The 144179-nt window shown below is 42.4% G+C and overlaps 1 protein-coding gene and 2 long non-coding RNA genes across 5 annotated transcripts; 1 reads left to right on the top strand and 2 right to left on the bottom strand.

Moving 5' to 3' along the window:
• Positions 1–40905: 40905 nt before the first annotated feature.
• LOC103884784 lies at positions 40906–51200 on the bottom strand. Its single transcript, XR_002522309.2, has 2 exons — positions 44590–51200; positions 40906–42546 (listed from the first exon to the last, which is right to left on the bottom strand). It is a non-coding gene; the product is annotated as an uncharacterized LOC103884784 (long non-coding RNA).
• An 883-nt stretch (positions 51201–52083) lies between these two features.
• On the bottom strand, positions 52084–55835 carry HAND2 (heart and neural crest derivatives expressed 2). Of its 2 annotated transcripts, none has more exons than XM_009207880.3 (2): positions 54334–55835; positions 52084–52974 (listed from the first exon to the last, which is right to left on the bottom strand). In XM_009207880.3, exons 1-2 carry the CDS (start codon positions 54886–54888, stop codon positions 52876–52878), a joined length of 654 nt encoding a protein of 217 aa, XP_009206144.2. In that variant the 5' UTR covers positions 54889–55835; the 3' UTR covers positions 52084–52875. The 2 variants fall into 2 exon arrangements, with proteins under 2 accessions (XP_009206144.2, XP_009206143.2); XM_009207879.3 differs by lacking the exon at positions 52084–52974 and adding an exon at positions 52981–54075 and having other exon boundaries at positions 54334–54955.
• A 23-nt stretch (positions 55836–55858) lies between these two features.
• On the top strand, positions 55859–108908 carry LOC101001415. 2 transcript variants are annotated; one of them, XR_001903051.3, is made up of 4 exons: positions 55859–56155; positions 56593–56704; positions 62448–62569; positions 108286–108908. It is a non-coding gene; the product is annotated as an uncharacterized LOC101001415 (long non-coding RNA). The 2 variants fall into 2 exon arrangements; XR_647549.4 differs by lacking the exon at positions 108286–108908 and adding an exon at positions 63674–67691.
• The last annotated feature ends 35271 nt before the right edge of the window (positions 108909–144179 follow it).

Raw genomic sequence — 144179 nt, 5'->3', positions numbered from 1 at the left:
ACATGGTAGGGTAAGTTCTTAATAAACTGGGTACAGTTGGGAGAAAACAATGCAGTTTTGGACCAGAGAACCAAAACCTTCTGGACTTTTCTAGGCTTTTTCATTATGGCCAAGCCTCCACTGGACCTGACCTCTGACATTATTGGTATCCTAACTTTGGCTTTTTATGAAACAAACATAAGAAATATTTCTACAAAGAATCACCCCATTCTGCAGGCAGCTGATAGTATAGAAATTGGAATAATCTTGTCTTAAGCTTCTACCAACCTCACCCATCCTGCTACACACACCATTTTATACTTCAATGAGTCTTTAATTCAACAAAAAATAAAAATTTTAAAAATGACCATTTCAGAGTGAAAAAAAAAATGTTCAGGCAAACCAGTTTTTGGATTGACTTGCCTGGTAAGTATTGGCAAATGGGCACTCTGGTAGCCTATGTACACACCCAGCCTAGCAGAGGGTATTAAGTCCTGAAGGGTGGAAGATGGAAAATGAATTTGGTTTTGCTTTTTTGCTCTTGTTGCCCAGGTTGGAGTGCAATGGCATGATCTCGGCTCACCGCAACCTCTGCCTCCTGGGTTCAAGCGATTCTCCTGCCTCAGCCTCCCGAGTAGCCAGGATTACAGGCATGCTCCACCACGCCCAGCTAATTTTGTATTTTTAGTAGAGACGGGGTTTCTCCATGTTGGTCAGGTTGGTCTCGAGCTCCCAACCTCAGGTGATCCTCCTGCCTTGGCCTGCCAAAATGCTGGGATTACAGGCATGAACCACTGTGCCCGGCCGGAAAATGAGTGTTGAAAGCAAGAACCATACTGACCTCTTAACACTTGGGTGCCTTCTTTTTCTTACCATTTCTTCCTTAACTGAGGCACAAACCTTTTAGCTGTTATGCAGTGAATATATCATGGAATAATTTTTCTTTTAAAAAGGAAAACAAAGAAAAATAAAATTCAGTGTCTAAAAATGGCTATGGAGTAAACTAATAATATGCAAGGTGTGTTTACATATAGTCTACCTTTATCATTTATGATTTTCTTTACCAGTTTTATCTCCAGTATATACCTTTACAAGCATTATTTTTATGTGAAGCTGCGACACTTTATGGATGAACTTGACAAAATTAGATTTTCTTCTGCCAAGTGTATTAGTTAGTATTCTAACTAATTAGAAACAGAACTAATAAAGTAGAGGAAGAGATTTATCATACGAAATTCGCTCATGTGATTGTGGAGTCTGAGAAGTCCCAAGATCTGCAGTCAGAAAGCTGGAGACCTGGGAGAGCTGATGGCGTAGCTGGAGTCTGAGTTCAAAGGCCTGGGAACCAGAAGAGCCAATGATACAGTTCCAGTCTACAAGCTGGCCGACCCAAGGCTCAAAAGAGCTGATGTTTTAGTGTGAGTCTAAAGGCAGGAAAACCCAATGTCCCAGCTCAAAGGCAGACAGGCGGGAGGAATTATTTTCCTCTTACTTGAGGGAGGGTTTGGGTCTTTTATTCTAGTCAGTTGATTGGATGAAGTGCACCCACATTAGGCAGGGAAATCTTTTTTGCTGAGAATATTAATTTCACCCAAAAGCACACTCACAGACACACCCAGGGTAATGTTTGACCAAATGACTGGGCACCCCGTGGGACAGTCAAGTTGACACAGAATTGACCATCACAGCAGGTGAGATTGAATCACATGATTCAGTAACTTTAATAAATATATGATTAAATGACAATAAATTTACATGCAAAGAATTTTGCCTATATTATAAGCTCAAGTATTTGGCCACAGAATATTTAAAGACATGCTTAGTCAATTTAAGGAAAAATTAGCCATTGCAACATTATCTTCAAAGCTATTGTTGGAATAAAAACTATTCTAAAAAAGTAGCCCCCACTTAATGTGTTGATTAATTCATCTATTTAGCCACGAATGTGTTCCGCAAACTTTAGTTGAGTATCTACTATATACTAGGCACTGTGTCAGGCACATGGCATACAGATACCAAAGAAAAGAAACCTGGTTTCTGCCAGCTAGGAACTCACCATCTGGCAAGGTGGGACAGCTAAATAAATAAATTACGAGTAAAGTGTTAATGGTAGGCTGGCCTGACCACACATCCTATTAGCCTAGAGCTGTCCTCTTTTCTAACAGTTTTCTCAGTCTACTAATAGCTCTCTATTATTTGCAAATGTACCCTAAGTTGGGCAATAGATTTTGCAGCCAACTGGGTGTAGGCGATGTGAGAGAAGTTTCTATAAGATACAGTAGGAGTGCCCATGGAGGGAACAGATGATCTAGCTGTTGGAGGATGGGAGATGGAGAGCCCTCCATCCTGGGATTAATCCTGAAAAATGAGAGTGATGTTTAAGATGCAGAGAAAAAAGGAAAGGAGCTTTGTCAAAGAAGGGAACTCTGTGCATAAGGAAGAAGAGGCAGGACTCAGTCGTGGGTGCAGGACAATTGTAAATATGCAGACCTGGCTACGGCAGTGGGTGCTGACGGGGCTGGGGAGGCAATAAGGCCATTGGGGGTTGCAACCACCACATCCCGGAAGCCTCACTCTATTGTGCTAAAGAGCTTGAATACATCCTAATGGCAGTTATATGACACAGTGTCAGTCACGGCAGATAATGGTTTGGTTAGATTTGTGATTTAGAACAACAAACACATCTGTTAAAAGTTAACTTCCTGGGCCGGACATGGTGGCTCACGCCTGTAATCCCAGCATTTTGGGAGGCTGAGGTGGGTGGATGACCCGAGGTCAGGAGTTTGAGACCAGGCTGGTCAACATGGTGAAACCCCATCTCTACTAAAAATATAAAACTTAGTCAGGTGTGGTGGTGCTCCCAGCTATTCAGGAGCCTGAGGCAAGAGAATCCAGGAGGCAGAGGTTGCAGTGAGCCAAGATCATACCACTGCCCTCCAGCCTGGGTGACATAGCGAGATTCCATCTCAAGAAAAAAAAAGTTTAAAATTCAATTATTACATATTTTCTCTTAGACTATTGACTAACTTCACATTAGTGCAATACAGAAATGGGGGAAGTAGAATAATTGCCAATTTTTCCAATTGATTGGAATACATCTTTTGCTTTTGTCTATTTTTATGAGAAAGTTATTTCATGTTAAGCATCAGTTAATTAGTGACCACTTTTCAGGAATTGAACCACTCTGTAAATCCAGACTTGTGAATAGGGAGACAGAACATCAGAAAGTTATGAAAATAAAACTTGAAAATGTAACACAAAATTTAAATGAAACGGGAAAAGAGTCAGAAATTCTTTACACTTTCAGAAATTTGATTCCTTCAAATTATATGTGAGTTTTTGTGATTATTTACTGACCACTGCCTACAATTACACTGTTTTTAAGGGATGACACTTGGCAACCATTTAACTGAACTTCACTTTCCCATGGGAGGTGTCAGAGGTCATGAGAAGTTAAGAGACTAAGCAAGTCATAATCAGATACATCCCTAGACCAGTGTAACATCCCAGGAAAGACACAAGAGTTGTATTTATCATTACATTCATTTCTTTAATATAGCTCATATCCTTTTTGGAAGGATATGTTGCAAGCCTGAGGTCTTTTTAGAAAATTTCAATTTGTCTGACAAGAAAATAGAGATCACAAAAACCATTAGTTTCTCAACAGGAAAGTAAATAAGATGAAAAATCCTTGTGTGGTGAGTTAGTATTTTGAAATCTCTCTCTCTTTTCCTCTGTATTTTCTCTCATCCCCTCATGTCTCCTCCATTCAATTAAACTATATCATCTTCTGCTTATTGAACCAAGAAAGGAATGTGACAGAAAGAGAAAAAAGGAGCCTCTACTAGGATTTTGAGTTTACAGAGATGAGGCCTTAAGGAAGCAGCAAGGACTCATGGCATATACCAGGGGTTCTAACCAGGAAGCTTGCTCCCACCCCTTAGGGGACATTTGGAATTATGTTGTGTGGCATTGGGGAGATGTTTGTCACAATAACTGGGAAATATCCCATTACCTGCAAGTAGTGGGTGGGGCCAAGGATGCTAAACATCCTGCAAGGAGTGGACAGTCCTGCATACCAAAGAAGGGCTGACCCCAAGTGTCAAGAGCACCCCTGTTAAAACTCACCGGACGGCAAAGATATAGAAAAATTGGAACCCTTTTACGTTGCTGGTGGGAATGTAAATGGTGCAGCACTGTGAAAAACAGTTTAGCAATTAAACAGAGAATTACCATATGATCCAGCAATTCCACTTTTGGGTATAATTCTTTTGCAGCCAAAAGGATTGAAAGCAGAGACTTAAACAGATATTTATACAACAATGTTCATGAAAGTCAAAAAAGGTGGAAACAAGCCAAGTGTCAATCAGTGTATGAAAGGATAAAGAAAACATGGTATATACTTACAACAGAATATTAATCAGACTTAAATAGGAAGGAAATCTGACACATGCTTCAACATAATACATTTTGAAGATATTATGTTAGTGAAATAAGCTAGTAATAAAAAGACAAATATATAATTCCACTTATAGGAATAGAAAGTACCTAGAATAGTCAAATTCATAGAGACAGAAAGTAGAAGGGTGGTTGCCAGGGCCTGAGGGAGTTAGTGATGAATGGATATAGAATTTCAGTTTGGAAAGATGAAAAAAATCTGGAAGCAGATGGCGGTGTTGGTTGCACAACAATGTGAATGTACTTAATGCCTTGAACTACACATTTTAAAAAGGTTAAAATGGTAAAATTTGTATTATATATATTTTATCACAGTTTCAAAATAAAAAATGCCACTCACTCGTGGAGAGGAGCTGATGTTGAAAGCAAGTCTGTTCTGCCGTTGGTACCAAAATTGAAGAAGTCTGGGGGAAGAAGCATGGTGGGCAAGCACGAGAGGCAGATACTGTGGGCTCCTGGGCAAGGGCCTGCACCCTGCTCTTGGGGAATGGGCAGAAACCTTCACAGACTTAAGACAAAGGAAACTTCGACCTCATTTCCTAGATAGATCCCTGAGGAAAAGAATATATATAAAACTATGTGCTATGTCTTGGCCATTCAGGTCTTAAACAGTCTCACAAAATCCCCAGGCCTGGACCCCAGTGAGTATAAAAACAGAATAACTGCTGTGTGCCCAAGAGTGGTGGGGCAATAGCAGACGCATGGGAATTGAAGGGTAGGCAGATGGAAATAAAGGCCTCATAAGGATTGAATTTATGACTATGGACAACCCAGGTTGATTCGCAAGTCAGTGTCTACTGAGTAGAGACAACCTATAGAACCACATGAGACCCTCCAATGCCTTGGTTCTGTGTGAGCCAGCCCAGAATTCATAGGTAACAGCATATGGATAGGGAAAGTTCCTGAACTGACTGCATAAGGGCTTGAAATATAATTTTAATTGCATCAAAAAGTTAAATTTCTTGCGTACTGAATCTCCAGCCTGATATAAGAAGCAATTACAGCTGGGCATGGTGGCCTATAGTCCTAGTTACTCATGAGGCTAAGATAGGAGGATCACTTGAGCCAAGGAGGTTGAGGCTGCACTGAGCTATGATTGCACCATGGCACTCCAGCCTGGGTGACAGAGCAAGACCCCGTCTCTAAAAAAGGAAAAAAAAAAAGGAAAATTAAAAAGAAGCCAATATTACATTCCTTTCAGCTCTAAGCTACCCTAATACTTGGAGCCTTCATAGTAACATTCCATGGTAATTTTTTCACATGTATGAGATTTTCCATCGTAAGTGACTACAATTAGCGTATCTGGGTGACGTGTATGTGTTGGTTCCTTGTTTTACCTGGAACAGAAGGAAGGAATTGGCTGCCAGATATTTGAAAATTTGATGTCGGAAATGGTAGCACCGTATGTAAGAGCAGTTTGTTCAAATGAATCAGTAGATAAAAGGTGGAAACTTGGGACACCACCCACTTTGGCTTTTCCAGCCAAGCTCCCTTCAACAAGAGGAATGAAAAGTGTAGTTCAATGCCTGCTGCTCACTTATCTTGTGTCTCATATCTTACTGCAACTTCCAGAATGAAGAGACCCTGCCACAATGAGGGGTTGAGTAATTAATTGCCTGAAACACATGGGTAGTCTGAAATTTGAGCTTCTTATAAAGGTGTCACTCACGGCTTTCTTAGAAAAAGAGAACAAATATCCACTGCACCAGGAACAGGGAAATTTCCCTCCCATCTTCTGCTGTTTCCTATTAGGTAAATGCTTTCTATTCTGTCATTTCCAAAATGTTTTGGGGTGGGGGGTGCATCAATTCAGCACACACCCTATGGAGAGCTGGGATACTCTCCTCTTCCAAGGCAGCACAGCCCATACCCAAGCAGCTTTCAATTGTAGGTGACTATTTTCTATCTGGGAGTGGAGGAAGGAAAGTGGAAAGTTAGTTGACTAAATATGATTAAACTACTGGCGTGAGATATTTCAGTACATGGTCTTGTTTTTGTTTTTATTTAAAGGAATAATGCTAAACCCAGTTGGTTTTTTTCTTTCTTTCTTTCTCTCTCTTCCCTCCCTCCCTCCCTCCTTTCTTTCTTTTTTTCTCTTCTCTTGCTTTCTCTTTCTTCCTTTCTTTCTTTCTTCCTTCCTGAGACAGGATCTCATTCTGTGGCCCAGGCTGAAGAGCAGTGGCATAATCATAGCCCACTGTAGCTTTGACCTCCCAATCTCAAGCGATCCTCCCCCAACAGTCTCCTGAGTAGCTGGGACCACAGGCATGCACCACTCTACCCAGGTAATTTTTAAATTTTTTGATAGAAACAGGATCTCATTATGCTGGCCAGACTGGCCTTGAACTCCTGGCCTCAAGCAATCCTTCCATCTTGGCCTCCCAAAGAGCTGGGATCCAACTGGGTTTTGGAGATAAATCCCTGTGGAAAAAATCTGGGCTTGACTCCCCAAAACACCTGGATTTTAGTATCTGAAAATTAAAGTTAATTGGAAAAACATAATTCCGACTTAATATAGCTTTAACCTGCTGATCTCAATGTACTATGATTACTCCCAGTTTTAATTTTAAGTTTGAAATATAGTCTCATGTAAGAGGTGACTCACATAGAATCTCATCTCTTCATCTTAATAATTCTACTGCAGATGAATATTCCCTGGGTTATTAAGGCAAATCCTTGTAATCCTGGGAATGTGGTCCTTAGGCAACTAACCTCTTGATGGGAAGAAAAAAAAAAAAAGAAGAAAAAACAGTCCTGGTCTTCATCACTTTTCTGTATTTTACTAAGCCTGGGTTTGGGTAGTTTCCAGTTTTCTAATGTCCAGAGAGAATTCATCTGCCTATAAGACTTCTGAATATTCTTGTTTTCCTCACATTTCCGTGTGGACTGTCTCAGTGTTAGCTTTTCCTCTTGCTTGCTCCTGCCCTCTCTCTTCCCCCACACCCCACACCCCACACCCCTTTACCCCAGGAATTAAAGGCATGTACTCGGCAGTCCTGGTAACACGGGCTTTTAAGTGAGACCACAGTACAAAATAATAAGTGAGATTTTAAACAATGTTTGAAGAGGGTGCGAGCCATGTTGTACATTTCAAGACCGATATTCTTGCAGAAGCCACTGTGGAGGATGACGAAAAGAAAATGAATCACAGATGAGGAAGAAATGAAAACAAATGAAATCAAGAAAACGAACGACACAGACTTTAGGAATGATGTTTGATTCCTAATTAGGCTTGATATTACCATGTTTGGTTACTGGTGTGTTTTCATCCATGTCTTTTGACCTGCTTAAACAAAGAGGTCACTTCAAGGGTTCCACATTTCAATTTCAGTGTGTGGCACAATTACTCTATAGTAAGAATCTACTAGCCGTCATTACTACAGTAAGGCCTGGCTTGTTGGTACACTGGGTGCATCTCTGATCTAATTTTATTATGGATGACAGCGTGACATTCACTTCCACCACATTCTACCCTGCTCCAATTCTGAACTTGACATGTAATAGCCATAAAGTAACATGAGTAAAGAAGGGAATTACTGCACAGAACTCTGGAAACCAATGCCCAATTTACAAGTCCAAGCATGCATGACTACTGTAAACCAGAATGGTACCAAAACCAATAAATACATGAGAAGAAAATGAAGAGTTATGCAAAGGTTGATTGTAGACACTGGTTCATTTTCATAATTTTAGGTTGAATATACCCAGCTAATGAAAGCTTTGAAAAACTGAGTATGATGCCTTATTAAAATTAAAAGCATAACCTATTTTTTTTTTTTTTGAGACAGAGTCTTGCTCTGTTGCCTCGGCTGGAGTGCAGTGGCACGATCTAGGATCACTGCAGCCTCTGCCTCCTGGGTTCAAGTGATTCTCCTGCTTCATCCTTCCCAATAGCTGGGATAATAGGTTTGTGTCACCATGCCTGGCTAATTTTTGTATTTTTTAGTAGAGACAGAGTTCACCATGTTGGTCAGGCTGGTCTCAAACTCCTGACCTCTGTGATTCACTCGCCTTGGTCTTCGAAAGTGCTGGGATTACGGGCATGAGCCACCATGCCCAGCCGACCTGTTATTTTTGAAAGAAAACTAACTTTAGGGAACTGGATATTTGCATGGCACCGAATAGTCACCCCAGGATGACTAACAAATTGACAAAGGGAAAATATATCTTAATAGTGAAGAGAGTTGTGGTTGCCATTACCTTAATTTAGGAATCAAACTTGGCATCACTAATAGTGAGAAAACCAGTCTCAATGTGATCCTGATGCCATGCACTATGTTTTTAAAATTGTTATTAAAAAATTTTATTTTGAGAGAGAGAGTCTCAATCTGTCACCCAGGTTGGAGTGCAACGGCATGATCACAGCTCACTGCAGCCTCCAACTCCTGGGCTCAAGCATAATCCTCCCATCTCAGTTTCCTGAGTAGCTAAGACTACAGGTGTGAGCCACCATGCCTGGCTGCTGCCATGCAGTATGAAGGAGATAGCCTCATCTATGAGTATTCTTCAAAATGTGTAACCTGAATCAAGTCAAGACTTTAGATGTGTAAGCTATACAGAGGATGTAGGAACAAGTTAAGCCACTTTAAAGAAAGAATCAAAAAGTCTAGAACTGGGGCCTTCTATAAGACAGGCTTAGTACAGTACAAAAAAGTGAAGAAGACCAGGACTGTTTTTGTTTTGTTTTGTTTTGTTTTGTTTTTTAAGGCCTGGCCTTTTAAAAAAGTCAATAGCATGAGAAAAGGGGAAACAGGGCTGGGCTCTGGATTAAAAAAGACGGAAGACATAACAATTGTCACATGTGTTCCTTGATTAGATTCTAAATTGGAAAAATAACTCTACAGATACTGAGTTGATCATCATACAATGTCTACATGCATTAAAACATCACACTGTACTCCATTCGAATGTGCAATCATTATGTAGCAATTATAAATAAAAATTAATTTTTACACGGTACGTACTAAAAAACCCTATAAAACCATGGTAATAATTTGAATATGACTGGATTTTATACGATATTAAGGAATTACTGTGAATTTATTAAGTGGCATATATTGGTGTTTGGTTATGTTAAAAAGGTGTCCTCATTTTTTTTTTGAGATGTATACTGGAGGGTGATTGACTTTAAAATGGTCCAGCAACCACAAAAAAACAGATGAAGCAAAGATGAAGCAAAGAAGCAAAGATGGCAAAATAATAACAATTATTAATTAAAGGTATTGGGTTATGGGTATGCATTGTATTTCTCTGCATGTTTGAACGTTCTTATGATAAAAAGGTAAGGAAAAAAACCTTAGCTTTTATTAGTTGCTAATGAAAATCAGGTGTTTCAAAACTAATTAGTTCCTCTCCATTTGGACCAGCTCACCCTTCCAAATGAGCAAAAAATTTAAAAACAAAATAACATACTAATAATTTTTAAAAATTAAGCACAGGTGCAGCCCTCAAGTGGCAACAACAGTAACAAAATGGCAGTAATTTAAACCACATCAATTTCCCTTTAACTATCTTTTTTTTTTTTTTTTGAAACGGAGTCTCGCTCTGTCGCCCAGGCTGGAGTGCAGTGGCTGGATCTCGGCTCACTGCAAGCTCCACCTCCCAGGTTTACGCCGTTCTCCTGCCTCAGCCTCCCAAGTAGCTGGGACTACAAGCGCCCACCACCTCGCCCGGCTAGTTTTTTTGTATATTTTAGTAGAGATGGGGTTTCACCGGGTTAGCCAGGATGGTCTCGATCTTCTGACCTCGTGATCCGCCCGTCTCGGCCTCCCAAAGTGCTGGGATTACAGGCTTGAGCCACTGCGCCCGGCCTAATTATCTTTATGTTATGAGATACAAACAAAAATTACATCGTCTTGATTTGGTGGTTGAGTGATGATTATAAAATTGCTGGAATTCATTTCCTGTAAGAATAAAGTAATTAGCAGTTGGGCGTAATGGAAATGCCATGGGACTAAGAGTTATGAAACCTGAATGATATAGGCCATACTTACGTGCTTGTGTAACTAAATAAATATCTGTTTGACTTTGGGCACATCTTTAGTCTTCTTGAGTGTTAATGTCCTCATTTAAATATATCCATGGTTAGAATAGGTTAGAGACTCTTAACTTGGGTTGGAAGGATCTACAAATTCCCCTGAAATTAACATATGTCATTTGTATTAGTGTAGAAGCATTTTTCTGAGGGGAAGTGTGGTAAATTAGACATGGTCACAGGTCTTTGCAGTAACTTCCATCTAAACGTGTTGTCTTTTTCCCTGTCCATTGATCTGGGCTGGCCTTGTGACAGCTACTCTGTCCAAAAGAATGAGGCAAAGGCAGAAGCACAGGGCACAGTGGCTCATGTCTGTAATCCTAGAAGTTTGGGAAACCACTTAAGGCCTGGAGTTTGAGACCAGCCCTGGCAACAAAGTAAAATCCCGTCTCTACAAAAAATTGAAACTTAGCCAGGTGTGGTGATGTGTGCCTGTAATCCTAGCTACTTGGGAGGCTGAGGCCAGAGGACCACATGAGCCCAGGAGGTCAAGGCTGCAGTGAGCTACGATTGTGCCACTGGACTCCAGCCTGGGTGACAAAGTGAGACCCTGTCACAGACACACACACACTCACTCTCTCTCTCTCTCATATATATATATATAATTTTTTAAAGAAAGGAATGAGGCAGAAATGATGCCACGTGACTTCTAAGCCTTGGTCTCAAGAAGCCTTGCAAGTTTTGCTTTCATTGTCTACCAAGTGAATTAGCCACTACCAAGTGAATCAGACCTAGCCCTCTTGCTGGAAACACATGGCCCAGCTGACAGCCAGCAACAACCACCAAACATATGACTGAGGCTATCTGGGCCATTCAGCCTCATGTAAGCCATTAGAAGACTGAGGCTGATCCCAGACAAAGCCAGCAGAAGAACTACCAGCTGCACCCAGCACAAATTGCAGAATTATGAGCAATGTAATGGTAGTTGTTTTAAGCCACTATATTTTGAGATGGTTTGTTATATCATAATATCTAACCAGTTCAAGAGGATACATAGATTTTTATCTGATTCTCAAAGATTATGAACTACTACTGAAGCTGAATTAAATTATTAAAAATTGTGGCTGGGCACTGTGGCTCATGCCTGCATTCCCAGCACTTTTGGAGGCCGAGGCAGGCAGATCACTTGAGGTCAGGAATATGAGACCAGCCAAACATGGTGAAACCCCGCCTCTACTAAAAGTACAAAAATTAGCCAGGTGTGGTGGCACACACCTGTAATCCCAGCTACTCAGGAGGCTGAGGCACGAGAATCTCTTGAACCTGGGAGGTGGAGGTTGCAGTGAGCCGAGATCACGCCATTGCACTCCAGCCTGGGCAACAGAGTGAGACTCTGTCTCAAAAAAAAGCCAAAAACTGTATGATTCCTTGTCTCTCTACTCTCTTCCTAAACTATGTCAAAGGCACTATTTAATTTAGCAAATCTTGCATTCAAACTGCATTTTAAAGGAAATCCTAGAATTGTGTAACTGAAGAATCAGCAGGCCCTTGAGTCTGTAGTTGAGAGAATTTCTCTTCTTTCCTCTTGAAAAAATATGTTGGGCAGTGTTTGGGCACCTTTTTCATTCTCCATATTTTTTAAAGATTAAAGCAATTTCATCTGAAACTTCTATTTACATTTTGGTTTGTTATTTCCAGGCCAGTGTTTAAACTTATTTATGACAGTTAGAATCTGCTCCTAGGTGATCTTAACCTTAAATTCCTTCTTACCAAAGAGTCTGAGAGTGTTCCATTTTGCATCGTTCACCATTGACATAATGCCATCACAGCTGGCCATGGATCCTAGGCTTTCTTGCTTTGGATTTAAACAGCCCTTTTCATCATCTAGAATGTTAACCTCCTTTTAAACTTTCTGACTCTTCTCACATATTCTCGACAGATTTTTTGTATCCATGCTTGTTTTTCTAGATCAGTTTTTGCATTTTACACACACCATTTAAAAATATATCTGATCTCAGCAGACAGCTTCCTACCCAAAGACACTAAATCTTTTTGGCTACCTCCTTCCTTTTTCTTTTCTTCTTCTTTTCCTTCCTGCATTGGACCATTTACAATAGTAGCATCAGAATTTTATTTTGAGGAATCTCCTCTGCTTCTTTTTGGAATCTCAGACCAGGGTGTCAAAGTCAAGCTTTTATAATTTCCTGAAATATTTTTAGGCTCAGACTAACAGAGTGTGTGTCTGGCAGTGACCACATCCCTCTGGAATTTTCTGATGACCAGGTGGACCTCTTCCAGAGTTCCTGTCACTTCTGATTTTCCCTTCAGGGCCTCCTTGTTGGCCAGAATTAGAAGCAGGGTGTTAATCCTCCTCCTCACTTCCTCTCCCTCTCCCTTCTGAAAGATGAAATTATCATGCGGGTTACTGATTCTTACCCTGGCTGCACATTCAAATCACTTGGGGAACTTAAAAAGAAAAAAGGCTGAGGCCCCCACCCTGAGAGACTGTGCTTTAATTAGTATGGGGTGGAGCCTGCCTGTCAATTTTTTATTTTAAATTCTGGGGCTATTCTAATGCGAAAGCAGGGCTGAGAACACTAATTGAGGCAAATCATGGATTTATCAGATGTTCTGAATTTAGGAAATGAGACATCTGGCAGATGGCTAGATAGTCGAAGCTCTCACCATTAAGATTTTGAATGCTTCTTTTCTCCAGTCCATTACACTTCATCACAAGCAATCTAGTTCTAGCATGTCTAAACAGGATAATGACAACCAGAACCATGATATTACTTTCTGATTGTTGATATTAATCTCAACACTGCTCTAACATCTTTAAACAAGATGAAGCTAGACAGCAAAAGTCCTTTGAAAATCTCAGAAGACATGATTTGGGACATTAGCTTTTCTGAAATTCCAAATAAAGATGAACCATGTTGCTCTTGATGGTTTTCCTTATTCATTGAGAGTAATTTGACAAAGGAAGTAAATTTAAAATGAGAAAATAAAATTTTTTTTCATCTTTTTTAGTGTTCAGGATGTGAATTAGACAAAAGGCAACTGAGATGTGAAATACATTAGAATTTTTAAAAATTTCCTCTCAGCGCATATCATATACACCACATATTTGGGCTTTTTTAAATTTTAAATTTGAGTTGTTAATTATCGAGTATGCAAGTTCAATTTTCCATACGCCTATTTTTCTCCTTTTGCCATAGAAGTGGTCTATTTTGGCCTGGGCATGGTGGCTCACGCATATAATCCCAGCACTTTGGGAGGCCGAGGTGGGCAGATCACTGAGCTCAGGAGTTCGAGACCATCCTGGGCATCATGGTTAAACCTCTTCTTTACTAAAATAAAAAAAAATTAGCTGGGCATGGTGGCACACACCTGTGGTCCCTGCTACTCGGGAGGCTGAGGCATGAGAATCGCTTGAGCCCCAGAGCAGAGTTGCAGTGAGCTGAGATTATGCCACTGCACTCTGGCTTGGGCCACAGAGTGACACTCCATCTCAAAACATAAATAAATAAATAAATAAATAAATAAATAAATAGTCTGTTTCTGATTAGTGGCAGAGCTGATTTTGGTGTCATTTTCTGAGTTGAGCTGAGTGTTGGCTAAACTGGGACATTTAGGAATAAGTGGTAAGGCCTCCCTATAGTCACGTGACTCAAAATGAGCATCTCTTCAAGGGACCCTGAACAAGGCATAGCTGCACCATGGAAACATCAGTGCATTCTGGGATTGGCCAAGCATGATTATGTAATTTGGTAGGTGATGTTGGACACTATGGGCATGCAGGGGAAATCAGCCTCTTATGAATTACAGGTAACCATGGAAGAACTTGAGGATGTGCTTTTCTTGAATGTTCACTCAAAGAACAAAAGGTCTAGAAATAGAGCGATCTAAAATTCTAGTTCTTTTTTTTTTTTTTTGAGACGGAGTCTCGCTCTGTCGCCCAGGCTGGAGTGCAGTGGCCAGATCTCTGCTCACTGCAAGCTCCGCCTCCCGGGTTTACGCCATTCTCCTGCCTCAGCCTCCCGAGTAGCTGGGACTACAGGCGCCCACCACCTCGCCCGGCTAGTTTTTTGTATTTTTTAGTAGAGAGGGGGTTTCACCATGTTAGCCAGGATGGTCTCGATCCCCTGACCTCGTGATCCGCCCGTCTCGGCCTCCCAAAGTGCTGGGATTACAGGCTTGAGCCACCGCGCCCGGCCTAAAATTCTAGTTCTTATCTGCTCTGAGTTAGCTGTGTAGAAAATGCTATCTGGGGACTGTCGAAGTTCAGAGGTATGGTCTGCAGAATCCACAAACACATAGGCAACAGAGAGGATAAGCAACTTGTTCATGTTGAAACACTGCAACTGCTTTCAATCAAGCAGGCCCTTTTGGGATGAAACGCATTTTGTCAATAATTCAATTTTGCAAATGTTTTGCAATATGGTTTCATCTGACAAACCCTCTCAGTGGTGTATTTTTCCACTTTCCAAATAAAGCACATGTAGAAAAATGGTGTCAAATAACATTAATGGGTGTGTTTTGAAACTGTGGACACTAAGGAAACTAGCCTTGGTCCTTACTCCAACTCTAACTCATGGCATCTTGAGCCAGGATTATTGGAGTTTGAAAACAATGCATGAAAAGATGGTAGAATGAAAAATAGTGCCTGACAAAACAAGACACAGCTAATAGCACAGTGAAGACAGCTGATACAACATTTCTTAAAATTGGTGGGTTTAATTCAGACTGAGTGTTATTTTAATGTCTCATTCATTTTACATAGATGGACATACCTAAATGCATGGAAATATTTCATCATCCCCTGCAAAATATCAACACTGAAAACAATGTATGCTTTTGTTCTGTGTCAGGGAAAAGATAATAGATTCATGCATAAGTGTTCGCAGAAGTTTTTTAAAAAAATCAAGTTATGTTTCTGTTCCTACCAAAACTGTGCAGTCTTTCTAAGCAACTCTGTTGACTTCCTGGAGAAAAGAGAAGATTCCCACTGCTTCAAATTAAGGTCCACATACTAGCAGAGGAATTATTGGTTATGACTAATTGAAAACAGATCTAGCTTTCTTTTAATTAGAAATAAGTACATTCATTTTATAAATGATTTGTCATAAGGAGAGCAATCATGTTCACTTCTGAAGTATACATCATGAGTCCCTTTTTCCACTTCTTTCCTCAGTAGTTCAGGAAAAAACATATGCAGCATTTCTAATGTTTTTTTTTTGTTTGTTTGTTTGTTCATTTGTTTTAGTTTTGCAAGCAATACAATCAATCTTCTGATTTCATCCTAAAATAGTAGGCATTCCTACTTCGGTACAATTCAACCAGGATTGCACAATTGCTGGGATCAAAAGAAGAAGACATTCTACCTCTTCACTTGAACTGAGTCAGTGTGAATTAATTTTAAATGTCAGACTACATTTAGATAAAACATAGTTGAAAAACAATACTGTTTGCTAAGAAAGAGGTTAATGAGGAAAATGTAATGCCTACTCGAATGCCATTGGAATGCAAAACCACATTTATTTGCATGTGTGGTGTCTGTAAAAGGTCCAAGGAATTTTGTTTTTGGTGTTTTGAATTGTTTATAATGTATTCTCTTTTTATTCCATCTACTAAAAATTCCCAGAAATGATGCAAATAAAAAGACGGAAAAATATAAATGCATTTGGGTTCTAAGAAAATTACCAGTTGCAACATCAGTTCTAACCACAGTTCATAAAGCAGGTGATTATGGGGACAATAAAGAAAATGTCATTAAATTAGAAAAATCCCTTGAATCTTGCCAATTCTGTGATAGCGCCTAGAAGTCTGACGATTCTAAATTGTCCATGCCAAATTTTGCAACAAAATTTCACTAATAATGATGCTCATTTGCAATGATTTAGTTTAGATATTCCAGGCTGCAGGACATGAAACACACTGGATAATTTCTTTGACATTATGGCTTATTAAATCACTTCCCAAAGTGTCAAGTAAAACAAAATCTATTGTTTTAAAAGCAACTCTGGAAGGGTCACTGACTTTTCAATAGACCAGTTTCTTGTTTCACTTTTAGGTTAATTTCTCACACATTTTTGGTTCAGGAATTGCTTCATTAAGAACACTGGATTTCAAAACAACCCCGTTTCCCTCAGAGGCCCAGCAAAAGGCAGCTCAGCACTGGAAGCCACAAGCCACCAATTAACAACAACTAGCCAGGCCCTGCGGGCCACGGGCACCTTGGCAGAAAGTTGGTCATATTAATGTTCAGGCCACAAGTTCCCGTTTCACATGGAGTAGCTGCCTGATTGCAGCAAAGTGCTAATGGTTAGGATTACCATTGCTTAAACTTTTATTTCATTGCCTTGATCTGTCACTTGACTGTTTCCCCCTTAGGCTTTAAAATATGCAAGAATAAAAATGAAACAAAAATTAACATGTTTATAACCTCTCCTAATATTTCTATTTCTGTCACATTCTCCAAGATACAAAGAGTAATACAGTTCTACTGTAACTAATTCCCTCTGGAAGCCTATATTGCCCTAGACTAAAGTTTTCAGGGCAGGTCTTGCTGTGGAGTTAACTCCACAGGAATGGAGCCTGCCCCGGCTGGTCCCTCCTGTGGCTCCTTCTGAACCAATGTGTCCCATCCTCTCCCTGCCCCGAGATGTGGGACCTGCCCTGCAGGAGGAGGCCTGTAGTGTCCCACTATGCCAGGGGCTGGGTGGCTAACAGCTGGTGGAGTATTCACAGGCATTGCAGCAACTCCTTCAATCTAGCTCTTATCAGTAATGCAGCTGACATTTTTAATCTGTCAATCTGATTCCTGTCACTATAAACGAGCACCAGACTCTGGCTGGGATGAGAGGCACAATTTATTAGGCATCTGAAATCCTAACTATTTCACAGAAATAAGTGAACTAATACAGAATTCTGTCTCTCTCTCTCTCTCTTTTTTTGAACAGTGTTAGCAACAAGTCCATCCTGGATTCCTGCAGCCCTGATGCATGCACATGATCTCTGCTCCAGGATCTGGGCTGATGAGTCACTTCTGTGTATCATTGCTGACACGGTGGTAGAGGGAAAAAAACCAATGAAATGTGAGTTGTTTCTACTCACATTTCACTGCTGAGTTCCAATCATATGGTCACAACCACCTGGCACAGAGTGGGAATGTGTACTCCTCCTGCAGAGATGGGTACCATGTATTTGTGAGCAATGGTAACAGTTAGCAAACAATTCCCTCTGGACAAAAATTACTTAAGTGGCATATATTCAGTCTTATCTCGCTCAGGAACAATTGAAGAGTCAAGGAATCAGCTCCTGAATAATATCTGCCAGTAAAGGGTTCTAAGGTGGGGTTTAGATAGCAAGGTGGGCAGAGGAAATGACTTCAGTGTTGCAGAGGAGATGTACAATGCGCATCCAGCCCTCCGTTCACACTGAACAAAGCTGACTTTCCCCAGTAACTTGTCATTCAACCCTCGGGCTGAAAAGTGAAAACTCACCATCTTTCCGTAAGTAGTTTAGTGCCTCACTGGGGAGTGAATGTCCAGATATAAGAGCATAAAATAGAACAAGGCTGGGTGCGGTGGCTCATACCTGTAATCCCGGCACTTTGAAAGGCTGAGGTGGGAGGATCACTTGAGCCCAGGAGTTTGTAACCAGCTTGGGCAATATAGTGAGACTCCATCTCTACAATTTTTTTAAATTAGCTGGGTGTGGTTGCCTGTGCCTATAGTCCCAGCTACTAGGAGGCTGAGGCAGGAGGATCGCTTGAGCCTGTGAGGTTGAGGTTGCAGTGAGCTGTGGTTGCGTGACTACACTCCAGCTTGGGTGACAGAGTGAGATCCTGTCTCAAACATTTTTATTTTAAATTTTAAAAAAGGACAATATATAATCAAGTATCACAACAGGCAGAATAGTCTGTCATTGAGCCTTAGCAAAAATTTTTGCCTAAACACTCAAAAAAGTTGCCATTTTTCCTGCTTTGGTTTGAAAGTCAGAAAAAGAAGCAGTGAGGCCTCATGGTGAAAGAGGCAGCATGAGAGCCATCCAGAATGTTTGTCCCTTCAGCCTCCTGGTTGGGCATTGTTGGCGGCCTCTCCTGGATTGGACTTATTCCCCCATCCCAAAACTACCCCCAGCTGAGGACAGCCATCTAAACACCTGCAAAGCCTACACTACTCCAGGCCCACACTAACCCAGACCTCAGGCATGAAGCACCCAAGCAGGCTTGTTCCCTGTGTCAGTCACAGTTCAATACAGGAAACAGAAAACTCTAGATCTGCCAAGATCAGAGGGATTTAATAGGAGGTGTGAAGTGGAAAGGCTAGAGGAGTAGAGTCAGCGGCAGCCATCAGAGCCCCCTACACCCACGAGGCTGGTGACTAGGCAGTGGGCCATGGAGTTAGGTCACTGCTCATACGTATGTCTCCCAGAGCCCTCTCATACACCTACACAGCTGAAAAGGGAGAGCAGTTTCCTTTTTACTGCCTTTCAAATCCTATGTGACCGCACTTCATTATCAGAACCTAAATTGCATCCTGATCTCTTACAGCAAAGTGACTGGGAATTACAGTTTTTACACTTCTAGGCCTGCAATACAGGGCAGTGGAGAAACCTGGGAATGCCACGTGCTATGGACAAGAACTAACAGGCTCTCCTACAGGGATTGATACTGAGTCACAGGCCTTAGTGGACTGTCGAAGAACAAAGTGCCACAGTACACATGCTCTCCTGAGTCCCACTCCCTGGGAATCTCACTCAAGATGGGAAGTCTCAAAACCAGCCACTGAGAGCCATGTTGCTGTTTGAGTCACTTTTATGGTTTGGCTCTGCGTACCCACCCAAATCTATCACAAATTGTAATCCTCACATGTCGGGGGAGGTCATTGAATCATGGGGCAGACTTCCTCCTTGCTGTTCTTGTGATAGTGAGTTTTGACTATCTGGTTGAGGTCTGGTTGTTTGAAAGTGTGTGGCACTTCCCCCCTCTTGCTTTCTCCCTCTCCTGTTCTACCACGGTAAGACATGCTTGCTTCTCCTTCCGCCTTGATTGTAAGTTTCCTGAGGACTCCCAGTCATGATTCCTTGAACATTAGGGCATTGAGGAATTGAAGAATTTAGGCACACTTTCATCTTGCCTGCCAGTCACCTTCCCAGTACACACCCTGGGTGTGGTGGCACGTGCTAGTAGTCCCAGCTACTTGGGAGGCTAAGGCAGGAGAATCGCTTGAACCTGGGAGGCAGAGGTTTCAGTGAGCCAGGATCGCGCCACTGCACTCCAGCCTGGCAGCAGACCGAGACTCACTCACTCACCAAAAAAAAAAAAAAAAAAAAAAAAGGCAGCATTAGTGGCACATGATCATCACTATTAATGTTGCTGAGTGCTCTATGTGTTTGTTTGTCTGTGCTCCTTTCGTTTCAGTAAAAAATCTTAAAATTGCTCTCTATTCTCTTAGTATTCTAGTGAATAGAAAATACTTTTATTGAATTCATCTTAATTTCAGATTTGGTGGTATTTGCAACAGCAGCCCATGTGGATGGCCACATTTTTACTACCAAGTCTTTTCCAAGTTTCAACAGCGTTTTTGTTTGATGATTTTGGTTTAAATCTAGTTAATCAATATAATAGTAAAATGGGGTTCTCCCCTGTCCCTGTTAAATAATAGTAGTTCAAAGACCGGAAATATTTAAAGAACAAAATTTGAAAACTGAAATGCGTGCCTTCTAGTCTAGAATAGATTCCTACCTTCAGCTGTCATGAGAGAACCTCAAAGCCGCCCTTTTACAGCTGGGGAAATTTCTTCTTCTTTATAAGCACGCATATACTTGGTCACTTAGGAAGAGGCCACCCACACGACACAGGGCGACATGATCCTGCACCCACAGGTACGTGCACACCCAGGCGCGAGTGCCCACCGGCCCCACAGTTCGTCTGCATCAGTCAGATTCAAGATGCCCTAGAGTGGAACCTTAACCTCTTTTGGCTCTTCTTCCCCCAAATCAAAACCCACATTAAACGCCGCGAAGAACCAGGAAACCTCATAGCTTTAATCATTTCCTTTCCCCAAGATCCACGTGGCACACGGGACACTCCGTTTTCCTTTAGGGTTGCCGTCATCCTGCGAGAGGTGCGGAAGAAGAAAAAAGCAAATTTACGTTTCCAAAGAGCGGAAGAAGTAGAGAGAAAGTGCCAACCCGGAGTGCGCTCTTCACCTCTTCGCTCTACTCCGAGCAAGCAAGGAAATCCTCCAGCTCTAGCAGGGATTGAGGGTTAGCGCCACCTGGCTTTCTAAAGAAGAACAAGAGGCAGGAGGTAGATGAGGCTGAAGAGGAGCCCGCGCCCTCCTTTCCTCCTTGGGCACCAGGCGAGTGAGAAGGACCCGAGCGCTCTTCGCTTCAGAGCCCAGGGTAGTCGGGCTGCTGGCCACTGCGCACTGCGAAGAGACGCAATTACCCTTCTGGGAATCAAGAAATCCGGAAACGTCTCTTGGTACTGGTGTTAAGAGTAGTGGATTCCACATTTAAGGCAGCCGTGAATTGCAGAAATAACTGCGGCACTAAAAGTATTACAAACAAGCACCGATCAATTTACGCATTGATTGGTTCTGGCTCATTTCTATCAACCACCTATTCTACGTAAACTTCTTACACCGGCTGTGCGGAAGGAAAAATAAGACAGGAAAAAGGCTATCAAAATCCTAGGATTTTGATCACTGTGTGGCAGCGTTGGAAAGGAGTCAGGTTAAACGAATAACGCCCCGGAGCCCCCGTTTATTCACATGCAAAATAGGGAAAACAGTGCCTTCAGCAACTGCCCCAAGTGATTGGAAAATCAAAGGAAAAACTGGTTGGAGAGTGCCTTCAACATTACCATTTCTACTATATTCTTGTTTTATTATTACACAATATCGTCGTATTATAGTCATAGTGAAAATGGTTATCATTATCCATTCAGTGTCTTATAAATTTGCACTGAATTTTTATTTGCATATATGGATATAATGAATTCACAGAATGACTATTAATTTGAGGGCATTGCCACAAACTGCTTTATCTAGAACTTGGACTAGTTATCAAAAAGTAATTATCTCTTTCGGCATGACTTTTAAAGGGTGAAATCTAGAGAAAGCTGTTTGGAAACTGCCTCTCCATGTAATCAGTCAAGAACACAAACACAGATGCACGGATGCATATAATACGTGCACACTATGTGCACATATGAAAATGTGTACATGCATGGGAAATATGGGCTTGCATTTATTATAATAATGGTTCATGTACATTGCTACTCCGTTTACAAAAGACTTTTGCATTCACTTTTCATGTAGTCCTTACAACATTAGGAGGCATTGCTGGTCCTCATTTTACAGATGAGGAAACTGAAGCATGGAACAATAACTTTCCTAAAATCTTGATGAGAAGTTATAGAACCAAAGCCATTTATTCAATTCTGTGTCATCCTCGTATCCAGCAAACATATCATGGACAATTACTGTGTGCCAGGCACTAAAGCCTGGTGGCCACAAAGATCAAAGATATATTCCACTGGCTTCAAGAAACTCACACCTCGTGGAGAAAAAAGAGAAATTACTCTCCTGAAGGATATATACTCCACAATCAGCCTCAGGCTTTAGTGAAGACTTCCCCAAAGAGGAGATGCCCAGGCTGAATTTTGAAGGACAACAATCTTTCTAATAAAGATGGAGGGAGGTATGACCCAGGCAGAAAGACAACATGTGCAAAGATATGAAGGCAAAAGAAACGAGAGTATTCAATATAGCTCAGAATCATGGCTTAATGTATATATAGGGACAGTGGTGAGAAAGATTATAAAGAACATTATTGAGGTTTTCCTGAAGTCTATGGGGGAATGAATGAAAGATTTTAAGTAGAGAAATGACATGATCCAATGTCATTTGCATTAAAGATCAGTCCAGCTGCCATGACTACAGACTGGAGGGTACATTAGCAGTAGGAGAAATGATGGAATGATGCAGGCAAAACTCAGTATTTGTCATTACTAAGGCAGGGGGTTATTTGAAAAAAAAAAAAAGAGAGAGAGAGAGGGTGAATTTGAAAGATATTAAGGAGGAGCTCAACCGTACGTTGCTAGGTTATTAGCCTGAGCACCAGGTGGGTAGTGGTGTCAGTCATGGAGACTAAGAGAAGAGGCTATTGGTATGCAACAGAGACTAGACATAAATTCTGTTTTGAGCATAGTGAGTTTAAAAAACTAAATACATCTATATGGAAATGTCCTCTAGCAGAGAGTTGGATATTCAGATCTAGCGCTCCAAGAAGAGGTCTGAATCATAGAAAGATAAGGCACTGGTATCAACTGAACCCAAATAATGATTAATAATAGTATTTGCAAGCAGGCATCAAGTACTTACTATGTATCTGGCACTGTGCAAAGCAGTTTTAGTAGATAATCTTATTTAATCCCCACAACAACCTCACAAGGTAAGTATTCTGATTAAGTATGGCTCAGAGAGAACGTTTAATATAAGAGGTCCAAAACAGGACCCTGATGATTACATTTAAAAAGAATGGTGGCCGGGCGTGGTGGCTCACGCCTGTAATGCCAGCACTTTGGGAGGCTGAGGCGGGCAGATCACAAGGTCAGGAGATTGAGACCATTCTGGCTAACGCAGTGAAACCCCATCTCTACTAAAAATACAAAAAATTAGCTGGGCGTGGTGGCAGACGCCTATAGTCCCAGCTACTCGGGAGGCTGAGGCAGGATAATGGTGGGAACCTGGGAGGCGGAGTGTTCAGTGAGCCGAGATCACACCACTGCACTCCAGCCTGGGGGAAAGAGCAAGACTTTGTCTCAAAAAAAAAAAAAAAAAAAGAATGGCAGAACTTTTCCTACTGTATTGCAGAGCTATAACATAATCACCTAGACTTAAATGCAGAAAGCTACACATTGACCTCCAGTTGGCTGAATGTCAGTTTCATCCTTGCTCTGTTCCTCCCTAGGACAACATTCTGGAGTGACTGCCAAGGCTAGCTGGCCCATTCCCACCCTGCCTCACTGCCTACCTATGGTCCCTCAGACTTGGTGTGACTTGTGGGTTTTTTTAGCCTCCAAGTTGTCAAGGTCCCCCAGCCTGAAGATGATAAAGGAAAAGACTACTTCTATGTAGGGAAGCCACCTGTTTCACTACACATCCAGGGAAAACATATCATGACTGTTTCTCTGAAATACTTTGGATTCCAGCCAGACAGCATCATTCTGGCTAGTCAAGGTCAACCAGGGCCGGGCAGGCAGGAGGAAGTGCCCTAGACTTAATTTTCAACATGGCAGACAGTCCTTGAGTCATCTCTTCACATCAATAGGCACTCCCTGAAAACAAGCAAGCAAAAAGAAAAACAAAACAAAAAAAGCTTTACTACCTTACTCCTTTTTTTTTTTTTCTTTTTTGAGACGGAGTCTTACTCTGTCACTGAGGCTGGAGTGCAGTGGGACCGCGTCAGCTCACTGCAACCTCTGTCTCCTGGGTTCAAGCAAATCTCCTGCTTCATCCTCCCGAGTAGCTGGGATTACAGGCGCCCACCACCACACCCGGCTAGTTTTTTAAAAATATTTTTAGTAGAGACAGAGTTTCACCATGTTGGCCAGGCTGGTCTCGAACTCCTGACCTCAGGTGATCCACCAGCCTCGGTGTCCCAAAGTGCTGGGATTACAGGGGTGAGCCACCATGCCCAGCCTACCTTACTCTTAATGGTGAATAATTCCTAGTAGCTTCTTCACCTTCTCCCAATATCCATCATTTGGGAGTTTGTTGTATGAAGGGAAAGGATCCGGTGAATACTATTCTGAACACTGGATTTACTTACTTACATAATTCGCCTCTCTGTTAAGTTTGCCTAGAGATTTTTGTTTCTCTAACATTGAATTCAAGACTCTTATAAGCAAATCAGACTTGCTGCTGTACTTCTCATTAGAGGAACTGTAACCTTGTCCCAATGGCCCTTAAGAGCTCCACCCAAGTGAAATGGTACCAAACATTTAAGTTTTGCTTTAAATTCATGCTCCTGAACCAAATTTTGGCCCAGATATCCCTGGTCTGAATGAGAAAGCCAGGTGAGGACTGCAGATGTTGGGGATAGGGAGGAGGTAGCCTAAAGACTTGATCCGTGTTCACCTAAACCTGTCACCAAGATTTGTGGGCCACATCTCTGTGACCTGAAGAAGCCAGTTCCCTGGGCCCCAGTGTACTCATCTGTGAGATGAAGGGGCTGAAGCATCTCCAAAACTCTTTCCAAGTTTAACATTCTCTGAGGACTTAATATAAGAATGAGCAGGGTTCCAGTGTTGGCTTTGCTTCTTCCATATGGTCTGGGTAAGGGGCTCATAGAATGTTGATACATTACAGCATCAGAGAACATGAGAATAGAAATCAGATTTACTGACCAAACAGATCACCTAGATTAAAAATTAATAATACATCTGTATATGTATGTTTGTGTGTATATATGTATGTGTATGTATAGATGCACACGTATATTCACAGAGAGAGACAGACAGAGACAGAAATAAATATAGAGAAACTGACTGGTCAAGATAGCAGTGAATTGATGGCAAAGCCAGGTCTAAAATCCAGGTTTTCTAACTATTGGTTAGGTAATTTGCCTACAGGTCTCTGTGTATGTCATGCATGCCACTAGAACGCTGGAAGATTTGGTAAGATGCGTGTTTAATCGGCTCCATGTGTGGTGTGCTTCCTTCCTCCACCACCATCAGTATTGCCTTAGAAAAGGCTGCATGTTCTGGAGACAGCATGGGTCTTCTTTTAAATGGGAGCCCTAAGAATTCACCCCTGCCTTTAATGCTAACTCTGCATGTAAATTTGCTGAAGGATAATATCCTGAGACCATTTTTCAGAGGTGATGAAAGGAGTGCATTTAATCGAAGAGGCTAAAAGAGATGAAATTATCTGGCCTGTCCTCCCACTGAGGGCAATGTGGGGTAGTGAGCCCAGCCTGCATTAGGCATGGGAAAGAGGGTACCTCCCCAGCTCCATCCTATCCGTGTGCCCTGAGCAAATTTCACCTAGAGAAATTACGGAAGCAAACCACCTAAACTTTTAGCCACTGTCCTCTGCCTGTCTCTGCTAGGTAATTTTAAAAACTGGGATAGTGGTTTAGATAACAGTAGTAGTTAATAGTAGTAATAATAGTAACAGCAGGTGATAAGGAAGAGGAGCTTTGCAAATGAATCTTGCTTAGACTGAAATTTACAAAGTGGTTTGACAGGCTATTGCCTTCACCTAGTTCAGTGTATTCTTCAGTAAATATTTAGTAAGGGTTCCCCCCACCCACTACTGAACAATGTGCTAAGGCCTGGGAATACAGGTAGTGTACTGCCTGGCCCATACCCCTGCCCATCTTCAAAGTCCTTTCCTAGGACAGATTCAGTTCTTGAAAAGACTCATTGATCGCCTCCATGCAGCCACCAACTGCCTCACGTGAACGCAAGACGCCCTAGGTAACCCGAGCCAATGGCTCCCTCCCATTTGGGGAGAAAAAAAAAAAGTTGGGGGGGCGGGGATCGAAAGAAAGGAAAGGAGAAAAATACTGAGAAACATGTTTTGGCAGGCCAGGCCTTCAGAGACTACCATATGTGCTCCATATTGAGCAACCCCTGGTCTTTGATGTTTTTCTGAATGTAAAGGCATTATTCTTTCTCAAACTGCGCCTAAGTACTACAGACATTAAAACAATGAGGCCGTAACGGGTGGACCTGGCTCTAAGTGTTTAATTTGTCCTTCGCCCAAGTGCCTGCCACCGGTTCGCTCCCCAGTTTGCACCCAGGCAGCTGGCAGGGTTGCCATCCTCTCTGACCCCATCCCCCTTTCAGACTCAAGTTTGTGTGTCTCCTAGAACACCTTAGTGCCAAGTTCGGAAGTAAATACTTTTCCCAAAGCCCTGCGAAAACGCCCCAGATGTTTCCTGCGTCACGGAAACAAGCCCAGGTTGGATCTGAAGCATTCTTACAACGGTGGGTCACGGGGCCCGCCCCGCGCCAGCGAGCACTGCTCCCTCGCGAGCTGCGGGGTGCACCCGGGGGCCTCCGGCGCTCTCCCGGGTTCGCACGCACCTCGGTTCGCCGGGGAGTGGCCAACAGCGCAGGAAATACGGCGAAGGAGATGCCCATTTTAGTTCGTGCGGATTTCTGAAGCACAAACGAAGACCCTTAGTAAATTTAGTGTGTGTGTGTGTTTAAGACGGTCTCACGCGCGTTGCCCAGGCTGGCGTGCAGTGGCGCGATCAAGGCTTGCTGCGCTGTCGACTTCCCGGGCTCAGGTGATTCTCCCACCTCAGCTTTCGGAGTAGCTGGGACTACAGGCCTCCGCCACCATGCCTAGCTAAATTTTTTTTTTTTGGTATTTTTTGTAGAGATGGGGTTTCCCCATGTTGCCCCAGGTTGATCCCAAACTCCTGAGCTCAAGCGATTCACCTGCCTGCGTCTCCCAAAGTGCTGGGATTACAGGCCCTAGTAAATTTATACTGTAATCTTGGGGAGTTTATTAAATAGTCACTCGCCCCGATTGTTAATTTGTCCTTCCCTTTACGTCCTTCTACCCACCGCTGGGAGAAACGGCGATCTTAAAAGGAGGGATCTAAATCTACTCGAGGTCTCTCCAGGGAACTGCCCTCTCCTTCTGGGGAGCAGAGAGGCCGGGGCTTGCCCAAAGTGGGGAAACCCAGAGGTGGGAGACTCCCGGTGGCTGGGCAAGAGCGGGGTGCAAACGCGAAACCTGCTCTCGGACGCGGTGACGCTTTGCCTACTGGGGCCTCTCCAAAGTGGGCGGAGTGAGGAGGGTCGACCCTAGAGAGCTGGGCGTCCGAGCTCCCGCTGCTTCCGGGTCTCGGCAAGCACTTCCGGGGTGTGCGCCACGCGGCCGGAGCTCAGCTCTTACTGATTATCGCAAATGGTGAAGGAGATTGGCGCCAAAAGAGAAGAGTAACAACTGTGGCCGATAATGACGTCAGGGTTGGCTACACCAGGGCCCCCTCTAGTCAAGGTCAGGCCCCAGTGCTCTAGCACTTCTGCGTTTGCTCTCGGCCACCCCAAAGGCGGGGGATTCTTGATGCGGCTTGAGATGCCCTGGGGAGCCGCAAAGCCTGGAATCTAGGAGCAGCAGCCTCAGCCTCCCCAGTACGCCTGTGGTTGCGGGCAATGGGGCACAGCCCCTGGCTCCCCTTAGATCCTCAGTAGGCACACCAAGAACGGCCTTTCTGCGCTCAGGCCTTTGCGGAGGTCTCTTTCAGGGTCCTTTGGAGTGAGTCTGGATTCAGAAGGGTGGGCCGGGCTCTCCCTGACCCTAGAGGGTCGGGAAAGGATTACTGTCGGGCGGAGGTCACAGTGATGCTCTGCCCTTGTTAAACTGGTCAGCTGGAGGGGGCTCCCTCGATGCAGAGGCATGGGTTATCTAGGAGAATTCAGGTTGTGTTTGGGCGCTGGGTTGAAGGTAGGAGCGGATCCTCCTGAGGTAATCTCATATGTGAGGCGGAAATGAACTGGATACACACAGGAACCACGCGCGCCTTTGCATCCAATTGCTCTTAAACAATTGCCCCTTCTCCTTCAGAGCATCCTTTCTACCAACCAGGATTTACTGTCTCAGCACCTACTTTGTGCTCAGATCTTTGCCAGGTTCTTCGGGGGATACAGACCACAGAAAGCCAGGTACCTGCACGTGAACCTAGTGAGACTGGTGCGTTAGTGGAAGGAAGAGAGGGCGCCCATTAAAATTACTTTCTCGTGCTGCACTTTTTTTCTGGAATGAACCAAAGACATCCGGAGAAGAATATAGTATTGCATGCCTGGACTTCGGACTCAGCTTCCTTTTTCTGACCGCTCCGCAACCTGGCTTTCCCTCTTCAGGAAGAGATTTGGAATTCCCTTTATGGTGGGGAGGGGAGAAGTGGGGAAACAGCCAGTCCAGGTAAGTATGTGAGCCACATGGTCCGCGAGTGGAAGAAAGGAAAATCATCTCCAAATGCAACCAGGCAGGTGGGGGTAGATCAACTCTGAAAGGGAATGGGAAATCTGAATAACCCTGAAGGCAGCAAACTCCATACCCGGTGTTGAGGTGTGAGAAACAGTCAACATTTGGAGCCCTGGAGTCAGAAGATTTTTGGCAGCTGTTAGATAACTTCCTGATCTGCAATAAAGTTCATGTGAGGGAGAGGATGTTTCCGCTGCTCCGTTGCCTGGCTCCTTTCCTTTCTGAGTCTGCAAGTTTAAGAGATTTTACCAGGTCCCACTTGTATGGTGGCCCAATGTGGGCCCTGGGAGGAGTCCTGGCGGCCTGAGGCTGCAAAGGTTGGGTCAAACAGGGGCAGTCACAAGCTCACTGGCCTGTTGCTTCCCCAGCTTTCACCTGCCAGGTGACACTGAGGCCTCCTTTCTCAAAATGGGGAACCCAGGCTGCTCCATTTTTCAGACACTAACCTATCTGTCCCTGACCCTCCCCACAAGGTCCAAACAAAACAGTTTTTAAAGAAATCTATGTGAAGTTCCAAGCATTTTCCACAGCCCAGGCGTGCCCTGGTTGCAACAGCCTCATTTCTGGACCGTGATCAGGCATAATTAAGGTCTGATCACTATAGAAATATGTGCAAAATGTTTACTTCCCTTAGTGGAAAAATAGAAGGGGGGCCTGGTGCACAGTGGGACTCACTAAGAAGGAGTGTGCTCTGAGAGGGCCTAGCACCCATGCACCTCAAACCCTTTTCAGCTCAGGGAGTGGCAGTGGAGTCCAAGTTCAGGTGGTTCCCTACCACCCAGCTCCCTGGGTACGTCCCAGGGCTCTGGCACAACTAGAGCAAGTGTCATCTCTCTCGGTTTAGTCCAGCTTGACCCTGTGTTGTTCCCACTCCCAAGCCCCCAGTCATATACATGAGGACTGGCAGCAGGTGGGCAGGAGAAGGTGGTGTTCCAGCTACATCTTGGGGTTTTTGCTTGGGATCCAGCCAGCTTCAGTGACCATCACTTGTGGGGAGGGTTGAACGTGGACTTCCCAGCTGGAGGATAATAGAACTGGCTGAAGAGCAGTAGCCAGAACTCAAGGACCAGACCTTGTCCACCAAAGTCAGAGATTACAAATCAAAGCAGTTTGAAAACTCACTTGTGAGACCAGAGAGAAGGACATGAAGTTCCTAGAGTCCAAGGTCTTGGGGCAGGGAGGGGAGTGTTGCAAGGGTAAACAGCTGGCCTAGGAAGCCACACCTCATCATGCATGGTGAGTGGTGAGGGGAGATGGCTTTTCAAGTTTTTAGGAAGAAAATAGAATTTCCGAAAACACAAATCCACAGCAGTGAGGATATGTGACAAATATCCTTGTTTTGCAAAGGTATAAGGGGAGAAGTCAACATGCTGGAGATCACAAAGCCAGTCCAGAAGCTAGGACCTAACGCAGATGTGCCTGACTCTGAATTGCTTTAGGCACTTGCCACTCAGTCTCTGATAAGCAGCTTAAGTGAGATCATCATGATGTCCCTAATTCTATGAGTGGTGGATCTGTCCAAACTCCCAACAGCTTTGAGGAGGGTGTCATTTTTAGCAAAGTAGAGACTTACAATAAACCTACTGCAGGGGAAGAAGTGGGGTGTGTGGGGGTAGTAAGTTTTCTTAAATGTGCCAGAAGTGTCTTCTATTTTCTGCCCACCGTAAGCATGGTATAGTCTAATTGTTTCCAGTAATTGCATTCCAGTCCCGCACAACTGCAAACTCCGGAGCACCAAACCCACTCACGATCACCACTTCCTCCAGCACTCAGTGGATGCCTAAGAAGCAACTGTGACCATGTTCGCCGGTGCAGTCACCCGCTCTCAGCCTTCGCACAGAATCTGAACTACATTGGTTTTTTTCATTTGAATCCATTTCTTTTTGGTCTTGGCTTAAGAAATCACTCTGGTCATTAATAACTGTAATAAGATCACTCTGGCTCAAGTCACCAGGGATGGCAAGGAGCCCAGAGGCTTCCCCGCATGCTGCACGCAAATGGCGTGCTCCTCCGGCAGCCATGTGGGGAGGACCTACAAGGTACCTGCCAGCACAGCCTGGGGCCTTTCCTACCCCAACTCCTCACCTCGGCCTCCAGCTTTCCCTATCCCAGCCCCAATGGGTAGAACCAGACAGGAGACTAGACCTCCTTGTCTGCAAATGTGGGACTCCCAGACAAAAGAAGCTCAGAAATACTGAATAAAGGTATTGGACTCTAGAACACGTGGAGAAATCCAGTGTAATGGAGACAAGCAATTTTAGCTGTGGTTGCTGCAAAATATCAAATGCCCTTCAAATTTTGTGCACTATTATTTTTATTCTCTTTTCTTACAGTTTCTTTTGTGTCTTGGATTTATTGATTTTTAAAGTAGTTGCCAGACCCCTGGAGTCCCTGCCAGGAGAGGAGATGTCACTGCCAGGTCAACACTATCCTTCTCAGAGGAGGAAAAACTGAGTTCAATTCACATTGGCAGCCTAATTCCAGCCCCATGACCCAGTGGGATCAGCCTCTTCCTCTAGGGGTTCCTAAAGTGGAATGTGGCACCCCAGCCACAGCTAGCAGCAGAAACCATGGCAGAGGGTGGTAGAGGAGAGAGAAATGCATGAATGCAGTACCACTTTCTGAATTTTGTTTTCACTTGTCTGTCAGCCTTGTCACCACTGAATTAATCAATAACTGTAACTGAAGAAATCACCATAGTCTCGCCTTCTATCACTGTAATGACTGTAAAATGAATCAATATAACCTTGTGGGGGTTAAAAAGTCTCATTAAATGACCACTCATTTAGCCACCTCCAATTTTAGAATTGCCCCCTTCACCAGAGACAATTAGGGCCCAGAGGCCCAAAGCCCAGGAAATGCACCTGACACCCCCCAGAACATCACTTCCATGTCCAAAGGGAAAGAGATGGCTCAACAGGGATGACTGTGGCTTTCAGGACTCTTTAACAACAGTTTATCCTTAATGCCCAGCTGGAGTCAGTGCCCTGTAGAGTTGATTGCCCAAAAGGCAGGGATGTGGGGTTCCTCTCCCGGATTCTTCTTGCTCATCCATCAGTACATTGGGAAAATGAAGAAAAAGGGAAAGGGGAGAGTAGCTAGACAGCGGAAAAGCTCTGTTCTGGGACTGTGTCTTTGCAGGAGAAAAAACAGGGGGAAAAGTCTGCCCAAGCAACTCCCAAACCACAGTTGCCTCCTGCCACAGGCCCCAAACAGTCCTTCCTTGCTTCGTAGCTTTGCCTGTTCTATCTCACTCCTCCTACCTTCTGCAAATTTTTCAAATCCATACTCTAAAGCATTCTCTATAGAATGTAAACAACCAGTCATCAAACAACCTCTCTAGATGAGAAAGAAGGCCATGGCACATGAAGCAACGTTTGGGCGGTGGAAGCACAAATAACAATGTTTGGAAGGTGGAGCTCCTGGAGCTTTGCTTTCAAAGGTTAACACGTGGGTTTCCAGAGCCCCACCCTTCGTTCTTTCCCAGTTTAAGGGTGGGTGGTCCCTGCTGCTCACGAAATAAACCTCTGACAAGTGGGGAAACGGCTGAGGTGGCACTTGGAAGTTAGGAACCAAGTTAACCCTCTTCTAGGTCTCCCCGTGCTTCTAAGCCTGTGTTGTCCCTGCCCGGGCTGAAGGGGGAGCTCTGGGCTCAATTTAGATGGTGTGAGCAGGAACTTAAGTCCAACGAATTTGTTTAAATCTCAAACCCTGGTGTGGTAAGGCAAGAAAGGTGACACTTGAGGTACACGTGTGGTAGACTCTGGACTCCTGGGGTTGAGTAAGAGAGTCCTGGTAACTTTGACTTTCTTGTGGGTATTTTAGAGGAATAGGGATGTACGCACTACAGCTTAAAATAGTGCCCAAAGTTTCATCTCCTTAGAAAGGGATTTCTCGTCACTTAAATCACCCTCTAGAAGTGTACCCTAGAAGCTCATGGAGGGCAGTGCAGCCCCCTCTCCCAGGTTACCAGGAGAGGACCCAGGCTGCAGGGCTCCTCAGTGTGCCATTAACTCCTCTCATGCCTGGAACTTGTTTGGGTGCACAGATCTACGGCCAGGTCTGCCCTCTTTGCACCTCAATTTTCTTGTAGGCACAGAGATAGGAAATGCCCTTCTTACAGTTTGTGAAGATTAAACAATAGGCAGCCTGTAAAATGCCTTGGCACTTAATAGGCAATCATTAAAATCAGTTCCTTCCCTCCTGTCCTGGGGGTAGGGGGGGGCAGATTTTATTACTTCTTTTTTCCTGATAGCAGAACTGAGGCGGGGTTGTGGAAGAGCAACGGAGGACCACCTAACTTCCCTTTACTTCTTGGATTTGAAGCCTCAGGGCCACCGGCCTCAGTCCTGTTACGGTGGCAGACTCGCGAGCTTTCAGGCAGTCTTTCGGGACGGCAGTGTCTAGTCCAGTCCAAGGTAACTGGGCTCTCTGAGAATCCGACCTCTGTTGGTCTGGGAGCGAGTGGAGTCCAGATGCTGGAAACCGTCGCTTCTACCTGGCCAGGCTGGCCCCTTTCTCCTCGGCGCTGAAACCATCGTCAAGCCCGGTTCTGAGCAGGGCTCTAAATCCCCCCTCCCTCATCCCCAGGTTTACCGAGCAGCCCCGGAGCTCTCAGACCTGCGGCGCGGCGGCGGCCAGAGGAGGGGTGGGGGCATTGCTCTCTGCAGCCTCGTGCCCAAATTGCCACTCATCCGGTCTGATGCCATGAAGGAAAGGCCGCGAGACGGTGCTAATTAAGACGGCCAGACCCTACTCCTTGCACAAGACCTGGCGCATGGCCCTGTTTTGTTTGTTTGTTTGTTTTGTTTTGTTTAAGACAGAGTCTTGCTCTGTTGCTCAGGCTGGAATGAAGTGGCGCGATCTCGGCTCACTGCAACCTCCGCCTCCCGGGTTCAAGCGATTCTCCTGCTTCAGCCTTCCGAGTATTACAGGCGCCCACCACCACACCCGGCTAATTTTTGTATTTTTAGTAGAGATGGGTTTCGCCATGTTGGCCAGGCTGGTCTTGAACTCCTGACCTCAGGTGATCCACCGGCCTCGCCTCCCAAAGTGCTGGGATTATAGGCGTGAGCCGCCCGGCCTGGCCCTGTTTTTTTAAAATTAGCCAATCTAACTTCACACTACTACCAAAAGCCACATCTGTCCCCAAGCTCTTTCTCCCCACATCTCCCCTACCTGCTTGAAAGGGGGCGCTAAGACCTCCTCCACACCTGAGCGCCCCCACCCAGTGGCCGCCACCACCAGAACCACCATTGGCTCTGGAGGCCGATCAGAGAAGAGAAGAGAAGAGAAGCCAACAACGCCGCAGGATGAGAGAGCAATCCCTTTTGTATCACAGACCATCCGGAGCAGTCGCGGGAGGGCTGGCTGGGTGCATGGAAGTATTTAGCAGGTTCAGTGCCATTACTGCCTAACAGGGTGTGAAAAGTAATATGAATGTGAAATACTGTGGGAAAATGGAGAGTTTCCAAAGCAGGCAGCGAGGCCCCTCCGCTGGCGGGCCTGGAAGGCCAGAAACCCTGCTGCCCCGAGTGCGGCTCCGGGTGGCGCTGCTACTGGCCGAGGACTGCAGAGGGAATGTGGGGGAGGGGGAGATGGGTGGAGGGTGCGGTCCGCCCTGAGAAGAGGGGGAGGGGCAAGCTGGCAGTGCCTGGGAAAAGCCCGAGAAAAGCCCTGTCGGCTCCCTCTTCCTGACTGTTAAAGTTGACACAAGACGGCTTCCTAGAACTCACCCTCCTCCCGCCTAAATGCACAGAGCAAGACTAGAAGTCAAAAAATAGACAGCGATCTTGCTGAAAGTCAGGTAGAAAACAAGACTTTGCTAATTTTATGAAGAAACCTATCAACCCACTGGGAAGAGATGACATGAGGTACATGGGCGCTTCTGCAGGAGCTGGAGGTGGAGGTGAAATGCCGAGGTGCTAGATTGATGGAAATTTCTCCAACTGACTCCAGATCGAGAGCCTACAAATCCGACAAATATGCCCACACTTTGACAATAACCGCCCCCCACCACGCCCCACCACCGCCAACACACATGGAGGGGTTTGAACTTTTCCACCTTCCGGACCTTTGCAGTCTCTAGTCGCAGGACGCCCAAACCACAGGCCAGACACAGATGAAGCCAGACCACAGTCCTCGCCCCAGCCACCGCGGTAGGTGGGTGCCCAAGAGAGTTCTCCTCAGTTGAGGGCAGGGCCCCCCGAAAGGCAGGAGAGAAGGCCTGCCGCCCGAATCTCCCCCAGTGCAGGGGAGAACTACATTTCCTCACCTCCTACCCACCCTGCCCCTGGCCGAGTTAAGGACATCGCCGCCTCATTCCAGACTTGAAGGCACTCTGCGGCCACCAAGTTACCACTCCGCATCCTGGGCCGAGCCTGTGGGAGAAGCACTCGGGGCCCGGGAGGCCGAGGTGGGAATGCCTGCTCTTGGGATAAATGCCGCTGCATTTGTTGGGCGGCTTTGTCAGTTTGGAAAGCTTGTCCCTGCACTCCCACAGTTTGTGGTTGCAGGGCTAGGTGCCGAGGCGAGATAGCCAGCTTCCCTCTTCTTTAGAATATTTCCGTAAACCAGACTGCATCGGAGCAGCCGGGTGGTGGTACGGCTGGTGGCAGACGGTGCAGATGTGCCAGGTTTGGAAACAGACCCCACTGCATATTATTCCACTTCGCAAGTACTAAGGAGGAGTCCAGAATTGGTGGCAGTCCTCCCTCTTCTTTTCTCATGCAAATAACTCAATGCTCTAATCGAAAATCAAAGCTCGAGGGCCTGCTTTTGCGAAGGGCACTGAAGAAAGGAGAGAGGGTTGCGCGCGCGCGTGCGGGAGCGTCAGAAGCGAAATCTCACTCGCGGGGAGGATGGGACGCGTGGGGACTGAAGGCGGCGTCTGCCTGAATAAAGCCCTCGCGTGCTCTTAAGCCTCCCACTCTGTCCTGCAGGCCTGAACCTCGCGAGTGGAGCCTGGCGCTCTTCCTCCCCGGGAGCACCAAGGATAGTATGCGCGGGGTCTAGACGGAGTCGGTGGCGGCGGCCGCAGCGCTTCCCAAAGCCGGCCTCTGCCCCCGGCCTCCTTGGAGGGCGGTGGCGGGACCTGGGCTCGCAGCGTCTCCCTGGGGCTGTGCGCCTCGGCCTGGCGGCTGCTGGGCAAAAACCTCATTTCTTTCCTTCCTTCCCGAGTGAGCTCACTTCCTCCCCGCGCCGCTGCCTTCCGTCGGCCGTAACCCGCTCCCGGGCCGCGCGGCTGCAGCCGGGCACGCAGGACTCCGGGTGCCGGGCCAGCTCTGCGCCCCTCCCTGCCCCAGGGCCCTTCTCGGGGGAGATGTCCAGGACCTGAAAGAGATTCCTCAGGAGAAAGCGGAAACCTCTGAAAGGAGAGAAAACCGCCTGTTTTGCAAGAAAACTGTGAGCGCAGTCTGGAAGGCAAGGAAGCCGAGGCGCTCGGGGAGATTCATCCACATGCCTCTTGACTCGGGCCCAGTACCTGCGTCTCCTTCCTTCTCTTTCTCGCTCTCATTTCCCCTGCTTCTCACTTTAGTTCACTTGTGTTTTAAAAATTCATATGCGGGCTCGTTTAAAAAGCAATTTCACATTTTAAAGTCGGCAGCAGCAGAGGGAGAATTACAAATAGGATTGATTTAATTAGCTGGTAATGCTTCTCTCATGCCCTATAATTAAACAGAGATTCTAATGGCGCTTCAGGGCCCAAAAGTGATTATTACTAGCATATTTTACATTTACATTAAAACGCTGTCCCCGGGGTGTAGTCCAGGATCTGGCTCCATTTATTCAAATTTCTAACCTGAGTACTGAAGCCAGAACACTGCTCCCCAGCAATGGAAGGATGGCGTGTGGGGGCTGTGGTTTGGTTTGTTTGGCGAATTTTAACTTTTGTCCTGTTCTGTTCCTAAGTCCTAAGGAAAGACAGCCGATGGCTCCCAAAACAACTCTGTCCGGCAACACAGGGGCAACTTCAACCCCACTAAGACCCAGGCCAAAACCATACATATATGAATTAATGCAAAACAGAGTCACTTTGGTGCCTACCCCGCCACAAATAGGTAGGCACATCCAGGTAGCTCTGTCTGCAGATCGGACCCGGTGCCTTGCAGAGGTAGCCCTATGGAGATCCAGAAGCCCCGTTTCGAGCTACTTAGTCTCTCTTCTCCTGCAGTCTTCTCTCCAGCGTGGTGATCTAGCAACTTCCCTCTCCCTGGGATTCCCTGTGAATCCTCTCTAGTCGGGATATAGCCTCTCTCCAGCCCAGTGACGTATCGCTCCAAAACCGGGTACCCACCCCGGCAACCGGAAGCCCTAGCTGTCCTCCATCCTGCCTCCGCAGTCAATAATCTCCAGGATCCGAGCAAAGTGCCTGTCCACGTTGTCACCAGATCCACTAGCGCTTTTGATGAGAGCTGCTACCCTTTTGGAAACACGATTCCCTCTCTCCAGTAGAGAAGAATCTATTCTTCTGGACTGGGGTAGACAAAGAATAACCAAAACAAAGTATGTGGTGTGTTGCTGCTTTTTTGGTTTTGTTTTTGAAACGGAGTCTCGTTCTGCCGCCTAGGGTGGAGTGCAGGAGTGCAGTGGCACCATCTTGGCTCACTGCAACCTCCACCTCCCGGGTTCAAGCGATTCTCCTGCCTCAGCCTCCTGAGTAGCTGTGACTACAGGCGCCCTCCACCAAGCTCACCATGTTGTCCAGGCTGGTCACGAACTCCTGACCTCAAATGATCGGCCCACTTCGGTCTCCCAAAATGCTGGGATTACAGGCGTGAGCCACCGCACCCGGTGGAAAACATTAGCCTCTAATAGCAGTCTTGGAGTGGAGTGAAGACGTTCAGGAAGTGGTGGAGATAGGCCTGCTCAATTAACCGGCCTCAGATGTCATTTCTCCGGCTACCTCTTTTCTCGCCTGGCCTGGCCCTCTACACCATTGTTTTGTATTTTGTTTTTTCTTTTTCTGCAAAACGTTTTCTGCCAGAACTTTCTCTTTATGCCTTTATCTTTCTTAAACAAGAGATCCCTGGAAATAACTACCTAAGGAGGGGACAGGAGCCCTCCCCACCCCCAATTTCATGAATGAGTGCTACATGCTGGCCAGGTACCAAGAGCATCTTTAGATCTTTAGATATGAGTCTTCTTATCTGTGAAAAAGAGGTTAAAGCAGATGAACTCTAAAGGCCTGTTTCCAGTCTTAAATTCAACACTTTCAAGACAATTTTTTTTTCTGTATTCCTGTGTATATATGTTATGTAATATATATTATAATGTATGTATATAAACTTGGCTTAGTAATGTTCTGTCTGAGATGCAGATGAGGAGGACATTTTAAACTTCTAAGGTGCCCTCCCTCTTTGGTTGGTTCCTCCCAGACGAACTTTCCTTGTGGAACAGAAAGAGACCCTCAGGGTGGAAAGCACCAGAGGCAGATCTCCTGAACACGGTGCTATCCAAGTCTATTCATGGTCACATGATTCATTGGGACTGTAAATCCTCATCAGAACACAAGCATCAGACTCTCTGACCTTGCCAATTCGAGTACTAATGGTAAAATCATCCAAGAGGCTGGCCAATATATGCACACATTAATTAGAGTTATGTGGGCCGTTGGCTTCCAGTCTGATGAACAACTCCAGGGATGCAGGGGGCAGAGGGTTTGGGGTCCTCTTCACCCAGCAGATGCCCTTTGGTCCTGCGAGGGCATTAGTCCAATATACTGGGTGATCTGAAAGCTAACCCCTTTCAGAGGATGGCTTAACCTCAGCAACTAAGGCTAAAACCTAGCAGTGGGTCCCTAAGCGGGACAGGGGAAAATAAATCTGTTCAGAGGAAACGAGAATCAGCAGGAAGCTTTTGTTGTTATTACTTCATCTTGTATTACTATGAGACAGGAGTGGGGAGAAGCCCAAAGTGGAAGAAGAGAAATTTTTGGTATGCATGGAAGATGTGGATACTTAGCAACTCTCTCCCCTGGCACTCAAGTGCACATGCAGAGAAAGTAATGGCTATAGTCCATCTAGAAGCTGAAAATGCTTTCAACACCATTTACAAGGATAAGGGAAGGAGCAGCTCTGGGGGCATAGGTTTAATCCAACTTAACTGCAACTCTGGCCAGGTACTACAAGTCACAGAGCATCCCAGAGAGCAGGACTGCCCCCATCCCTGGCACTTTATAGGGACCCTATACATGGCACTTTTCCTACAAGATGTGTCCTTTTCTCCATCCATATCTAACTCCTAGGTGGAGGATAGTCAAGGTTACTCACAGTCTGTATTAGACTTGGGGAGCAAGACCCCTCAGCCTCTCCAAGGGTCACATTGATGTAAATGAAGGTGTCACCTGCTCTGTGTAGGGAAGAGTCACCTCTGTCTTTACCTTCATGCCTTTTTGAATTTGTAAAGGGCAAAATGCCTGGGGTCTATCAAGTCTACACATAGTTATTATACTGCAAAATTTGTCTCAATTGTTTTGTGATAAATGTGTATTTCCTAATCCCCCACCTCCTTCCGTTATAAGCCATGTAAACCATCTATGAACTAGAACATAGCAAAAAACCTCTCTATGGTAGGAGAAAATGTATTTATTACTTATATGATGCAGACAATGTGGACCTTTTCAGTTTGAGTTGGAGAGAGAGGACACACAAAAATTGAGGAACCATATTCCCACAATTCTAGACAGATTTTGATCTCACTCCTTTTACTTCTTGTATTTCTCTTTCTTTTTTTCTTATTTTTTGTCCTCATTCACAGAGAAAAGACAATCCAATTTGGAGACCTAAGGATTGATTATTCCACATGTGCCCCATCTTCTCTTTCCCAGATATTTGAAATTACAGTCAGGTAGAATCTCACACCTTGCCCAAATTCTATTTGGTGTGAGGCTCTTCAAAGCTTCCAAGACGTCCTCCTTCTCCTCTCCCCCTACCAGCAGAACAGATACAACTGGAGCAACCTGCATTATTCTAGAACCATAGGGATGATATTTCTATTTGCTTTTCCACTCATTAGGAAGCTCTGAGAGGATGCATAAGAAATGAATCACAGTGGGTGAGGAAACTGGAGAGACTTTTCACATGTACATTTTGGGTATTTTTAAACCATGAGAATTACTGCCTGTTCATGAAAAATTAATCTGATTAGAATATATATATGAGAGAGTTGATGCTAAATATAGTCACACAAAATACCACATACTGAGAAGGAGGATGTTACCTACTGATGATATGGGATTGAAAAACATGCAATAACTTTCTGTTTTGCTCAATGGGTCATAAGTTGAAAACCGAACTAGAAAATATTATTTGTTCACAGAAGTACAAAATCTTAGGTGAGGCAAAATGCACATTATTCCTCTCCTCCCTCACCTTCTCAAATGGAGAGACTTGTCAGTTTAAAGCCATTTGCTCCTCCAGTTAAGTTCTAGGATCAGAGACTTGGAGGACTGGCTGAGCCCTCAGTCCCAAGTGGAAAGGCTAAGCTAGAACACAATTGAAATGAAAAATTGACATTGTCTAATAGATGTTTGAAAATAGACTTTTTTGTTGCTACTAAGAGGACAAGACTTTTCCCTAGAAATGGCTGTCTCTCAGATCACTCCCCTTCATGTACATCCTCTTACACCTTAGCAGACTGAGCACTTTGCTCCCTTCCCAAGGCTTTACCTAGGTGTAAAAGTTCTTGCTACTCATGAAACTTTAAGTTTAAACAAAAAAGGGGGGAGTAATGATGTAAACTCCTTTCATGATGTAAACGCAGAAACAAAGGGATCAACTAAGCAGGGTATTGAACAATCGACCCCTTCTACCCGTAGGTCATTAAATGGCTGCTGGATGACAAAAAGATTTTAAGCTAGAACTGTTTTCCTTTTCAAGAAATATGCAAATAAACAAATCAACTCTACCAAAGTATAGAGCTCTTCAGCTCATTCTTTAGTTTATTTCTCCTGCAGCTTTTCCTGTTTTATAGTCCCAGCTAATAAACAACTTAAGCCACTCTTACAGCGAAGGTCAAATTGCAAAATAAGAGACTTAACTGTCTTGTTTAAAGATATGCTATATATAAAATCACAAGGCAATAATATCTATTCTATCCATTTGTGGCAATAAACAGACCCTCCCCAAAACACAAAATCAGATGGCCTTTTCCCACAAAGGCAGGTGGTTAACAGTAGGATTTTCAAAGGGCACTCATTTATGTTGGAAACTGATAGGCATTTCACATAGTGACCAGGAGAAAGAATGGGTCAATGTTTGTAATACCCAAAAAGGTGGCAACTGGGAGAAATGGTGGGGCAGGAAGGAAATGGAAGGGAGTTGAAAGCATCCTTGGTTTCCCCAGTTGTTTGCAGAAGTTGGAACGTACAGTGTCAGGATTTTTCCAAGATGACAAGGGATAGAAAGTAAAATTATTCCCCTCCTCTCCCACCAAAAATACCTTCCAGCAAATAAAGATATATTCTCAGGTTGGAGACTTTTCTCCTTCCACAGGAAATGAGCAGAGGTCATTTAGAACCAATTCTCATCGTTTAGTAAAAATAACAGGGTGATTATAGAAGCAACAGAAGGAGACAAGGTGTTTGTGCTAAAAAAAACTTCAAGTTCAGGCCTGGCCTGGAGTGGGAATATCCAAATGGGTTCTTCATATTTCAAGTTTTATAGACAGTCTTTTCCCTAAAGGATATACTTTCATTAGGTCATAAATGCACCAACAGATGAGAGAGGGAAAGAGATGTGTGTGTGTGTGTATGTGTATGTGTGTGTGTGTGTGTTTGCATGTGGCCAGAACGAAAGAGCAGGTATGGAGGTCAGGCTGTGGGGGTAGGTGGTGGGGCTGTGTGTCACCCACCTGTGCGGGCAGCAGCCAGGGACCACGACTTCAGGCACCCCTCTGTGAGGCTTCCTAGGCTTCTCCTTGGTTATCTTAGTTCTTAGGTTTCCCGTGAGTTCCACTGAGGCTCCTAATTGCTCCAAATCCAGGCATTTACTTGCCTAAAGGCCACAAGAAGTGGGGTGGGACATATTTTTTTCAGAGAGTTTGTTAAACATTTAACTCAGAGAAGTGTATTAGCTGGGTCCTCAGTGCCTGAACTTGGGTGGGAGAAAAATGGGTTATTTGGCGACTTTCATTTCTCGCTGGACACCAGTTCCCCAAATTGGAGACGTTTACCTCCTCGAAGACCCAAGGGGCCCATCTGCGTGCCCCGCGGGAGCCAAAATGCTCTTCATCTTCCCACACCCTGCTCCATGCAAGAGAGGACTTTGCAGACAGAATCGTCCTGACCCGCTAGCCACGCAGGCTTCCTTCCGAGCACTTCTTAAAGTGAGTCCAGGTTTTGCTACCAGTATCAATTAGCCGCTTCTGGCGAGTCCCAGAGAATGTTTAATTAGCTCCACAGCACTGATTCAGACTTACAGCTTGGTAGCAGTTTAAAACTTATTGTAAAACACTACCCGGATAATATATTTACTTTTTGTCCAGGCCAGATTAGCAAGACACGCGCACATACTCTACATTTAAGTTACACCGTGAAATGCAGATAAAATATTTCAATAGGCATCTGCAGGCGGCAGGGAAGAACTGGAGCGATGATTATTTTCCTCCTTTTTTTGATTTTCTGTTTCTAAAGAAACCATTGGTATCAAGGACGAGTTAGGTAATGTGTATTAAAAGGCAAGCAGGTCGCTCTCGTTTACGGCCAATCATAGTTCAGAGTTCAAGGAAAACTGCCTTTAATTGACACCGTGTATATTCCTCTGCTCCTCTAGGGCTGCCATGGCAGGGACGCCCCAAGAGTATTTATTTCTAGGGTTGGAAACAAAACAACCAACCTCGTCTACTGCGTAAGAGAGCGTTCCAAGATGGACTGCCGGAGAAAGGCTTTTTGACCCCTGTGGAAATTAGTCATATTGACAGACGCCCAGGGAAGGTAAATTACCCCGCGCGCTGACGTTACGCAGAGGCGCGCCGGGTTCCGACTCCACCGCGGCGCCGAGGGGGCCAGAGGTTCCCAGTTCTTCCCCCCATATTTCGACAAAGTCCCACTTTGCTTCTCTGGGCCTGGGATCTCAACGTGAAGGCGACCGAGAGAGCGGTAATAAGGTGCTAGAAAGGAAAAGGCAAGAGAAAACGAAAAAAGTGGGGAGAAATTCTGTACGCCGTAACGCTTAGCAAGCTGGGGAAATGAGGAGAAAACGAGCAAAGTCTGCAGGGGAGGGAGAGAGGGAGGAGGCAGGGAAGGAGAAGACCACGCGGCTCCCGGCGCCCAGGCCGCCACTTGGGAGGTCCCGGCCCCAACGTAGGCCGGGCCAACCATCCCCCCGGGAGGCTCGGGGCTCGGGCGGGGTCACAATTACACCTCGGCTCCAGGCGAGGACTTAAAAACCAAGTGGCGGGGACTGCAGTCTGGAAGCAAGGCCCTGCGGTCATCAGAGGGGGGCCAGGCCCGTGCACAGGAACCTTTTACAAGGCATGTGGGTACAAGAAAAAAAAATCAAAATAAACCACTTTCATCCAGCATGGGCAGAGAAAAGAAAAGCTGCCTTCCAGAGGGGGCGAGCGGGAGTTTTGAAATTCATTGTGTGTTTTGCCTTTATGTAAGGAGTTTTGCGTTTTTTTACCGATAACCAAGGTGGGACACGAGGGGGAAGTAACTGCTATTTTTTTTTTTTTTTTTTTTCTGGAGAGGGCTGAAATAAGGGGTTCACCGGTTCTTTCACAATCAGATGGTGTCCCAGGACTGCAAGTAACTGCGTATGTCCACACAGCGCGTTACCCAAAGAAGAATCTTTGCGTGACCGTATTGTTTTTGGTATAAAATAGGGCCTAACTGTCCCACCTCTTTTCTTTTTAAAAACTGAATCTGTGGAGGGGGCTTACTGGAGAGCATCAAAAGTGTGACATCTGATTTTCTGATTTTACCGGAGATTGGACTGGAGGTCTTCTTTATTAAGAGTAACCGGCGGAGCCTCAAAAGAGCCGGGTCTGGTCGCAAAGTGAAGGCAAAACTAGCGTGGGCCCCTAGCCTCGCCGGCCCGGCCCTCAGAATGCAAAAGGCGAAAGCGCCCTCCTGGGCAGGGCCAGAGCGAGAGCGAGTGATGAGCTCCTCCCGGACCTCGGGCCTAGCGTCTGAGGTATTTTTAGCTCCTCTCTCTGCTCCCCAGAGGTCCTTTTGTAAGCCTAACAGAGGCTCTGCAAGCTGCCTTCACCCCGAAGGGCTGTGGGAGGAGGCTGCCCGAAGAAAAAAGAAATTGCCTATGTTTAAGTTAAAACAGTATTCGGTCTCTCTAGGTTCCCCTCTGTTCTCTCATTTTTTTCGCCCGCGGGAACACTCCAAGTTCTACAGTTAAAGAGGACCGCGAGGGCAGGAATGGGTGGGGCCTGGAAATCCGCTCCGAACTGGGTGCGGCACACCTTCTCTGCCTTTCTGCCTCTCTCCCAGCCACTGCTGCTCCCCGGGAGCCAGTCTTGGATACCTAGGGTGGGGGACAAGGGGACGGGGGGGATTCTCGGTTGTATACAGGTAGGCAGGGAACCCGGGGCATTTATGTAAAGTTACTTATTTTTTAAAATAAAGGTTTAAAATAAGTTCAAATGTTTCTGCAACAGAGTTTCCAACACACTGTTGGAATGTGAAACTCGGAACCCAGACTAGCGATCCCTAAGTGGGTAAATTCTTATGCAGAAACCTACTTTTCAAGCTCCCCGTCTCACCTTGGAGAGGCCTGTCCAGCCTTCGGCCTTGGGCCGCAGTATGGACTTCCGCAGTCCCCCTTCTCCCCATTCCAGACCCTGCCGAGCCCCTGCTGCATCTGGGACCCGTCTTCACCGTTTCCCAATCCTAGTAGTTAGCCCCTGAGCCCTCTTTTTGGTCTCCACTTTGCCGTTCGAAAATGCCCAGGCTGGTGAATCGACGCTCCGCCGAGCAAAGACGGATGGCTGGCAGGAGCAGGTTCAGGAGCCTGGCCAAGGTATTCTCTGCTTCCGCCTTTGTGTCCGCGCCGCCCCCTGCCCTGGCCCCCTGCTCCCCGCTTCCCGCCAGCATCTCCCCTTCTCTGCACTGGAATGTTTGGCCCGTGCAGCCCACCCCGGCTTCCCGAGATACGCTACAGTTGCCCCCCACTTCCCGTCCGCCGCGCCCCTACCCACCGGGTTGCCTTCGGGGCCCTTCGGTGCTGTGTCGTCGGCGTGGCGCTGTGAGCTAGGCGAACAGGAACCCCCCAGGCCCGCCACGTCTACTCTACTAGCAGCCAGGTAGCCCTGCGGGTCGAAGATGCTCAGAAGAGGAAGAAGTGCAGAGAAAAAATAGAGGAAGGAAGAAAAAAAAAAAAAGTAACATACACACACGCACTCAAAACCAACTTTGGGGTTGGACTTTTTCAGTTTCACACGAAGAGACCTGGAGTATCTGGAGAAGGTTTTTGAAGACGTTTAGGAGGGAGGGTGAGTTTTCTGCGGAGAAACTCAATCTGCCATACAGTAGCGGCCCCATCTGGGATCTGTCACTGCTGACAGCACCACAGGGCACAGCCGTGATCTTCTGCACAGCCTGCACTCCCCGAAATACCCTCCTTAATCAAAGGATGTCTGCGCGCCTGAGCTCAGCTGACCGCGCCGGGAGCACCAGGGCCGGCGGATTCCATCCCGGCCCGCCCCCTCCCCACGCACACAGCCACGGCCCCTCGCCTCTTCGCGGCACATTAATTAAAAGCGGAAAACAGAGGCTGATGTCATTGTTCTCACAAGATCATAAACGTAAAAGAGTCATCCTGTGAGAATCCCTAAAAATGACTTTAATGAATAATTTCAGAGACAGTTATGGCTTTGGGTGATTACTGAGCAAGAATATGAAAACCAGATTTGCAAAGCGAAGGCGATGGTCAAGAGGCCTGGCCATTACTTTCTTGCATTAAAACCGCACCGGCTTTCCTTCTTAGCCAAGTACTAGTTACCAACTGAGGTTGCGTTTTCAGGTTTTCTTCAAAAGTAACAGTCTTCTTTTCCTGCGTTTCTGCCTTATCCTAAAGACAAAAATGTCAGCTCCAGGCAACGACATTAACAACCCACTTTAAACTGAAGACAACCCTGCACTGGCGTCAGTGGCCATTGGCTTCCATCTTTTTACAAAGGATGGATTTACTGCCATCTTAGGATCATATCTTTTTTGGCCTCTTCTCTAGGCAATGAAGGTTGAACATTCTCACTGACCCTGAGTCAGTACACTGTTTGTTGTAAAGGATCTCGGCGGGTGGGGCAAAAAACAAGTTCCAAACAACCTGCCTTTACCGAAGAGTCTCCCTTACTCTTTAGTTCCGGGTCACCAATGAACTGAAAAATGATTTGGTGATACATTAAGGAATGATATTTTCAAACACTCCATCTAGCCATGAAGAAGCATCAGGTTGGTTAGATCTGGTTGCTCATGATTGGTCATGCATTGAAAATACTATTTGAGAAAACAACTAGGGTGTTAGTCGCAGAAGTGGCCTGGTGAGTACCCTCTGATCTTTTGCACCAACAGTTTAGCTACCTGCAAGTCTGTCTTCTTCGCTTGAAAATCCAAACTGGGACTCTCTGGGCCTGTGTCCCATGTGGATTTATGCCACTTAATTCAAGTAAAAGTTTGTTTATACTCTGAGCAAGAAAGTATTATAGGCACAAGTGATGTGGAGTTTTTTGTTTGCTTATTTTTTGCTGTTGTTTGTTTGCTTTTGAGCGACCTGAGTGATTTAGAAAACTAATGTATCTCAGTCAGCTCCACCATTCAGACAGATCATAGAGAACCCACTTTCCAGCACTCTAGAGAACTGTATTTTGTGCAGATATTGCCCATTTCTCCTCCTCCTAGAAGCACAAATAGGCCAAAATCCTTCAGTCACTCAGGACATAATTGTCTAAAAGTCTCATTCCCTATCCTTAGCCCCCAAACTATAGAGCTGTTTCCTTCCCTCTTGGCTCCAGACAGGGGTGGGTAGAAGAGGGGACCAGGCTCTCAACGGGACATTTCCCTGACTTGAGAGGAAATGTTTCGTTCTGATTCTATATTACATGAAGACACTTTGGAGTTGGTGTATAGGGTTTCCTCGAAGAACTGAGGTGACATGGACTTTTGGGAATTTTCCTCAGTTGGATTCCCTGATTATTTGTGATACTATTTGTGTACCCCAAATAGATCTTCTTGTCGATCCACTCACATCACCAGCTGTTTTCCTTTTCCTCTAGTTACATTCACCCTAGCTTCTGACTGAACACTCCGCTTGCCCTTTGTATCCCGGGCAGGAATAAACAGCATCTTCTGGGTTTGCTTTGAATCCTTGTGCTGCCCAATGAGTCAAAGGTGTAGGGTTGATCCAATAATATGGCTAATTCTCTCCCTGTAAAGACTTTAAATAACGCAGGCCTGTCTTCACCCATCCGCCATTCTTACCATCCTGGACTTCACACGGGTCATGGAGAAGGTGTCCAGGGTGGGAGACAGGCTGGGTGGGTGTGCCTTCCTTTGGCACAGTGGTTAGGCATCCTCTGGGGGAGATTTTGAAAATTGCAGGCTTCGAGTCGAGCCCCTGACCCGCTGAATCAGAATTTCTGGTGAAGGTAGGGTGAAAACTGGGCTGAATTTGTCATTGTATCAAGTTGTCCGGGGAGTGGAAAGTTCAGGTGTTGGATTAATCCCAGCACCCCTTACTTCAGGAGAGACCAGCCCAGCACGCAGAACGCTAGGGTCAGGGGCGTCAGTCAGCCCGTCCAGGAATTATGCAAATATATGCAGCCTCTACTCTGAACACTGGGACGTAGTTGGGGACAAAGCTGCCGCCAGCCGTCCTCGCCCTTGCGAGGTGTGTTTGCGCCAAGGACAACTCCCTGGGGGGTTGGGGGAAGGGCGGGGCGAAAGAGGGTCCAGCGCCTCGGCTCGCCAGGTATTTTAGCCTTTAATAACAGGTGCAAAGGCAGCTGCTAAAAGACATCGCATTCTGTAATCAGCTTCTGCCAGGCCATCCCTCTAGACAGAAACTCCCACAATTCTGGCCCGAGGGCTGTAGGGCGGAGCAGTTGCCAGTGAGAGGAGGGCAGCCCTAAGAGGTGGCATAAGAGCCTTACCCCTAAGAGCCACCCCAATCCCATCCAGGACTTGCACTGGCACCGCTCGGGCCGCAGTTGTTGCCGCAGGGAAGCTTCGCCTGCGCCGGGACATAGCAAAGAAGCGACCGCCTGTGGAAGGCTTTCCAGGCGGGAGTGCTCCAGCCGTAGCGAGTTGGAAAATTTAGAGTGGGGAGGGGGCAGCAGAGACGTTAACTGGCCCCTCCTTACCCCAAACAAGGAAAACACAAAGTCTTCTGGGCTAAAAATACATATTTATAAAGTCCCTATACGCAGGCGGGCGGCGCGTTCCAGCTGCCGGCCTGGCCCGGGGAGGACTTGGCCGCGCGGCCGCCGATTACACCCAGCTCGGCTGGGATGGCTCCGAGCCGTCTGCCCTGACGTCAGCGAGGCTCCGGCCCCGCCGCGGCCAGATAGGCGAGCGCGGCCGGGCGCGGGCGCGGCACTAATCACTCCCAGATGTCCCTAATAGCGGAGATAAAGACCGACAGCGCGGCCGGGAATAAATTTGTAATCAGGGCTCTACCATCTGATCATCAAAGCGGCCCAAATACCGGGAGAATTTGAAGGGAATGTGTGTGCAGGGGGGTCGCTTGGGGGAAGAGGTGAGGGTGCACTTCACGATGGGAACTGGCTTCGACAGGGTAGAGCTGGGAGAACGGGGCGAGAGATCTGTAAGTTCGGTGCACGTAAGTCAGATACCTGGTGCTCTTTAACCTCCATTAGCCCTCCGACTGAAGCCGCTTAGCGGTTCCAGGGTGATTGGAGCTGAGCAGACAGCTGCTGTGCGGAAAGCACGCGTTGCGCAGGGGCTGGGTGGTAAGGCGGCGCGCTCAGAACTGTCCTGCCCCCGGAAACGTGGGATTGGTTTCCTCTCCCGGAGTTCTCCCCTCCCCCCTCTTTCTAAACATTTAAAAAACACGTAGTTGGTCTCCCCCAACCCCCATTCCCCGTAGACTTAATCCCAATAGCAATTCATTGCACCGCGGAGCTTCCTCAGGGAGGGGGCTGTTGGAGCCTCCAACCAGGGTCCTGGGCCACAGTCTGAGGGTGACTCCTGGGTTTTTCTCTCCAAGAGATCCGCAGGCTCTGAGAGGCCAGGAGTCCTGTGCGTCCGGGAGACTCCTTAGCGCCCCCTCCTTACGTGGAGATCAGGACTCTTGTGAGCTGGGTCCAATGGAGGGAATGGGTACCCTCAGGTCACAAGGGTCCACATTCGGCCCTCTACGGGGCCCATGCCACAAGCCTCCCTCAAGACCATCTCTGCTTGGCACCCACTAGCCAGCTCCTTTTCCAAATCTAGGAGCCTGGGTGGGATTCACAGGCAGGGAGAACTGAAGGCGGCTGTGGAAAACAATCCGCGCAACATTTGATTAAAGCTTCAGGGCTAACTGAGTGGTTTCTTGCGCTTTGTAGGCCCGCAGTGTATATTCAGTCCCAGTTTTCCTGGCACGCTTTGCCCTGCTTATGTCCCTCGCACACACCTCAGGCCCTTGCAACTGGCCCGGGTTCTCTCTGCAAATCTATAGTCTGCGAAGGAACTCCCAAGTCTCATACTCCCTGCCGCTTTGCATTTGAGCTCATCCTCACCTTCTTCACCCCTTCCTGCGAATTCCAGGTGCGCCCACCTCTCTTGTTCTCCTGCTACTTCACCAATCCGAGTGGGAGACTAGCTCTGCAATTCACGCCAAGCTGGGGCAGCGGCTAGCAGAGTCTGGTCGAAGGAATTGAGGCACCCTCCACTCCTGACACACACACACAAGTGCTTTCTAAGAGGCCCTCAGGCTGCGCTCTCTAGCACGGCTGCTATATTCACCTCATCACAACCAAGCAACTTGGTGCTCCTACACCTAAGGAGGCAGCCCAGACCCAGAGGTCCACCTTTCCTAAATGCCTGGGCCTACTGGCTAACCCATCCCGAAAGCTGGAGCTTGCTGTCTCGGCCTGGAAAAGCCCTTTAAGTTGCTGTCGGTGCCCAGGCAATTGGGAGCAGGGCCCCCACTCTGCAGTTTTTCAAACTGCTTCCCAAGCTGAGAATGGGTCTACACACACACACACACACACACACACACACAGTCTACAACTGGCCAAGCCTTTGCCCCTCCGGTGCTTCAGGGTTATCAGGCGCTTGGCCTGCACAGCGGTCTGGGGCAGAGCCCTGACAGCCAGATCTACCATCAATTTACCTTCCGCCGCCGCAGCTTCCCATTTAGCTTTTAACGTCAAATCCTACATTTTTGTCGGCTCCGGCCTGTCTAGAACGCTTGTGATTTCCCTGCAGGAGTGATTGCTCTTAACAAAATGGCAGCAACCACATTATCCGAGCAATTAAAACAGAGGCCTTTTAGCCGGTCCCGCAAGTAGAGGCTTGGAAATTTTTTTAAACAAAGAAGAAGTTAAAAGAGAAATAAGTGTTGGAAGAGAAAAGCATGGAAGCTCAGAAGAAACGCCTGCCCAGTACTCCTTTCACTTCCTGGGACTTGACAACGTGGGGCGGGGATGTTAGGTGGCTGAGAGAGTCTGGGGTGACAGATAATCTGGGGTGTCCTGCCGGTTGAAGCATCTGGTCAGTTGGGGTGTGCGTCTGGTTAGGGGGTTCAGCCGCCTGCAGGTTCAGGCAGCTGGGCATTCTGCCGTCTGAGGTGTCGGGTCTGCTGGGTATCTGGCTGGTTAGGGTTTCTGGTGAGTTGAAATGGCAGGGCGGGTGGGGTGACCAGGCCTGGTGCTGCTGGCCCTGAGGAAGAGGAGGCAGGCTGCGCTTGGCCGGGGCCAAAGAGGAGCGCAGGTTTAAAAATCACGTGTATTAGCAAGTTTCTCCGTAGCAATGGTGAGCCAGACTCTTTTGGTTTCCCTCTGCTGTTGTTTAATAAGCCAGAGAAAGTGTTAAACCTGCAGAAGTGTCTTAAGGCCCAGATGGCGGAGACCAGCTACGCAAGGCGCACAGAAGGGTACGTGCCTGGTGAAGACAACTCCTCTCCGGTTCCTGTTTTTAAAACCTCACCTCCTCCACCACTGTTTACTCCAACACTTTGGTAGGCTCCTTTCTTCCAAGTCTAGGACCTGATGGCTTTCTCCTGAGCGGATTAAAATAAAGACGCAGAAGACAACTGAAACCAGGAGAGGGAGGGAACCACTCGATCAAACGCAGGAGGATTGGGAGAGCAACAGAAAATCAGGGCGCGCCTCCCCCACACCTCCTCCCCGTGTTATAAACAAAGGCAAGTGTCTGTAAACACAGCCCCGCGCCCACCAGGTCGACCCAGCGCCGGCTGACCCAAGAGGAGAAAGTTCAGATCGCTTTGGCCGAGTTGTTCTAACCCCTCGCCCTCGCGTTGTCAGCTGCCCGCAGAAGTCCGCAGAGCCTCTAGCTTGTCTCTCCCTGGGCACTTCTGAAATCGCCCACGCCGGGTCTGATTCGGCCTGCTGCAGGCAGAGGGGTCATGGTGGACACCAGCTAGGCGCGGGAACCCTTGGGATATCGCGGGAGGGTCTGTGCCCGAGGCCAAGGTGCGAACATCACCCTGAGGATGGGTTCCAGGATGGAAACCCTCTGGCAAGCCTCTCCAACACCAGATTTATATACGCGGCGTTTCATGAAACAAACCACTTTTTAATACGGTTCACCTTTCTCTCTCCTCCGCCCACCCCCTTCCAAAATCCCTCCCAGCCTCCTCCCCCCTCCCCTCAGCCGGCACAGGCACTTTAATTTCTCCGGTTTCTAGAGCTGAGATTCAAGCTTCCGCCAAGGCTGCAGGCAAAGGAGGCCGCTGGGACTTTCTTCCGGGACGAGCTGGGACTCAGGGAGCCCAAAGACCCAACAGGGAGAGATCCCGGGTCCCCGGCTGCCAGTAGTCCCGGGAGGGTGTCGCTTGTTCCGCTGGGCTGCGGCCGGGAAGACTTCAGACACCGCACAGTTAATATTGAGTTCCCTGTAACTCCTTGTAAATCTAACCCACCCCTCGCCCTCCTTTAAATCCGTGGTCTTGTTCGCGATTTCTTACTTGACATAAAATTCCTTGTTACCTAATCATGGACTTTTTCGAAACTCCTTCCACTCCCCTTTCCCGCCTGCTCAGATGAGAATCCCTCGTATAGAATACAAGCAAAATCCTCTCCTCTCTTTTTTCCTTTTTTTTTTTTCTTGGATGAAAGCCCCATAGTTTGAATTAAACACCCAGACTAGTTCCCGTTGCAGCAATAATGCCGGGGTTCTCACAACTCCTCCACCAGAAACACACTCTCCAAACAAAAACTGACGGCCTCAAGAAACGGCTTCTGATTGATTTCAGGAACGCAAGAGCACCTTTACAGCTTCTGAGCGAACTGCGGGGCTGGGTTCTCCAGCCCAGATCTTCCTTCTAGAGAATACTCAGCGTTCTCCAGCTGGTGGAAGAGGGAAAGAGACACCATACCGACAGAGCCCAGACCCTTTGTAGGGTTTGTAACAAGGACACTTCTCTTTAAGAGCACCTCCTCCTCCTGCGTAGACCGCAGGTCAGGTTGACTGGTTGGAACCACTGAGTCTTTAAAATAAAGTTAGAGGCAATCATGATAATTTAGTTTACTTCTGAATATTTTAAATATTATGAAAACAAGTATAACAGCTTTGTTTTCAAAACTCTTTTGAGGTATCAACCATTAAAAGATTAGGGTTTCTGTAAAAAAAAAAAAAAACAACACAGTGGTTTATTGAATACTTACAACGTTTACACCTTCAATATTAATTAAATTCCATTTAGTTTTAGAGGACGGAAGTGCACAAAACAAGTGGCTGTTGGAAACATCTTCAAAGAGGGAACGACCACAGATGAACGGACAGCACTAGATACCGACCCCAACGGAAATGTTAGCGGCCCTGCTTTCTGCTTTGAAATAAAACTTTATAATCCCCAGGAATATTTATATCCAAAGGCCAAGTATTAAAGATACACTTCACAAACGCACTAGTGCCCACTGTCTTTATCTGGAAGGGGTTGGATAGGTTGGCGGGGGGCAACGCTGGTGTCTACACAGCCAAGAGGGAACATTCACGCACACAGAATCTACGAGACGACGGGATCCCTTACCACACGGGAGTATCCTCTTCATATTAAAATATGGAATGCTTTTCTTCAAATATCCATTTTTTTTTTTGGAGGGGGAGACGGGGAGCGGATGCCTCAAAGGGGGTCAAAGAGAGGGGAAGGAAATTGCACATAAATAAACCGGATGATTCCAAATGCAAGGAGTCCTCAGAGCCGAGCGCGGACGGCTTTTCCGGAGTCCTGGGTCTGCATCTGGCGCCTTGGCCCCGGCTCACTCGCGCTCTCTTCCTCCTCCTCCTTCGCCTCCTCCTCCTCACTGCTTGAGCTCCAGGGCCCAGACGTGCTGCGGCCAGCCCGTCCGGCCTTTGGTTTTCTTGTCGTTGCTGCTCACTGTGCTTTTCAAGATTTCGTTCTGGACAGAGGGAAGGCGAGGGCAAGAAAAGTGGAAAGAGAAATTCAGAGAGGATTCCTGGTTCCACACCGACCCGGCACTTCCTGGGCCGGAGGAGACAGTGAACCAGAGAGGAAAGGATACGATGGGGGAGTCCCAGCCCCTGCAGAGAAGCTACAAAGGTTAGCGCTACCCTAGCCGGCGCGGAGGCCTCCGCGCTGCAGAGCTCAACTACCGGATCCACAAGTTTATAAACAACCGCCGGTTTTCGAGTCGTTTATGGAGGAGCTGGGGGCCTTTTCTCTTACTCCAGATGTAGGGGCGGGCGCTGGAGTCGGCGCTAAGTCTGGTTTCTCTGTTTTCATTAGCAATCCCAGATCCACCTCTAGGAAAAACAGGGCGAAGGAGCCTGTTTCGGCCTGGGCCTCTCGGCCAGAGGCTCTCGGCCTCCGGCTCAGCAGTGCCTCTCCTTCAAGGCCTCTGAAATCTCTGGTTATTCGGGAGGTCACTCGATTATGCAGCCACCAAAGGGCTGCAGGGACCAAAGAAGAAAAATTTGACAAATTTTATTTTCCGGGCCCTTCGTGGACATAGCTCTATCCTGCACCACCGCCCTGTGGGCACTTGGTAGGAATCTTAGAAAACTTTAAGCGGCTCAATTTACTTTCGTGTTATTTTTGAAACAATGACCACAGTAATACCTTTTCCCCCTTAAAATGTACCGGCTCATTCAAATAAAATTAGAAATGCCAATGGAATATATTTATCTGGGAAATTACATTTTAACGTCATAGCCATGGAAAAATTGGAACTGTATTTTGAAGTCAAAAGTACTTATTTTATGTTTACCATTACGTCTTCAGGGCATAGTATGAGAACAACCACAAAACTCAGGACTCAGTCTCAGTGGCAGCCTCCTTCTGGGAGTGGGGTAGGGAGTGCTATCAATAGTGAAATAATGGGAATCAAGGGCTTCTTGGAGACTTATTCTGGAAACATCTGAAAGCAAGATCCGATTGGAGGCCGAAAGAAGGGTCTAACAGATACGGGATGAGGCGTCCGTCCAGACCAGTGCGATCGCGATAGATCAAGACCCAGAGTTTTCGAGGTCCGTCCTAAGTGCTAGGGGAGCAGTGATAACCCGGAGGTAAGATCACCAGCGCAAAGCATCCCTAACCTTTTCCTCTTCCTGCTGACACCCTCCCCTCAACTCTCTGCTTATGCCGGAAGCCATCCTCACACTACCTGGCGCAAACAACCTTGGCGCGGGACGCAGCCAAAGAACACGAGTTGCCATTTCTCAGCCCAATTGGAAAGAGGCCGGGAGCACCCGTTCCCTGACCCCCTCAACCCCACCGCCTGCCGCCCCCTGGTACTGACCAGCTCCTTCTTCCTCTTCTCCTCTTTCACGTCGGTCTTCTTGATCTCTGCCTTGAAGGCCTCCGCCTCGCCATTCTGGTCGTCCTTGGCCAGCAGGTCCATGAGGTAGGCGATGTAGCTGGTGGCCAGGCGCAGGGTCTTGATTTTGGAGAGTTTGGTGTCGGCGGGTACGTTGGGGATGCACTCGCGCAGTTCGGCGAAAGCGCTGTTGATGCTCTGAGTCCTGCGCCGCTCTTTGCGGTTGGCGGTGCCGCGGCGCTTTACCGGTCGCGGCCCCCCCAGGCCCGGGGGCCCGGCGCCCGGCGGCACCCCCCCGTAATGGGAGTGGTCCAGGCCGGCGGCGCCGCTGGCATACTCGGGGCTGTAGGACAGGGCCATGCTGTAGTCGGGGGGCGACATCTCGGGGTGGCCGATGAGCCAGCCATGGAAGTAGGGGTTCTCCTCATGGCTGCAGCGGCTGGCGGCGGCGGCGGCAGCTGCGGCGGCGGCGGCGGCAAACGGGTAGCCCTCATGGTGCACCACCGGGTGGTGGGGGAAACCGCCTACCAGACTCATTTCGCTCTCCGCGCCCCTCCACGCGCCCCAGCGTGCGCGCAGCCCCGCCGCGCCCTCGGCCCGGGCCCCTGCCTCGGCGCTCGGCGTCCTCCCCCCCCCCCCCCCCCCCCGCCCCCGGGAGCCCGGGCCCGCCCGGCAGCCGCAGAGGGGGCTGCTGCAGCCCGGGCCCCGTCCCCCCGCCTGGCCAGCCGGGCCCGCTTCAGCAGCGCTGCGGCCGCCGGCTCCCCATGGGGCGCGGCGAGCTGGTCCTGGCACCGTGCGCCCCTGGCCGCCGCCGCCGCCGCCGCCGCCGCCGCCGGTTCCCGCCTTGCTCCACGGCCCGTGCTTCGGCTCCTGCTTCCCGGGCTGCTGCGCGGAGGCAGAATCCTCTCGTGCTCATACAAAGGTGCCGGGGCTCCCGCGAGGCTGCTGCGCGGAGTCTCGGGAATCCAAGCCCGGGCCGCGGTCCTGGCACCGAAGCTAACCCGGAATCCAGGGGCGAGTCTGAGCCGCGGCTGGAGGAGCCGGTCCAGCTGTGCCGGGAGGCGGCGGGGTCGACTGCTTACTGCAAAACTACCTTCGTGCGACCCTCCCCTTCCCGCTTTTCCCCTCCCCCTACCAGCCCGATCTGGGTTCTTGGGCGCTTATTGTTTTAATGAAATTTTTGGTTGTTGTTGTTTTGGTCCTTAAATGTGATTTTAGCTGCGAGTAACGTGTCCTCGCTCCTCTCGGGCTCTCTCGGAGGGTTTTCAGAGAGGTCTCAGTGCATCCATTTTCTCAGATCCTCTCCTTTCGGGTTAAGGATCTGGGGCCCTGAATGAGCCTTGGAGCTCGAAGGCCGCGGCTCGGGCTCTCGCAGGGCTCTGCGCAGTGGCTCAGGAAGCTCCGGGGTGACGGCGGTGGTTCTCCTGGGCTGGACGACGTGAGGGGAGCAAGCAGATTTTCCCAGCAAGATCTCCATGTACAGCTACATCTTTAGGGCTGCTCGGGTTAATATATGTCGTCAGAGGCTCCTCACGCCAATCCCGGGGCTGCGGGGGCGGCGCCTCGAGCTCTCGGCAATAAAACTTTTTGATGTTCACGTTGCTAATTGCCGAGGTCCTCTTCCAGGATTGGCTACCTCCTCATAACCATAAGATAATTAAAACTTAGGGCGGGGGGGCAGGGTTAAAAAAACTTTTTTTTTTTTTTTTTTATCAGCCAGAGGATAATGCAAGTGTTTAACAGATGCTTCACTATTAAAATATTTTTCCCCCCAAGTCTCAAATATTGAAGAATCTCTAACCAGGTACAGTATCACTCTGCTCTCTTTTCTGGTCGAAAAGAAAGAAAGAAAGAAAGAAAACGCAGGTACTGCTTTTCGAAGTGCTTTGTAGGTAGTCGAGGTAAGAAAATAGATGCAGGCAGCCTCTTACAATTTTATGCAGGGGCGCCGGGAGCCTCGTGGCGGGCGGTGGGGTCCCCCACAAAGGCTCGGCTGGGAGCCGGCGCTCTTTGCCCCAGCAAGGATAAGGAGCGGCTGGAGAAAGGTGGTGTTTCTTTGACCAGTTTACAGGCTCGAAACGCCAGTCTCAGTGGTCATTGAGTTACCTACCCACCAAGTTACCCCGGTTAGAGCTGTTTGGGGTGGCTCACGTTATTGCGGCAAACTTTGGAGATGACCGCTGAGTCCTCCGGGCGAACGGTCAAGCCGATTGTAAATGCTGTTATTTCCACATCCTTCAGGGACACCAGCCCCAACGAAGACCTTGGGCGATTTCAAAGTGCGGGCACCTCGATTCCCCGAATCTGTAGTGTGGCTGGTATCGGTGTTTCCCTGGTTTAACTAGCCTGCTTGGTAAGTAACTGAATATTTTTTACAGCGTGTTCGGAGCTTATTTTCCAGTTTTTATGAACAAACATATAAATATATCTCTGCATTCCTGCGTCCCTCATAAAAGCGGGCATCTGTGGAAAGCAGGTTTAGTTATCGGAGGGGAACCATTAAACGCCAGTTTAAGAGGCAGGCCGGGAGGACGGCTCGTGGATGTTTAGACTGCCGGCCTTGGTGATCTTGAACGCATTATGACGGAAAATGGATCTCCACTTGTAAGTCACCCGGCCGCGGGGCACCCGGGCCGCAGCGCCCCCGTGGCGTGAGCTTCTTGAGAAGGTTCGCGTGTGGCGAGGGCGGGTGGTCAATGGATCTGAAATCACCCCAGGCTTGGCCCCAAGCCGAGAGGGGAGGCGGATGTGTATATGCAGATTCCACCCGAAGGAGTTCGGTGTGGAAAACGGTGTCAACAGGAGCCTGCGGGCTGTAAATTAGAGCAAGGCGAGGGCAGAGTGTGCAGGCGCCAGCGGGACGGGGCGGCCTGGAGCTTGCCGCTGGGCAGGCCGGGGTAGCCCAAGGGAGACCAAATACTCTACTTTGGGCATCGCCCTTTGGAGGCGGGCAGAGTCCAGCCGCAGGCCACAAAACGATGCCCACCCGAAGGACTCCACAAAGACAGTCCTTTCCTTGCTCACCGCCGACAAAGTGGTTGGGGCTGAAAGGCGAGGTCAGTGCGAATGGAGGGCGCCCAACTTCGGTGTTGCCGTTGACTCTGTGCTGGGGCCCTGCCCTCTATTAGCCCTAGAGTCTTGGGCAGCAGGGTTGAGAAATGTATATATTCAGGTTTGCCGCGGCTGGGCGGTAGGAGACAGGGACTTCAAAGCCCAGGATAAGAGTCGGTGCAGGGTCTATTCCTTTTCTAGGTAATGGGTTAACATCCTCGAACGTCCCCGGCCCAGCGTCTTAAGGCACTGAACCCAGAATAGGGATTAACTGAAACTAGGCTCGTTCGTAAGCGCCAGGGGCTTGCAGTTGAGCTCGGAACAAAATAGTGACCTACCGCTCTAAATCCCCAACTTGCGTGGGTCTGCAGTTTTGAGCACAAGGAGAGCCTTTTTAAGACCTGGTTCTTCAAGGAAAGAATACAGGTAGTGTGGTTGGGGGTTCTGTTTACATTTTCACCCGGAGGCAAACCCTGAATGTGTAAATACTGGTAGTTCAATTCTCTGACATTTGATACGTTTTTAAAAAGTCTGTTTATAAAAACACATTTAGGTCTTGGGAGCAGGTAGACAAAGTAAGATTGCACTAGGGCTGGGAACATATAAAAATTCAGGGAAATTAGTTGGTTGGCTGCTTTCAGACTCAAAGGGAGTTTTGGGAATTGAAGGGAGGAAGAAGAGTCCAGAGGAGGGCTGAGTTGGGGACTGAGATGCTCTGTCCATCAGAGACCAGCGGTGAGTGGCCTCAATTTTGAAAGCTTCAGAACTTGCCACATTTAGCTTTTCTTATACTTTTAATTGAAACAAAGAAACAAAAAAGCAAAAATGAATGAATTGCCTTGTGGCCCCAGATAGCATTGCAAGTGGTAAAGGAAATGGGCAACATGGTACAGAAAAAAGAAATCATAAAAGATGGTAATCTGAACATCAGTTCTCACTGACATTGTCATTATCAGTTAACTGCTGTGGTCCAAGGGCCTAAGACTTGATGTAGCTCAGAAACCCAAATCCAGAGGCCACTGCCTTAGAAAGGTGGCTGGACGAGAGGGGACAATTGGGTGAACCCTAGTGGTGTCTCCAACTGTAGTAACTGACTCAGGGAGGCCAGGCTGGACCGGAATGGTTGAGCTCTACCCTAAATGCACAAACACATCCACTTTTCTTTGGCAATGTCCTTTGGCCTGTTGTCTTCCAGGTTTTCCAGGATACTGGGTTAGCCTGCTCCTTTGGGAAGCTATGAAGCAAGGATACCATCTCAAGTTTGCCCCCAGTTTAGGTGTCCTGGGCATCCTGGTGGTAATGATGGAGGTGCTGATAGTGGTGGCGATGAAGGAGAGGGTGGTGTTGCTGAGGAGAGAGAAAGTGGGAGAAGAAAGGGAGAAGAAAGGCACAGTCCCTGACTGCGATGTCAGCACGGGAACCCCACTCCTGGGCCTCACTAGTGAGGCTGTTGATGCACGTGTTCTAAGTATTCAAAGGCCCAGGGAACTGGCTTGCTGGGGGCTCCTCTGGCTGCCTGTGGAGGAATCCTAGCTAGGGGTGCTTCTTTGCCTATCCTCAGAGGCTGAGGGCTGAGCCGAAACCGGCCTTACTCGGGTCCAGAAACTGCTTCACAAAGAGGCAGCCCAGGTTTGGGCGAGTGTTTGGGATTTTGTGCCTTTGTTGTATCTGATGGTGCACCTACTGTACTGCACATGTCATCTGCCTTCAGCCAAATAGACAGAATCAGGTTCAAACATTTATTTTGCTCCTCATGTCTCTTGTCTCTTTGCCGTCACTGGTACTGGTTTCCCTGGAAAAAGACTGAAAGAGCACCAGAGAGGCTGAACATGCCCATGCAAACATTTTGGTCTTGTGAGATATTATTATACTTTAAAAAATCAATCTGGTTTAAACTAATTTAAAAAAATCTTTAGTTAGGTTTTAGGGAAAATACAGATTGTCTCAGGGTGTTTATTATTTCAAAGGCAAGGGCAGTTTGTATCCTCTGTTTTGCTCAGAAGAACCCAAAATAAACTAGACTCAAAAAGAATCAGGCCAGAGGGTCATAAATGTGCATTTTATGTTAATGGGAATTATGGCTCAGTTCTCATCACCGTCTTCCAAATCTCGTTTTACCTTGTTGTTCTAATCAACATAGTAGAAGTGACTCTGACCGTTCCCTTAAGAATCTTTAATGCTCTTACATGATATGAGCCTCAGAACATGCTAAGAACCCTCTGAAAGAACATTAAGCCTGGAAGGTGACAGAAGGAGCAATGTATTCTTGAAGATGTCACCTCAGCCCACCTGCTCCAAGGACAGTACTTCTTGCGACACTCTGATGGCTCTGCATTCTTTTCTGTACCAGGGTAGGGTGGAGTCATTTTACATGTTATCCACTTAGTCCCAGGATGTTTAGGATACCCAGAACAATGCATATTGTCTGAGTGGTGGCAAGGGTCTCCCTCTAACTGGGGTTGTGTAGTCCTTGTTTGCGTAGTTCTTGTTGTGTAGTCTTTTCTTTTTGGCTTTTGAGAAATAGTTGTCTACAGACATAGCAAGTGAAAGTGGCTCCAGAAGTATGGTGCTGCTCAAAGTACACATCTGCAAAGCAGAACCAAATTCTGTTGGATTTGAGTGTCTATTTCAAAAAAGGAAGAGTAAGAAAAGCTGCCCTTGTGTCTTGTGAGGTTTTTTTTCTTCTTCTTTTAAGCAAGTTTTTGGATTTGGGGTAGGGGTGGTATATTTAGGGAGTGGATCCTCTTCCTTTCTCTTCTCTACATGGAGAGATGGAGCAGGGAGGGGCTAGTTCAGCTGAATGATGACTGTGGAGGGGCTGATTGCTTATGAATTCTTCAGTCCAGCTCTAATTAGAAAACAGTGAAGTGGAGAAAATCAGGGCTTGCTTGGTGCCTGCACATTCCTTCCTCCTCTTTCTCTTCTCCCTCTTTCCCTTCTTTCCTTCCTCCACCCTCCTCCCTCCCTCCCTCTCTTCTTCTCTCCATTTCTTCCTTGTAATTTGCCTTTTAGCAGCACTTGAGATTACAAGGTTTTTTTTTTTCTTTCTTTTCTTGTCTTGTTTCCTATTACTGAATCTGCAACTGGCATGGAAGAATGAGATACTGATTCATGCTGAAGTCTTTTAAGAAAAATCTTAATATCCACAGTCAGTAGAATTTTCCTTTCTTTCTAAATAATCAATGACTAGATCCCCATATTAACTGGTAGATATATTGCTGCACTGGAGAGTTTTCATTGATAAGGAAGAACTAAATATTTTTCCAGGTGTCTAAGTGTGTCTGTAAATCTAAAATACTCATTCAGACTAAAGAGACCATAAGATAACCCCATGAAGGCCTCAAAGAAGCAGCATGATGTAGATACATGGGAGATATTATTAATGTTATTATACTAGTCCTAAGAGGTACAGTAAATCTGATCTTTGTTAATCTTTGCTAGTTTGTAGTAAAATGTAGAGTTTAGAACAAAACCGGTGTGAAAACATACATCCCATAGGATTTATGTTAAATACTCATTCGAATTATTACTTCAAGCAAATTACATCCACACTAGCGGTATTTTCTTTCAAGCCGGGAGGAAATCACTCAACATTCAGATGAGGAAGTGTGATTTTGCATATGTGTTCTATGGAAATAGTAAGTAATGGACTTCACCTAGTCTGCAATGCATTATGGGGTTCAGAATAAAATATGAGTGCAATTGGCAATTTAAAATGGGGCTTTGGAGAGAAAACATTTATTTGACTAAAAAATTTGCTTCTGACTTGAGGCCCAGGAACATTCCCAGTTTTAACTGTAGTGTTGCATTCCTGGGAAGTTCTGTTCCACAGCTTCCTTTGCAAATTCACATAGATGGATTTCTTTAGCTCTGACAGTTTCCTCTAAACCTTTCCTACATTCTTCCAGGGCCTTTGCTTATAGATAGGGGAGTTACACAAGGATGGCTAGGTTTCAGGTTAACAAAAAGAAACACTTTTATTGTCAATATTAATGGCAAACCTCGATTTTTACAAGGCTTGGGTTTAGCAGTGTGAGCAGATCAAAAGCAGCTTGGTTTGATTTCTCAATATTCTCTGGAGCTTAGACAATTAACTGCAATTTCGCTCCTAACGAAATGACACAAAAAAGTTAGTTACACAAATGTTATAGGTAATCTTTTGGCATAGATTTTTACCTGAGTACAACATATCAAAATCTAAAAAATTTATCTACTGAACTCGAGTTGAGTTTTGCAGGAAAAATCCTTAAGTAAATGTTGTGTGAACTATGTCCTTGGTTGCAATGCCATGAGCCTGTTTCAGTGTGTGCATTCCAGGCTTGCCTTTCTAGCTGGGTAAGGATCCGGCAGACTGAGGTCTCTTTGGTAATTTGGGTACACCAAGTCTCCAGTTAATGATAGATAATCAGCCTTTGGGTCATTCGGTCATTCTCTTATTACAAACCCCTCCCGCTCTCTCTGATCTCCTTTCAAACTAAATTTCACACAAACAAATAAAGCAAGACAGGGACAAGTTCTTAAAAAAAAGAGGGAAATATTAGAAACGCCTGATACAGAACTCTAAACAAGGAAAGGCAAGCTAAAAGAGGATAGGAAAGAACATCTTATCAAAACGAACATGTTGTGTACAAAACATTAAAAGAAAAGGCTCTGGTTTTTGTTAAAGTGACAGAAAATTAAAATAAAAATAATTACAGGCAGCAAAGTTATAAACAGGGAAGGCAGGATGCTAGCTGGAAATGCATAGCACTAGGGGGCTAATTTGTTGTTACAGATTATATATCTGCACCCTGATTGGAGAGGTGCTACTTTGTTCCATTTTCCAGAAGAGAATGGTTTTTCTTTTTAATACTTGTGTGAATGCCTACTTAAGTTAACACAGGCCACAACTTTGAGGAATGAGAAATGGAATTGCATTCTGCTTGCAAAGCATCCAACTTCAAACGAAGAAATTGGTTGTGTACAAAAAAGCAGAATTTCATTCAGAATACGTTTGGAGACTTCACTAAATTTGTGTGACTGATGCTTTTTTGTTTTGCTGACAGAAGGCGCAGATCATTCATGGGGAATATAACTGAAACCAGTCCTCCCCACCCCCTGGGGATCTTCACTTTCCCAGTCTACATCTGCCTGTGACTCCAGAAAGACAAACTGCAGATTTGCCAAGGTACATCTCAGATCAGATCCCTCTGGGAAAAGCGCGGGAATGCTTGGCTCTAGTACTTAGGAGCTCTGGTGAGAGCGCCCCTAGTGCCATTTTCCCAACCCTGCCCTTTGGTCTAAATTCAGGGCTCTAGACAGTCACAGTCTACCTGCTGGGTGTCCACTCTCAAGCCATAGGTTTTCAATCCTAAAAGGGATTAGGACCTTGGCTCAAAATGTGGTTAATGCAGTCTTCAAATTAGGAGGACAGCTGGGAGATGGCAGCAGAGGATGAAAGCGTGACTCCTACTTTGTCCCCAACTGTGGGTCTGGCACCCCTTGACTTGCCAGGATGCTGGCAAACAACCCATCTCTCTTGGAGAATCCACACTTCGTTTCTTCTAGGTCCAACCTAAATGCTGCCTCCTCCAGGGAGCCTTTCCAGATATTGCTTCTCCTCTCTCCCCCAACTCCCTCCCCCAAATGAAGTTTTCTCTTCTGAATTCCTTCCTGGTGCTGTCACTTATATTCTTTTGGGTAGATCTCTGGGCATGCATGTGCCACCTCCTGTGATTGTGGGTTTCTTGACAGCCTAATCAATGCATTGAACAAAGGAGATATTTAGACAGCCCATATAAAATGAATGACTAAGAGAAATCGGGTGAATACCGTCTACCCCAATTGCAATCAGATTAGTTTCCTTTATTTTGAAAACGATTAGAACTAGTGGAGGAGTTAGATGTCGCCCACTAGGGAACAGATCTTCATCTCCAAGCTGTCCTCTGGCTCGATCCGGCCTGCACTGGGTCTGCATCAACTTGCGCTGGCTCAGAGGGAGGCTCAGCCCCAGCCTGGCCTCTCTGGTGCCCACTCCCAACATACTGAGCTCCGAGTCGGAGCGGGGCAGGGCCGACTCTAGGCACTCCACGATTGGCTGAATGATCTCGGGCAAGGACCTCGGTGTCTCTAAGTCTTAGTTTCCCCGTCTGAACAATGGGGATGATGACAAGTACCGGGGCTGGGCAGGCTAGAGTAAGTGGGAAAATCAAAGCGCCAGCCAGAGCGGGTTGCTCTCAGTGTTCCTGTATTTTCTCCTCCTGCCTCTTTGGTTTCTTCTGTTCCCTTCTAGCTGCCTGAAGACCCAGCACGACAGCGATGCCTGCCAGCCTGCGTCGCCCACCAGGGCAGCTGCTCTCCCTACTCGCACCCCCCGCCTCGGTGCCCTAGAGCTGAGCTCAGCCGCGGCTCCACGGGGATCGCCAGGGCCTCAGCCCTCGCGGCCGGTGGCGCGGGAGTGTTGCGGGTCAGGGTCAGGGACCAGAGGGCTACCAGAGCAGCCACCCCCGATTTAGGTCGCCAACTTTCCAGCCACTGCGACGGCCACTGGGGCGCCCCTTCCATCCTGGTTGAATTCTCATTGTGATCCCCAGCCCCCGCCTCGGTTCCCGACATCCAGGGGGCCGGTTCTCCGCGGTTCAGGCTGGGAGAGGTCACCGCTCCGGGCAGGGCGGACCCCCAGCTCCATCTCGCAGGACCTTTCGACCGAGGAGAGCAGGAAGGGGTTAACCATGAGCCTCCCACCCTCATCTCCCAGCCCCTGGTGCCGGGCGAAGGCCGCCGCTTCCCTCCCGAGGTCTCATTAGGGTAACCCTTACCGCTATTTTCAACATTTCCTCAATCAAGTGCCTTTAAATAGAGCTGCACAAACAGATTGGCGGCAAAAGCGTAGATCTTGTCACGATTGAGACCAATCCAATATTTCAGCTTTGTTTGCTTTGCAATTACGGGTTGGCTTGTGTCTGCGGTGCCACTGGGGCAAATCTGCAACCGCTCGCTTTCTCCTCTGCACTCGGGGCTGGTGGAGGAAGCGACCCGCGGAGTCACTGCAGGGAGGAGAGGGGGACGCGCGCGGGGGGGAAGCGGCGGAGGGCGGAGGAGCCTTGCTTGCACCCCAGGGCCGCGGGCACGCAGAGCTGTGTTGAAGGACACATTTTTCAGTTCCTGACAGTCACTGAGCTATACGCAATAATAAAGCGCGTGATTTGCCTGTGGAAACCAGTGTCGTGTCCTCACCAGCTTCCTTTTCTGCCCACCTTCTCTCTCTCTTCTACCTCCGTTTCGCTTTTCTTCAGTGTATGCTAGTGGTTTGGTGGGTTTCTCTTCTCCCTCGCTGTTCAACTGCTAGCATGATTTGTTACATTTTCCACAGCTGTTTATTCTTGTTTGACTTTTTGTACAAAGTCACTTTAAATCTGCTGCAGAAAGAATAAAGCTCCTAACCCTTTGGATGGGCTCCTGCAGGCGTATGGCTGTCCCCGGCCCACTTTTAATTCTTTGGAGATGGCTCTTCTGTGTAAATTAGCTGCTGGATGCGGTCGGTCACTTCGTAGGCCAGCCTAGTTTGTATCAGCAGAACAGTAGTGAACTCAAATCAGGTCGTAAGCCTTATATTTCACAGACAATTAAATCTTGGCTGCTTTTGAACAAAACTGTAATATTTACTCTGCTCTATACCAAGGAGCACTTTTAAAGTAAAAAAGAAAAAAAAAACCAAATACTACATTTCAAAAAGAAAATATGACAATGAATCTCTTTTTATGGATTCTGTCTGCATAAGTTGAAACAATATGATTTAAATCCCCGACACCCCATCCCCTTTTTCAGACACAGCTGAAGTGATACAGATACTGTCTTTTAACACATCATCTCCCGCTCTCGGGAGAGGCACCTGCATGTGCTACATTCGATTTAGTTTGTAAGGTTTCAGGCCCCTCCCCGACCCGTGTAATATGTAACAAGGATTATCAAATAATAAGGTCTTGGATGTGAAGTATGCTTTACACAAGAATTCAAGAAAGATAGGCAGGACTTGGGTAATTATGTTACAACTTTGTATTACTTTCCAAATGAATACCCATTTTCTTCTCATGTCAGCTTCTAGAGATGGGACGCTGAGGCAGAGAAATATTTTTATGAGACTCTGGAGCACATATTAAAATGTGCTTCCTTATTATTTAAGAATGTGTAAGGTATGGACCTACATTTGTTTGCTGGTGGTCGTAAAATAAATTCATAGCCGTTGTGGCCAATAAGCAATCTCCTTCACGCTTTAAAAATTTTTGGTTTATAATCCCACCTGGATTATATTTTCACTATTCTGTATCACCCTCCTATTGCAGTTTTTTGGTTCTAAATCTTAGGTAAAGCAAACCTCAGAAATGATGGCTTCCATAAAATTGTGCCATGGCAAAGCCATGGAATAATATTTTGAGTCCATATAGCCATGCATGCTCACGTATATAGCTCTTATACAGTTTTCTAGCTAACCGACTGCTTTAGTATTTCAAGAAATAGGAAGCAGTAGCTCCCTATTTGAACGAAAGGGTACCATTTCATAAGAATTCTATTTTCACTGAAAAAATTGGTCTGGCACATTATTCAGTGCAAAAAATTATAATATTACTTTCACATGTGTTAATCTGTTTAGTATTAAAACTGCTAGGGTGTCTTAACCATTAACGTGTTTTGCCACACCACTTTTAAATGGGTGATCTGAGATAATTACAAAGATTTTGATGTTAATCCCACGTTAAATGAACAACTATGAAAATAATCTTAAAGCATTATTACTCCCATATAAATGCCAGCAAACCCAATTGTAGAGAGAACATGATTACTTTTTATCTGACATTATCCTATAAGGATATGGCTACATTTATTTCTTTTAAAATTGGAGCAGTTTTCAATTACTTTTTAACAGAATTGCTTTCAACACAGCATTTTGCAGTGCCCATAAACCACAGCAACTTTGTACTGACCGATACATATTTTTCTACATTATTATTCATTAGCCTCTTTGCAAACTCACTAAAATAGAATAGTATTAAAATATGAACATATAGAGAACAATTATTAGTTTCTACATTTTTATTTAGGTAAACCAATGTTATTAAAATTAAAAACATGTGCCTGGCATGTAAGTGCTTCTTTAGGAATTCTTTTTTGGATGCATAGTTATTATTTTTTAAACCAACTCAGATTTTCAAACACTGATTTTCCTCTCTGAACAGTCATTGCATTGTTTTAAACAGTAGCTCCTGGAATAATGCCGCCTTTAGTATTTTAGACTTTCAAACAACAATTGGAATTGGATAAATGGTTTCAGCTGGGAACACTTTCCTAATACCTTTGTAGGTAATGAGATTCTCTATTTGTGCTGGGTGACAAACGAACAGTGCCCTGGACAGACTGTCTACCCTCTGCAGAATCTACCAAAAAGTAGAGTTTTCCCATGAGACTGCTTGTGGTCCATCTAAAAAGGGGAAAAAAAAATTGGAGAAAATGAGCAAGGGCTTTTCTAACTACAGTTATGAAATGATGGCTTAAAGGGGTATTTAGAAAATAAGAGTGGAATAATACATAAACAAAATCTGAAAAAGAAAGTTTGCTTAGACAAGAGCTGACGCTCTGTCTACAAACAAGAGGGTAAGGAGCTGGATCCAACTGAACTGAATTGTTTTTGTTTGCTTGTTTGTTTTCTTCCGTTCAGTGCCTTTCAAATTGTTTTTTACTGGATGAAGAAACTCAACCAAGGAAATATATGTCAATTCTTGTATATGGGACAATATTAGCTGCTGTGATTTTTAATACTAGCATAAAATATAAGAATCTTTTCATTACTGTGACTTTGTTTTTTTCTAAATGAATGCATAGTGTTCAATCAAGAAAACGTATGTTAATTCTTGTATATGGGACAATATTAGCTGCTGTGATTTTTAATACTAGCATAAAATATAAGAATATTTTTATTACCGTGACTTTTTTTTTTCTAAATGGATGCATAGTGTAACAATTGGTGTCAAAAAGCATTGAATTTTTTTTCAAACGGGTTAAGCTTGAATAATAAAGTACATCTATGAGATGATTTCTATAAACTCTGACTTGCTGAGAAAAAAGTGAAAAAGCTTTTTCTGGAAGAAACATGGCAACTTAACTGTTATTAATCTGGACTAAATAAAACAGGAAACTGCCTCTTTACATTTCTAGTATTTTTTTCTGCTTTTCCAGACATTGTTAAGTTCTATACAACTTGTGCTATTCAAGTAAAGATGATGTCAGTAATACAATTACAGAATCTAATCAAGTGACTATTTTTGCTTTATTACAAAATTTATGTATTTAATTGGGATATTTAATTGCTTAGTTTTTAGAAAACTGAATTTTTCTTTTTCCAGACAGAGTGATATTTAATGAAGTGCTTATAAAGATAAATACGATGGTTCGTCAAAGATAAAATAGTCATGGTAACGAGATGGCATTTGAGTCCATGTGGAATGGACTCTGCTTTGTAAATTATACTGCTTTTAAAAAGCATGACTTAGGTATTTATAATGGGGACATATGAGAAGAGAAACTCAAGAGCCCTCAACTTACATAGCCAAGAATACACAATCATGTAGGAGAACTTGCCCTCAGAAGCATTTCTCTATTGATATTGCCATTTCTTTTCCTCTATCTAGTACTTCCATTTGCTCGATTTCACTAAAAAGTCACAGAATTAAGAGTGGCCGCTGCAACTCACTGGGCTTTTCTCTGCTTAAAAACCTTAATATCACATGGTATTAATGCAGCTACATTTATGATCGAAAGGTTCACTCAACTGACCCTATGATTTTTCTAATCATTGTTAACTGTCTGAATATTTGGAAATAATTGTATTTTTCCACTGACTTTTTCTCATTGCCTTGGGTGTTAGAAGTTTTTTTTTTTTTTTTCCTTTCTTTTCTTTTTTTTTTGTTCAGATGAGTTTCACTCTTGTTGCCCAGGCTGGAGTATAATGGCATGATGTTCCCTGATGTTACCTTGTGTGCTCACTGCACCCTCTGCCTCCTGGGTTCAAGTGATTCTCCTGCTTCAACCTCCCGAGTAGCTGGGATTACAGGTGCATGCCACCATGCCCAGCTAATTTTGTATTTTTAGTAGGGATGGGGTTTCTCCATGTTAGTCAGGCTGGTCTCGAACTCCTGACCTCAGGTGATCTGCCTGCCTTGGCCTCCCAAAGTGCTGGGATTACAGGTGTAAGCCACTGCGCCCAGCCGGGTACTAGAGGTTTTAACATATAACTTCAGAGATAAATGAGTGAATAGTAAGCTGTGTCTATTTGATTGTATTGTTATTTATATTATGTCGGCTTTGTGTCAGAAAGGATTTAAAGCACTTGTTTCAAGAATTGGTATGCTACATTTCTCAAAATCTGTGTATAAAAATAATTCCCATACATACCGTTGTAATTTACTTTTCATGTGTATTACAAAATCAGTTATATGTTCTGGTAAATATTTTGATCCCAAGAGGAAGCAGGATTACATTTAGAATGTGACAAATTTTAAAAATTAATTTTGTTGTAAAGAAATCTTCATAATGATATGCCATAAAGTTATTACTATGCATGTAAGGCAGCATAGCATAGTGATTAAGAGCAGGTCCTTGGAGTTAGAGGCACAGTGTGAACTTGACTACAAAAGTTATCAGCTGTGTGATCTTGGGAAAGTAACCATTCTCAGCTTTAGTTACCACAGCTGTAAAAGGTGGATAATAATTGTAGACTCTGTCCTGTTGTTGTGGTGAACATTTAGTGAGACGACTCACATGAGGGGCTGGCATAGGGTAAGCGCTTAATCTATGCCAGCTGTTCTCTTTGGCATAGCTCTCAATGTTAGAGTGGCATGCCACAGTTACCATTTTGAGAGTCACTAAACGTGGGAATGGTAACAGCCCACAGAATTTTTGGAGATTGATGTGAGAAGCCTGCATTGGCTCCCAGCCCTCAGGGGTGACAGGGTGAAGGTAATGACATCTGGCTGTCTTTAGAGCTCCCAAAAGATAGGAGAAGATGGTTCTAGTGATGAAAACCCACTGTTCTGTAAGTGGAAATCTACTATTATGCCATCTTCGTCATTCGTGGTGTAGTCTATTGGTGCCTGACACAAACGTCTAGAGTGGGGAAAATAACACCTTAAAGAAATAGAATATCTCAGGTCTATGATTTCCCTGCTGTTTTTATTATGCACCCCAGCAGTAAAACATTTTAAGTATATTTATTTGCAAATTATACATCTGTATGTCTTCACTGATGTGTACATTATAAACCTGTGCAAAAAATAACCTAAAAAGGGGTAAGATTAAAAGGAAGAATTAGACAAAAGGCTTAAATGTTTTACGGTAAGATTCAGCATCATCACCAGTGGGTGTAAATTCACATTTCAAATAGCCTTGGTGGTTTAAAAATCCTCTGGCTGATTTACTTTTGGATCCATATCATCAGTGTTTCTGTCTTGTTTTGTGGCTGAGAAGAGGAGGAGCAGTGTCAGTTCTGCCGTTTTCCTGTTGATGGTTTATGTCTGCCTTCTTGGAATCTATTTAATGAAAGGTTCTTTGCAGGAATATTTTTAAACCCTTTGTTCATTTGGTGAAGATTAGTTTAGTTAAAACTGGATTATATAATATGTTTTCATCTAACTGAGCCAGACAAATTGTAACAGATTTCAGGCCATGTGTGCTTGTAAGAGGGCCGCTGTCAACCCCTCTGTGGTCAAGAGCTCCCCCTTCCCTGATGTTACCTTGGGTGCTCAAGGCAACTGGGTAACATAGGACGAAGCAAGGGTGATGTTGCCAGTGGTTACTCTATTAGTGAATTCATTTCTGATTGTTTATATGAAAACAAATATGATTTCTGTTATAATCTTCCGACATCCCATTCCTTGGGGCACCACTGTCCTAGATTCTGAAATCATTGTGGTTCCTGCCATTTCTTGACCTTGACATTCTGTGACAGAATGAATGAGACCTTAGGTGCAGTGGACTTCATTTTCTATAACTAGCTTTACTCTATTGATCACATAGTGGTATAGCTCTTCACTGTTTACAAATCAGTGTTCACTTATTTCTGTTATTTGAACTCAGCATCTCTGTAGGGCAGATGGAAGAGATGAAACCACCAGTCTTGTTGACTGCAGATGGAAGATAACTGGGTAAGGTCACACAGCAGTAGACCTGGGTTTGAATTTGTTTTTGAAAGCAATATCATCCTGCTTCTTTTCTATCATGTTAACACAATTTTTAAGCAATATTCATTTTCATCTGAATGGAGGAGAGACAGAGTTATAAAACCAAACAAGTGGTGCTGGGAATGCATTAAGAGAAAGCGTGTATATTATTAATAGAATAAATAATGATCAATAGATAATGTACAGGAAGGGGATTTGCATTTACAAAGCATCTATTGTATCCTATGTTCTTTACACATATTATCCCCTTAATATAGTTCTATACTTGCAGGGACAGGTTTTACCTCTAAAGAAATTGAGGTTCAGAGATGTTAAATAATTTATACAAAGTACACAGCATTTAATTTGTAGAGTTTAAAACCAAGGGATCTGGTATTAAAAAAATTCCAGGTAATGTTAAAATAACACAATGCATTAAATTTGAAAGTCTTTCTGTCAGTTTTTGTTCCAAATTGGATCTCTGGCTTTGGCTAAAAATCAGCCATGACAACAAGAAATGTTGGCAAGTATGTGGAGAAACAGGATCACTCCTATACTGCTATTGGGGATGTAAAATAGTACAGCCTGTGGAAGACAGTTTGGCAGTTTCTTTAAAAGCTAAACTTGCAACTACTATATAACTCAGTAATTGTACTCCTCAGCATTTATCTCAGATAAATGAAGACTTAAGTTCACACAGAAATATGTGCATGAATGCTTACAGCAGCTTTAATAACAGTGAAAAACTAGAAATATCTCAAATGTCCTTCATGGAAAGACAAACTTAACCATTCTGTTAACAGTTAAGCATGTATGGTTGATCGTGGCCCAGCTATACCGTGAAATACTACTCGGCAATAAAAAGGAACACATTATTGATAAGTACAACAGCCTGAACGGATCTCCAGGGAATTATGCCGGGTGAAAAAAGCTAAACCCAAAAGGTTACATACTATATGGCTCCATTTATATGGAATTCTTGAAATGACAAAATTATAGAAATGGAAAAAGGAAAAGTGCTTACCAGAGGTTAAGGAGCAGTGGGGTGGAAGGGAAGTGAGTGTGGCCATAAAAAGGCAACAAAATGAATGCTTTTGATAATGGAAATGTTCTGTATCAATGTCAGTATCCTGGTTGTGATATTGTACTGTGTTTTTGCAAGACGTTACTATTGGGTGAAGGGTGCATGGGATCTCTATTATTTCTTAAAACTGCATGAGGATCTACAATTTTCTTAAAATAAAAAGCTTAATAAAAATGCTAACTGATCTTCAGGAAGTTCAGTTCCATGCTTTTCATAACTGATCCGAAAATATGGGAAGGCTAATTGAGAATTCAGGAGTTGTAAACTCTGAGGCGGATTTTCCGCAAACTACTCAAATTATTCTGATTTTTCCCCTTGATTCTTATTATGGATTGCAGGACATTCTTCCTACTATTTTGGAGAAGAAGAAAATGCCACCTTTCTATCATAAGACTTCTGCTTTACATATGATTTAAAAATCTGTTAGCTGACTAATTTACACACTGGAAGATGAAACTTGGTTACATTAATTCCATTGCCACAATTTATTTTAAAAATCAATCAGAGTTTTCATCTTTCTTGTCCCTTTTTCCTATCTTATTTTATTTTCTTTTTTCCTTATTCCATTTGAACCCATATTTTCCTATATTGTACTGTTTAGTCTAAAAACTGGTAAGCATGCATATCGTTGATTAAATTAGCAATTGACACTCTTAAAATGAGAACTATAAAGATTCTTGAGCCTTCACACATTATGCTATGCTTGCCGTATGCTTGAGTGTTCTTATTTTCGGAGAGAAGTAATGGAGATTATAAATGTTATTTTAAAAATTTACTGGTGATTTGTTGAGAAGATAAAGTAACAACACTATTACAGAGGGTTGCTCTTGATCTCCCAGGCCACCAGCACAGTCACAGAGCCCTCTGCAAACACCTGATAATGCTGAAGAGTGTGTTAGTCATTGTAGAGGAGCTGCTGTCATGACAAATAGGGGTTAAATTGTGAGAATTTCAGGATATATTTTGGGGAAGGATTAAATAAATCAGGGGACTTGCTGACAGCAAATAGTATCTTTGATTTGAAACACAGAATCAGAGAATTGAGATGAATCCCAGGTGGTGGTTGGGAGTTGGAAAAAGTCCCAATGAGTTGGCTGATTAAGTGTAGGCTTCATTTCAACATCATTAAATAGTCTTTAAGTGGTGACTTAATAATCATTGCCACAAGAAAAGATTATGCTAAATACAGTGGTGGAATTAACTATATTAATCCAAGAAACATTTTGTTTAAATGATTTTCCTACCAGTAAGGTTGGAAGGCTCTAGAACTTCTTCTAGGAGCTTGAAGTGCATTTAATAGTTAACTGTCAGAATGAAAAATAAAATTTTAAATTTCAACAATGCAATTAAGTTCTTATTTTCTTATAATAGTGAATAATAAATTTTATTCAGGGATGCCACTGGCAGATGTTGAAATGAAACATTTTCACTCCACTAGCTTGCAGTGGACTAAGAGGTGTCAGGAAGGGAGACTGATACCACAGATCCTGAGAAAACCAAACCAAACCAAACCAAATCCACCCCACAAATGAACACTTCCAGATGCTTACCAAGAGGAAGTGCCTTGGAGGGCAAGGCCTGCGAGACAGGTGAACTCTAGGGAACAAGAATTCCTAGTTCTATGTCTGTTTACAAGAATTTGTCATGACTGGTTCACCTCGCTTTATAGTTTCCTCAGACCAAAGAGACAAAGAAAAAGCAAAAAACAAAAACAACAAAAATTCAGAAACGAATGGACAATACAACCAAAACTTTAATATGAACCAAAACAAAAATAGGGCTGATTTTATGAGGTCGACTTAAAGTCAGGAAAAGAATGATAAACTTTTGAGAGGAAGAAAGAAATCATCAAAGCCATGAGGAGCTCAAAGTGGGGTTTAATAGCAGCTATCATATTGCGCCCGAGCCTTGACCACTTCTGACGCAGCTGTTTCGTTTTAAGATGTTCCCATTCCTGTTCCACTCACACAGTCCGCCACAGTGACCTGAGTGCATGCACCCAAGCAGGCAGGCCACTCTAGAAAACCGTAAACCCCTCAGAGAGTCACTGCAGGAATAGGGGAAATGGAAATGATGAAATTCAATATAGCATTTAGCTGAATCATCATCTGAGGTTAAGCCCAGTGAACAATTAGCAGTATCGGGAGTCTCCTCGTACCTGTCAAAATCGCACCGATGGGATTTTGTGCAAATTATGTATGCGTGTGGAAGTTATTTTTCATGTTTAATAGCAATGGACCTTGGGTAGTAATTCAGATTCAACCTTTTAAAAAAAATACTAAATGGCAAGTGTGGTGATAAGCTCCTTACTCAGGAGGATCTTTTCAAACATTGCAGAACATCAGGCCTTGGAATAATTCATTTTATTAAGTAGTGCTCTCTGTCTTTTCATTCACAAAAGGAGGATGATTTATTATACAGATAAATGCTTGCATAGGATGATGAACACCTGTAGGAATGCATGATATTCTGGAAGTTGATCAAGGTCCACCCTACACCAGTAATTAGAGGTTGTGGTGATGATGATGATAATAATTAATAATAATGGCACATAGTATGTGTCAGCTCCTGTTCTAACTGCATTTCTCATACTAACTTACTGATTTTTCACCATTACCCACTAAGATACCATTGTTATCCCTGTTTTGTAGACAAGGGACTGAGTGAAGCACAAAGAAGTGACTAGGATCACACTGTCACATAGGCAGGAATGAAACCCATGCAGATTGGCTCTTTAGTGTGCTCTCTGATTTATTAGCATTCATCACATATTTATTGAGCATCTAATATGAAAGGCATTAGGCTTTATGCAGGCAATACTTTAGCAAAGCCAGGGAGATGTTTCTGCCTTCTTTGAGCTTATAGCTTGTTGGGCAAAAAGCTAATGGTTTAACTGTATAAAAAACTTGATGTTGTGAAATGATATATGCCAATGTTTGCATGGTATGTTGATTTTGATTAAGCACCGTAATAAAAATAGGGAGCCTGGGTCTCACACAGCCTTGATTGTCTTCCTCCTCCTGCTCCCCAGTGGAGTGGGTAGGAAGGTCACACCCTCAATGTCAGGCTCCTTCACTGTTCTCAGTTGAGTGTCTCAGGTTATAGGCTACATGAGCAGGTTTGCACCTGGATATGATTGTGGCAGTAATAATAGATGTGACTACACACAGTGGCAGTGGCAGCAGGGGTGGGAGTTGGGGATGGGATAATCTTAGAATGCAGTGTTGGTGTTAACTCAGTTTTGTTTTGTTTTGATGTACAGCCATACGACTCTGGGTTCACCAACTCAGGGATGCCCTGGGGATTTAGGAGATGGCCCCAGTGGCTCTCCTCTTTCATACAAAGGAGTGTTCAAGCTACTTTTTTTTTTTTTTTTTTTTGAGACAGGATCTCGCTTTGTCACCCAGATGGGGGGCAATGCCGTAATCTTGGCTCACTGCAACCTTTGCCTCCCAGGCTCAAGTAATCCTCCTGCCTCAGCCAACGAGTAGCTGGGACCACATGTGTGAGCTACCACGCCAGGCTAATTTTTGTATTTTTTGCAGAGATGGGGTTTCACCGTGTTGCCCAGGCTGGTCTTGAGCTTCTGAGCTCAACTGATCCATGTTTCTGCCTCCCACAGTGCTGAGATTACAGTCTGAGCCACCATGCCCGGTTTAAGCTATTTATTCTAAAGATATAGTGACATCTATTATCTTTGACCCCTGCTTAAGCAATTCTGTCCGGATCTTAAGATTATTTCTTCCTGGGATTCAAACTCAGAGCTAAGTGGAGTCAACTATATGAGGCATATGTGAGCTTAATTTTTGAAACTTTTATTTTGAATTTCATCTGGGATCTCCTCTAGGGAACACCACTTTATGATTGTGGGTTGCATTCCCAGGTTTGGGTGATTGAATTTATTCACACATTCTTTAATAAATGTTTATTGAGACTGAAAATAAACGTGAAATCCTAGAATTCATTGGTTGTCTTAAAAATTCTAAATATGAAATGCTAATTTTAGCTTCATATGAGTATTTAGAATAGAAAAGAAATAATCCAAAAATTGTTCATGAAAAAAATCCATGATTTATTCTACTCTGGAGAAGGTTATTCAATTTAAAACATACCAATTCGTATAAACTTATTTGGTAATGAGGCGATATACTTTTTATGAGAACATATCAAACCATAAACATTGAGATCCAGCCTCTCCTAAGTGTGTAAAATGTCAGGGTTTTATTGATACTAATGATAATGGGAGTGACATATGTGCACAGAGTAAGACCATGGTTGAAAGCCTGGCTGATTAGGCGCTGTGTTCTGTGGTTTTTGCCACTTGTGTGTGATTAAACCCTGCAGAATAGTGTCTGTCGCCATGTATTTGATTCGTGAAGAAAACTAGTAAAGTGATATTGAATGAATGATTCAGTTTATCCAAAGGATAGACTATTGGCCTAACGCCTTCCTAACTTGGAGCTGTCAACGTGTTTAGTTTGGTTCTAATGGGAGGTAGGCTGGGGAAGGGAAAAGTTTTGTGAGAAAGGTTATGTGATATTAATAAGAACCACATTCCATTTGATGTTTTCTCAAGTGATTTTTTTATCTTCCTAAGAAATTGAACCATTCAAAAATAATAAGTCTTTCTTTTCTATGGCCCACAAATGATCAACATTTTGGATGATCAAAACAATTTGGTCTTTAAGATATCCCAACTTCTAGTCCCTCTTTATTTACCAGTGCTGATTTATAGCAGAAAGTATCACTTCATATTTTTTCCAAGCATCAAAGTCATAATGTGTTTTACAAATACTCACAAGTACTTAAAATCCATGAACCTCTCTCTGTATTCCTATTTTTTTATTCTTCTTTAAGTATGTATTTAAATTGGTTGAACAGATGGCTTTCTACTTAAAAAAAAAAAACTGCTAAGAATATTCAGCTCAACATGGAGAACTCATAGGTTAAATTTCATTCTGGAATGCACTTTTACAACCAGGTAATTAACCTTTGAAAATGAGGGTACTCAAAGGAAACAAGGAAAATCTTAACAAGATGATCTCACTAACACTGGTGTGTTAGACTTCTCAGAAGTAGAGATGCCCCAGAAGTTTAATAAGGAAAAACTTTGAAATATTTTTAAAAACATAGTTAATCTTTGGAACTTTCCAGTTTTCTTCCTTTATTACAATAACCTTAGGAGGTAAACGCTTCAAGGGGTGTATCCTTATAATAATAGGAATTGGTACACAGATTTTGGTGGAAAGATAGAGATGTCAACATTAATCAGTCAAGATATATTTGTTGACTGCCTACCACATGCACAAGTCTCTTCCATGCTTGTGAAGAGATATAGTGATGTGCAATGTGTAGAATCTGCCCTTCATGAGCTTTTGATCTAGTTAGTCTGAGAAGGAATAGATTAGTGAAAAATTAAAAAGAATAATAGATGGAGTGTTGAGGCAGTCCATGATTGTTATCTGAGACACTGAGTTTACAATGCTAAGTTAAAAGAATGAGAGATCACTATGGGATAGAATGGGCAGGAAGAGTTCCTCTCCTTGAAGCTTGCATTAAGCCATAAAAGACAAAGCAATTTTGGATATGCAGAATTTGGAGATATGAAGAAAGAATAATTCCCTGAAAGGGAGAAGAGTTTTGGAACCAGATAGATCTGTGTTCAAATCTTGGTTCTCTTGTTTTCTAGCTGTGTAATCTTGGGAAGTTACTTAGCTTTTAAGGACATCTTCTATAAAATGGATATTATAGTGACTATTTTGTTAAATTTTTAGGATTAATTGAGAAAATATATATAAAGTGTTATAAGCACTTGATAAAAGGTAATCCTCTTAGTTAGAGAGAATATCCTAAACAAGCCTGGAGGAAGGAACAGCCAGCCATGTTCATGGGACAAAGAGAAGACTATTATGAGTGGAGGGAAAGATTAAGGGAAGTAGAGTGAGATCACATGGAAGGATAAATTAGGATTAGCTTCAGCCATTCACTTGTTTCTTCATTTAATACTTTATTGAGCTCTTTATGTGGGAAGCTCTTTCATGTGGGAAACCATCTGCTCGGCATGGATATGCAAAGACAAAGAAAACTTAGCCTTGAATTTCTCTTGAATGTCAGGTTAAGGAGTTGGAACTTTATGCTGAGGAGAATTATATCTCTCAAAAGTGGAGGAGCTTCAAAGTAGCATTTTTGGATAGTTAACATGGAATATGATTCTTGTGACCCAAGATATACGTTCAGTTACCATCTCCCAGTAGTTGATGGTTAATGTTGTGCCTGGAGATGTGTCCCAGATTCTCTTGTAGGTCATTCCTGACAGAGGGTCCATTCCAATGAGTGAGGAGGAGGAGCTTCTGGGCTGAACTTCATCTCATCTCCTGAAATAAAGCAATGACATTGAAATTGCTCATATTGCACTTGTGTTTAAATTTCTCATCTAATTTGAGATATTCCACATTTGGTGAGTCTTGCATTGGGCCTGCAGTCTTGGTGACCCTTATTAGTTGTACTGGAATAGCTGTCTATTCAGGGATAAGTAGAATCCTGGGAATCTGGTCTTCAGTGACTTTCTCCATGATCATGAATTTCACGAGAGGAGGTCCTCTTCCTGTTAGTAGATCTCTATAGCAAGAGGTTCTGAGGCACAGCACACTGGATACTCACCAACAGTTCTAGATTAACTGACGGAGCATAGGTATTTCTTTCATGAAACTTTGCCTGAATAAACAACTTCTAGTGACAAAGTATCTTCTAGTGACAAAATTTTGCCTCTTGTTTTCCCCTTTAGCTCTAGTCTTAATCTCTACTTCCTTGTTCAGTCCAAGGTTCAGGAGAACCCAGATCATATAAGCTGTGGAATCTATTGCTTCCTGGGATCTCCTTGTACACGTGCCTAATTACTAATTTCAAGGATTGATTTCTTTCTGGAGTTAGAATCATATTATATTAGAACTGAAATAAAATTATTTTAAGGCGATTATATTTTGGCTCTCAGCTTGGAAAATGCCACTGGGGCATGGCATACAAGATACATAACTTATAGGAGGACCTCCTTTAATGCCCAAGCACCAGCTTCGTGCTTGTTGTTATATATTATTTTATTCCTGGCTTTTACGCCCACACACAGACATATATCTACACAAAGCTCAATCTATATATTTTTTGTAGCTGTTTAGCTCAAGTGATTAGGGCATTGAGCTAATGAGAACAAGGTCACAGATTCAGTCTTTGTGTGGGCCAGCAAGGTTTGCTTTGTTCAGAGGCTACAGACCTGGTCCAGCCAGCGGTCCAGCCAGCTGTCCAGCACATGTCTGCCCCAGGTCATGAGAGGACAGGGCAAGAGTGTGTGGATGGACAAGAGCAAATCCATCACCACCCTTAGAAAAAGTCAAGTCAAGCACGTGTCCTACTAATGGGGGTCAATAATGTCTCATTTAAATGGGACTGACATTTTATTACCTCTTGCTGAGAGGGTCTTTTGAACACCAAATTTAAACATTGTTGCTTTTTTGTGTGAATTTATTTCTAATAAATGGAAGGTTGTAGAAGACCTTAGATGATTACAGGTTTCCAAATATAGATCAATGACTTCAATATTTAAGAAGTTGGTGTGATATTAAAAAAGAAATTTCAATAGGGCTATTCAGTTACCTTCCCCTATTAAAATCTGTTTTGGCTAATGAAATAAAAAGTTCATGAGTTCTTCAGAGAGTGAGTGAGAATCATTGCCTTCATTCAAGAATGAAAACATTATTATTAAACTCATTGATAATGAGACCATTAAAAGTTAGCATGAAGCAGGTACAACACAATTCTGTATTATTGAAATTTTCAGATATTACCCAGCCTACACACCCCACCTTTCATTTTTAGGCAAACACATTCCCCAAACTATTTTTTTTTTTAAATTTAGCATTAGGTCTTGTTAGGCTTCAAATGGGATCAAAACCAATCCTTTCCAAAGTGCTCTGCCCCAGCTGTTTCCCTCACCTGGGTCATAGTGAGTGTTAAAAAAGGCATTTGATATAGAACGTGGTCGTGGGGCAGAGAACAGAAAGGAAACTTGGTGAGAGAGTAATGAAGAATGATATGTTAAGGATTCTTTTAAAATTCATTCATTAAATGAATGTAGCATGATAATGGAAATGTCTATTAAATATTTTGCATAAGTAGTGCACTTGCAAGGGTAAAAACAGAAATATGAAATGGTATATTATGAAAAGTTTTGCTCACCCCACATCCCTCATGAACCCAATTCTACTGCCCTTGTATAGCCATTTTATTAGTTTCTTGTGTACTCTTTCAGAGTTTCTTTATGCCAATATATCTTAAATTGTCTCCTTTTTTTCATACAAAAATTAACACACTATCAATTTTGTTTCTGGCAGGGTGAGATGGCTCACGGCTGTAATCCTAGCACTTTGGGAGGCCGAAGTGGGAGAATTACTTGAGCCCAGAAGATTGAGACGAGCCTGGGTAGCATAGGGAGACCCTGTCTTTATAAAAAAATAAAAAATTAGCCAAGCATGGTGGCGTGTGCCTGTAGTCTCAGATAACTCAGGAGGCTGAGGCAGGAGGATCACTTGAGCCTAGGAAGTTGAGGCTGCATACAGTGAGCCAGATTGCACCATTGCACTGCAGTCTGGGTGACAGAGCAAGACTTTCTCAAAAAAAAGTTATTGAGCTTGCTTTTTCTACTTAACAATATATTTCGTAAATCTTTCTATATATGCAGAGTAGCCTCATTTTTCATAATTGTATATCATTCTACTGATGTACCACACTTTATTTATCTATCCCCATTGATGGACCTTCATATAGTTTCTAATATTTTGTATTACAGACAACAATGTAATGAATTACTTTGGAATGCATTAGGTAGAAAGCATTCTTCTTTCTTTAAACATTTGCATATCATTCCATTGAATGTCTATATCATAACTTATTTCTGTAGCACCCATTGATTGTCACTGAGTTTCTAATCTTTTATTTTTAAAGACAATGTCATAATGAATAACTTCATACATGTATTATCTTACATATGTGGAAGTAAATTTACCATGTCTAGATACTTTTATTTGAATCCAATTAATGATATCAAAAATTATAAAATCAAAACTGCAGTGAGAATTCATCTTACCCCAGTTAAAATGACTTTTATCCAAAAGAGAGGTAATCATGAATGCCGGTGAGAATGTGGAGAAAGGGAAACCTTCATACACTGTTGGTGGCAATGTAAATTAGTACAGCCATTATGGAGAACAGTAGAGATTCCTCAAAAAACTATAGAACTACCATACAATCTAGTAATCCCACTGCTGGGTATATATCCAAGAGAAAAGAAATCAGTATACTGAAGAGATATCTGTACTCTCATGTTTATTGCAACACTATTCACAATAGCCAAGATATGCAAGCAACCGAACTGTCCATCAACAGATGAGTGGGTAAGGAAAATATAGTACATATACACGGTAGAATATTATTCAGTCATAAAAAAGAATAAAATATTGGTTGGGCATGGTAGCATGCACCTGTAGTCCCAACAACCAGGGAAGCTGAGGTGGGAGGATTGCTTCAGCCCAGGGAGGTCGAGGCTGCAGTGAGCCCTAATCTCACCACTGCACTCCAGCCTGGGCAACACAGTGAGACCCTGTCTTCAAAAGAAAAAAAAAAAAAAAAGAGAATGCAGAAATTCTGTCATTTGCAACAACATGGATAAAACTGGAGGACATTATGTTAGGTGAAATAAGCCAGGTACAGAACGACAAATTTCACATGTTCTCACTCATATGTGGGAACTAAAAATTAAAACAATTGAACTTATGGGGAGAGTAGCATGATCGTTACCAGAGACTGGGAAGGGTAGTGGGAGGAGGGAATAAAGTAGGAATGGTCAGTGGATACAAAAACATAGAAGGAATAAGATCTAGTGTTCTGTAGCACAACATGGTGACTATAGTTAACAATAACTTATTGTATATTTTAAAATAACGAAAAGAGTGGAATTGGAATGTTTGTGGCACAAAGAAATGATAAATGCTTGAGGCAATGAACACCCTAATTATCCTGATTTGATCATTACACATCATATGCCTTTATGAAAACATCACATGTACCCCATAAATGTATACTGCTATCATGTACCCATAATAATTTTTAAAAATTGAAAAGAATTATCATAACTATTTTAAATGAAGAAGAACTAAGTAGAAAATAAGGTACAATTCAGTTCAGAATAGCATTCCTTACTAGTGTTCAACCTACTGTACACATCAACAACACACCCTTGCAGTTAACATTGTTGCTGGACGTTTACTCTGATGTGACCAGCTGACACGTCTCTTTAAAGAAAGAGGATTTAAATAAGTCATGTATGAAAGACTGGGTAAAGGTGAGACACTGTAAGACCTGGATTATTTTGAGGCTGTTACAATCAGATTAGCTATAGAGTATTCTTTCATAAATCCATTCATTCACTTCATGGAGTCATCCACTTCTTGTCAGATTCCGTATTTGTTCATCTCCTAGTAAGCTACTCATTGTGCTAAAATGCTGGTATATAGAAGAAGTACAAAGTACCAGTTATAACTCACAGTCTTGTAGAGGAATTAAGAAATGGACAGGAAACAGTAGGGGTGCATTGTAAGTATCTCAAGAATGATATAAAGTGTTATGGCAGGTCTGAGGAGGAAGACATGACTTTCAATAGATAATGGATGGTGACATCTGTCGTGGAGTACCAGACAACTGGAGTAACAAAAACACAGAGGGATAGATTTTCTTACACTGCAGTGATTCATACAAAGGATACCTTGACTGTGAGTTTATGACTGGAAACTCTCAGTCAGGGCTGAGGAAGGGAGTCCTGCCCCTTTCCCTGGTGCTGGGGTTGACACTTCACATGCTCACATAGTCTGGTTCCATGTTGTCTACTAGGGTTGGGTGGGCTTCTGGGCAGAGAATTTTGGTATTTCTCCAGAAGCACACGAGGGGCAGACTGCCTCAGCAGTTGCTAATGACCCAAAGAAACCTTCTTTCATGACTTACTTTGTCCCCTCATTTTATTTTTTGATGTATTTTGGTGAACTGAGCTACTACCTTCTCAGGCAGTCCCAGACTCGGCAAATTCACCATGTAGCTTTCTCATATCTGATAATGCAAACTGAGGCAAGGTCGCATGCTACCTGACTACCTGGGCATTTCTTTCATGCAACTTGTTTAACCACCCATCCTGATCCCTGTTGCTAAGCTACCATGGCTGCATTTGGATGCATTTCTTCCCAGCTTTGCTGCAGCATAACTGTGGAAAGGATCTTGATGAATTTGGACCTGGGGAGGGACATGGGAGGAAAGAGAAATGGTCTAATGGAAGAAAGTGGACAAAGACATGCTTACAGAAAACTGCCAAGTGTGAGGGGTGGGAAAACAGAGTTCAGCCTGGCTGAACGTGGGAATCTGGATGGGAATGGTAGATCTTGGGCTCCTGTTTTTCAGCTTGCCACTCTAGTCATGATACTTGTAGATATATTTTTCCAAGTAAAAGGAGCATTTCCAAGTGACTGTCATTTAAAATAAAGTACATGTTGCATTTGTAATATATGAATTATGAGTATTGAAACTGACAATGAAATGAGAATAATATACTTAATTAAAATTAATTAGATCTGTTGGCACACCACTAGAAGGACAAACATGGTATTTAATATATCACTGTACTCCAGACCTGTCCAATTATACTTTTGGCCATGATAAAAATGTTCCATATCTGTTGTCCAAAAACAGTAGCCAGTAGTCACATGCAGCTATTGAGAACTTGAAATGGGGCTAGTGCAACTGAAAACTGAATTTTAACTTTGTTTAATTTCAGTGAATTTTAATTTGAATTTAAATGGCCCCTTTAAAGCTAGTAGCTACCATATTGGACAGGGAAGCTCTAAATAGGGTTCTAAACATGTGGAATTATAGCACTTAAGACCTGGAGTAGACCTTAACGTTTACCTGGTCTCGAACTTTGATTTACAAATGGGGAAATGGCAGCCAAGAAGGTGAAACACCTTGTCCAAGGGCGCAGTAGTAGGAATTAGCAGAACTGGAACCTGGTGTTTGGATGTCCTGGCTTCCAGCCTGGGGAACGCTTGATTCCAACACATTGTCTCCCAGTTATGACATCAGGGCTGTGGCTGGACCCAGGTAAGGATGCTGGGTTGGTAGATTGAGAAAATAAGGCCACGCATCGTCTTTCAAATCAACCAAGCAAGAGATATTTGCTGTACATGGTGCCAGACACTGAGATCAACAGAAAGGTTGTTGTGGAGTGGGGGAGGGCGTGTAAAATGGCATAAGGAATCCACTGGGAAAAACAGGATAGTGATAGATTATATATCTCTATATCTATTTTTCTATATAATCTATCCTGTCTTCTCAAATGTGTGTCACTTGTATGTCTGGCTGTCACTGGTACAAGGTAGTCCAAATGGACAGGGTACGCAGACCCCAGACAGGGCTATGGAAATATAGGGAGATCTGTGTGGGTGAGTGGTTGGGGAGAGCTTCAGGGAGAGGACAGGCTTGATTTAGAGTGTGTAACACAGAAGGTAAAATACAACGTTAAGATCATACAAATTTAACCGTGGTTGATATGAAACAAACTTCTTACCCAGAGTTGGTTTTGTATTCTTGCTTTCTGTATTAATTATATGTGTTTATTTATTCACCACAATCAGCTATATTGTCCCTAGAATTTTAAAATGTGAAAAGAATGTGGTTTGTTTCAGGACTATTTTTCTGTAGAATGGTGACTGTATAGAATTAATTAATATTACAGTTGCATTATTAGACCACAGTAAGGTAAATGGTCACAAAAACCATACCTTTAAATCAGGAGAAAATTAATGGCAATTGTTATCCTGTAGGCATAGCTGAGAAATCATATCCACACTTGGCTTGCTAAAGTCTTAACCTAGTACTGTGTGACAGTATCTCCGGAGATTTTTTTCCCCATTCGTAGGCATAACAAATGAGACCCAAGTGCTCATAGAACATTTCAAAGAGTCAACAGAGAGAAGTGGAAAGTATTAGAAACATGATTGTGTTTGCAAAGGGAGACATAGACATAAGTAAAAGGGGGAATGAAAAATCATCTGTTACCTCCACTTGAAGTCCTTATTGTGGATAGTTCTTAAAACTTTTTGTTTTTCTGATTTTATAAAAGTAATATGTGCTTATTGTATTCATCTAGGAAAATAAAGAAAAGATAGGCCGGGTGCGGTGGCTTGCCTGTAATCCCAGCACTTTGGGAGGCCGAGGCGGTGGATCACGAGGTCAGGATATCGAGACCATTCTGGCTAACACGGTGAAACCTCGTTTCTACTAAAAATACAAAAACAATTAGCCAGGTGTGGTGGCATGTGCCTGTAGTCCCAGCTACTCAGGAGGCTGAGGGAGGAGAATTGCTTGAACCTGGGAGGCGGATGTTACAGTGAGCTGAGAACGCGCCACTGTACTCCAGTCTTGGTGACAGAGCAAGACTCCGTCTCAGAAAAAAAAAAAAAAGCAAAGAAAAAAAAGCAGCTAAAAATCACTCTTAATGTCACTCAGAGATAACTATTATTAATCTTTCTTTCCCTTCTTTGCAAATACCCAGTTTCAAATGTTTAGATAGTTAATATTGTATAGAGTGTTGAATGAAAAATTTTCACTTAATCTCAATTGAGTTTTGTATGGAGACGTTTTTGAGGGAAGAATTTTTGCTAGGGAAGCCTATGCAAGATGGGGAGGTCATGTGATGTCTTCTGTCTCTGTAGGTCTTTAAGGATGGTAGTAAATTATGTCTTGTAATCAGTTGTTAATGAATTCCTAAAGTTTTCTTTGTTGGATTGCTTTGGTAAGAGAGTAAAATAATCTAGGTTGGTACCTGATTCAATGACTAACTGTTGGTTTGAACCACCCATCAATCTTCTTCAAATGCTTCATGTACCCACCTTTGAGTCACCAGGGGCTGCCAATTCAGAAAACACAGGTGTCATCAGTTGGCAGGGACCAGAAATCTCCTATTGTCTCCTCCTTTGCTTATAGAGATTCGATTTGGTCTAAGGGGCTTCTGGAGTAGACTTTGAAGGCCTTCTCTTTTCAATGAAACCAAGTCACATAATCATGTTGTCTTTATTATATGGACTTTTCTCATGCCTTGTAAATGGCTAAAAATAACTTCACATATTGTTTTGTTCCATCCCCACAAGGACTCTCTGGTTTGGCAGTTTGGTAATTTTTTAGTGTTTATTTCTGCTGCACATAGTCTATTCAAAATATTGCTTAAAATGTTTGATCCAACTTGAGTAACCTAAAATGATAATCTTGAACTTTATAAACCAGTTTTTCATCCTCAGAGGAATTTTTTTTAGATGTTGTTTCCTGCACAATTATTACTTTCTTTGATCTCATATTACATTTGGTCTTTCAGATAAGGGAGACCAATAATTCCTTAGCTGTAACTTAAGCAGCCCAGATAACTATCATACATTGTGTGACATGCAATTCATTATTCAGTTGCGAATAACCACTGCGGTCCTATATTAAATGTTTTACAACTCATGTCTTCCTAGCTCATCGAATTAATATAATGCTTGTGACTATTTTTCTTTCCAGGCAGGATAAAACTCTTTATATTGTTTAATGGCAAATAATATTAAATTTAAAACATGTTAAGACACGTTAGTAGAAGAAACTAACAATAGTGAAGTGAATTTCCATATGTAGCTTAATTATTTTGTTTTATTCTCTCCTATAAAGGGATCTCCTCTCTGTTTGATGTATCCAGTAATTCTTATTACTGCCTTTTGGGTAAACTGGATGAACTTCCAGAAGCAAGATTCAGTTTCAGAGACCTCATGTTCAGCATTTACTGATGTTCCATCATTCCTCCTTTATCCATTTTATAATGTACCATTGAGTTATTTGCCTGGCATAAAGACTTCTTTGGAATGTAGTAGAAGACAAAAGATTGGTTCAAGATCTAATCGCATACTTAAGGACAATCTTCCTACAGTTTTCAGTTCACCAAATAAAGGGTTGGCAGTCTGGAGATGGCTGGAAGAGCAGTTTCCTAATTTTGAGTCTTTGGCAAGCTGAAATTCCACCTGCTAAAATTTAACAGTGTAGAGATTGTTATCCAGTGGGTATTTTTGCAACTTTCTGTTTGGTGCTCAATAAAACAGACCGTATTACTGTGCTGGAAAAATGTAACTTGCTACTCATTGGAGTATTAATCTATCAAAATATTTCCTGGACTTATTTTACAAATTAACAAAAGAGCTATTATACATTTACGGTCAGAAAGTTCTTAGTTCATATTGATACTTATAATTCCTTAATTGAATGGTTTTACTTTCTAGCTTAATGTAGACATTATTTTCAGATTATTAGTGAACTAAGAAAAGGTTAATTTATAAGTTGAATTGGATTTTTGTTACAAACTGAAAAGCCTTTTTTCATAGCCCAAGAACATTTGTTTCCCTGGACCCTGTTTCTCCTACCAACACTTCCCTGGGACCTCTTTTGCCCTCAAAGGAGACTGCCCTGTTCCTTTACTTCTACTTCTGATCAGTCAAGCAGCTACTCTGTCCCATCAGCTCCCATTTTAGGACCAACTGATTCTCAAACATTTTAGTAAGGATGCAAATGTTTAATATTATTGCAAAGAGAAAAAATGACTAGAGTGTAACATTTTCTGGTATAGACATCAGAATAAAATCTGGTCACTTATGACATACATTTAAACTCCAGTTTAAAGAGATTTTTCTATGTTGTTTTTTTGAAAAATCAATTGATATGATAATACACAGTAGGTTATTTTCTAATGTCCACATCTAACATAAAAATCCAGATCAGGTCGGGCACGGTGGCTCATGCCTGTAATCCTAGCACTTTGGGAGGCCAAGACGGGTGGATCATGAGGTCAGGAGTTCAAGACCAGCCTGGTCAACATGGTGAAACCCCGTCTCTACTAAAAATACAAAAAATTAGCTGGGCGTGGTGATGGGCACCTGTAATTCCTGCTAGTTGGGAGGCTGAGGCAGGAGAATCCTGTGAACCTGGGAGGGGGAGGTTGCAGTGAGCCGAGATCACGCCACTGCACTCCAGCCTGGGTGACGGAGCAAGACTCCATCTCAAAAAATAAATAAATAAATAAATAAATCCAGATCAAATGATTTTTTTTAAAAATTATTTTTTGCCCAATCATTCCTGGGAGCTGTAGGTAGTTGTTGTTTTCATCTTTTTTTGTGGAAAATTTTTAGTAGTGGGGATTCAAACTTTGTTTAAATATGGAAGACAATTTTCCAAAAAAACCAAAAATAAAGTATGGACTAATTAACCTTGAAGATACAAAAGAAGAGTTGCTTTGATTTCTGCTATCTCTCCTTATTCTTGCTTAAATCCAATTTGTGTGTGTGTGTGTGTGTGTGTGTTTGTGTGTATGGATGAATAGTGAAAATAAGAGACTTTAATGGCAGAAATGACCACAGTGAATAAAATCAAATTATCAGGTAAGTTGAAGCTGGATAGAATTACATGATGGTTGATCTTAATACCAATTCAATAATAATTTTTAAAAATGATGATAAATCTTTACTTGGTCTATGTAGTTTCAACTTAAAGTGTGTAGGCCCTGGACACTACTAATGTAAGCAACCTAAACTCATCTAGGCAACGTTTTGTAAGAATAAAATCTATATTTAATAATGACCTTTTCATTAGCCTCTTCTTTGTAACTGCCCATGTGGACTGTTTGCTTTGCTGAACTGTCAAAATGCTGACATGAAACAAACAAGAGTTATAGAATCAAAGACCTCAGTTCAGAGTTTTATTTCTAGGGGACTTTGGAAAAGTCATGCAGCTTTTCTGAGACACAATCATTTCTTCTGTAAAAGGAGTGAATAATATCATCTACCTCACAAGTCTGTTGTGAAGGAAAAAATTCATTATGTAAAGTGCCCACTAATGCCTGGCGCCTAGTAGGCATTAACTGCATTTTTTGTTTGCAGAATATGAAGGACAGTGATTATTAGTTAAACATTATTTTTTCAGTGTGGCTTTTATTTTATTTTATTTTATTTTATCTATTTTGAGACAGGGTAGCTTTTCTCTGTTACCCAGGCTGGAGTGCAGTGGCGTGATCTCGGCTCACTGCAACCTCCACCTCCTGGGCTCAACCGATTCTCGAGTCTCAGCCTCCTGAGTAGCTGGTATTACAGGCGCCCACCACTGCACCCTACTAATGTTTGTATTTTTAGTACAGACAGGGTTTTGCCATGTTGACCAGGCTGTTCTCGAACTCCTGGCCTTAAGTGATCCACCTGCCTCGACCTCACAAAGTGCTGGGATTACAGGCATGAGCCACCGCACCCAGCCGGCATCAATCTTACCATATTTTTGCATTAATCTCATTAATTGTCAATATGGCCCCACGACATGTATTTATATGATTGTTTATTAGTGTCATCTGATCAAACTGAAATGAGGAAAAGAAAAATAGACAGCACACTTAAAAAAAAGCTTACTGAAAGCCGGGCGCGGTGGCTCACGCCTGTAATCCCAGAACTTCGGGAGGCCGAGGTGGGTGGATCACAAGGTCAGGAGTTTGAGACAAGCCTGACCAACATGGTGAAACCCGTCTGTACTAAAAATACAAAAATTAGCTGAGCGTGGTGGTACACACCTGTAATCCCAGCTATTCAGGAGGCAGAGGCAGGAGAATCGCTTGAACCCGGGAAGCAGAGCTTGCAGTGAGCCGAGATCGCACCATTGCACTCCAGCCTGGGCGACAGAGCAAGACTCAGTCTCAAAAAAAAAAAAAAAAAAAAATGCTTACTGGAGAGGGGCCTGGCTGTCCTGAGTGTTTTATTTCTGGAGATCTAAATGCATTTCTGATTCCTTACTGTGCAGGAGCTATTTTCTCAAATATTTTTATTGTGGACTCTCTGGGAGCCTCCTCACGCCACCCACACACTCACACACCCCAGCACATCATGCAGTTAATTTCCTTTCTAACGTTACAGTAAATCTCAAAGGCCTGGACGGTGGAGAAGACTGGAGGGGAGAAGCAGCTGATTCTCTTTGCTCACCTGGGCTGCCATTCCCCTCAGAGCTCAAGACGCTCACAGTAAGGTCTCCATGACCTGCTGTGACATCCTTTGTGCTCTCTTTGTGGTCAGAAAGGCTCTACCTTCTGTTTGGAAATCACTTACATGATATGCCCAAAGCTCTGAAGAGGAAAGAGCTATGTCAAGGATAGACACGGTTCTCATTTGGAGGTTGTTCAACACCTTGAAAGGCACTCCCCTGTCGTTTGGGGTGTCCTAATGAAGGCTGAGACCTCAAATGCTGCAGCCCCTTGAACTACATCACCCTATCTCTGTCCACGGTGGGCAGCACTTTAAGGGATGAAGCTCTGGGGCCTTTAGATCTTTTTACCTCTTCCTTCTCTTCGAGTCACTGCATTTACATAATTATGAAGAGGCTGGTGCTTGAAATCTGGGAATCCTTGCCAAGTTATGTGACCTTTAGTCTTATCTTTATTGTTTATTTTATTTTTTTAGAGACAGGTCTTGCTCTGTCACCCAGGATGGAGGTGGCACGATCATGGCTAACTGCAGCCTCCATGTCTTGGGCTCATGAGATTTTCCCGCCTCAGCCTGCTGAGACTACAGGCACACACCATCATGCTCGGCTAATTTGTTTCTATTTTTATTTTTTGTTCATACAGGAGTCTCGCTCTGTTGCCCAGAGTGGTTTCAAACTCCTGGGCACAAGCAATCCTCCTGCCTTGACCTCCCAAAGTGCTGGGATTACAGATGTAAGCCACCACACCTGGCCATCTTTATTGTTTAAAGTAAGCATAGTAATAGCTACCTCACATAGCTCTGTGAGCCTTAGTACAATAAGATGCTATGTGTATTGCACTTGGCACGTCATATGTGCTCACATTTTTATTGCTAATAATAACAAAATAACCAATAAAAACAAAAAATAATAAGATCGACCTCAGAAACACGTACCTTTTCCTAGTTGAGCAAAGACAAATGACGATGACGGAGACATGAGATGTGCTTCCCCTCCCTGATTCTGCTGGCCTCTGCCATTGGCACATTGGTGGAAAAATTGGGTTGGCTGGTCCTACACCTGTTCCATGGCTTAAGCCACTGCTGGTTCTGACAATTTCAGGGAGCCCTGGCTGGGGGAAGGTGGCTGAGAGTGGCAGCATTTTCTTTGTTGGTTTCTCAATGAGCCATAACTCTTTCAGATTCACTGCTCACACATGGCCTGCATGCAGATCTGGCAGTTTCCATTCATGAAGCAGGCTGGGAAGGTAGAGTCTGGAAAACTCATAAAAGCAGACTGAGTGGTAAAGGAAAATCAATCTTCTCCTGCTTTGGACCAAGTTGACGAGAATCATTCTCCCTGATTCTCCATAAATTGGAGCAAGGCTTAGGACACTAATCCTACTGTAATACCATTTGAAGACGAACACTGACATTTGTGACATTTAAATAACAGTTCAGGTCTGCTATTAAACCAAGGCCCCCAACTGTTTAACCTTTGCCCTTGTGTACTATTACCCTTGGCCCAGTGCATGCAAATGTACTTATTAATGCATTTGAGCTTTCTGATGCCACATGTTTATTTAGTTTTGCTGGAAACCTTGCTTCATGGGAACTGCACTGCACCAAACACGAAATTTGTTTTAAAATTTTAAAATGTGACACATTCCAAGCCTCTCTGAGAGATTATTTTTATACAGCTAAAGTTAAATAAAAAGTTGAGGCAATTATCCAAAATCTTCCCGTGGGTGGAGGAGTGTGTATTTCTTGAACTAAAATTATTTACAGAAATTCAAAGCCATTCATCCATTCAACAAAAGTTTGTGAGGGCTTTTTATGTATGACATCCTATGCTAGATCAGAAATAAGGACAATGTACTCCCTGCCCTTACAATACTGTAGCTAGGTGATTCTATGGCCCTACTAACATAGGCATTTATCTTAATTTATACGTGTCTTACTTTAGTATTTGCTTAATTGCACATACAAAGTCTTTACTGGTTTCAAAAAAGCGATTCTCGTTTTAGTTAAAATTACATTAAGTAATGAATTAGAGACTGGGGGAGATCTTTTCCACTCAGACATAATTAAAAATATTTTAGTGTTGCTATTAAAGTCAGGAATAACCTTTTTTCATCTCTTGGATATTTTTCTAAACAGAAGAAGACAGTCCGTTATATTCATCGTCACATACCATTTCACTAGCATAGATGAATCTGCTCCATGTCTGACAGAGAATTAAGTTGTGTCATTTTACTATGAAGGTCACTTCAAGATCTGAGATTCTAGTTGGGCTTATAGTAAGTTAAGTGCAGGCTGAGTTGGCACTAATAGATCTAAGTTTGATGACTGGTTCTGCCAGTTTCTAGATGTGTAAAATTCAGCAAGTTGCTTAACTTCTGTAAACCTCAGTTCCCTCATCCGTAAGATGGGTTAATAGTATGTACCTTGCCAAGTTGTTAGGAGGATGAGAGAAAATAATTCTGGAAGATAGTTAACGTAGAGCCTGGTGCACAGTTATTGCTGTTCTGGTCCCTGTGCTTTAGAGAGCCCCCTGCTCCACCCCTTCCCCACAACTCCAGCCCTCCCCCAGCTCTGCTCCTTCTCACAGCACAAACTTTTCTTTTCTAGGTCAGTGGTTCTAAGTTTGCAGCAATCCTTCCACCACCAGGAGACATTTGGCAGTGTCAGGAGACTGTTTTGATCTTTATAATTTATTTTTTTTTTTTCTGAGATGGAGTCACACTCTGTTGCCCAGGCTGGAATACAGTGGCGTGATCTTGGCTCACTACAACCTCCGCCTCCCGGGTTCAAACATTTCTCCTGTAGCAGCCTCCTGAGTAGCTGGGACTACCGGTGCGCACCACCACACCCGACTAATTTTTTTTGGATTTTTAGTAGAGATGGGGTTTCACCATGTTGGCCAGGCTAGTCTCGAACTCCTGGCCTCAAGTGATTCGCCCACCCCAGCCTCCTGCAGTCCTAGGATTACTGACATGAGCCACCATGCCCGGCCTTGGTTTTTATAATTTTGGATGGTTCTATAGCATCTAGTAGGTAGAGGCCAGGGATGCTGCTAAACATTCTACAGTGCACAGAAAAAGCTCGCTCTTTCCTCTCAACAGGAAAGACTTATTCAGTGTAAAATGCAAATAGTCCAGAGATTGAAAAACCCTGCTCTAGACCATGCTTTGGGTCCCAGTGACTCTGAAATTCCTCCCCCACTTAGTCCATTTCCAGAGTCTGTGCCTCTTATCACCTGGGCCCACAGGGGGGCTATTTGAGAGGGCCGTGGACAAAGCTTGGAGGTGTGGGACAGGTGCCCATATACTTGTGGGAGGCCCCTTTCACATGCCAGGGGTGGCGATGAAAGGGAATGGCTCTTGGTCCAGCCGTCTCATGCCACCATGTTCCAACGTGGAGCTCTGAGGAGTCTGATAATTCTAAATTGGAACCTGGCCTTCCAGGTTGTTATGAAGGTATACTTGTCAAGGTCAGAGGCTAAAACATTTTATTTAACATGTTAGTAAGCTAGATTTAAAATTTAATTTTTAATTTAAATTTTCTTTTTTTTTTTTTGAGACGGAGTCTCACTCTGTCACCCAGGCTGGAGTGTAGTGGTGTGATCTTGGCTCACTGCAACCTCCGCCTGCCAGGTTCAAGTGATTTTCCTGCCTCAGCCTCACGAGTGGCTGGTACTACAGGCAGCTGCCACCATGCCTGGCTAATTTTTGTATTTTTAGTAGAGATGTGGTTTCACTATGTTGGCCAGGCAGGTCTTGAATTCCTGACCTCAGGTGATCCACCTGCCTCAGCCTCCCAAAGTGCTGAGATTACAGGCATGAGCCACGGCACCCAGCCTAGAATTTTAAATATTTAGATATTGCGCATGTGGGCCTTTGTTTGCATTCTTTCTCTGGACACCCCAAGTGTTAGGCATGGGCCTGCCAGTTAGATTTTCAAAACTCTGTATCCTTCAGTCTCCATGGCTGGGGACTTGATTTCCATCTCTCAGGCTGAGTCCTAAGAGCTCAACTTCACTCGAGGCAGATGATGCACGGGTAGCTCTGTTGCCACACGCCCAGATGCTGAGGCTCAGCACTGGTTTGTTTTGGCTGCTGATTTGTTCCAGTTTCTGATATTTTCTTTTAGTTGAAACATTTAGAGTGAGGATCTTCACAGTGATTACTTTTTCTGAGGACTTTACCTTCAGCTCAGGCTTTGGACTCTGGCAGTCATGTTAGTATCATCTGATCCAAGCAGGGGCCTTCAGAATCTCTTCCAGGCAATTTTGAACTGATGTGCAGAATTGGTGTCTGTGAGTGGCTATAACTCAGTGCTGTAAACATGAGAATTGCTGTTAGACAGCCATGTTTCACCACAGGAAAAGGTGGTGTGGAGAGAAAGGGAGAGAGAGCCGCGTGCAGTGGCTCACGCCTCTCATCTCAGCACTTTGGGAGGCTGAGGTGGGAAGATTGCTTGAGCCCATGAATTTGAGATTAGCCTGGGCAACATGGTGAGACCCTGTCTCTGCAAAAACAATGTAAAAATTAGCTGGGCATGGTGGCACGTGCCTGTAGGACCAGCTACTTGTGAAGCTTAGGTGGGAGGATTGCTTAAGCCCAAGAGGTGGAGGCTGCAGTGAGCCATGATCATGCTACTACACTCAAGCCTGGGCAACAGAGAAAGACCCTGTCTCAAAAAAAAAAAAAAAAAAAAAGAAAAAAAGAAAAAAAAGCGGGATGTGGGGTGGGATGTTGAAGAGAAGAGGGAGAGAGAGATTGAGAGAAACTGCCTGGGTTCTTTTATTTTTATTTTATATTTTTGAGATGGAGTCTCACTGTGTTGCCCAGGCTGGAGTGCAGTGGTGTGATCTCGGCTCACTACAATCTCTGCCTCCCAGGTTCAAGCAATTCTCCTGCCTCAGCCTTCTGAGTAGCTGGGATTACAGGTGTGCACCACCACGCCTGGCTAATTTTTATATTTTTAGTAGAGACGGGATTTCACCATGTTGGTCAGGCTGGTCTCGAACTCCTACCTCGGGTTCCCCCTGCCTCGACCTCCCAAAGTGCCGAGATTACAGGCGTGAGCCACCGTGCCTGGCCCCTGCCTGGGTTTTTGGTGGCTTTTCAGGTTCTAGAAAGATCTCTGGGTTCTATTAGACACCTCAGTTCCTTCCAAAGAGTTCTCCTGTTTGCTTAGACTGGATTGAGTTGGTTTCTGTTGCATGTAACCATAAAGACCTCGACAAAGATCCCATTTTCCAAGCCGCTTTTCAGGTAACTTGCTTTGATCTCGGTGCCCTCCTTGCATGGAGGCCTGGGATTGCTCTCGCCAGGGCACCGTGGGCAAGGCAGTGCATGGAGCCTACTGCTAGGTGCCACACTCTGCCTACCATCAGGACCCCTTCCCATTAGTTTAGTAGAGGCTTGACTCCTAGGAGCTAATGTCAGTGGATAGGTTTGGTTGTAGACCTCATCTCCTCCTACTTGCAAGAAACAGGACTATTCAGGCCACGTCCTCAATGTGATGTATTCTATTCTGTATAGATTTACAATTTAAAGATATGTCTATGTATTTCTTAATAACCAGTTAAAACCTAAATAAATGGATAATTGCACTTGTAAAATTTATGAATAATAAAAAGCAATTTAAGCTGGATATGTGCAGTTTATTAGAGCAATCTTGAATACATATAATTGCAGAAAAACTAGTAGGAGAATTAAGATGTTGGTACAAGGCCAAGCTTAGAGGATATGAGTGGAGTTGTATTATTTCCAATTTTACTGATAGGAAAACTGAAGCTTCAGATAATGATGAAGGAGGATCTTGAATTGAGGTCTCTTTGTTTCCAAAGCTGTGAGGGTAATACTAAGGAATGCAAAATTGGGAAATATAGAAACAATTGATTTCATGTGGAAAAAGGAATGTTGGGAATAACTATTTTTTTTTAAGTCTGTTTGTGTCATGAAAAAGATAGGTTCTAGAAAATCACTTAGAAATATTATGTCACAAGAACAGAAAACCAAAAACCGCATGTTCTCACTCATAAGTGGGAGTTGAACAATGAGAACACACGGACACAGGGAGGGGAACATGACACACTGGGGCCTGTGGTGGGGGTGGGGGGCTAGAGGAGGGAGAACTCTAGGACAAATGCCTAATGTCCGGGTTCATAGGTGCAGCAAACCATCATGGCACGTGTATACCTATGTAACAAACCTGCATGTTCTGCACATGTACCCCAGAACTTAAAGTATAATAAAAAAAATTTGTAATGTTACTTAACAACCGTGGCCTGCAGGCTCATCTGAGAGACTGCTTTCTTTTTTTCTCTCTTTGCTTACTTGAGGATTTAAGCCAGCCTCCACAAGAGTCTGTGGATTCACTAATATAGCCACATTGTTGATAAGGACAAAAAAGTCTGGCCTTTTAAATCTAGTGTAGTTAAGACAACGAACTGACTGGGTTGCTCATTCTCCCTCTGCCCTTGCTGATAATCTTGTAGTTCCCTTCCTCTGGTTTGTCCATCTCTTCCCTCTCGTCTTTATCCAGTCTACTCACTCCATGTCTACCAGCTTATTTGGATGGGTTTGTCTGAAGTTTTCTCCGGCTAATACAATCATCTATGCTAATATTACTGTTAAGATGCCTTAAAAAAGTAAACAAATTCCAAAAACTAATTCCTTAACCTCCTAAATATTCTGTTTTTGTGTTTCCAGGCTTAGCTTGGCCAAAATCTTAAATTCAAGCACTGAATCTAATTACAGATCTACATACAAAAAAGATGTTTAGAGTAAGTTTGTCATGATGCAGAGAATTCTGTGCCAACAGTTTTATGATTTAATTTTGTTTATTCCTAAAATTCCCAGTCTAATGGGCCTATCCAGGATCATGTCAAACATGGAAGACTTACCATGGTGTGGAGTAATTAGATTTTCCCCCCCAAATTACTTTACCATATGTTTTAATCAATAACTAGTAACATTTAAACTCTTACAATCCTATCAGCTGCAAGAGAAAAGTAAAGCACTAATTAAAAGACCCGTGTCCACAGTAGAAAAAAAATGATGAATCTTTTCATCACTCAGCAGCTTAGGGATGCTCCAAATATATTGTTTTCTTTTTCCCCCTTGGAGTTATTTATTGGTCAGGGGGAGGGTGGACAGAACTGCTTTTGAAGTTAAACATCTTGCTTGGATGAGCAGATATGTTGCATCAAATCAAAGTAATAAAAAGACAAAATGCTTTATTAAATCTTCTTTATCACTATATTGTGCTCCAATAGGATGATCTAATTAAAGACACAGTTGAGCCTCTTTCATCTGAAGAGGAGTTCACAGGCTTTCATTATTAAAAGGTTTGCACAGAAACAAATACATGGCTGTATTGCTTCCAAGTTTCTCAGCGGTGCCTCCTTTCCGTTTTGCTCTAATTGTTGTGGAAGTCTTGGCTGCCATTTCATGGTTTGATACTAACTAGTCCTTTTCATCTTCAAAGTACCTGTGAGGCATTAACATGACTAATATTCATAATACCACTCTGAGGTAGGCACTAGATGTCTGGGAGTGTTGTATTCTTTTTGAAGATATGAAAACAAAAGAATTGAAAGTGGTGTCTACTCGAATGCTGATGATGAACATTTGGCTTTCTGGTTCTGAGTTTGCAGATGTCTAAGCTGGCACTTTGTCTTCCTAAGATATTACTAATTCATTCTGCGTAACAGCGGACTCCTTCAAGTCACCAAACTCATCACCATAATCCCCATCATCAAAAAAACGTAGAAAAATTAGAGAGAAACCGACTAGTGATTGCCCCTGGGCTGTGATATTCCTAGGTCTTCTCAATTTAATATAGGTATTCACTAGGTGTTAAATTGTGTTTTACTTTACTTTTTTTTTTTTTTTTGAGACTAAGTCTCGCTCTGTCACCTAGGCTAGAGGGCAGTGGTGTGATCTCAGCTCACTGCAACCTCTGCTTCCTGGTTCAAACGATTCTTGTGCCTCAGCCTCCCGAATAGCTAGGACTACAGGTGTGAAACATGCCCAGCTAATTTGTGTATTTTTTTTTTAGTAGAGATGGGTTTTTGCCATGTTGGCCAGGCTAGTCTCAAAGTCCTGACCTCAGATGATCCACCTACCTTGGCCTCCCAAAGTGCTGGGATTACAGGCACAGGCATAAGCCACTGTACCCAGTCTGTGTTTTATTTTAATTCCTGAATAATATTATTCTTGTATAAAATGTCACTCAGATTCGGCTAGCAGCTGCATATAGGTCTTAGTTGACCAGCCAAATTGTTTTGTAATTTTTTTAAAATTTGCAATTCTTGTGATAAAGTTTGTGCTCCTTACTTTACCATAGGCCTTCTGTTGTTTTACATAGAATTGATTCTGTGTCACTACTGGAAGCATTTGAGTTTACTTACTTAAATAGAGGAGGGAAGGATTATCTTATTTTCTCCAAACCAGGACAAATTTGGTAAGTTAACGAAATTGATAAATTGTTGAATTTCCTTGACATCATCTCACTCCTGCCCCAAAGTGATCTCTTCCCTTTTCCCTTTCTCTGTCAAATTTTTATTCTTTCTTTTCCTTTTGTTCACCAAATTCTTATTCTATTTATTGCAGTTAGCATTCTCAGAGGAGAGTTATCTAATAAGGGAATCCACACTGAGTTGTAAATGACTGCACCAGCTTGGCATTTTACCCCTCCAGAGCTACTGGAAGTTTAAAAGAGGATGGTAACCATGGCTTCACCTCTGACATCTGCCAAGCCAGTGGAGATATTTATAGGGACATAACCTTTTTTTTTGCATGATTGTAATCTCTCAAATCAAATTTTATATTTGCGATTGTTGGCTTTTACACTGTGTACATGTAAGGCAAGCCTTACCCTAAAGCCTATTTCTATAAGGTACATTCAGATTTCTATACCAGAATCTAGAAAATTAGAAGAAATCAACAGGGAAATGCTTAAAAAGGTAAGTCTAAAACACTGTTTATTTACTTAGGCTTCTCTCCTTGTATATGAAAACATATAAGAAGACACCACAAGGGAAGGGAATGTTTTGGGACAGAAAGCAAAGCTAGACAGACCCTCTTCCATCCTTATTTCCAGTCTGAATTGGATGCTGACCAGCTTGGCCCTGGGAATTTCAGAGGCAGATAGGATGGAGATTTCCAGCTACGATGAATGATGAATGATCTCAGATGGAGGAGCTGGTCGGGGAACAGCAACTATGCATAAGAAACGTGAAACCTTCCAGTCGTGACCTATTTCAGAGCCAAATTGCAGGCTTGAGAGCGGACAGTGCAGTGCAGAGCCACAGCCTCCCTGTGTATCTTCTCAGCCATTATCTTGGCAGCTTTTCTCCTGCCTTTAACTTCCCCTCAGTGGAGTTAAGTCAACCTAAGTCCTCAAGGGCTCAGGCAGCCTAAAAGCAAGTCACTTCCTGGGACATGAGCATCTCAGTTAATTCCTTTAGACTTCCATTTAAAATTTTTACAGGTTTTTAGCTTTTGTTTAACAATAATTTGTGATCAAGATTGAATTAAAGTTTATTTTATTTTTAGTGACATTTTCACAACTAGTTTGAACTTAGGTCTCTTGCTGGAGAAATATTTACAAAGAATTAACATCAAATTGCATGGTATAAATGCCATGCCATTCAACTATGTAAATAGCAGCTGAGATGTTTAATTGAAAATAAAACACTGGTAAAATGTAAACATTTTTGTTCCAGTTGCAATGATGTAGCCTTCAATGGCACAAATGAATTCAGTAACTGATGGTGGAAGTTCGAGTTTGTAACAGGGTCCAGTAAGTCTCGTGTGTCTGGAAACCCTTTTAGTAATTGCTGTACTCTTCAATGCTGTTCAGTCCACTTCTCAAAACACACTCATTTCTTGTCACAAAGATTGGCTGTTTGAAACCTCCTACACTGGCACTGTAATATACAATCCAATGCATCATCAGGCATTGGGTTCCTGCGCTCATGAAGCTATTTCCTGGGTGTAAATTAGATGTCTCTCTAAATTGCTTTATTCTTTCAGGCTACTAAAAGTACACGTGACACCCTATGGCATCAAATTATGCTTATTTATTTACGTAGCTGTAACATTGTGTTGTATGGTGCAACCTCTGCAAAACCCTCAGGTCATATCTTGACAAGTGTAATATGGGGGTATTAACTGCAACTTGGTTGTGGTATAAGGAATGTGTAACTACTTTGGGGACAGTTTTCTAAATATATCTCTTCTTGGAAAGGGGTCCTTTATTCCACATTTATGGGCTGTAATATGTGGGATGAAATTGTAATACCTTTAGATCCAAACTTTGGTGTAGGTAGAAGATTATTTCAATGATCCCAATGATTATATAATTTGTCTTTAAATTACATTAATAAAGAGCTTCCATTACCTTTCTTATAAAACTGTAGCCACAAAACAATAACTTACTATGAAGAACATAGATCTAAAACCAGACTTCTTACGTCAGCTGTGAAATCTTTGACAAGTTACTTAACTATTCTACTTCTTGGCTTTCTCATCAATGAAATGGATATGAAAACAATGTCTAGTTGATTGGACTGTTGTAAATTAAATGAAGTAACGTATGTAAAGTGATGAGAACAGTGCTTGGCATGGTTAATGTTATGTATATGTGATTATTATTCATTTAGTTGGTTAATATTTATTAAGGATTTAATGTTTTATCATCTACTAATATGCATCATCTTTCTATATTATTATTATTATCTTTTATGGGAAACAATTCTGTAAGGAAGTAAACCTGACTACAAGCTCTCACTGTTTATTTCCCCTCAGTGAAGAATTAGAATCTGATGAAAATGTGCTCAGATGTAGCAAAAGGTTTAGTATAAACACTTTAAAAAAATGTAAAGGGCAGTATCTGGACTTTAGTAAGCACATACGCAATGAAATATTAGTTTGACCTTTTCGAGGCAGAAATGAATATTTATTGGAACAATAATATTTCAAAATATATTATTGTGTTTAAAAATAGATTATAACACAGCAGGTACAGAATATTTCCACTTTTTAGTAAAAACGTAATGCCTATGGATGCAAAAATAATCAGCATTTTGATCTTTAAGAAGTTTATTTTATTTTATTCACATGGTAAACATATCACCAAGAGTAAAGTTCTATGTCAAATTGCATTTTTGTCCTCATTTGGTGAAATGTTTATATGCAAATAATACTTTTATATTTTATGTCTTATACAAAGAAAATGAAACTATAATTTTACGAGGATCACCTAAGGTAAAAAATGAAAAAGGTCAAACGTTGGAATTCAATTTAAAATACTATATTTTTGTTGTTGTTGAGAAATGACCAAATCTTGTTTTCTGGCATGAGGGTCAAAGATCCCAGGATAGATTATTTTGGTCCCTGTTATAGCCACAGCTCTCTCTTTGATTGGAGTTAAGTAAAACCCAGGAATTATTTTATGACCTTCCCTATTGCAGTAAAGACATTGGTGTGAGGCATATCGACTTTGTGCTCCATCCAAGGCATTTCATTTCTGATGCTCAAAGTGGATTTTGTCAGAAATAGAAAATTATTTGCCCAATTCAAAGACTTTTTAAAAAACAAACAAAACTAGCACATTTATAGGCCAGATCCTCCCTCTCCCTTCCTTGAGATGTCCATGTTATTTAGATTTGGGCCACCAGCCACTGTCTTTCGGACTTTGAATCTTGAGGAAGGATTAAGAGGGAAGTGGATGGATGGAGGGCTCGCTGTTGCAGTGGAATTGGGCTGGCCTGCCTAGCCTGCCTGGCTCCCAGCTCTGTGGGAACGCTGGGTTCCTAACTATTTTCCCAGCCTGATCCTCCAGCTTCCCATCATTTCTGCAAGACTCTATATACCCCCATTCAATACTCCTTCCACCTTTTTTTCCTTATGATAATCAGAGTAGGTTTCTCTTTCTTGCAAACAAGAACTTTCATTGATGCAATAAATTTCAAAGCTTGGGTATAAATAAAAATCAACATTTTACCCGGAATTATCAAGGTGACCAATAGGAACCAGTTGTAGGGTGACGCAACCTTTAAATAATGTTTTATTTGAGGGTATTCTAATAGCTATTGGGAAGCCATATCAACTATAGGCTTCTGTAGGATCTAACAAATAAAATTTGCCCAAACGTGTTTGCTTTTGGCAGTCATCTCTAAATCAGCCAGTGATGGCACATACTGTAACTCGATACTGTATTTTCAGAATTTGTGCTGCCATTTGGGAATCTGAACTTTGACATTATTGGAATGAGCAATTCTAATGTTTTGGGAAGGTGGGGAAAGGTAAATCAACAGGCATGTAATTGGTTTCAATACTGTGCTTTTCAAAAGTGAAATGTTTGCAATGGTGTTATTAGCTGAGATACTGTAGATAGTTTTACATGTCGGGAACAATTAACACGTGTCCTGTGGGTCTGATTACTAGCGTTAAGGAAGTTCTGCTCTGTGTAAACCCCAAAGCAAAGCCTCCAGGAAAGTTAAAGGTCCCTGTTCTACCATTAAAATGGGAAAGTAATGTGCCCTTTTTTGATTGACTATAAACTTTGACTTGTGGGACTTTGTTCTCCAAGGTGAAAACAAACATGAGTACAAGACAAGTTGTTTTCCTTAAAAATTCAACCTTTAGCAGAAACCATGTATCAGAACATTTCTTAAAATAAAACTAAATCACTATTGCCGTATGGCTAACACGGGAAAACAACAAGTTAAAAAGCTAAAGTGGCAATTTTCCTTAAAATAGAGCACAGAAAAAATTTTGCGTGTTTAGGACATTGCCCAGAAGACTGATAAATTTGATATTTGATATGTGAAACTGTTGGAGGCATTGCATGAAACGTTGTAATTATAAAAGATTTTAGGAGTAATTAAATGATTGAACGTAAATTTATGAGACATCCTGGTTTTTATGTGTCATAGATCCTTGAAATACAAAAGTAATTAGGTGAGATTCACACAAACACAGTAAATTAAATCTATTACTAGTAATGTAGAGTAATATTCGGATTCTCCATTATATGTGAGTAGAAAGAGAGTCGTAAACCTGGCCTTCTGCTCCCAGCTTCTTTCCTAACACCAAGTAACTAACCTGAGGCCCAGTTTCTTCACATGTAAAGTGAAAAACATGGACTAAAAGAGTTCAGTCTTTCTATAAGTGCTGGGAAACTCCACGATCCTAAAGTTAATCTTTTAATAAGTTGAATCTTATTTGTTATTTATTTTTATTTTTTTCCTCACTCATGGACTCAGGCTACAAATATGTTTAATCTTTTGTGTAGCTTTTTTTTTTTTTTTTTTTTTTTCTCAAGATGAAGGAGAAAAGGAACAGAAAGAAGTGTGAGGTTAAAGTAGACAGTAGAATCCAAAGTGCCTTGCCTCTGAGTGGATTTAGGGAGGCAGAACCCCCCTCCTCTATATCCTTCCAGTCCCCAAAAGACAGGTGGGGGACATTGCTCCTCTAGCAACCGTCACCCAAAGCAAAGAGTAAGTCTCTTCATACCACAGGGAAACTCTGGTGTCAAAATGGAAAGTGGTGGGCTAAAGAAGTGGTTTCTGCCCGTGTCACAAACAACCTTGTGGCTCTGAACAAATTCCGTAGCCTCGGTAGGCCTGTTACCTTCCATAGCGGAGGGACAGCTTTCTAGCTCTTTCTTTTTTTCATCCAAAGAACCTGTGTTTTGGGTATAATGACCTAACTTACCTACTAGTATTTTGAGGTTAACTTTTCTTTAATTTGTCAAAAATATTATCATTCCAAGTGAAAATTGAGATAGCTCCAAAGCTGAGACCAAGTTTGTCATTTTGAAATCCCCACAGGCCAGCGCTGGACCTTCCCTCCAAGAAAGGAAAGAAAAGAGCGAGATGCATGGTGAAGCAGATTGTTAAAGCTGTGGGAAGATAGAAAGATTAGACATTTTTCTACCAAAAGCAAGAAAGTTGTAAGAGGAAAGTGAAGAAAAAAAAGAAAAAAATTAGAGGCAAAGGGAAGAAGTGGGGGAGGAAGAAGGAAATAGAGTAAGTGCAGCCCCTCCTGGCCAGCTGTCTTTGAAGTGAGGCCAGAACTACCGCAAAGGATTGTGGGAGACGAGGTCAAGAGAAAAAGTAGATGGAGACCCTTTGCTCAGAGGTTAATAGTTATGTGTCAGAAGTGTTTTATCAGAGTAAAATGCCCTGTGCATTTTTAGATACTTTTTAGAGGAGTAAACCAATTCTGTGGAAGTTTCCCAAGGTCCTTAGGAAAGAGGAGTTCTATGGTTTATAACCTAAAAAAAAAAAAAAAAAAAAAAAGATATTTTGGAATTAGAGAATCTGTTTTAATTAGCAATAACAACAAACTATGGAAAAGGCCTGGTATTTCATATTTAAAATGGGTTAAAAAGAAACTAGTTTTGTTTTTACTTTGGGATGCAAAGGGTGGGCGAGTGAAGCCGCTGATCGTGATGGGGAGAGCCTGTCAATTGCTCACCAGCATCTGCTCTGTTTCTACAAGTTCTGTGCCATGTAGCACTGTAAATTATGAATGAGAAAGATGATCTTTGCTCTTCTTAGGACTTCTGACTCCTAAGCCATGCTAGACAAAGGTCATAGCTGAGGTGAATTTAAGTTAGCTTTGGCAAAACCCATTTTCTTGTTCAGATAGCTGAATAGATGGTTGTGCAAAATTAGCAAGGGTTACTATGGAAACATTAAGAAAGTTTACCGAAAGTGTAGCAGACAGTAGCTCCAGCGATATTTCCTTGAATGAGTTATCCAAAGGGCTTCAAATCATAGGTTCCAGGGAGATAGTTTTTTGTTTTGTTTTGTTTTTAAAATAAGAGTACCAAACATTTCCTTTATGTTTGGCAGATTTCTTTGTGTAAAAGTGATGTGGTCGAGTTTTTACTTGTGTAGCTCTCCTGGAACATGCTGCCACGCAGCCACTCACATGATTAAGAAGGCTCGCAGGAAACCTCCACCTCTGACTGTTTAATTTACCAGGACTTTTAAAAGCAAGGCTGATAAAATTCATAAATTTATCACATCTCTAGCGGTTGATGACACTCATCAAGTCTGTTCCTGAAACTCTTCGGTTCTGTGCTTTTGTAAAGCGGGGTCACTGATGACAAACTTAATGCAGAACGATCGAGTCGTAACTAACTTTTAAATGTTTCCTTGAAGGTTAAGACCAGAGGATCTGAATAAAAAAGTAGCAGGATCCTTGCTCTGATCTTTCCTGACATTTCCCAAATCCACAAGGCAGAGGGCATGGTGCAGGGTTGGAGAGTAAACTGTTCCATACTCAACTCTCAATGAGGAGCACTGGCAAGCTAGTTTTTGCAGGCAGGTAAAGAAATAAACACACACACATTATGCCACTATTATTTTATTTGCCTGTGCATGTATTTTTAATAAGCTTATAAAAAACACATATCTGCAAGGAATACTTAAGAGCACAGGTGTAATAAATAATCATATAATTGCAAACTGCTGAGATGCAAATGTCTTTTGTTTGATGCATTTAAAAAAATGCTGTCATTCTTCTAGCTTTTCCCAGTACAGTTGTTATATAAAGGAACTGATTTAATTTTTTTTAGGATTATGAAGATGGTTGGAAGCCTGTCTAAGATTATGTTGCCTCCTCTTTTAATTGTTGGTCAACATTTCAAATAGAATGCAATATATTACATGCCTGATGACAAGCAAACTGCATGTTTCTTATAGGATGGATAGTTAGTTGTCTTTGTAAAACCAAACATCATTCTCTAAAAAGCAGGTCAGGTAATGCTAGCCTTAGTTAATAGCTGGGGTACCTTGAGTACCTCTCAAATCAATAATGACAGAGGTAGCCTGATAGCAATTTATGAACCACAGTCCTCTTGGGAAACATATTTCAAACCATAACTTCATCTAAACTGTTTATCGGCTAAACTTGCTCAAATGTATGAAGTGTCAAAAAGTTTCTTTGACATTAGGCTTGTTATTGTCCTTTGATTTATGCAGTTAAGCAAAATGTAGTAAATAAAAAGATTGTTTGGTGGTTTAGTATTTTAAGGAAATGATTAGAAACATTTGCCAGTGCTATTCATTTTATACAGTTTTTCTTTCCAAATTACAAAAATAGTGTTTCAATTCAGTGAATGGCTTCACCATAACAAAATCTTAAATGATCATTGTAGTAAGTGGAAATGCTGATGAAGTTACTATGAAATAGTTTAAAAACTGTGAAGTAAATATGTAATGCTCATATATAAAGCATTTGTCTCTCTCCTTTAATTTCATTTGCCTGGCAGTTTACAAAATGTCCCATTAATAATCTAAGGCATATTTATGGTTGTGAATTTACTTTATTAAAAACACGGTCATCATATCTTAGTTGGTTTTTGCAGAAACTTTCATATGAAAAAAAACAAAGGGCCATTCTCTTAGAAAGCATCCTTAAAGAAAATTATTGGGCTTAGACAAAATGTTTTGATTTGCTAGGAAATGAAAATATTGACTTTTCAGATTTCTTGATGATGGACTATTCTAGAGGTACAAAACGCCTCAAAAGTCAAACTCTAAGACAAATCTTTTAAACAAGATTTCATTTCAATATTGTAGTTCATGATTTTACATTTCATTTCAGCTTGAAGCTTTTCATTCTTACAATTGCTTAACCACATTTCAATATTAGGCAACTCTAGGCAGTTATAGATATATAATTATAATAGTAGGCCAAGTATTCCAAATGATTGCATCGTGAGGTTTTAAAAGCTTATTTTTTAAAAACAGATATAAATGCAATTCACTTGCATATTGTAGGCAAACAAGAAACCTAATGGAGACAGATACATTTTAATGCATGAGTTGCTTATATGAGGCTTTATGTGTCCAATATATGTGTTTCTGAGTACTTAACTACTAAGCTGATGGGTACCATAAACAAAGTCACAGATACAAAAGAACAAATGAGTTCACAGATATCTATACCAGAATTGTTAACTTAGCAAATCTGTTTCCTTGAAAACAAGATATAGTGAATCTGCACATATTTAATGGAAAGTGGTTGCATTTACTGGAGAATTAGGAGAAATTACTTCTTAATGGAGCCAGAAGTTCTGATCTGCTATCCTTCAAAGAAAGACTGTTTCCCATGCTGGCCAAAATTCCTATGGAGCAACCTATGCCTATTGATAAGTTATCGGATTCCTCTCCGGAATCAGCTGGGCAGGAAGGATACAGAGAGGAGGAAGGGGAAGGGAGAGGAGATTCCAATAGTGGCCCCGTCTGATTGCCAAGGTAGGAGGGGGTGGAGAGTTGAGAAAGGAATAATAAGAGAGGTAAAAGGAAAGAGAACAGGAAAGAAGAGAAAAATCAAAAAGAAACAAAGCAGAGACCAAGCAGGGTGATAATAGCCATATAGAAAAGGCATCCTTGTAAATGGAACAACATTCCAGATCTCCAGGCTCATTAGAATGGGGGATTGCTCACCTGGATTGCATGAACCTCTCAAGTCTCTGTACCCACTGAAATTGTATACATATTTTGGGAGTATGTATATGTGCATTTTTTTTCTGCCTGGGGAAAGTGTCCTTTTCTTCGATCTGATTCACCAAGGGGTCCAAGACTCAATAAAATTTAAGAACTACTACTTTAGTGAGATTATACACAAATTGTAAAGACAAATGTCTTTAATGGAGACATTGAATGCTTAGGATTGACTGTACATTGTCCAAGAATGTTACCATCTAGTATTAAGTTGTATATTCTGAGAAGAGTATCCATTCTTTCAGACATGTAGAATGATAGCTATTCATTGAAACACTATTAAAATAATTTTTTTTTTTTGAGACAAGGCCTCACTCTGTTGCCCAGGCTGGAATGCAGTGGTGTGATCAGGCTTACTGCAGCCTCTACCTCCTGAGCTCAAGTGATCCTCCCACCTCAGCCTCCTGACTAGCTGGGACCATAGGCACGTGCCACTATGCCTGGCTAATTTTTTTTGTAATTTTGTAGACACAGGGTTTCGCCATGTTGCCTAAGCTGGTCTTGAACTTCTGGGTTCAAGGGATTCACTAACCCAAGTGCTGGGATGGCAGGAGTGAACCACTGCCCTGACCTTCAACCAAATACTATTGATTGACCATTTGCACTATGTTAAGTCAGCATTTTTCTCATTGAGTGCCCTGGGAGTGTGGAGAAACAGTGTGGTACAGGGGAAAGGGCATTAATTTGGAGCCAGATATTTCTGGGACTCAGGTACTATATGGAATTCGAACTAGTGGAGTGAAACTAGGAGGGTGATGTGGCCTCCTTAACTCTGTGTCCTCTTCTGTAAATGAAGAGGATGATCATTACTTCATAGGGCTGTTGTAGAAATGAAAAGAAATGCAATATTAGCCTACATTTATTGGATACTTACTATCTCTCATTCACTATGATATGTTTTCTATGCTTTATGTAATTTAATCTTCTCAACAATTTTATGAGATTGATGTTATATTTATTTCTATTTTACAGATGGGGAAATTGAGGCAGAGAAGCCAAGGCATGTGCTAAAGGTCATGCAGGCTATGAATGGAGCTGGAATGTAAACGCAGGCCATTTGACTCCAGAGCCCATGTTCTTGAACCCTTAGAAAGACAGCAGCAACACACCGGGTGCAGCAGCTACTTAGTTGGAGTGGCAGACAAGGTTGGCAGAGGATCCCCTTCCTCCCATGGAGTGGCTGCCATGACACTGCGTGCACTGAAGCTGCTCCTATTTCTGAAATATGTATTGTTATTTTTTTCCCTCCATGTTGAACATTATACTCTTCTGTTCTTTCATACTCTCTTCTTCCCTTCCAGATGAATTCTAGGGATTTTATGAATCTGTAATTCTAAGGGAGAAAGGATAATAAGAATTGTAATGTGAGTGTCCAAAAAAACCCTAATTTCCCATCACCTACACATAGCTGTCTCCTAGATGCTCCAGGAAAAATTGTGACTTTCCAGATACCTGGTTTCCCTCTTCCCTCCCCTCCCATCCACTCTCTCCCTTTCCCTTTCCCTTTGGCTTCCGTTCTCTTCCCCCTTTATTTCTGGATACCTGGTTTTCTATCAGAATGAGATCTAATACTCACAAGTATTATCCTAGCAAAACAGAATCCCACATACTCAACACATCTTTTAAAAACCCCTAGAATTGGCTGGGCGCGGTTGCTCACGCCTGTAATCCCAGCACTTTGGGAGGCCGAGGCGGGCAGATCACAAAGTCAGGAGATCTAGACCATCTTGGCCAACGTGGTGAAACCCCGTCTCTACTAAAATACAAAAAATTAGTGGGGCATGGTAGTGCGCACCTATAGTCCCAGCTACTCCGGAGGCTGAGGCAGGGGAATTGCTTGAACCTGGGAATCCGAGGTTGCAGTGAGATGAGATTGAGCTACTGGACTCCAGCCTGGCAACAGAGTGAGACTCCGTCACAAACAAACAAACAAACAGCCTAGAACTGTACAATTTTTTCTTTAAGTTAGCCAACTATCTGTGGGCACTTACATAATGTGTGTAGGCATTATATGACTTTGTGATTTACATTCAAAGAAAGTTCAAAACTTTTCCTCTTTTGGAGTGTTTTCCTTTTCCCCCAAGGGATCTGGATAATATTGATGTGTTTAATGTATTCAACTCCTAGAAAATCACATATATAAAAATGTAAGTTTCTTTTTCTTTTAATCAAACCTCCTTTCTTTTTTGTTTTTTCTTGGTACTGTTCATCAACAAAATAGCCAGATCTGGACTTAACGGAATCTTATTCAAAATTTTGAGAGATTTGAAAAGATATGTCCCCATTGAAATAGAGCCTTGTTTTTTCTTCTAGGAGAGAATGATTTCCAGGAAGAGCAGGACACATATGGAAGGCCTTAGCTTATCTTCAGCACCTCATACACCCGTTCTGGACTCCAGAAAGGCCATTGAGTGGGATTAGGCCTCAGAGATAGGATGTCAGTCCCAGTGAGGGATGGCCTAGAGCATTCTTTAATTTTTTCCTTGGGGTCACACGTAAGAAACAATTTTCCAGCACTGATGAGTGTTATTAACAATGAGACGGGATAGAATTTTGTTTCCTCTATGGCCATGCTTCAAAAATAGAAAAGCTGTCTTTTCTCTTGAATGACTGAATGAGGCTCTGGGGAGGAAAAGGTGGATTGGCAGATCTCTTAAAGGAAGCTTCTCCTTCTAGGCACTCTTCTAAGGCTTAATACTTTAACTCCCTATATTAACCTAGTTAAACGAAAAAGTGATCTGAGTAATTTTATTTTTATTAAAGCTCAGATCAAAATGCCAGTCACATTGATTGAGAAAATCAAAGGAATCTTTGATGTGAGTGGTTAAATTGCTGAATTATTTCAGTCCCATACCCTCACAGCGTGAGTACCTGATCTGATAGACATCCTTGGAATTCCTTTTTTGTTTGAGACAGAGTCTTGCTTTGTCGCTCAGTCTGGAGTGCAGTGGTGTGATCTCGGCCATTGCAGCCTCCACCTCCCAGGTTCAAGCGATTCTCATGCCTCACCCTCCTGAGTAGCTGGGATTACAGACATGCACCACCATGCCTGGCTAATTATTTTGTATCTTTAGTAGAGATGAAGTTTTGCCGTGTCAGCCAGACTGTTCTCAAACTCCTGGCCTCAAGTGATCTGCCCGCCTCGGCCTCCCAAACTGCTGGGATTACAGGCATGAGCCACTGTGCCTGGCTGAAATTCCATAATAAATCCCTCTATGTCTATTTCTTTTTCCAAATATAATTTTCTTCATTTCCAAACATCACCTTTTAAGAATCCAAGGATTTTTCCAGGCACAGTGGCTCATGCCTGTAATCCCACTGCTTGGAGAGGCCAAGGTGGGAAATTCATTTGAGGCCAGGAGTTCGAGACCGGGTGGGCAACATAGCGAGACTTTGTCTCTACAACATAAAAAAATAAAAATAAAACCCTAAGGAAATAATGGTGCCTCACTACCTTTCAAAGCTTTTGACCTTCAAGTCAGAAAATAAATTATTTTTAGGAAAGGCATCTCAACCTTATTTACAAATGAACTCTCTATTTGTCAAGAGCAACCTCAGTAAGGATAATAGGACTTCCCAGTTTGAAATACAGCATGAACATTTCTTCTCAGAGGCTCCTGAAAGACTAAGAATGAGATTTCTTGACTCGCCCTCCCTCAGCATCTTCTCTCACTCTCCTCCCTCCTTCTCAGAAGCTGTGTACAGCAATGGGCTATGTAACTGGGTTTCACTGGTGCCTGGTGGAACTTTTAATTCCTCCCTGTCAGCACATCCCTAGTCCACTTTCATAGTTTGGATAAGGACTGGATAAGCAGCTGAACTTCTGGGGACTTTTCCAAATGAAATTCAACCTTTAGACCTTTGGAGGTTTACCCAGTCTTCCTCACTACCCGAAGATGAGTTTGGAACAAATTTTCTCTTAATGGATTCTATTTGTGGGTAGGAGAGGTAACGACTGCTTTACTCAGAGTCATGAGCATAACTTCAAATAAGGAAAAAGAGCCATGCAGGAATGTGAGAATAGATGCGATCCTGACGAAGGTGTGTCTGAGGAGGTGCTGGGAGGTTCTGATCGGCTGTTGAAGGGAGATACTGTATCTCACGTGACAGAAGTCACCTCCTGACATCAGAGTTGCATTTGAGTGGTAATTTAAAAAATAATATAGCTGACAAGGAAATATGGAAGGCATTACATTGCCATACAGTGAAATGTATATACAACATTCAAGATCAATTACCGGGTACTGATTAGCTGGGAGAAAGGCAATAAGACTTTAAAAATAGAATTTGTAGAAATAGCACCCTGTCAAGGTGGGACTGACTATGCCTCCTGCTGGTTTGTTGCAAGGAATTCTTTTTTTTTGGAAAATCCCGTTGAATTGCGTGACTTGTGAATCTGGCTCTAGAACTGTTAATGTTATAAGAATTGAAAGAGGACTGTTTAAAAATACCAAGATATCTTTTAAAATTCCCATTTTTAGCACAGCTACTTGTCGTTAAAATAAATCATTCCATTTCTGTTTGTCCAGGTTACTGCTTTCACAGCAGGGCCAGGGCTATGGTGAAGTGTAGGAGGTGTGCAGGCCCCTTCACTGTAGCCATGGCTCTGTTTCATGCCACATGTGCTATTTAATAAGTGGTTAAGCCCCAGATATGCATGCAAACATGGTGCATCTCCATGTATTGGTTTTGGTAATGTTGTAAATAATTGGGAGAATACATTAAAATTTGTTAATAATGCTCCTTTGGACTTAGTCTATTTATTTATTTATTTTTTTAAGATGGACTTTTGCTCTTGTTGCCCAGGCTGGAGTGCAATGGCATGATCTTGGCTCATCGCAACCTCCGCCTCCTGGGTTCAAGCAATTCTCCTGCCTCAGCCTTCCTGAGTAGATGGGATTACAGGCATGTGCCACTACGCCCAGTTAATTTTGTATTTTTAGTAGAAATGGGGTTCCTCCATCCTGGTCAGGCTGATCTCGAACTCCCGACCTTAGGTGATTCCAGTTCTAATTCCCCAGCAGAGTTGTCTTGGTTGTAGTGAGACATTTTTATCCATCCTGACCACAGCACTTGCCTCCACGCTCATGAAGCCCAGCATGTTGCTGCTGTTCTGAATGTCTCTGCTTTGTGAGCGACATGTTTAATGAATTGGGAGTATCTGTACACATTGCATTCACTTAAAAAGGGAAAAATACCTTTTAACAGCTACAGAAATTCAATTTAGTTTATTTAGGAGGAAATGAGAGACTTGAATTGTAGGTGTGAAATCTTACAATCTTTCAGAATGATTTGGTTTGGGGGATGGTTGGAACTGCATGGAATTGTTTCAGCCAAAATAATTTTGTGAGCACATTCCCAAGCTCATGATCATGTTTTGATAAGAAAAATCCCTTTCTCCACAAGTTCTCAGGTCCTGCTCACTGGCCCCTGCCCTCAATTCTGGAACCTATGTTAGGCTGTTATGTGGCTCAGTTCTTGGAGATATGTTTTCAATTTGAGTCAACTTGATGAGAGAAAAATTACTAAAAAGTGGGAATGAGCTGTGAGGTGAACAGGGTTTTCCTATCAAAGTGGAGGTATTTTTAAAAGCATTTATTATTTTAAACTCAAACATTTATAGAAAGCCATGAGTGTGAAGTGTATGATTACCAGTTGCGGCTTGCTGCATTGAAAAATTCAAGTTCATAGGAAATATTTACTGAGGCTCTGGTTTGCAAGCAGTTTGTTCAAGAGAACAATTTGGTCCAGAAAGTGTGTCAGCTAAAAAATAGTTTACTAATATAGTAGTAACAGGCAATTAGGATTCATAAGCATCGCCATGTCTGAGACATGATTTAAGGTCTTAGATGGAAAGAGTTCTGTTATTAAGAGAACAGAATTTACATGCTGTATCTGTGTAGGTCTTATGCATGTCAGAAGGGAGAAAATGACTCCTTCATTTTCCATTTTTATGAGCTGTGATGTAACACAGTTGTTTTTTTTGTCTGTGTTGAAAATGATGAATATAGTTCTTGGCACGTTTGTTCCATAGTAAAGAAGAATTTAACGTACAAGTGAAAAACCTCTGCCTTTGACCATAGATTAAAGAGATGTTATATGGTGAAGTTTACTTCCTAAGGAAAGGTTAGTTTTTTGTGGCACTTTCTGAAAATTTGTTTGGGACATATACAATTCTTTTTTATAAATTCTGGAGGTCTGAGGAAAATGCACTTAATCACGTTAGATGAGAACATTTCTTTTTGTGTGAATTGAGTTCTTATCAAGGTTCTGATGTTTTTTCTCACGTATTTGCCCTGGGGTTCATCTCAATACAATGCATTTGTGTACTATTGAATAAAAAGCAGGCTGCAACAGTATTTATTATATATGATCCTATACACATGTAAAATTTTGTGTGTGTGTGTGTGTCCACATGTGTATAAAAAAACTATGTCTTTAAAGTTGTTAATAGTTAACTATGGGTGGTGGGTTTTAAGTGATTATTCTTTTCTTTGTATAAGTTTTTTAAAATAGTCCACAATTTTCTTTTGTTGTTATGAAAGGTGTCATACATTTGAAAGAGGACATATGTACAGTTTAAATGATAATAACATAGTGAATACCCACTGCTTAGCTGAAAAAAATAATATATTACTCTGTTACAGAAGGCAAGCCTTCCTTCTGCCCCTGCCTCTGTCATGGAGGTAGCTATTTGCTTGAATTTTGTGCTAATCATGTCTTTACTTTCTTACATAGTTTAGCCAGCTGTGAATGTATCCATAAAACATACAGTTTTATTTTGATTGTTTTTGACCTTTAAATAAATGAAATCATACTGGATATATTCTTCTGTGACTTTTCCTTTTTTTTGCTTCTTATGTTTTGGACATTCATCCAAGTCAATGTGTGTATCTGATTTTTTTTCTTTGAATGTGAAAAATATTTCAATCACACACACAGATCAATCAAGTTACAGTCATTTTGAAAAAGGAAAACCTCATAAGTACATTTAAAAGTGCTGAAACAGTGCTGAAATAACCAGGTTTTTGTGAATGAAATTTTTTTTATCCCATTCATATATGTCCACATGTGGATGGTATAACAGCTGCTTTCAGAATAATATTTTTAGGGATCACTGGCTGCACCCATAACAGAGAAATGCCTCCTTTTCCTGCCCCTGCCATTAAAACATGGTGTCTGAAATTCAACCATTAGCTATTTTTCCCTGAGGATTTTAGGAACTATCTTCCAAAAGAGAAATTGTGTCATGTGGCGATTCAACATGAGCTAGTTGAGCCAGTGATCAGCTTGAGTACCTTGACAGCGAAAGAGCAGGTCTTAAGGAGCAGAGGAAGGGGGAAGCTTTAGACCTTGAAATGTTTGGAGGCCAAGCTTCAGTATGGCACTGAAATGAGGACTCAGAATAAACAAGATATGGAATCGGTCTTAGTGTTCATCCACATACGCAGTGGAATACTATTCAGCCATAACATATTGCTGTCGATTGCAGCAACATGGATGAATGTGGAGGCCCTTAAGTTAGGTGAAATAAGCCAGGCATGGAGAGAAAAATACTGCATGATCCCACTGATATGTGAAATCCAAAAAGTTGAACCCACAGTGGCAGAGAGTTGAAGTGGTGGTTGCCAGGGGCCTGTGAGGGTGGGGAGAAACAGGGTTGTTGGTCAAAAGAGACATTTCAGTTAGTCAGAAAGAATTCAAGAGATCTATTTACCAGGTGGGGACCACAGGTAATAATAATGTATTGTGTATTTGAAAATTCCTAGGAGTTTTTAAGTGTTTTCACCATAGATAAATATGTGAAGTAACATGTATATTAATTAGTTTGATTGAACCATTTCACAACATATACATATTTCAAAACATGGAATTGAACACCATAAATATATAGAACTTTTATTCGTGTATTAAAAAGAGTTTGGGAATTCTAAAGGGAACCAAAGACGCAGTGAGGAGGCAACATCCAGGTGTATGTGATGCAGAGAAAGGAGTTGGGAAGGCAACACTTTAGTCACTTTACGACCGTGCCCATATGCAGTGACAAGCACTTCTTGACCACCTAGTATATCAGGCTTTGTGGTAGGCATTAACAATTGAAAATATAAGAAGTAAGGCAGTCCTTTCTTTTAAAGAACTCTTGGCCTTGTGGGGGAATAAGATATACCAGCAGTCTTTGCTCCAGGTCCCAGAAGATTATTGAGTGGGCACAAAAGAACAATGGACTGGTAGTAGGGGAGCCTTCAAAAAGGAGTGACCCTTGAAGGATGCATCTGGTGGGCATAGAAGGGGAGGTCATTTCTATCAGAGGGAAGGCCATTTTCAGAGGTACGGGGTATGAGATTAAGGAGTCCAGCGACTTGCTGACACATGTGACTGGAGTGATGGGGCCATCCTGTACCACCAAAGTGATGGCTCTGCAGCCTGACCTTGTCACCCGCCCATTTGAAATCATGCCATACCTCTCCTGCACAGCACACATTATTACACTTGGCCTCAGTCCACCTCTCCTACTGTGCTTCTCAAATTAGTTTCCTTAAATGGCTCTCTGCATCACAACTTTCTTATTTATAAAAATAGAGAATGACATCAGAGCGCCTAAACTCAGCTTTCTGCTTTTTCCACAGAGATCCTGGCAAATGGGTGTTTCTTCTCAGAAAGGGATTTTTCTCCATGACTGCAGTTGAATTACAGAGTTGTATAAACATCCAGGTTCTTGTTAGTGTGGATGAACTATCCACGAAAGTTTTAATGCAGGAGTCTATGAAAACGCCATTTAATCAATTGTCAAATATTTGAGTATCTATTGTGAGCAAGGCACTGTATAACCGTTATGCCATGTATTAATCTATTGGAAAATAATTTGACCTTGCTTGTATAGTATTTTGTTTATTTTATTTTATTTTATTTTGAGACCGAGTCTCACTCTGTTGCCCAGGCTGGAGTGCAGTGGCCGGATCTCAGCTCACTGCAAGCTCCGCCTCCCGGGTTCACGCCATTCTCCTGCCTCAGCCTCCCAAGTAGCTGGGACTACAGGCGCCCGCCACCTCGCCCGGCTTGTTTTGGTATTTTTTAGCAGAAACGGGGTTTCACCATGTTAGCCAGGATGGTCTCGATCTCCTGACCTCGTGGTCCGCCCGTCTGGGCCTCCCAAAGTGCTGGGATTACAGGCTTGAGCCACCGCGCCTGGCCGCAGTATTTTGTTTATTTCTACCTTAAAGTTTGTAACTCTGTTATAAGTGTTTACGTACCAACTATTTGAGGGCTATATACAAGGTATAGTTTTATTGTACTTTGCTTCTTCTGTTTCAATAAAGTACAAGTACAGTAAAATAATCATATCTGGCCAGGCATGGTGGCTCATGCATGTAATCTCAGCACTTTGGGAGGCCGAGGTGGCTGGATCACCTGAGGTCAGGAGTTGGAGACCAGCCTGGCAAACATGGTGAAACCCTATCTCTACTAAAAATGCAAAAATTAGCTGGGCATGGTGGCGCGCCCCTGTAATCTCAGCTACTCGGGAGTCTGAGGAGGGAGACTTGCTTGAACCCAGGAGGAGGAGGCTACAGTGAGCTGAGTTCGTGCCACTGCACTCCAACCTGGGCCACAGAACAAGACCCCTCTCAAAAAAAGTCACATCTTACCAATATAAGCTAACATATCATCATTTTAGAGAACATTAAAACCATAAATAAGAAAGAGTAAAAATGGTAAGAATGAAATACTCCCATTATCTAGAAATAAATAGAACTTGTTGTGTAATTCAATTAAATTTGATAGAGCAAATAATTATGGCACCTATACTAGGCACTGTGGAGTATGCCAAGCTTTCCATGACACACTCCCTCTGCCCTCTGTACTTGTTAGTGTATCGCAAACCTATATTCTCTGTACTGAAGAAATAGAGAATGGAGAATTTCCCATCCTTCTCTCTAGTCTCAATTTCCAAAGGCAACCTTCCTATAATTTCACTCTCCTGCATAGGAAATTCATACAAATCCATCAGCCCTGTAATTAGTCTAGAGCAAGTGGTGAAAAAGTAAGCACGAGAACAGGCAGATTTAACAACTTATACTGAAGTATCCACCTTACTCCAGAAACTGGTAGTGACTGTAATGGATCTTTTCCTCTGCTACTCTTTCACTTTCATGCCCAGACTTAACGTTATCCGTCTAGAATTTCGGATACTCCAGAGGAAACCCCTATGAGATACTGCATTTGCGTGTGGCTCTCTGACTTCATTCTCCCTGCCCAACCTTTCTGAGATCCCACCCCAAGGAAAGGCTGCTGAATAGAGGCAAGATTACACTCAAAACCATGTCCTGTTTCTTTCCAGGTCTTTTGTAGGATGTATTCATTCTGGGGAAAAAATTAGAAGTAGGAAAATCTCCACTACTACCACCTTAGTCCAAGCCATTACAAGTCTCACTTGGTTATTGCAACACACACACACACACACACACACACACACACACACACACACACACACACACACAAAGTTTAGAGACAGAGTCTTGCTGTGTTGCCAAGGCTGGAGTGCAGTGGTGCAATCATAGCTCACTGTAACATTGAACTGCTGTGCTCAAACGATCCTTGTGCCTCAGCCTCCAAGTAGGTAGAACTACAGGTGTGCCTCGCCATGCCTGGCTAATCTTTTTTTTAGCTTTTTTCATAGAGATAGGGTCTTGCTATGTTGCCCAGGCTAGTCTTAAACTCCTGACCTCACATGATCCTTCCACCTCAGCTCCCCAAAATGCTGGAATTACAGATGTGAGCCACTGCATCAGGCCTGGTTATTGTTATTACAGTATTCTTCTAACTAGTTAACCTGTTTCTGATGTAGACTCTCCAACACATCAGGCATGCTGTCACCTCAGGCCATTTGTACTTGCTCTTCCCTCTGTCTGGACCCCTTTTCACTCTATTTTGGGCTCTATTATGCAGTGTCTCTGTACTGAAATGTCAACATCCTCAGTGAGGATTTATCTGGGCTACTTTATATGAAATTATAACTCAGCGGCCTTATGTTTCCTAATCCCATCCTGAATTGTATTTTTCACTAAGTTATTTATTGTCATCGAATGTATTGCATATTTAAAACTTTTACTCTGTCCACTTTCTGTCTCTCACTACACGATGTAAGGTTTGTGAAATATTTTTGTTTGTTTTCTCACTATGGTGTTCCCAGTGCCTGAAAGGTACTGCCACATAGTGTCACAAGGTATAGTTTTTATTGTAATTTGCTTCTTCTGCTTCAATAAAGTACAAACACAGTGCAAGAAGTCTATCTTACCATTACAAGCTAATGTATCATCATCATATATTTGATGACAAATATATGACAAACTATATATATAAATTCATATATTTACTCCTTCAACAAACACACATATACATATATTTGTTGAAGGAATAAATAAATAAATAAATGTATAAAAGAAGGGACTTACTCCTACCTTATATTATTTATTTATTTTTTTAGAATACTCTAGTTCCAGTCCAAAACTTGGTTAGAACAACACTTAGTTTTCACTTGAGCAAAGAGAACCGATTCCATATTCGCACGTGGTATTTTCTTTGTTACAGACTACAATATTCAGTGTTTGAATTTTGTCTTTTCTAGCTTAAGAGAAGAATGTTGAGGGCAAGTTTAGTAATTTCTGACTTTTCTCACATTTTCACAAAAGGCACTTGCATTAGAAAGTAAAAAATCTTCAAGTTTTCCAGAAATAATCTCTTTGAGGAAACATCTTAGAAATAACGTTTAAACGTATCTTTGTGTAACGTGCATATACTAAGAGAAAATACCTCTTTAAGTAGTGACACCTCATTAGATTAGGGCTGCTTTTAATAATTGAGGTATGTGATCACATTTCTAACTCAATTCTTCATCTTGATCTTCAGATATTTAACAGAATATTTGGGTCAGATGGTCAACAACTGCATATATTTCTTTTTTCTTCTTTGACTTAAGTGAAGGGAGTAACAAGAGACTTTTCTCTGCGGGAGAAAGGGTTGGGGGTGGGGTGGGGAGTCAACAAATACGTCCCACCACCTGTTTCTATAAAGTTTTATTGGAACATATCCATGCCCATTTCATAACTTGTTGACTGTGCATACAGTCTTTGCTCACTTTGATGCTAAAACAGCTGAACTGAGTAGTTGCAAGAGAGATCATATGACTTTCAAACCTAACATAATTGCTGCCTGGTCCTGTATAAAAACAACTGTGGATACCTGACATTTGACTATAATCAATTCTAGTTGGGAAGGCTAGTAGAAAGGCAGATGGCCACATGGAGGAGGCTAAATCAAAAGTGTTTGATAATCCAGAGGATGGCTACTCAGTTCTTAATTTGTAGTTACATATTTTCTCGATTTGTACAATTGCTGTTATATTATTTGTAAATAAAACTATCCTCATTGACATATTATAATTCAGAACTGTTTCATTTTAGTTTGGGATTGGTTTAAAAGTAACAGTGACTTCTGCCACTAATCTGCAATTATTTTACAGCTTTTTAGATCAAGTGGTATTCCATAAGCAGTACTGCATTTTGTAACACAAATTACACACTAATTTACCTGTTTTAAATGTGTATCTTTTAATATCTGATTAAAATTTGTTGCAAGTCAGCCCTGTTACAGTGATTAGTTTGGATAAAATCATGTATCTTTAAATACATAAAAATATATATTTAAAAATATAAAAATGTATAAAACTATGTCACAATGAGAAAGTTAGGTAGCAATAATGCTACAGTTCGGCAGTCCCCCACATTTCTGGCACCACGGATGGTGGGGGGCAATGATTTCAGGATGAAACTGTTCCATCTCATAAGAGTGAGCAACCTGATCCTTTGCATGTGCAGTTCACAATAGGGTTCGTGCTCCTACGAAAATCTAAAGCCACTGCTGATCTGACAGGAGGTGGAGCTCAGACAGTAATGCTCCCTTGACCAGCGCTCACCACCTGCTGTGCGGCCCAGTTCCTAACAGGCCATGGACCAGTACCAGATGGAGGCCTGGGGGTTGAGGACCTCTGCTACAGTTAATTTGGTCACTGCATCAGCTTCTATAGAAACAACCTGCTTCTTAGATTTTCTTAAAACACAGACAGCATCTATAGATTTAACATTCTGTCATATTTTTGGAACATCAAGATAAACTCTATTGAAATGCCTATTGAGATGTGTGATAACTAATCAAAATTAAGTACTGTTTAACATCCAAGAAGCTTTCAGAATGTGTTATCTGAATTTGATAATCTCTAGGAAGGCTATACTGAGAATATTTGTCATTTTGGCATAACACAAAGTGTCAAATGAAGGCTTTGGATATATTTATTGGAAAATACAGGGATATGTGACATTGTTAATATTAAATGCAACTCTACTGATCTGAAAAAGTTAGATGTCTCTGTAAACATATTACAGTCAGATCTACTGCAGCACTTTGGAAACAGAGTAGACTTCTGCCCACAGAACCGGCTTAAATGGAAACCATCAAGTCACAAATAGAGAATGCATCTGGTACCGCATTGTTGCAGTAAAATCTGTCATTAAATCAAAATGTAAAAATTGAATTTACAGAATCATATATGTGCCAGCTATTGTTCTATGTGCTTTCCTGGTGTTATCTCATTTGTTCTTCATAACAACCTTTCTATCCTGATGAGGAAACTCAGGCTTAGAGAGGCCAAGTAATTTCTGAAGAACACAGAGAGAGGAAGTGATAGAGCCAGGTTTTGATTCATTAGACAATTCGTTTGCTCCTAAAGTCTAGCTCTTAACCTCTGCAGCGTACTGCTACTCTAGATAGTAGTAATCTTAGCTTATCAAAAATGGGTGGGGGGGGGGATACTTAAATGAATCCTTTCTTTTCATCTGTTTTCATGTCTTGCACAATCTTAAAACAGTGCTAAAAACAATGTTGTCTCTTATTCTCGTTATGTCCTGCACTCTTCAACCCTGCCTCCCTTACTTTTGCATCCCTCATGTACTTAGTTGCATTTTACAGAAGATCCCTACAAGTAAAAGTGAAAACTATTTTTTCAAGGCATTACAGTAATCCTTTTCTTATTTATCCTTTTCCTTGATTTCTTAAATACAATGTAAATCTTACCTATTATTCACGATTCGAAATGTGTCTTCTTATTAAAGAAAAGCAAAACACGCTGGGTGCGGTAGCTCACACCTGTAATCCCAGAACTTCGGGAGGCGGGGGCAGGTGGATCACCTGAGGTCAGGAGTTCGAGACCAGCCTGGCCAACATGGTGAAACCCTATCTCTACTAAAAATACAAAAATTAGCTGGGTGTGGTGGTGCATGCCTGTAATTCCAGCTATTTGGGAACCTGAGACAGGAGAATCGTTTGAACCCCGGAGGTGAAGGTTGCAGTGAACTGAGATCATGATCATGTCGCTACTGCACTCCAGCCTGGGGGACAGAGCGAGACTCGATTTCAAATAAAAAAACAAAAAAAGAAAAAAAGAAAAAAAAAGAAAGAGAAAAACACAGAAATTCCAGTGTTGTTTCAGACAGCTGTATTATGTTGAAATGACTTAGATCTGGAAGGTGTTCATTCTACTGGAAATTTCTGGCAATAAATATTTTATCTTGATTTATGGTGCTGAAGTAATTATTGTTATTTTATGGATTTCATATACTTCAATTGGAAGAACAACGTTTGGAAAGCATCTTTCGATTGTGTGATTGTCCAGGCACTAGTCACTGCCCTGAATGATTTCAATTTAATTGAACCATGTGGTACTTGTGTCAACAATTTTAGATAGTGCTTGTAAAGAGACTTGGGGGTGAAAAGTGCAATGTAGCAGAAACACACGTTGCTGATATAATGCCATCAGCCTGAATATGTCGAGGTGATCTACAAGCACATTATTTGTACACTTTTATGGAGAGCCAATCGGTATAGTGTTTAGACACAATCTGGATAGCACCCTTCCCCTCCATTATCACGGGAATCCTTGTGACTCTTTGGAAAAAAACCTAAGTTGTTTTACTCTGACTTCTTTTCTCCATCTCCCAGTTCCTGGATTGTTTGCCGTGTGAGCAGAAAAACATTATGCAGCATCTAGAGGTTGAAGAGTGTAGCCACACTGCCTGCTCAATGCACATCTGGCTGGAATTTTTAGTTCTGCCTTTACAAAGGTATTGAGAAAAGGAGGTGAGATTTTGGGTAAACAGTTGATAGATTCATCAAAACTTAATTATGTAAATGATCAATGCTCTATTATTGACTAATTAATAGTCTCTTCATTCCAGAAAAGATTCTAGGTGTTATGTATCCATACGTAAAATAAGTTAAAAGGCATGCATGAATAGAAAGTCAAGGCCAGCGGAAATGTAATGTGAAGGTCAAATCTAGGGAGAATGAGAACTATTCAGACCAATGGGAATAAAGCTGAGTTCAACTGGCTCTGAACTTCCTGGTGACTGAGGTGGAAAGGGGAAAAAACATGATTGGTGAGGCCTAAATTTAATTCACCGAAAATAAACTATGCAAAGATTTCAGTACTTTTATCCCCCATTATGTTGATCACTAAAACTCACAATGGGTGTTATGGATTGAATGTTTGTGTTCTTCCAAATTCCTATATTGAGATCCTAACCCCTAATGTGAGGGTATTAGAAGGTGGAGACTTTGGTGGTAGTTAGATCATGAGAGTGGAGCCCTCAGGAACGGGATTAGTGCCCTTAATCAAAGGGACCCCAGAGAGCTCTCGCACCCTCTTTTCAGAAGCTGACTGTGCTGGTACCCTGATCTTCTAGTCTCCAGAACTGTGAGAAATATGTTTCTGTTATTTATTTATCTATTTATTTATTTATTTATTTATTTATGACAGAGTCTCGCTCTGTCATTCAGGCTGGACTGCAGTGGCATGATCTCGGCTCACTGCAATCTCCTGGGTTCAAGCGAGTCTCATGCCTCAGCCTCCCGAGTGGCTCGGATTACAGGCATGTGCCACCACGCCGGCTAATTTTTGTATTTTTGTAGAGATGGAGTTTCACCATGTTGGCCAGGCTAGTCTGGAACTCCTGGTCTCAAGTGATCCACCCACCTCGGCCTCCCAAAGTGCTGGGATTACAGGCATGGGCCACCGCACCTGGCCTCCATTGTTTATAAACCACCCAGTTTATGTCACTTTTTGTAGCAGCCTGAACCAGCTAGGACAATGGTTTAGGGCTTTTGTAAGTCCCACCTTGACGTGTCAGTAATTTTTAGGGAAGTGAATGGATTCATTCTGTCCTGCCACGAGTAACATGACTAAATGTATTATTTCTCTACCTGAAAAGGCACTGGAAAGAAAAAAATTTCTTTTTACAATGTAGGTCATTTAAATATGGAGTACAGTTAATTCACTTGGCAAATCTGGCAGGTCATATTCTTAGTTCAATTATAAGGACCAAATCCAGTGATATTATTTAAAACTAACTGGAAATATAGTATCTTTCTTTGCATTTGCCCCACCCAATATATTCCGGTTTCTAAGCTTTTATTTAATCTGTGACCTTTGTCTTAAATATACCTGTGAGGAACTGTGAAGGGTCTGATATATTACCCTACTTGCTAGCTAACAAGTTAGCCTGCCATGGTTTCATGACCCAAAGCAATAGCAGTAGCTGATGTATTAGCATTTATGTCAGTACCCCAAGCTCCAGTTCCAACAGTGTGACCACCCAACAGGGTGACATAAAGTGGGCCAGGTGACACCTGTACACCCAGTGGGTTGCATTGCAGGAGAGGAACTCTGAGATTACAGAAACTAAGTGTTTTATAATGGGCAGTTAGCATGTCTGCTCCATTGCCCCAGAGAGAGATATTCTCTCTGCCTTCCAAGGTGGTTAGCTATACAAACATCCCTGAAAAGATTATTTGGAACAATGACAGTTCACGTCTCTGCTTGCAAGAAATTCAGAAATGCCCAGTTTGATTGCTCATCAGAAATAAGAAAGGAAAAAGAAAAAAAAGTAATGCAAAAATGTAACAGACCTATGGAGAACTGTCTCCTAACAATACCCTTACTACCTTTTATCTACTGAAATGCTATTCATTCTGGAAAATCAACACTTTAAGAACCACCTCCTTTCAGCCTTTTTGGTGCTTAAGTTTTAGAGAAATCTTCTTTCTCATTGACTTTTCATTGTATTATAGCCTGTACCAATATTTTATATTAATCATCTAATTTACACCTCCCTGTGTCTTACGGTTTCACGTGAGTATTATGTTTTCAAGGAGGGTCTAAGATCTTTGAGGGCAGAAACCACTTTTAAAGCTCTTTTGCATCCACTATAATACTCAATACTGTAGATGGTATGTAGAGAATATATATGAGGATGTGAGAAAAGGCAACAATTGGAAAAGTTGTCTATGACAACAAAATGAAAAATTTGTATTTTGTATCCACTGTGATAGTCAATACTGTAGATGCTATATCAAGAATATATATGAGGGTATGAGAAAAGGCAACAGTTGGAGAGATTATCCATGGTAACAAAATGAAAACTGGCCATAGTTTCCTATTTGTCATGCTATAGCGACCAAAAAATGGAATTCCCAGACTAAGAATCTGAAGGTCTATGACTTCATAGTTATAGCACGACAGGATTCCACAGCTAACTCCTGGCTTGACTTTACTGGAGTTTAATCTCAGTGTGTTGGTGACTTGTGTTGATTTATCTCTGATTAAATATAGGAGATGGAAGGGACTCTCATGAGGCAAGGCTGGCTCTTTTTTTATCCAGAAGCTTCTTGGACAAAGAGGATCACACAAATGTGTGGAAGAAAAGTCGCAACAAGGTGGAGGACGAAATTCTGGGACAGTATCATCTGTGTAGATATGAATTCATCCAGCAACAAATCCACATTTACAGCAAACGAACTATCTGCACTGTGCAAGCCATGTAAGTCTGGCTCTGACATGGGAGAATGAGACCAGCATGTGGCTTTGAACTGTCTTGGCAATCCTCACAAATGTATTTTTTTTCCTTTTGTTTCTCTTAAAAAGGAAAGAAAGCATTAAAAATGTTTAAAAATGGAAATGGAAGACTTCTTTATAAAACATTATTTTATAGACAGATGTATGAGTGGCATTATGGCCAAGAGGAAAGTATAGGCTTTGGAACTGTGTTAAAATCTGGACTATACCACTTATCCAGTATGTGTGTCAGGTTAAATTGTGTGGGCTTGCTGAGTTATCAGTAAATGTGGAAAATGAAACCCACTTCTTGAGATATTTGAGAATTAAATGGGATAATGTATGTTACTTCCCCGGTGCAGGGTCTGGCACCAAAATGATAACATCGATTATTATTAGGCAATTGACTCATAAGACGATTTATGGCTGGAAACCTGAAGAAGAATTAAAAAGATCTCCTAGAGGCATATCAAGTAGGAAATAGGTGTTGATGTCGGTTTTAACTATAAGCAAGGGTACAAACCAGGCTTCAGAAATGGAGGAAAAAAAGATGACTGCTTTCCAGAGAGTTGTCCTTGTTAGTGATGGATTAAATCAAACCTTTTAGCCTTCAGGACCAAGGAGAAAAAAAAAAAAAAAAAAAAAGAAACAACTTTGTAAACTTATCAATCTTCGTAAATTTTTCATGCTGAAAGCAGACAATTTACATAATCAATCCCTTCTGATCTATTATAAGGCTTTGCCTGAGTTTCAGGTTGGCTTTTCATATTTTTTGGATGCTTTTTAGGTCTTCCCATTTTTAATATAAAATAAATTATAATGTAGGGAGTGACGGTTTCTTTGTCAAACTGAAATAAGGTCATTGGTAGTTTTCCAAGATAATCTAAAGGGGGTAAGTTATATTTATGTGATTTAAATCCATTGGTTAAATGCATAGGGATTAACATCTGTTAAAAGAGTTGTGCTTGGCATGCAGGTGTTTCAATATTTGCATTTAGTATGTGTTTCAGAAACAGCCTCTGAGAAAAACATTTATATAACAATCTGGTGTTTTATTGTCTAAATCTGTCAGGACAGTCATTTTGTTACTCAGACTTTGTGACCCTCTTGCAAGCCGTAAACTGTTTAACGAAGTGAGTATATTGAGAAAGATGACAGACTTTCAAACTATGGGGAAAGAGTATTATATGAGAAGAATCAGCTTTTCCTCCTGAGACTGTGCCTAATATGTGAACAGCAAAAACAATTACACTGGTGATTTCAGGAAGTCCAATAAATTCCATAGCACAGTCTCACTTTTGAAATATTACATCACTCAGCAAAAGCTTATGTTCGTATAGTAAGCTGAAATGAACTAATCATGAATTAATTACCATCAGTTCAGTTTTGTGAATGGCGTGCGGAGGTAGGGCTCTGGTTTCAGTCCACTCAGCGCTGCAGGGTTTAACTATGCCTGCAGTTTAAGTCTCACAGTGCCCATATGTGGAGGGCAAGCTGATCTCCTTATTTCAGCCGTCTTCGCGATCACCTCTCATTGTGGTGATTGACTTAACCATTCTGTAATCCACACTGTTAAAATAGGTTGTGCTCTGGTTCGTTTGTTTTGTCAGTACAGTGGGGAAAATAAATGTAGTGCATCTCCAGAGATTTGTGGCTTGATATTAGAAAGAAAATAGACGAATCAAGTGGTTTCACACATTGCCAGATTATACCTCAAGAAAATTAAAGCTGGGTAAAAGTTGAATTGTAAGTGAGCTCTGCTTTATAAAAACCACACATGGCTATGATAGCGCATGATGGCTCACTTTGGTGTCATTACTTTTAAAATGTTTAAATGTACTCAGGGTGCGTGAATTCCAGTCAGAAACACTGTCTTTTGTGTAAATAACAATTAACTTTTAATGTTAATGTCTGCTGTGTGGCTTGTTCTCACACAATTATGTTGTTTTTGACTTCTAGATAGTTTCCAAATCACGTTCAGGACACTTTGGGCATTCACTGAGGAAGTTTCAGTGGCTGCAGATTTCAGATACTTTCTGGCTTTAGGGAATTGTCCCTCCAAAACCACTGGGAGGGGCAGGGATGTGTATGTGAGGTCATGTTTAGGCTTTTGCCCGATAGCTTCCAGAGTGGTTTGTGCTTCTCCAGGGCTAGAACAGCCATCTACTGTTAGATTTACTGAATACAAAGACTGCCCCAAATTTTGTGGCCAGTCTCATGAACTCCACCTTATCTCTATCTCCCCTTCAGGTGGTTTCCAGAATTTTGATCAAATAAGCAGAAAAATCTCCAGGAATTTGTGGGGAGGAGAACCTAGTTGATGGTCAACTTTAAATTTTGCCAATTATAGACATGAAAGAAACTACTTTTGTCACTTAGTAAATGGCAGTACCTTTTAATACAAATATTAAGACAGTTATAATGAAGGAACGAAAAACAGCGCTTTAAATGGAGTCAATTTAACTTTTGCAGAGGTAATTTCGTAGTCTCTTTTTCTCGTTTGAATGACAATTTTGCCATGGATTGACATCTAGCAAGAGAATGTTGAGAATCATTGAAAAACTTCAAGTACCTTTGACTTGGAATCAGGAGACCTGGATTGGGTCACCATTCCATGCTAGCTATGGGATTCTTTCTGAGCTTTGTCTGTAAAATGGGGATGGTAACCCTTGCCTGGATTTTCTCACAAGGCTATAATGAAATTCATGTGGAATGATGTATGCAAAAGTGTTTTTGAAACCAGAAAGCACAACCAAAATTAAATAGTTTTATTGTAAATTTATAGAAGATTATCATGAGGTAATAGAATCCTATGACTGGGCACAGTCTTAGAAATTCATCTGAAAAACCACCTCACAGTGTTTCTGCTGTTTCACCTTTCCATTTTTCTTTAAGAAATATTTCTCTTCTATTACCCAGTACCTTCAGCCAAAGGAATTGGACTATTTTTATTCAAATACCACCCTGAATATTCATGTGTATTTCTGTTGCTGAATTATCTACCTGCCCCTTTCCATCTGAAATGTAAACTCATGGGGACGTTGCTCCCCGGTAAATGTTATCTCAGTTTTGACAGAAGGCTTTATGCCTGGGGATTGACTGTCATAGGATTCCTGGTCCCTGGGAGTTAGGAAGGGAAGGGACTTCCCTTCGGAGTCACTTGTGAGCTATTGGATACTTGCTTGCAAGGTGTCATTTGTCCTATACACCCTTAAGTACCCAAGTTAGGAGGTCACTGTCTGTGGGCTTTGGACCTCTCCACTTTCAGTGGCAGCACGTGCCACCTTGAGTCTCTGAGGGGTAAAAGATTTTTTAAAAGATGGAGCTAATTTTAAATATTAGACCTTTCCCTGTAACATCTACCTATTAATACTGGTTCCTTGAAGAAAGAAATGGTATTTTTTTTTTTTCTCTGTGATGGCTTTGAGAAAGACAAAAAAATTTAATTCCTGGTTTTATTTTGTTTTATTCAAGCCAAACATCTCTAAGTCCTTTAACCATTTCTCATATGGAAAAATTCTGAGTCCCCCAAATTCCTAGTCATCCTGTCCTGCTTCTCCCAACTCTCAGTTGGGTGCATTTGCTTGTGATATGAATTGACAATATTTTAGCTCAATTTGTTTTTTGCCTTTTCACTTTGTTTATAATAGTATGGTGGTTTGCTGCACCAACAGCCATCATCTGTATTAGGTATTTCTCCTAATGCTATCCCTCCTCTTGCCCCCGACCCCCTGACAGGCCCTGGTGTGAGATGTCCCCCACCTTATATCCATGTGTTCTCATTGTTCAACACCCACTTATGAGTGAGAACATGTGATGTTTGGTTTTCTGTTTCTGTGTTAGTTTGCTGAGAATGATGGTTTCCAGCTTCATCCATGTCCCTGCAAAGGCCATGAACTCATCCTTTTTTATGGCTGCATAGCATTCCATGGTGTATATGTGCAACATTTTCTTTATCCAGTCTATCATTGATGGGCATTTGGGTTGGTTCCAAGTCTTCGCTATTGTGAACAGTGCTGCAATAAACATATGTATGCATGAGTCTTTATAGTAGCAGGATTTATAATCCTTTGGCTGTATACCCAATAATGGGATTTCTAAGTCAAATGGCATTTCTGGTTCTAGATCCTTGAGGAATCGCCACACTGTCTTCCACAATGGTTGAACTAATTTACACTCCCACCAACAGTGTAAAAGTGTTCCTATTTCTCCACGTCCTCTCCAGCATCTGTTGTTCCCTAACTTTTTAATGATCGCCATTCTAACTGGCATAAGATGGTATCTCATTGTGGTTTGATTTGCATTTCTCTAATGACCAGTGATGATGAGCCTTTTTCCCATGTTTGTTGGCTGCATAAATGTCTTCTTTTGAGAAATGTCTGTTCATATCCTCACCCACTTTTTAATGGGGTTGCTTTTTTCCTGTAAATTTGTTTAAGTCCTTTGTAGATTCTGGATATTAGCCCTTTGTCAGATGGATAGATTGCAACATTTTTCTCCCATTCTGTACGTTGTTTGTTCATTCTGATGATAGTTTCTTTTGCTGTGCAGAAGCTCTTTAGTTTAATTAGCTCCCATTTGTCAATTTTGGCTTTTGTTGACATTGCTTTTGGTGTTTTAGTCATGAAGTCTTTGCCCATGCCTATGTCCTGAATGGTATTGCCTAGGTTTTCTTCTAGGGTTTGTATGATTTTAGGTCTTATGTTTAAGTCTTTAATCCATCGTGAATTAATTTTTGTATAAGGTGTAAGGAAAGGGTCCAGTTTCAGTTTTCTGCATTTGGCTAGACAGTTTTCTGCATTTGGCTAGGCAGTTTTCCCAGCACTATTTATTAAATAGGGAATCCTTTCCTGACTGCTTGCGTGTGTCAGGTTTGTCAAAGATCAGATGGTTGTGGATGTGTGGCATTATGTCTGAGGCCTCTATTCTGTTCAATTGGTCTATATGTATGTTTTGGTACCAATACCATGCTGTTTTGGTTACTGTAGCCTTGTAGTATAGTTTGAAGTTAGTTAGTGTAGTGCCTCCAGCTTTATTCTTTCTGCTTAGGATTGTCTTGGCTATATGGGCTCTTTTTTGGTTCCATATGAAATTTGAAGTAGTTTTTTTTTTCTAATTCTGTGAAGAAAGTCAGTGGTAGCTTGATGGAGATAGCATTAAATCTATAAATTACTTTGGGCAGTATGGCCGTTTTCACGACGTTGATTCTTCCTATCCATGAGCATGGAATGTTTTTCCATTTGTTTGTGCCTGCTCTTATTTCCTTGAGCATCGGTTTGTAGTTCTCCTTGAAGAGGTTCTTCACATCCCTTGTCAGTTGTATTCCTAGGTATTTTATTCTCTTTGTAGTAATTGTGAGTGGGAGTTCACTCATGATTTGGCTCTCTATTATTGGTGTATAGGAATGCTTGTGATTTTGTGCATTGATTTTGTATCCTGAGACTTTGCTGAAGTTGCTTATCAGCTTAAGGAGGTTTGGGGTTGATATGATGGGGTTTTCTAAATATACAATCATGTCATCTGCAAACAATGACAATTTGACTTCCTCTCTTCCTATTTGAATACCTTTTATTTCTTTCTCTTGACTGATTGCCCTGGCCAGAACTTCCATTGCTATGTTGAATAGGAGTGGTGAGAGAGGGCATCTTTGTCTTGTGCTGGTTTTCAAAGGGAATGCTTCCAGCTTTTGCCCATTCAGTATGATATTGGCTGTGGGTTTGTCATAAATAGCTCGTATTATTTTGAGATATGTTCCATCAATACCTAGTCTATTGAGAGATTTTAGCATGAAGGAGTGTTGCATTTTATTGAAGGACTTTTCTGCATCTATTGAGATAATCATGTGGTTTTTGTCATTGGTTCTGTTTATGTGATGGATTACATTTATTGATTTGCATATGTTGAACCAGCCTTGCATCCCAGGGATGAAGCAGACTTGATCCTGGTGGATAAGCTTTTTGATGTGCTGCTGGATTCGGTTTGCCAGAATTTTATTGAGAATTTTTCCACTGATATTCATCAGAGATACTGGCCCAAAATGTTCTTTTTTCATTTTGTGTCTGCCAGGTTTTGGTATCAGGATGATGCTGGCCTCATAAAATAAGTTAGGGAGCAGTCCGTCTTTTTCTATTGTTTGGAATAGTTTCATAAGGAATGTTACCAGTTCCTCTTTGTATCTCTAGTTGAATTCAGCTGTGAATCCATCTGGTCCTGGGCTTTTTTCGGTTGGTAGGCTATTAATTACTGCCTCAATTTCAGAACTTGTTATTGGTCTATTTAGGGATTTGACTTCTTCCTGCTTTAGTCTTGAGAAGGTATATGTGTCCAGGAATGTATCCATTTCTTCTTGATTTTCTAGTTTATTTGGGTAGAGGTGTTTATAGTATTCTCTGATGGTAGTTTGTATTTCTGTGGGATCAGTGGTGATACCCGCTTTGTCATTTTTGTTATTATGCTTTAAGTTCTAGGGTACATGTGCACAATGTGTAGGTTTGATACATAGGTATACATGTGTCATGTTGGTTTGCTGCACCAATCAACTCATCATTTATATTAGGTATTTCTCCTAATGCCATCCCTATCCCAGCCCCTCGCTCCCCGACTGGCCCCAATATGTGATGTTCCCTGCCCTGTGTCCAAGTGTTCTCATTGTTCAATTCTCACCTGTGAGTGAGAACATGTGGTATTTGGTTTTCTGTCCTTCTGACTGTTTGCTGAGAATGGTGGTTTCAGCTTTATCCATGTTCCTGCAAAGGACATGAACTCATCCTTTTTTATGGCTGCATAGTATTCTATGGTGTATATGTGCCACATTTTCTTAATCCAGTCTATCATTGATGGACATTTGGGCTGGTTCCACATCTTCGCTATTGTGAATAGTGCCACAATAAATATACGTGAGCATGTCTTTGTAATAGCATGATTTATAATCCTTTGTGTATATACCCAGTAGTGGGATTTCTGGGTCAAATGGAATTTCTGGTTCTAGGTCCTTGAGGAATTGCCACACTGTCTTCCACAATGGTTGAACTAATTTACACTCCCAACAACAGTGTAGAAGTGTTCCTATTTCTCCACATCCTCTCCAGCATCTGTTGTTTCCTGACTTTTTAATGATCGCCATTCTAACTGACGTGAGATGATATCTCATTGTGGTTTTGATTTGCATTTCTCCCATGACCAGTGATGATAAGCATTTTTTCATGTGTCTGTTGGCTGCATAAATGTCTTCTGAGAAGTGTCTGTTCATATCCTTTGCCCACTTTTTGATGGGGTTGTTTGTTTTTTCCTTGTAAATTTGTTTAAGTTCTTTGTAGATTCTGGATATTAACCCTTTGTCAGATGGATAGATTGCAAAAATTTTCCCCAGTTCTGTAGGCTGCCTCTTCACTCTGATGATAGTTTCTTTTGCTGTGCGGAAGCTCTTCAGTTTGATTAGATCCCATTTGTCTCTTTTGGCTTTTGTTGCCATTGCTTTTGGTGTTTTAGTCATGAAGTCCTTTCCTATGCCTGTGTCCTGAATGGTATTGCCTAGGCTTTCTTCTAGGGATTTTATGGTTTTATGTCTAACATTTATGTTTTTAATCCATGTTGAAATGATTTTTGTATAAGGTATAAGGAAGGGATCCAGTTTCAGCTTTCTACTTATGGCTAGCCAGTTTTCCCAGCACCATTTATTATACAGGGAATCCTTTTCCCATTGCTTGTTTTTGTCAGGTTTATCAGAGATCAAATGGTTGTAGATGCGTGGTGTCATTTCTGAGGCCTCTGTTCTGTTCCATTGGTCTATATATATGTTTTGGTACCAGTACCATGCTGTTTTGGTTACTGTAGGCTTGTAGTATAGTTTGAAGTCAGGTAGTGTGATGCCTCCAGGTTTGTTCTTTTTGCTTAGGATTGTCTTGGCAATGTGGGCTCGTTTTTGCTTCCATATGAACTTTAAAGTTGTTTTTTCCAGTTCTGTGAAGAAAGTCATTGGTAACTTGATAGGGATGGCATTGAATCTAAAAATTACCTTGGGCAGTATGGCCATTTTCACGACATTGATTCTTCCTATCCATGAGCATGGAATGTTTTTCCAGTTTGTTGTGATTTCTGTTCTTTTACATTTGGTGAGGAGTACCTTACTTTCAATTATGTGGTCAATTTTAGAATAAGTGTGATGTGGTGCTGAGAAGAATGTATATTCTGTTGATTTGGGGTGGAGAGTTCTGTAGAGGTCTATTAGGTGTGCTCGGTGCAGAGCTGAGTTCAAGTCCTAGATATCCTTGTCAACTTTCTGTCTCATTGATCTGTCTAGTATTGACAGTGGGGTGTTAAAGTCTCTCATTATTACTGAGTCTCTTTGTAGGTGTCTAAGGATTTGCTTACTTTGGCTGGATAGGAAATTCTGGGCTGAAAACTCTTTTCTTTAAGAATGTTGAATATTGGCCTTCACTCTCTTTGGGCTTGTAGGGTTTCTGCTGAGAGATCTGCTGTTAGCCTGATGCACTTCCCTTTGTGGATAACCTGACCTTTCTCTCTGGCTTTCCTTAACGTTTTTCCTTAATTTCAACATTGGTGAATCTGACGATTATGTGTCTTGGGGTTGCTCTTCTAGAGGAGTATCTTCATGGTGTTCTCTGTATTTTCTGAATTTGAATGTTGGCCCGTCTTGCTAGGTTGGAGAAGTTCTCCTGGATAATATCCTGAAGAGTGTTTTTCATCTTGGTTCCATTCTCCCCGTCAGTTTCAGGTACATGAATCAAATGTAGGTTTGGTCTTTTCACATAGTCCCATATTTCTTGGAGGTTTTGTTTGTTCCTTTTCATTTCTTTTTCTCTAATCTTGTGTTTGCACTTTGTTTTATTAAGTTGATCTTCAATCTCTGATATCCTTTCTTCCACTTGATCAATTCAGCTGTTGATACTTGTGTATGCTTCGCGAAATTCTCGTGTTGTGTTTTTCAGCTCCATCAGGTCATTTATGTTCTTCTCTAAACTGGTTATTCTAGTCAGCAATTCTTCTAACGTTTTCTCATGGTTCTTCACTTCCTTGCATTGGGTTACAACATGCTCCTTTAGCTCAGAGGAGTTTATTATTAATCACCTTCTGAAGCCTACTTCTGTGACTTCATCCTATTCACTCTCTTTCCAGTTTTGTTCCCTTGCTGGTGTGGAGTTGTTATCCTTTGGAGAGGAGGCTTTCTGATTTTTGGAATTTTCAGCCTTTTTGCACTGGTTTTTCCTCATCTTCTTGGATTTATCTACTTCTGTTCTTTGGTGTTGGTGACCTTCGGATGGGATTTCTGTGTGGATGTCCTTTTATGTTGATGTTTATGCTATTCCTTTCTGTTTGTTACTTTTCTTTCCAGCAGTCAGGCCCCTCTGCTGCAGGTCTGCTGGAGTTTGTTGGAGGTCCACTCCAGACCCTGTTTGCCTGGGTATCACCAGCAGAGGCTGCAGAACAGCAAAGATTGCTGCTTGTTCCTTCTTCTAGAAACTTTGTCCCAGAGGAGCACCCACCAGCCCACCAGATGCCAGCCGGAGCTCTCCTACATGAGGTGTCTGTTGACCCCTGCTGGGAGGTGTCTCCCTGTCAGGAGGTACGGAGGTCAGGGACCCACTTGAGGAGGCAGTCTGTCCCTTGGCAGAGCTCAAGCATTGTGCTGGGAGGTCCACTGCTCTCTTCAGAGCCAGCAGGCAGGAACGTTTAAGCCTGCTTAATATGTGCCCACAGCTACCTCTTCTCCCCTCAGGTGCTCTGTCTCGGGGAGACAGGAGTTTTAAGTATAAGCTCCTGACTGGGGCTTCTGCCTGTCTTTCAGAGATACCCTGCTGACAGAGGAGGAATCTAGAGAGGCAGTCTGCCTACAGTGGCTTTGAGGTGCCATGGTGGGCTCCACTCTGTCCCAACTTCCTGGTGGTTTTGTTTACATGGTGATGGGAAAACAGCCTACTCCAGCCTCAGTAATGGCGAATGTCCCTCCCACCACCAAGCTTGAGCATCCCAGGTTGACTTCAGACTGCTGTGCTGGCAGCGAGAATTTCAAGCCAATGAATCTTAGCTTGCTTGGCTGCACTGGGGCAGGATCCACTGAGCTAGACCACTTGGCTCCCTGGCTTCAGCCCCCTTTCCAGGGGAGTGAACGGTTCTGTCTCCCTGGCATTCCAGGCACCACTGAGGTTTGGAAAAAAAAAATCTGAAGCTAGCTCGGTGTCTGCCCAAACAGCTGCCCAGTTTTGTGCTTGAAACCTAGGGCCCTGGTGGCGTAGGCACCTAAGGGAATCTGCTGGTCTGCGGGTTGTGAAGACCATGGGAAAAGCGTAGTATCTGGGAGGGAATGCACTGTTCCTCATGGCAGAGTGGCTCAGGGCTTCTTTTGGCTAGGGGAGGGAGTTCCCTGACCCCTTGCACTTCCCAGGAGACAGGGTGCTCCACCCTCCTTCCACTCGCCCTCCGTGGGCTGCACCCAGCGTCTAACCAGTCCCAATGAGATGAGCTGGTTACCTCAGTTGGAAATGCAGAAGTCATCCACCTTCTGCATTGATCTTGCTGGGAGTTGCAGACCAGAGCTGTTCCTATTCAGCCATCTTGCCCACAACCTGTATAATATATTTTAAAGTCAGGTTGTGTGATGCCTCCAGCTTTGTTCTTTTGCTTAGCATTGCTTTGGCTATTCATGCTCTTATTTTGGTTCCATGTGAATTTTAAGATATTTTTTTCTATTTCAGTGAAAAATGACATTGGTATTTTGATAGCGGTTGCATCGAATCTGTAGATTGCTTTGGGTAGTACCATCATTTGAATGATGTTCATTCTTCCAATCCATGAGCATGAAATGTTTATCTGTTTGCTTGTGTCATCTTCAATTTATTTCATCAGAGTTTTATAGTTTTCCTTGTAGAGGTGTTTTACCTCCTTGGTTAAATTTATTCCTAGGTATTTTAATTAACTAATTAATTAATTTGCAGTTACCATTAATGGGATTACCTTATTTTTTTTTTTCTTGACTGGTTCATCATTGAGCTATAGAAACACTACTGATTTTTGTATGTTGATTTTGTATTCTGCAACTTTCCTGAATTCATCGATCAGATCTAAAAGTTTCCTTTTTTGGTGGAGTCTTTAAATTGAGATATAAGATTATGTCATCTCCAAAAAGGAACACCTTGCCTTGCTTTTTTGCAATTTAGATGCCTTTTATTTCTTTCTCTCGCCTGATTTCTCTGGCTAGGACTTCTACTATTATGTTGAATGGGAGTGATGGAAGTGGAAATCTTTGTCTTGTTCCAGTTCTTAGAGGAAAGGATGCTAACTTTTCTCCATTTGATATGATGTTAGCTGTGGGTTTATCATATATGGCCTTTATTATGTTGAGGTATGTTCCTTCTAGGCCAGGTTTGTTGAGATTTTATCATGAAGGGATGTTGAATTTTATCAAATGCTTTTTCTTTATCTATTAAGATAATCATACAGTTTTTCTGTTAATGTGATGAATCACATTTATTGATTTGCAGAGGTTGAACCATCCCACTTGATCATGGTATATTATCTTTTTCATATGCTGTTGGATTTGGTTTACTAGCATTTTGTTGAGGATTTTTGTGTTTATTGTTACCAGGGATATCAGCCTGTAGTTTTTTTGTTTGTTTTTTCTGTGTCCTTGTTTTGCTATCAGGGTAATGCTGGCCTCATAGAATGAGTTAGGAAGAATTCCCTTCTCTAATTTTCTGGAATAGTTTAAGGAGAATTGGTGTTAATTCTGTGTATGTTTGGTAGAATTTGGCAGTGACGACATCCAGTCCTGGACTTTTATTTGTTGGGAGACTTTTTATTATTAATTAAATCTCATTATTTGTTATTGGTCTGTCGGTTTTTTAAAAATTTCTTCCTGATTCAATCTTGGTAGGAGGTATGTGTCTAGGAATTTACCTATTTTCTCTAAGTTTTCCAGTCTGGTAGTATATAGTTGTTCTTAATAATCTCTGATGATCTTTTGTATTGCTGTAGTATCCATTGTAATGTCTCATTTTTCATTTCTGATTTTATTTGGGTCTTTTTTTTTCCTTGGTTAATCTACCTAGTAGTTTATCAATTTTGCTCATCTTTTCAGAAAACCAACTTTTTGTTTCATTGATCCTTTGTAATGTTTAAGCCTCAATTTTGTTTAGTTCTGCTCTGATCTTTATTATTTCTTTTCTGTTAATTTTGGGCTTGGTTTATTCTTGCTTTTTTAGTTTCTTGAGGTGCATTAGTAGATTATTTATTTGAAATCTTTCTTCTTTTTCACTGTAGGCATTTATTGCTATAAATCTCTCTTAGCCCTGCTTTTGTTGTATCCCATAGGTTTTAGTATGTTGTATTTAGATTTTCACTTGTTTCAATAATTTTTTTAATTTTTCCCCTTAATTTCTTCCTTGACCCAGTGGTCATTCAGGAGCATACTGTTTAATTTTTATGTATTTAAACAGTTTCCAAAGTTCTGTTGTTATTGATTTCTGGATTTATTCTATTTTGTTCTGAGAAGACACTTGATATAATTTCAATTTTTAAGATTTTTTTGAGACTTGTTTTGTGTGCTAGCATATGGTCTGTTCTGGAGAATATTCCAGGTACTGATGAAAAGAATGTATATTCTGTAGCGTTTGGATGAAATGTCTGTTAGGTCCATTTGGTCCAAGGTGCAGTTTAAATAGAATGTTTCTTTGTTTATTTTCTGTCTAGATAATTTATCTAATGTTGAGAGTGGGGTGTTTATGACACCAACGATTATTGTATTGGAGTCTATCTCTCCCTTATATTTAATATTTGCTTTATGTATCTGGATGCTCTGGTGTTGGGTGCATGTTTAGAATTGTTATATCCTTTTGCTGAACTGATCCCTGCATCATTATATAATGACCTTTCTTGTCTCTTTTTACTATTTTTGACTTAAAGTATGTTTTATCTGATATAACTATAGCTTCTCTTGCTAATTTTTGGTTTCTACTTGCATGAAATATCTTTTTCTATCCCTTTATTTTCAGTACATATGTGTCTTTATAGGTGAGATAAGTTTTTTTATAGACAGTATATAGTTGAATCTTGCTTTTTAAAATCCATTGAACCAGTGTATATCTTTTGAGTGGAAAGTTTAAGGTTTACATTCAAGCTTATTTTTAATATGTGAGTGCTGACTCTTGCAATGTTATTAATTGATTTCTGGTTATTTTGTATATCCCTTTTTCCTTTTTTGTTGTTTATCATTGTGGTTTTTTGTAGGAGTGACACTCGAGTCTTCTATTCCTCATTTGTGAACTTGCTTTACCAGTGGGTTATATAATTTTGAGTATTTTCATGATGGTAGATATCATCCTTTCACTACCATGTATATGATTCCCTTAAGCTTTTCTTGTATGGCTGGTCTAGTGGCGATGAATTCCCTCCGCTTTTGCTTTTCTGGGAAAGGCTTTATTTCTCCTTTATTTATGAAGGATAACGTTTCTGGGTAGTGTATCCTTGGCTGGCAGTCTTTTTCCTTCAGCTCTTTGAATATATTGTTGCATTATCTCCTGACCTGTAAAGTTTCTGTTAAGAAATCTACTGTTCATCTGATGGGGCTTCCCTTATAAGTGACAAGTCATTTTTCTCTTGCTGTTTTTAGAATTTCATTTTTTGTCTTTGACTTTTGACAGTTTGATGAAATGTGCTGTGAATAAGAAGACATTTTGAAATTTTATCTGTTTGGAAATATTTGAGCTTCTTACATTTGGATGTCTGTATCTCTTGCTAGACTTAGGAAGTTTTCAGCTACTATTTTTTATATAGGTTTCTATTCCCTTCATTTTCTGTTCCCTTTTTGAGACACTGAGAATTTGAATATTTGGTCACTTTACGGTGTTCCATATGTGATGTAGGCTTTGTTTATTCTTTAGAATTCTTTTTTGTTTATTTTTTTTGTCTGACTGGGTTATTTCAGAAAACCAGTTTTCTTTTATTATATTATTATACTTTAAGTTCTAGGGTACATGTGCATAACGTGCAGGTTTGTTACATATGTATACTTGTGCCATGTTGCTGTGCTGCACCCATCAACTCGTCAGCACCCAACAACTCGTCAGTTACATCAGGTATAACTCCCAATGCAATCCCTCCCCCCTCCCCCCTCCCCTTAATAGGCCCCGGTGTGTGATGTCCCCCTTCCCGAGTCCAAGTGATCTCATTGTTCAGTTCCCACCTATGAGTGAGAACATGCGGTGTTTGGTTTTCTGTTCTTGTGATAGTTTGCTAAGAATGATGGTTTCCAGCTGCATCCATGTCCCTACAAAGGACACAAATTTATCCTTTTTTATGGCTGCATAGTATTCCATGGTGTATATGTGCCACATTTTCTTAATCCATTCTGTCACTGATGGACATTTGGGTTGATTCCAGGTCTTTGCTATTGTGAATAGTGCCGCAATAAACATGCGTGTGCATGTGTCTTTATAGCAGCATGATTTATAATCCTTTGGGTATATACCCAGTAATGGGATGGCTGGGTCATATGGTACATCTAGTTCTAGATCCTTGAGGAATCGCCATACTGTTTTCCATAATGGTTGAACTGGTTTACAATCCCACTAACAGTGTAAAAGTGTTCCTATTTCTCCACAGCCTCTCAAGCAGCTGTTGTTTCCTGACTTTTTAATGATCGCCATTCTAACTGGTGTGAGATGGTATCTCATTGTGGTTTTGATTTGCATTTCTCTGATGGCCAGTGATGATGAGCATTTTTTCATTAAACTAAAGAGCTTCTGCACAGCAAAAGAAACTACCATCAGAGCGAACAGGCAACCTACAGAATGGGAGAAAATTTTTGCAATCTACTCATCTGACAAAGGGCTAATATCCAGAACCTACAAAGAACTCAAACAAATTTACAAGAAAAAAACAAACAACCTCATCAAAAAGTGGGCAAAGGATATGAACAGACATTTCTCAAAAGAAGACATTCATACAGCCAACAGACACATGAGAAAACCAGTTTTCACGTTCTGAAGTTTTTTCTTCTGCTTAATCTAGTCTATTGTTGAAGCTTTCCAATGTATTTTGTATTTCATTCAATGAATTCTTCAGTTCCAGAATTTCTGTTTGATACTTTTTAATGATATTGATCTATTTGCTAAGTTTCTCATTCATACCCTGAATTGTTTTACTGACTTCGTTTATTGTTTTTCTTAGTTCTCTTGTATCTCACTGAGCTTCAATATTATTTTAAATTCTTCTTCCAGGAATTTCAGGAAGAAATTCATAAATTTCTTAATTGAAATCTCTTACTGGAGAATTATTGTGTTCCTGTGGAGGTGTTTATATTTTCTTGCTTTTCCATATTTCTTGTGTCCTTACATCAATATCTGCACATCTTGTGTAACAGTCACCTCTTCCAAGTTTTTGAATTTGATTTTGTAGAGAAAGATGATTTTCTAAAGATGTATATATGGTTCTGTTTATGTAGGGCACTTTGGCTTTCATTCTGTGTGGGTACACTAGTATAGTCCCCATATAGTTTCCTCAGCTATAAACACATCTGTAATGTCTGATTTTTCTCAGTGGATTAGGTTGCAATTGTTAGTGGAGGACATGTTTAAAGTTTTGCTGAGGATGGGGACATCACACGGGCCAGTTCCCAGGCCCCATTGGTCACAGTGGCAGACTGAGTGTGCCTGTCATTGGGCCCTGGGTGGTGTAATAGGCACTGATGTTAGCAGGTCCAGGTGGGTGATTTTTGAACTCTGGGCAGCTTACTCAGGTGTGGGGTCAGTGGCAATGGTTAATCAGGCAAGTGGGAAGGTCTTTGAGTCCTTGGGCAGTGGGCATGATGTGGACAATGGGCAGTAGCAGTGGTGGGACTACCCTCTGGCTTCTATGTGGTCTGTGCTGGTGTTGATGGTGGCTGTGACAGCCTCAGTAGGTTAGTTTCTGGGCCTGCAGGTGGCATTGATGGATGAATGCCACCTGCGGCGGTAGTGGCAGGTTGGTTGGACTCATCCTTAGGCCACTGGTCATGTGTTTGGGCACTGGGAGGGAATATAGATTGGGGCAGGTGGGCCTGTTCTCACACTCATTGGTGGTGTCTGTGGTAGCTGGCTGTGGTAGGCAAGGATGGGGTGATCCCCAGGCCCCTTGTGGAATGTTCAGAAGGGGGTGGCAGTGGCTGTGTTGTGAAGATGGGGTTCAATACATCTTCAGATGAGGGTGGCAGCGGGTGTGTTGTGAAGGTGGCACCAGCTGCTGGTGAAGATGGGGTTGCTTTTAGTGGCAGCAGCCACAAACAGGTGGCTGGGGAGCACATGCTTCAGTTCTAAGTGGTGGCTATAAGCAGAATAACTTTCCTCAGGGCACTTTTAAATGTATGATGGCCCTACTATTGGGTGTGGTGTGGTCACTGCCAGTGGCTCTGTCTTTGGTCCTGGTGACACCAGCCAGCAATGGTATCTGGGTATGATCAGTGGATGTCAATGGGGCTTTGGAGATATGGAGGTATAGTAGTTAGTTATTGGGCTTCTAGGTGGAATGCATTCTGATAGGGGCTGCGGGGATGGGTGTGAGACCTGGCGTGAGCCTCCTCTCTGCAGCACTGCCATCACAGAGTCTCCTGGTAGTTCCCTATATTAGTCTCATTGTCCACATAGTTTGAGGGGCTCTTCTGTGGCTAGAATTGCAGTAGTCTGTGGTGGAAATATGGACCACTGGGGTCTCTCAGTTACTATTTTCCCTTATGGGGGAACATCTCTATGCTCCCAGCTGATTTTGGCAGTCAGGCAGAGCAGGTTGCCTCACTTCCTTCTCCTTCCTTGCCTTAGGTGTCTCTTGTCACTTTTCTGTTGAATTCCGGCATTGTCTCTTAGGTGATCTATTTGAAGTGTGATTGCGTATTTGTGATTTTGGTTCTTTATGGAGGAGGTTTTGCGTCTTTGTGGAGGAGGTGAGTACCAGATGCCTCTAGTCAGCTGTCTTGAAGCCCTTTCAATATTGTTTTTAAAACTGTAATTTTCTCCTAGTATTTTTATGGCTTCGCTTTTCCTATTTACTTTTTTTATGCACTTGAATTTACTTTTTAGTAACGAGTAAGACAGAGATCGCTTCTTTTTTTAAAAAAGAAAATGCTACTAGCTTTACAGCTTATTTTATAATCCAACTTCTTCCCATTGATATGGAATGTTTATTTTACACTAAAACCTCAAATATATGCAATTTCATTTAGAAAGTTTTAGTTCTAGTCCACAGATCTATCAACCCTGGAACATATTATGTCAGATAAAAATATTTTTAGCTTTCTGTAATGTCTGGCAACATGTATCTGCTCATCATTCTCTATCAGAATTTTCCTGATTATTCTTCTTTTTAAAAGCTGTATTGTAGTGTAATTGACATAAAATAGACTGCATATGTTTAAAGTGAACAACTTGATTTGTTTTGGCATAGGTATATGCCTGTGAAACCATTATCACAATCAAGATAATATTTTCATGACCCCCAAAAGTTTTGCTGTGACCCTTTGAGGTCACTCTCTCTTGTTCCTTCCTGTCTCCCTCATTCTCAAGCAATCACTCACTGAACTCCTTTTTGTAACTACGAGATTAGTTTGCATTTCCTAATGCAAAACATATACATATGAAATGTATATATGTAAACTCTTTTTCTGACTTCTTTCATTCAGTGTAATTTTTCTTTCAGATTCATTCTTCTTGTTATACATATCAGCAGTTCATGCTTTTTACAGCTGACTAACATTCTATTATATGAATGTATTAGTTAACTTGGGCTGCCACAACAAAATGCCAATGGACTAGGTGGCTTAACCAACAGAAATTTATTTTTCACAGTCTGGAGGCTGGGAAGTCCAAGATCAAGGTATCAGATGATTCAATATCTAATGAGGTCTCTCCTTCTGGCTTGCAGTTGCCTCCTCACTATATCTTCATATGGCCTTTCCTCTGTGCATGCACAAGAGTTTCCTCTTTTTACAAGGCCACCCATCACATTATGACGGCCCCGCTTACATGACCTAATCTAACTCTAATTAGCTCTCAAAGGTTCCATCTCCAAATACCATCACAGTGGGGACTAGAGCTTCAATGAATTTTAGGCAGACACAAACATTCGGTCCACAACAAGTTAAAAAATCCATTTAGGTATTGGTGGACATTTATGTTGTTTATAATTTCTGGCTATTACAAATCAATCTACTATTAATATTTATATACAAGGTATATACCTTTATTTCTCTTGGGTAAATATTTATAAGTGGAATGGCTGGATCATGTGTTGAAATAAGTGGATCATATCATAAAAAAGGTTTGCCTTTTTAAAAAATTGCCAGTTTCCCAAAGTGGTTGTACCATTTTCCGTACCTACTATAATTGTATGACAGTTCCATGTTATCCCTGATAACACATGGCCAGTGGTTCTAATTTTAGACATTCTTACAGGTGTGTAGTAGCTTACATAGTGGTATCTCATTGTGTTTTTAGTTTGCATTGCCCTAATGACTAGTGATTTCACGAACCTTTCCCTATGTTTATTTACCTTCTGTATGTCTTTTTTGGAGAAGCTTCTGGTAAAATCTTTTGCCTCCTCCCATTTTTTTTTTATTGGGTTGTTTGGTGTCTCATTATTTAATTTTGAGAGTTCTTTATATAGATATAATTTCTTTATCATGTATACAATTTGCACACATTTTCTCCCAACCTGTAGCTTGTCTTTTCTTTCTCTTAGAAATTTTTTTTGAAGAGTGGAATCTCTTAATTTTGATGAAGTGTAATTTATCAATTTCTCCTTTTATGTATTGTTCGTTTGCTGCCATACCTAATAAATCTTTCCCTAACTCAAGACCATAAAATTTTTTTCTAGAAGTTTTATAGTTTTCAGTTAGAACTATAATCCATTTTGAGTTAATTTTTGTGTTTTGTATGAAGTATGGATG

This window comes from Papio anubis, chromosome 3 (genome assembly GCF_008728515.1).
Source record: "Papio anubis isolate 15944 chromosome 3, Panubis1.0, whole genome shotgun sequence".
Lineage (NCBI taxonomy): Eukaryota > Metazoa > Chordata > Mammalia > Primates > Cercopithecidae > Papio > Papio anubis.
Note: the sequence above shows the minus strand (reverse complement) of the source record. Positions and strands in the feature narration are given on the sequence as shown.

What these genes read in the sequence shown, in the direction of transcription:
- HAND2 (XM_009207879.3), bottom strand. Translation starts at nt 54,888, where the DNA reads ATGAGTCTGGTAGGCGGTTTCCCCCACCACCCGGTGGTGCACCATGAG. An exon ending in AGAAGAGGAAGAAGGAGCTG is followed by an intron (nt 54,076 to 54,333) that starts GTCAGTACCAGG and finishes CTGCTCCCCTAG; the next exon opens with CACTTAGGACGGACCTCGAA.